Source organism: Oncorhynchus mykiss, chromosome 27 (assembly GCF_013265735.2).
Source record: "Oncorhynchus mykiss isolate Arlee chromosome 27, USDA_OmykA_1.1, whole genome shotgun sequence".
Lineage (NCBI taxonomy): Eukaryota > Metazoa > Chordata > Actinopteri > Salmoniformes > Salmonidae > Oncorhynchus > Oncorhynchus mykiss.
The window spans coordinates 30,567,201-30,683,114 of NC_048591.1; the positions used below are offsets into that span (position 1 = coordinate 30,567,201).

Below are 115,914 nucleotides of genomic sequence, written 5' to 3' on the forward strand. Positions count from 1 at the left end.
AGTTTCATGTTATCACATGTTGCTTTACATGTTGTCACGTTATCACATTAACTTCACAGAAGATCACGTGTGATCACATGAAAACATGTGTTTTTGGAACACTTCCCATGTGTTCACATGTGAGCTTAAGAAAGAAAGTGAGATGGATATAGGGAGGAGGGAGGAGGGAGACACGGAGGAGGGAGACACGGCGGAGGGAGACAGGAAGGAGGGAGACACGGCGGAGGGAGACAGGAAGGAGGGAGACATGGATGAGGGAGACAGGGCTGAGGGAGACAGGGAGGAGGGAGACAGGGGGAGGGAGACAGGGCTGAGGGAGACAGGGATGAGGGAGACAGGGAGGAGGGAGACAGGGGGAGGGAGACAGGGCTGAGGGAGGCAGGGAGGAGGGAGACAAGGGGAGGGAGACAGGAAGTAGGGAGACATGGATGAGGGAGACAGAGCTGAGGGAGACAGGGCTGAGGGAGGCAGGGAGGAGGGAGACAAGGGGAGGGAGACAGGAAGTAGGGAGACATGGATGAGGGAGACAGAGCTGAGGGAGACAGGGCTGAGGGAGGCAGGGAGGAGGGACACAAGGGGGAGAGGCAGGAAGTAGGGAGACATGGATGAGGGAGACAGACCTGAGGGAGACAGGGCTGAGGGAGAAAGGTAGGAGGGAGACAGGGGGAGGGAGACAGCAGGGATGGAGACAGGGCTGAGGGAGACAGGGCTGAGGGAGACAGGGCTGAGGGAGACAGGGCTGAGGGAGACAGGGCTGAGGGAGACAGGGCTGAGGGAGAAAGGCAGGAGGGAGACAGGGCTAAGGGAGAAAGGCAGGAGGGAGACAAGGCTGAGGGAGACAGGGCTGAGGGAGACAGGGCTGAGGGAGAAAAGCAGGAGGGAGACAGGGGGAGGGAGACAGCAGGGATGGAGACAGGGTGGAGGAAGACAGGGCGGAGGGATACATGGAAGGATAAACAAAGACAGAAAAGAAAGAGAGATAGAAAGATAGACAGCGAGAGAGTGAAATGTATTGGCTGACAAGCTTGTGAACCATGTCAAAATCCAATACTGCAATTTCAGTTGAGGTATGTGAGAGATCAGAAAAAGTAGATTTTGGTTTTATTGCAAAAGAAAATTGAAGTGGCAGCTATTGAGCTCCATCAATTATAGATACCATCAAGGCTTGTCAAGGTTGAGTTATCACTGTTATATCACTGTTATCTAGACACACGCACACACATGCACACCACACACAACTCATCCTTGTTACTCAACCTCTTCTCTTTCCCTCTATTTCCCTCTACAGGTTTTTAGAAATCTTTGCACCTTTATTCAAAATCTAAATCAGAAATACCTTATTTACATAAGTATTCACACCCTTTGCTATAAGACTCGAAATTGAGCTCAGGTGTTTCCATTGATCATCCTTAAGATGTTTCTACAACTTCATTGTAGTCCACCTTGGTAAATTCAATTGATTGGACATGATTTGGAATGGCATACACCTGTCTATATAAGGTCCCACAGTTCACAGTTCATGTCAGAGCAACAACCAAGCCATGAGGTCGAAGGAATTGTCCGTAGAGCTCCGATACATGATTGTGTCGAGGCACAGATCTGGGGAAGGTTACCAAAAAATGTCTGCAGCATTGAAGGTCCCCAAGAACACTGTGGCTTCCATCATTCTTAAATGGAAGAAGTTTGGAACCATCAAGACTCTTCCTAGAGCTGGCCACCCGTCCAAACTCCGCAATCAGGGGAGAAGAACCCAATGTTCACTCTGACAGAGCTCTAGAATTCCTCTGTGGAGATGGGAGAACCTTCCAGAAGGAAGACTCTACCAATCGGGCCTTTAAGGTAGAGTGGCCAGATTGAAGACACTCCTCAGTAAAAGGCACATGACAGCCCGCTTGGAGTTTTCCAAAAGGCACCTAAAGACTCTCAGACCATGAGAAACAAGATTGAACACTTTGGCCTGAATGCCAAGCATCACGTCTGGAGGACACCTGGCACCATCCCTACGGTGAAGCATGGTTGTGGAAGCATCATGCTGTGGGGATGTTTTTCATCTAGTCAGGGTCGAGGCAAAGATGAACGGAGCAAAGTACAGAGAGATCCTTGATGAAAACCTGCTCCAGAGCACTCAGGACCTCAGACTGGGGTGAAGGTTCACCTTCCAACAGGACAACGACCGTAAACACATGTGTACATTTGGTAAATAACCTCTGGATCCTATCTTCTTATCACCTGTACTGTTTATAATAAATAAGACATACTTCTGCAGCTGATCCTCCCTCAGGCTCAACAGTTGCTTCTCTACTCTGTGCTGCTGCTCCAGTTTCAACTGTTCTGCCTTATTATTATTCGACCATGCTGGTCATTTATGAACATTTGAACATCTTGGCCATGTTCTGTTATAATCTCCACCCGGCACAGCCAGAAGAGGACTGGCCATCCCACATATGCTCTCTCTAATTCTCTCTTTCTTTCTCTCTCTCGGGGGACCTGAGCCCTAGGACCATGCCCCAGGAATACCTGACATGATGACTCCTTGCTGTCCCCAGTCCACCTGACTGTGCTGCTGCTCCAGTTTCAACTATTCTGCCTTATTATTATTCGACCATGCTGGTCATTTATGAACATTTGAACATCTTGACCATGTTTTGTTATAATCTCCACCCGGCACAGCCAGAAGAGGACTGGCCACCCCACATAGCCTGGTTCCTCTCTAGGTTTCTTCCTAGGTTTTGGCCTTTCTAGGGAGTTTTTCCTAGCCACCGTGCTTCTTCACCTGCATTGCTTGCTGTTTGGGGTTTTAGGCTGGGTTTCTGTACAGCACTTTGAGATATCAGCTGATGTACGAAGGGCTTTATAAATAAAAACAAATAAAAAAAAAAATTTTTTTTTTTAAAAAATACTCCATCTAACTAGCCTGCTGGGCCATCTATATCCACACTCTCTCAGATACTGCCTCATAACTGTGGAGAAAGTGCAGGCCTGTGTAAGTGTGCCTATGTGCATGCTTGTAGAGCGTTGGTTGCAGCTCTGGCCTGGTTGTGTTTGCACTGGTCATACAGAGGTTTCAAAGGGTTTTATCGCAGCACATTAGCAGAGCTTGTAGCAGTTATCACTGCACTGACTGCAGTGGGTCCACCATTAAGTGTCGAATAAGAGACAATACAGCTAGTATGTGTTTATGTACTGTGACATACCAGTGTACAGCCGACAGTTGGGAAAGGGGAGGGCGGAGGGGTGAGGGAGAGGGCGTCAAAATTCCCTATCCCAGCAATGTCAACTATTTCATTCAGTTCTCTAGAGAGCTGAGCCATCTGTCAAATGGAGTACTCAGCTGTCTCCTTCCTCAGGCATTCCCACAGCCGTATCGCAGAGCCCCCGCTTAACACTAATGCAACACTATCACTTACACCCACACACGCAAGCTCGCACACACGTCCCTACACACACAGAACATGTTTATAGTATGAGAGTGATGTAAGGTTAGATGGATATTTCACTATTAGGACCTAGAGTCTAGGTGTTCCTAACGGCAGCAGCACCAGATGTGCAGTATTATCTGCTGGTCATGTTTAGACATGCATGTTCAACATCACCTCATGTGTAATCCCAATTCATCAGTGATATTGCTGTGCTGTGTATAACTATGTGAAGGGTGTTATGTCTCATAATGCTGATTTGTTATGATGTGACAGTAAACTGCAAGAGGACAGAAGGGGGTGGAGGGGAGGTGGGTGAGACGAGGGGGCCTCCTTGGGGAAGACAGAGGAGAGAGAGAGAGAGAGAGAGAGAGAGAGAGAGAGCGTGTGTGTACATGCGTGTGTGCGTGTGTACGTGCGTGCGTGCGTGCGTACGTGTGCACATGTGTTCGTGTGTGTGCGTGTGTATGTGTGCGTGTGTTTGTGTCTCATTATCAGGAGACCTGGGTGGAGACTCCTCCAGGAGATCTGTGAGTGAGCCACGGGAGATGATGATTTCATTACCGCCTGAAAGGTAGATGAAAACATTGAATCCTCCTCTCATCCCTCCTCCTCTCATCTCTCCATCCGTAAAACAACCTTAAAGTCAAGCCCCAAATCTCTCCAGAGGCAGAGAAGAAAAACAAGGTAAAGAACATTCAATAATAGCAATCATAAAACAACATTATTTGGCCTGCCCTCTAGTCTCTCTAGTCTCTCTAGTCTCTCTAGTCTCTCTAGTCTCTCTAGTCACTCTAGCCTCTCTAGCCTCTCTAGTCTCTCTAGCCTCTCTAGTCTCTCTAGTCTCTCTAGTCTCTCTAGCCTCTCTAGCCTCTCTAGTCTCTCTAGTCTCTCTAGCCTCTCTAGTCTCTCTAGTCTCTCTAGTCTCTCTAGTCTCTCTAGTTTCTCTAGCCTCTCTAGTCTCTCTAGTCTCTCTAGTCTCTCTAGTCTCTCTAGCCTCTCTAGTCTCTCTAGCCTCTCTAGTCTCTCTAGTCTCTCTAGCCTCTCTAGCCTCTCTAGCCTCTCTAGTCTCTCTAGCCTCTCTAGTCTCTCTAGTCTCTCTAGCCTCTCTAGCCTCTCTAGTCTCTCTAGTCTCTCTAGTCTCTCTAGCCTCTCTAGCCTCTATAGTCTCTCTAGCCTCTCTAGCCTCTCTAGCCTCTCTAGCCTCTCTAGCCTCTCTAGCCTCTCTAGCCTCTCTAGCCTCTCTAGTCTCTCTAGCCTCTCTAGCCTCTCTAGTCTCTCTAGTCTCTCTAGCCTCTCTAGTCTCTCTAGCCTCTCTAGTCTCTCTAGCCTCTCTAGCCTCTCTAGCCTCTCTAGCCTCTCTAGCCTCTCTAGTCTCTCTAGCCTCTCTAGCCTCTATAGTCTCTCTAGCCTCTCTAGCCTCTCTAGCCTCTCTAGCCTCTCTAGGCTCTCTAGCCTCTCTAGCCTCTCTAGCCTCTCTAGCCTCTCTAGTCTCTCTAGCCTCTCTAGCCTCTCTAGCCTCTCTAGCCTCTCTAGTCTCTCTAGCCTCTCTAGCCTCTCTAGCCTCTCTTGCCTCTCTAGCCTCTTTAACCTCTCTAGCCTCTGTAGCCTCTCTTGCCTCTCTAGCCTCTCTAGCCTCTCTTGCCTCTCTAGCCTCTCTAGCCTCTCTAGCCTCTCTTGCCTCTCTAGCCTCTCTAGCCTCTCTAGCCTCTCTAGTCTCTCTAGCCTCTCTAGCCTCTCTAGCCTCTCTAGTCTCTCTAGCCTCTCTAGCCTCTCTAGCCTCTCTTGCCTCTCTAGCCTCTTTAACCTCTCTAGCCTCTGTAGCCTCTCTTGCCTCTCTAGCCTCTCTAGCCTCTCTTGCCTCTCTAGCCTCTCTAGCCTCTCTAGCCTCTCTTGCCTCTCTAGCCTCTCTAGCCTCTCTAGCCTCTCTAGCCTCTCTAGCCTTCACCTCATTCTTTGTTTTGCTGCACCTTTGATTTACTTTCATTATTCTGCTTCCCCTTGGCAGCGAGAGAGCATAGAAACATATAACACAGAAACATATTCATAATCATAATTTAAAATAGCGCTATGGATTTCTGGTGTGAAGCCAGACAAGGCCTAGGTGGTGTATCGATTTTAACTCCAGTACTCCTGTATTCCCTGCTGCCTAGCTGCTGTCACAACAGAAACACAGCCACAGACGTTATTTACTGTTGAGACCGCCATGTCATGCTGAGCCACTTCTCCCTCTCTTATCCTCCCTTTACTTCTCCCTCTCTCGCTCCTCGAAACCCCCCTGCTCTTTCATTCTACATCTCTTCCTCCCTCCTGTTACCCAACTGGTCCTGCTGTCCTTGTGTCTCCATAAAAGAATGATATCAAGGTGTCTCCCAGCTGGCTTTCTGTGTTTCTCCTCTGTATGATAAAGGTTACCCACAGTAGGAGCTGAGAGAGATTCAATTTGCAATCTGTACCTCTGACAGGGGCGCACCAGTCGTGTGTGTTTGTGTGTGTGTCCTAGTCATCCAAACAGAGAGACACACACATGCGCACACACAAACCCTGAATGGCGACACGTCACTGTACACTGAGACCATATCATAGTTGCAGGCTAACATAACCACACCAATACATTCCATCTACATAACGACCTGAATCAACACACACAAACACACCCAGGACACGGAGAGGCGCCATGCTAGACCAGGTAGCGCCCAGAGAGAGCCGTGTTAAGCCCATTTTATGTTCGGCCCCTGGGCCTGCAGGGATTCTCTTCCCCAGCCAGGAACCTCCTGACAAAGACAGGAAGTTGAACCCTGCCGCCTTGCAGAGCCCCAGGGGAATAATTTCCGCGTGACCCACGTCAATTCGCTCAATCAGTGGCCCTGCAGGCAGACAGATAGACGGTGTGGTGGGGACTCAATGGTCCACACAATGGAACAGAACAAACAAGGTAATGGAGCCAAACAAAGCCACACTTCAGGAGGACTGCATGGCTTCTAGAGAAAGTTGTGCTCTACAGGAGGAACGTGAGGACGTGAGTTAAAAAGTAATCATTCATGAGATGTGGTTACAGGTGACATGATGAGATTAACCTTTTCCTCTCCTCAGAGGTACATGCCTCTTTCCATCTCATACGGATTCATATGAATCAGAAAAGTCTGTATCTTTCATTCCAATCCATTCCATTCTGTGGGAGATTCTCAATTGCATTCTCCTCGCATCATCTCTCCTCGCCTCCTTCTCAAACCCCATTGGAGGAGACGGTCAGAGGGGAGGGGACAGGAGTAGTATGCAATTTGGATTCTCCATCTGTCTATGTGACTGCTCTAGAACTGCTCTCTCACACAATGTCTACTTCTCTCTCTTTCACTCTCTATCTCCCTTCTTGATCTCTCCCTTCTCTCTCCCTCTCTCTCAGCCCTATATTGTACAGTGTAGAGGTCTCTCCAGGGAGTAGTGATTGTGTCCTAGGGATCAAAGACTCACAGACAGACCTGACCTATTTTACAGCTGAGGCAGACTTTTCTCCATCTCTCTCTGCCTCTCTCCCGCTCTATACCTGCCTCTTCCTCTCCGTCTGTCTCTGTCTCTCTCTCAAGAAGGATAGCTTCTATAATTTGCATTCTGAGTTTATCTCACACACACACACACACACACAGAGAGAGAGAGAGAAATGCTCAGAAACAGACACACATATTCAATAAATATTTGTAGCAGAGTGAGTGCTGCTGCGTGTGTTGGATTGGATCGCTAGCTGAATTAGCTCTTGACAAAGAAGTAACGCAGCAGTAATGACCAAACTCAATTAGCTCAGCTCTGTCTCTCCGGGTTAAGACTGTCCCTTAAAGCAGATAGACACCCATAATCCAGATTATTTTAGCTAACAAGCACCCACATCAGCCCCAATAAATCGCACACACATACACACACACACACACACACACACACACACACACACACACACACACACACACACACACACACACACACACACACACACAAATGGATGCATGGATCCATGTATAGCACACACACACACACACACACACTGTCACGTTCTGATCATAGTTCTTTTGTGTTTTCTTTGTTTTAGTGTTGGTCCGGACATGAGCTGAGTGGGCATTCTACGTTGTGTGTCTAGTTTTCCCATTTCTATGTTTGGCCTGATATGGTTCTCAATCAGAGGCAGGTGTTAGTCATTGTCTCTGATTGGGAACCATATTTAGGTAGTCTGTTTTGTGTTGGGTTTTGTGGGTGGTTGTTTCCGGTCTTCTGTCTTTGTGTCTATGCACCAGATAGGACTGTTTCGTTTTTTTCACATTTGTTGTTTTTGTATTTTGTAGTGTTCACGTTTATTGTCCTTATTAAACATGTTGGACACTAACCACGCTGCATTTTGGTCCTCCTCTCCTTCAACGGAAAAAAAACCGTTACACACACACACACACACACTTGTCCAGTAGCGAGCTCTCACAGGGTCCCTCATCTCAGGGTGTTTGCTTAAGTAAAAGTTTAATAACGACTAACATCTGAGAAAACACAGCAGGGTTTGGTCTAGACACTGACAGACTGGACACACAGAGTCTTTGGTCCTGAATGAGCTGACCCTTAGTCTGACACACACACACTTCTAGGCCCAATCCTTCACTGATGTCCCTTTGAGCTCTCTAAGAATATCACATTTCTTTGTTTGGCAGACAGGTTTGTGTTTTCTACATCAAGGTGCTGCTCAATACTGTCAATGCAGATATAGTGCATTCAGAAATTATTCAGACCTTGAGACATTTTCAACATTTTGTTATGTTACAGCCTTGTTCTAAAATTGATTAAATGTTTTTTTTCCTCATCAATCTACATAAAATACCCCATAATAACAAAGGAAAAACAGGTTTTTATAAATGTATGCAAATGTATTAAAAACTCAGTACTTTGTTGAAGCACTTTTGGCAGTGATTACAGCCTCTGTTCATCTTTGCCTGGATCCTGATTAGTCTCCAAGTCCCTGCCACTGAAAAACATCCCCACAGCATGATGCTTCCACAACCATGCTTCACCATAGGGATGGTGCCAGGTTTCCTCCAGACGTGATGCTTGGCATTCCGGCCAAAGTGTTCAATCTTGGTTTCATCAGACCAGAGAATCTTGTTTCTCCATGGTATGAGAGTCCTTAGGTGCCTTTTGGCAAACTCCAAGCGGTCTGTCATGTGCCTTTTACTGAGGAGTGGCTTCAATCTGGCCACTCTACCATAAAGGCCTGATTGGAGTGCTGCAGAGATGGTCGTCCTTCTGGACGGTTCTCCCATCTCCACAGAGGAACTCTAGAGCTCTGTCAGAGTGAACATTGGGTCCCTAATGAAAAAGGTCTGAATAAGTAATAGAGTCACAAGAAGTTAACCAATTTATTTTACTTATTAATTTATTTTTTGGTCCTTAAATTAAACGTGTATACTTTTTTATCACAATTTTCTTTAACCAATTTGGTCTTTAATTTTTTTGTTGCAATTAGTATATTTGAGTTTAACCGAAGTATTTGTTGTAATATTTGTTCTGTCTTTTCTGGTAGATTAAACTGAAATTGCAACCAACTTTCAATGGCTTGTTTTAAAAAAAAGCAATTTTATATTATAAAATAACCAAATGTGAGAGGTAATCTGAATAAAGGGGAAAAGGCCATTCTTGAACAAGGGGTGGGATATTCTTACTAATCTGCTATAGAATCAATTCGGATTTAAGAATAACTTTTGTATGACTGAAGCCTTTAGTGAGAGGTTCAGTGCTTTAATATTTCATCATTTCTGCCTTCCGAAATCATATTAATTATATAAATAGGCCCATTTAATTTTATCTGGCTTATCGTTCGCCAGGTGTAGGCTAGGCCATAAGCAAATAGGTATACTGGGATATGACTAAAGAGCTAATCAAGGTGATTTTTAAAAAAATAGACAGGTATTTTCCTTTCCATGGTAGCCAGATTTGATCTATTTTTGCTAACTTTCTATTAAAATCATTGCAGTGAGATCATTTCTTTCTTTCAAGATAGGAATACCGAGTATGTCCACTTCACCATCAGACAATTTTATTGGTAAACTACACGGTAATGTATAAGTTTTTGTGATCCAATATGTGATACAGTACACTAACATTGGTTGTAAAAAGTATCTAGGTCCTCTCTGAGGTTGTTGATGGATCCAAATGGTGGATTTAAAAGAAAACCTGAATCATCTGCGTACAATGACACCTTTTTTTTAAGCCCTGGATTTCTAGCCCCTTGATATTATTGTTGGATCTGATTTTAATAGCTAACGTTTCGATGGCCATAATAAATAGCTATGCCGATAGTGGACAACCTTGTTTTACTCCTCTTGACAGTTTAATACTTTCTGAGAAGTAGCAAATGTTTACTATTTTACACCTAGGGTTACTATACATAACTTTAAACCAGGCATTAAGTTATAAATTCTAGTCGTACTTTATCAAAGCCTTTTCAAAGTCAGCGATGACGAACTGGCCTGGTTTCCCAGATTTTCATAGGGTTCTATTGTTTCCAGTACTTATATTATCTCCAATGTATTGTCCATGAAAAAAACCTGTCTGATTTGGATGAAAAACATTGAACATTACCTTAAAAAAAATTCTGCCATTATTTAATTAGGAATCTATCGATGCACATGTGCATCAATCAAAGTAACAGAATTTTAGAAATCCCCATCAAAATCTGTCAGTTTAAACTGGAGAAATCAGGTTTTTTGTAATGGAAGGTGGCCGAGCTACAGCAATGTTTGCCAGACTATGAGACATCCAGAAAATCGGCCTTCTCACAAAAACACCTTTAGTGTCCGGTTTGGCCTACAAAATATTATGGAAAGGGGAGACTCAAGAACACGATGGTGTTCTCCGTTTTGTTCTACAGCCCCCAGAGGTGGACTCATTTGAAGTTGCTTCCGAACCGTCTGAACTAATATGACCCCACCATGGAAAGGGGAGACTCTCACAAACACGATGGTGTTCTCTGTTTTGGTCGATGGCCCCCACAAGTGTCACGGGACTCGTCTGAAGTTAACACATACAAACTAATGGGAGTATTGAGGTAGTTTTGTGCCCCAAAGCATCAGGGGTGAAATACAGTCGTATGAAAAAGTTTGGGCACCCCTCTGAGGCTGCATAATAATGTACTCTGTCATCACAGAAAAGGATGACAGTGGCATGCCATTCGTTTTCTAATAAAAGCTGAGTACTGGGGTATTGTCCAGACAAAGATTTTTAGTGTAGCAATATTAAGTTGTATGAAATTAAATCAGATGTGAAAAATAGACTATGCAAAAATGTGGGCACCCTTGTCATTCTGTTGATTTGAATACCTGTAACTACTTAGCACTGATTAATTGGAACACACAATTGGTTTGGTGAACTCATTAAGCCTTGAACTTCATAGACAAGTGCATCCAATCATGAGAAAAGGTATTTAAGGTGGCCAATTGCAAGTTGTTGTTCTCTTTGACTCTCCTCTGAAGAGTGGCAATGGGGGCCTCAAAACAACTCTCAAATGACCTGAAAACAAAGATTGTTCAACATTATGGTTTAGAGGAAGGCTACAAAAAGCTATCGCAGGGATTGAAGCTGTCAGTGTCCACTGTGAGGAACATAGTGAGGAAATGGAAGACCACAGGCACAGTTCTTGTTCAGGCCAGAAGTGGCAGGCCAAGTAAAATATCGGAGAAGCAAAGGCGAAGCAAAAGCGAAGGATGGTGAGAACGGTCAAAAACAGCCCACAGACCACCTCCAAAGACCTACATCATCATCTTGCTGCAGATGGTGTCACTGTGCATCGTTCAACAATTCAGCGCACTTTGCACAAGGAGAAGCTGTATGGGAGAGTGATGCGGAAGAAGCCTTTTCTGCACACACGCCACAAACAGAGTCGCTTGAGGTATGCAAACGAACATTTGGACAAGCCAGCTTCATTTTGGAATAAGGTGCTGTGTACTGATGAAACAAAGATTGAGTTATTTGGACATAACAAGGGACGTTATATATGGAGGCAAAAGAACACAGCTTTCCAAGAAAAACACTTGCTACCCACAGTAAAATTTGGTGGGGGTTCCATCATGCTGTGGGGGCTGTGTGGCCAGTGCCGGTACTGGGAATCTTGTTAAAGTTGAGGGTCGCATGGATTCCACTCAATATCAGCAGATTATTGGGAATAATGTTGAAGAATCAGTCACAAAGTTAAAGTTACGCCGGGGCTGGATATTTCAACAAGACAACGACCCCAAACACTGCTCAAAATCTACCAGGGCATTTATGCAGAGGAACAAGTATAATGTTCTGAAATGGCCATCCCAGTCCCCAGACCTGAATATCATTGAGAATCTGTGGGATGATTTGAAGCGGGCTGTCCGTGCTCGGCAACCATCAAACCTAACTGAACTGGAGATGTTTTGTAAGGAGGAATGGTCCAAAATACCTTCATCCAGAATCCACACACTCATTAGAGTCTATGGGAAGTGTCTAGAGGCTGTTATTTTAGCAAAAGGAGGCTCTACTAAATATTGATGTGATTTTTCGATTGGGGTGCCCAAATTTATGCACCTGTCTAATTTTGTTTTGATGCATATTGCACATTTTCTGTTAATCCAATAAACCTCATTTCACTACTGAAATATTACTGCGTACATCAGTTATTTGATAGATCAAAATGAAATTGCTGATCCAAACACCCAATTATTTATCAATGGAAATCATGGAAATTGTCAGGGGTGCCTAAACTTTTTCATACGACCCCCCCCCCCCCCCCCCCAAAGAAAAATGCATTGACAACCTCAAATCTATAGTCTGTTCTAGCGGAGACTACGTCCACAATGTCTGTTCTAGTAGTGACTACCTCCACTCTATAGTCTGTACTAGCAGTGACTACCTCCACTCTATAGTCTGTTCTAGCAGTGACTACCTCCACTCTTTAGTTTGTTCAAGCAGTGACTACCTCCATTCTTTAGTTTGTTCTAGCAGTGACTACCTCCACTCTATAGTCTGTTCTAGCAGTGACTACCTCCACTCTTTAGTTTGTTCAAGCAGTGACTACCTCCATTCTTTAGTTTGTTCTAGCAGTGACTACTTCCACTCTATAGTCTGTTCTAACAGTGACTACCTCCACTCTATAGTCTGTACTAGCAGTGACTACCTCCACTCTATAGTCTGTTCTAGCAGTGACTACCTCCACTCTATAGTCTGTTCTAACAGTGACTACCTCCACTCTATATTCTGTTCTAGCAGTGACTACCTCCACTCTATAGTCTGTTCTAGTGGTGACTACCTCCACTCTATATTCTGTTCTAGCAGTGACTACCTCCACAATGTCTGTTCTAGCAGTGACCACCTCCACACTTTAGTTTGTTCTAGCAGCGATTACCTCCACAATGTCTGTTCTAGCAGTGACTACCTCCACAATGTCTGTTCTAGTAGTGACTACCTCCACTCTATATTCTGTTCTAGCAGTGACCACCTCCACACTTTAGTTTGTTCTAGCAGTGACTACCTCCACAATGTCTGTTCTAGCAGTGACTACCTCCACAATGTCTGTTCTAGTAGTGACTACCTCCACTCTTTAGTCTGTTCTAGCAGTGACTACCTCCACAATGTCTGTTTTAGTTGTGACTACCTCCACTCTTTAGTCTGTTCTAGCAGTGACTTCCTCCACTCTATAGTCTGTTCTAGCAGTGACTACCTCCACTCTATAGTCTGTTCTAGCAGTGACTACCTCCACTCTTAGGTAAGTTTTAGTTGTGACTACCTCCACTCTTTAGTCTGTTCTAGCAGGGATTTCCTCCACTCTTAGGTAAGTTTTGGCAATGACTACCTCCACCATATAGTCTGTTCGAGCAGTGACTACCTCCACGCTTTAGTTTGTTCAAGCAGTGACCACCTCCATTCTTTAGTTTGTTCTAGCAGTGACTACCTCCACTCTATAGTCTGTTCTAGCAGTGACTACCTCCACTCTATAGTCTGTTCTAGCAGTGACTTCCTCCACTCTATAGTCTGTTCTAGCAGTGACTACCTCCACTCTATAGTCTGTTCTAGCAGTGACTACCTCCACTCTTTAGTTTGTTCAAGCAGTGACTACCTCCATTCTTTAGTTCGTTCTAGCAGTGACTACCTCCACTCTATAGTCTGTTCTAGCAGTGACTACCTCCACTCTATAGTCTGTTCTAACAGTGACTACCTCCACTCTATAGTCTGTACTAGCAGTGACTACCTCCACTCTATAGTCTGTTCTAGCAGTGACTACCTCCACTCTATAGTCTGTTCTAGCAGTGACTTCCTCCATTTTTTTGTCTGTTCTAGCAGTGACTACCTCCACTCTATAGTCTGTACTAGCAGTGACTTCCTCCACTCTGTAGTCTGTACTAGCAGTGACTTCCTCCACTCTATAGTCTGTTCTAGCAGTGACTACCTCCACTCTATAGTCTGTTCTAGCAGTGACTACCTCCACTCTATAGTCTGTACTAGCAGTGACTACCTCCACTCTATAGTCTGTTCTAGCAGTGACTACCTCCACTCTATAGTCTGTTCTAGCAGTGACTACCTCCACTCTATAGTCTGTTCTAGCAGTGACTACCTCCACTCTATAGTCTGTACTAGCAGTGACTACCTCCACTCTATAGTCTGTTCTAGCAGTGACTACCTCCACTCTATAGTCTGATCTAGCAGTGACTACCTCCACTCTATAGTCTGTTCTAGCAGTGACTACCTCCACTCTATATTCTGTATTAGCAGTGACTTCCTCCACTCTATAGTCTGTTCTAGCAGTTACTCCCTCCACTTTTCACCTTTTCCACTGCGGCTGTCTCTCAGCTCCATCCTGTCAATAGACTTCTTCCTCTTTCAAACCTGTACTTCTCCACATTTTGAAATCAATCTCTCTTCCTCCTTCTCTCTGCTGTTCCCACATCTGTGACTATAACTGTGGTTAGGAGTGTGGGAGGAGGGACCCTTACCCTTTCCATTAACACAACCTCTCCCTCACCCCTCCCTCCTCCCTCCCTCATTTCTGTCTTTCTTTCTTACACTCAACACTCCTCCTCTCTCTCCCCTTCCCTCCCTCTGTCTGCAATGTCAAGCACTCCCTCACTTTATCACTCTCCCTCTATCTGGTTCCCATGTCAACAGAGTATCCTCTCTATGTGTCTGATTGGCTCAGGTCAATAGCTTTGTTTGGGCATCTCCATTCAGGATATGTTGGCATGGTTTAAAGGGAAAATAAGTCATGGTTTGGGCTCTGACAAACAAGCCAAGTAGCTAACATACATTCAGACTCAAATGTGTACACGGACACGTACACGCACACACACACACACACACACACACACACACACACACACACACACACACACACACACACACACACGAGCATACACACACACACACAAGCATACACAAAGCTAGTCGGTGCCGCAGGCAGCACAACACATTCAAGTTTGAGCTACACCCGCCTCAGCTCTCAGGTTGTGGGAGGAAATTCCTGCTCCGCCCTGCTATACAGTATGACATCAGAGAGAGTGTATGGTAGTGTATGGGTGTCAGACAGAGGCTGGAGGGCATGGAGAAACTGGCAGGGTGAGAGGGGAACAGCCTGGTCAGGAGAGGAGGGGTTCTATCAATAATAGTGATGTCAGTGCAGGATGAAGAGTAGAGGTCAACAAGACAGTATAGAAATCATATACTATACTATACTATACTTTTCTGCTTTGAAAAAAATATAATGGACTAAAGGAGCCTAACATCACTCCTTAGTCCAAGGACCTGACATGTTCTGTTAAAAGGCGAATTTGCTCTGGAAGCCCAAAACAGCCAAATACTCAGTGTAAACGTGAATTGATTCTTAGTTGCGGTAAGGTTCTAGAAACATAAATTCCTCTACTTTCATATCACATCAAAATAACTGTTCACTGTTTTAACCGGTTTTATCACAGTTGCTGCCAACAGTATTTTTCAGTGACAACATGTTTGTGACGTCCATCTTCCTTTACAAGCAGGTGTTTGGAGACGACAATAGATCGTTATCAGGTAGTCCACTCAGTATTCTGTCTGTAACATGGAAATATGGCCATGTGGGAACCCTAACCCTATAAAGGTGTCTATCGAAACCTTTTGTTTTTTGAAAATGATTTCTCTCTGATATGAAAGATAAGGTCCTTATGCTTTCAAAACCATAGGTGATGCATGTATGAATGTTCAGACCAAGCGTTAGGGCTCTTAAAAAACTCCCTATAACTCCCATTAATTACATTCCCTATTCCCCAATTTGTCAAGAAAACCCCAATGTGGATGTTGATGGCAACCTTGCCATGTTATTGCATTTTGCAATCAATATTGTTATTTTTCTGAGAGTTCTGGAAGTGGAAAGTGGGACAGGCTTACGAGGGCACTTTAGAAAATAAGCCTGAGGAATTGATGTTTTGTCATCGTCAGATTATGTTATTTATCGAGATGACACATTACTGGTCTGGGCTAGGGCCTAAGAGGGAGTAAGCGCTTTAGTTTTTATACATATATAAAATATATAAAATATATTGATTGTGTGTTAAGCCCTGTGGCACTCATGATAAACTATTTCTGTGATACTGGTGGATGGGGCACCGGGGCAGGCAGAGTGATGGTGGCTTCTATCAGTGAAGGTATACTGCCATCTAGTGATATAGATGTAAATGAACGTGAAAATGAGTCCAGGGAAGGCCATAAGCTTAGATAAACAACAAATCTTTGTATCATTCAAATGATGGCGTCTCTGGGAGCACAGGAAGCGCCATTGAGGCCATCTCCGTTAATAAGTACATTTTCTTCTTCTACTACTTCCAAGAGTTGGTCATCAAACTGAAAGGGTGCATACTGCCACATGGAGTGTGTTGTCTGAAAAGGTATGGAGGTTGGTGATTTACCGCTACCTGGAGTTATGGAATGTTTGCTCAAGTATATAATTCACTGGGTGATCCCTCCTGATGACCTAGATCAGGCCTGGTCAAAGGCTGGCCCCGGGGCCCTATGCGGCATGCGGCCTGCGACCGGATTCAATATGGCCCACGGAATCATGCTGGTATCACATAAAACATTTGCGATAGTAAAGTTTTGAAAAACGTATTTCAAATCAAATCAAATCAAATGTATTTATATAGCCCTTCGTACATCAGCTGATATCTCAAAGTGCTGTACAGAAACCCAGCCTAAAACCCCAAACAGCAAGCAATGCAGGTGTAGAAGCACGGTGGCTAGGAAAAACTCCCTAGAAAGGCCAAAACCTAGGAAGAAACCTAGAGAGGAACCAGGCTATGTGGGGTGGCCTCTTCTGTCCTCTTCTGACTGTGCCGGGTGGAGATTATAACAGAACATGGCCAAGATGTTCAAATGTTCATAAATGACCAGCATGGTCGAATAATAATAAGGCAGAACAGTTGAAACTGGAGCAGCAGCACGGCCAGGTGGACTGGGGACAGCAAGGAGTCATCATGTCAGGTAGTCCTTAGGCATGGTCCTAGGGCTCAGGTCCTCCGAGAGAGAGAAAGAGAGAATTAGAGAGAGCACACTTAAATTCACACAGGACACCGAATAGGACAGGAGAAGTACTCCAGATATAACAAACTGACCCTAGCCCCCCAACACATAAACTACTGCAGCATAAATACTGGAGGCTGAGACAAGAGGGGTCAAGAGACACTGTGGCCCCATCCGAGGACACCCACGGACAGGGCCAAACAGGAAGGATATAACCCCACCCACTTTGCCAAAGCACAGCCCCCTAGAGGGATATCTTCAACCACCAACCTACCATCCTGAGACAAGGCTGAGTATAGCCCACAAAGATCTCTGCCACGGCACAACCCAAGGGGGGGGCGCCAACCCAGACAGGATGACCACATCAGTGAATCAACCCACTCAGGTGACGCACCCCCTCCAGAGACGGCATGAGAGAGCCCCAGTAAGTAAGCCAGTTACTCAGCCCCTGTAATAGGGTTAGAGGCAGAGAATCCCAGTGGAAAGAGGGGAACCGGCCAGGCAGAGACAGCAAGGGTGGTGCATTGCTCCAGAGCCTTTCCGTTCACCTTCCCACTCCTGGGCCAGACTACACTCAATCATATGACCCACTGAAGAGATGAGTCTTCAGTAAGGACTTAAAGGTTGAGACCGAGTTTGCCTCTCTGACATGGGTAGGCAGACCGTTCCATAAAAATGGAGCTCTATAGGAGAAATCCCTGCCTACAGCTCCAGCTGTATTTGTTATTCAAATTAAAAGCCCAATGAATCCTCACCTTTGTGTAATGATTTAACTCCCACCGCTTGTGGGACATTTTTTTTGAAGACACGTGTAAATAACAACTGCACGAGGACTGACAGGCTGACACACACGTCACAGTTACAAATAGTAGCTAGCTAGAAATTGCGCAAAAATGTGTTTTTCAAAGATTTCAAAGAAGAAGACAATTAATGTAGGGTGTTCAAGCAAGAGTGGACATCGAAATATTTCTTTAGTGAGGTATCAGGGAAAGCTGTGTATGTAACCGGTGTGAAGTGGCTAGCTAGTTAACGGGGAGCGATCGGTAACGATTCTTCGAGGGAGAATGTTGTTGATGTGTGCAGAGTCCCTGGTTCGAGCCCAGGTAGGTGCGAAGAGAGGGACGGAAGCAATGTTGACCTGGACCACTGGCTGCTGTGGAAAAGGAGGAGGTCAAACGGGGGTGAGTGTTACCGGTGTGAAATGGCTAGCTAGTTAGCGTGGTGCTCACTAATAGCGTTTCAATCGGTGATGTCACTCGCTCTGAGACCTAGAAGTTGTTGTTCCCCTTGCTCTGCTTTTGTGGAGCGATAGCTAACGAACAATTCAAGGGTGACTGTTGTTGATGTGTGCAGAGGGTCGCTGGGACGGGAGCTATACGGTTACATGTGCTTAGTGTACAAAGAGCGCATCGCTGTTTTAAAAGACTACAATTTGTCCCGACACTTCCAGACAAAGCACGCAGAGAAAGATAGGAATATGTCTTCTGGGCAGAGGACAAGTTCATCAAAAGAGTTTCTCAGTTGCAAAAGCAGCAAGGATTTTTTACAAAAGTGCATTCAGCAAATTACGGAATTGCGAGAACTAGCTATGTATTGTCCCACAAAATTGCTAAACATAGCAAGCCATTCGCTGAGGGCGAATTCATTAAAGAATGTTTAATTGACTCTGCAGCAATACTTTGCCCCGACAAGAAAGAGCTGTTTGAAAAAGTTTCCCTGTCAAGACGATCAGTAACACGGCGTGTTGAGGACATCGCAGAGAATATGGAACAACAGTTGGAAGACGAGGTAAAATATTTCACCTATTTCTCCTTGGCCCTGGATGAGAGCAGTGATGCACGTGATACAGCACAGTTGTTGATATTCTTACGAGGTATAACCCCAGACTTTGAAATGACAGAGAAGCTTCAGTGCAGTCAATGAAGAGCACAACCACAGGGAAATATTTATTGGAGGTTAATAAGTGTGGCAAAACTGGGATTAAGTTATCCAATGTGACCACTGATGGTTGCCCAAACTTGACAGGAAAAAACGTTGGTCTTTTGAAAATGATACAAGATCAAGTAGCTGAGCTGAACTCAGATCAGAAAAGTATTTTCCTGCATTGCAATATTCATTAGGAGGTGTTCTGAAAATGAGCCATGTTGTGGATACAGTCACTAAAGTGGTAAACTTCATAAGAGCAAAATCTTTAAACCACAGGCAGTTTGTCTCACTGTTGGAAGAGACAGTCGGGTCATGCAGATCTCCCCTACCTCACAAATGTGAGATGGCTGAGTTTGGGGAAGGTGCTTAAAAGGGTGTGGGACCTGAAATCGGAGATTGTTGAGTTTTTGCAAATGAATGTAAAATATGTGGATTTCCCTCAACTACAAGATATAGAATGGTTAGCTGATTTTTGCCTTCACATCATGGCTCTCATAAATGAACTGAATTCCAAACTATAAGGGAAGGGCCTTTTTGCACATCAGATGTACAGCCTTGTCATAACCTTCAAGGGAAAATTACTCCTCCTGGCCCCCCAAGTAGAAGCCAACAATCTCACCCACCTTCCGACACTACTAGTGTGTTCCCTATCAGATGACCAGCGGGAGAAGTATACATCCCTGCTGCGTGCTTCAAACGGTGAGTTTTCTCGTCGTTTTGAGGATTTCAAGGTGTTGTAAAATGACATGCTGTTGATTTCCTCTCCTTTCACCTTCAATGTGGATAATGCTCCCACCGGCCTGCAACTTGAGCTTATCAATCTTCAGTCTGATGCAGTGATTGGAGAACTATTCAAAACAATGTCACTGACGAGATTCTATGTTCTATGAGATTCACAGATGTTTGTACTGTTTGGGTCAATCTATGTATGTGAACAGACATTTTCAGTGATGAAATATGTGACTGACAAGCTCAAATCGGTCTTATGTAGCAAAATTTGAAATCGTTTTATTTTTATTGGATAAAAGTAGAGACTCAGAGCTACAAAATGGTATATCATACACTACAGTTGAGGAACAATGGGAATGTAATTCTGCTTTGAAAGTTGATACACTTGTAAACTCACTTTTGAGAAAAGGGCATTTGAAAGTTTTGGTACCTACTGGAGAACTCTGCATTGTCTACACCCATTCAGCATTGTTCACACCCTCTTAAGCCAGCCCCACCCATCTCTTTAAGGATTCACATGTGAGGTCATGTACTAAACAGTGAGTCTTGTAGGAAAAGTAGTAGCCTACAATAAGGAACAATTCCAGGTAAACAGTGTGCAGATAAAAATGTTGTAAATATTAGACACTTACCCAGACACACTTGTCTAAATTGATGGTCATGTGAAATAAATATTATAACCCCCAGCCACATCCAGTGGTGGAAAAAGTACCACATTGTCAGAGTAAAAGTATAATTCATTTCAAATTCCTTATTAAACCAGATGGCACAATTATTTATTTATTGAAAATAGCCAGGGGCACACTCCAACAAATTTACAAACAAAGCATTTGTGTTCAGTGAGTCCGCCAGATCAGAGGCAGTATGGATGACCAGGGATGTTCTCTTGATAAGTGTGTGAACTGGACAATTCTGCTGTACTTTTGGGTGTCAAGGAAAATGTATTGAGTAAAAAGTACATTATATTTCTTTTTACGAATGTAGTGAAGTAAAAGCAGCCCAAAATATAAAATAGTAAAGTAATGTACAGATACCACAAACTACTTAAGTAGTACTTGGAAGTATTTTTACACCACTGCCCAGATACCTGCACACCAGTACATTAGCATACTTTAAATGCTGTTACATATGCACTTATCACAATGTTCCATAAATAGGTTTCAACTCAAAGCCATGTAACCTGAGTGAGGTGCACATGTACAGTACATAAATATATGGCGCATGCATCTTTTTATGTGGTGGACACTTGATACAGTCACATGATATTGTTGTGGTATGTTACAAAAATCTTGTTACATCAATATTCATTATATATCAATATTTTGCTAAGTGGATGGTCTCTATAGTAGGTGTAAACGGTACAGCCAAATGGTTACTTGCATAGTAGTAATATCAGAAATAGTGTCAATATAAATAACATGTACAGTATGTACAAGAATAATATCAATAACGAAATCAGTTATAGATGAGGTAGTTATATATACAGTGCCTTGCGAAAGTATTCGGCCCCCTTGAACTTTGCGACCTTTTGCCACATTTCAGGCTTCAAACATAAAGATATAAAACTGTATTTTTTTTTGAAGAATCAACAACAAGTGGGACACAATCATGAAGTGGAACGACATTTATTGGATATTTCAAACTTTTTTAACAAATCAAAAACTGAAAAATTGGGCGTGCAAAATTATTCAGCCCCTTTACTTTCAGTGCAGCAAACTCTCTCCAGAAGTTCAGTGAGGATCTCTGAATGATCCAATGTTGACCTAAATGACTAATGATGATAAATACAATCCACCTGTGTGTAATCAAGTCTCCGTATAAATGCACCTGCACTGTGATAGTCTCAGAGGTCCGTTAAAAGCGCAGAGAGCATCATGAAGAACAAGGAACACACCAGGCAGGTCCGAGATACTGTTGTGAAGTTTAAAGCCGGATTTGGATACAAAAAGATTTCCCAAGCTTTAAACATCCCAAGGAGCACTGTGCAAGCGATAATATTGAAATGGAAGGAGTATCAGACCACTGCAAATCTACCAAGACCTGGCCGTCCCTCTAAACTTTCAGCTCATACAAGGAGAAGACTGATCAGAGATGCAGCCAAGAGGCCCATGATCACTCTGGATGAACTGCAGAGATCTACAGCTGAGGTGGGAGATTCTTTCCATAGGACAACAATCAGTCGTATATTGCACAAATCTGGCCTTTATGGAAGAGTGGCAAGAAGAAAGTCATTTCTTAAAGATATCCATAAAAAGTGTTGTTTAAAGTTTGCCACAAGCCACCTGGGAGGCGTAAAAGCAACACAGCTGAACACACCATCCCCACTGTCAAACATGGTGGTGGCAGCATCATGGTTTGGGCCTGCTTTTCTTCAGCAGGGACAGGGAAGATGGTTAAAATTGATGGGAAGATGGATGGAGCCGAATACAGGACCATTCTGGAAGAAAACCTGATGGAGTCTGCAAAAGACCTGAGACTGGGACGGAGATTTGTCTTCCAACAAGACAATGATCCAAAACATAAAGCAAAATCTACAATGGAATGGTTCAAAAATAAACATATCCAGGTGTTAGAATGGCCAAGTCAAAGTCCAGACCTGAATCCAATCGAGAATCTGTGGAAAGAACTGAAAACTGCTGTTCACAAATGCTCTCCATCCAACCTCACTGAGCTCGAGCTGTTTTGCAAGGAGGAATGGGAAAAAATTTCTGTCTCTCGATGTGCAAAACTGATAGAGACATACCCCAAGCGACTTACAGCTGTAATCGCAGCAAAAGGTGGCGCTACAAAGTATTAACTTAAGGGGGCTGAATAATTTTGCACGCCCAATTTTTCAGTTTTTTATTTGTTAAAAAAGTTTGAAATATCCAATAAATGTTGTTCCACTTCATGATTGTGTCCCACTTGTTGTTGATTCTTCACAAAAAAATACAGTTTTATATCTTTATGTTTGAAGCCTGAAATGTGGCAAAAGGTCGCAAAGTTCAAGGGGGCCGAATACTTTCGCAAGGCACTATATATATATATAAATAAATAATCAGCGGGTAAAGTGGCTGAGCAGCAGGATAAAAAAAAAAATGTAGCAGCATCGTATGGTGTGTGTGTGTTAGGAGAGAGTCATGTGAATAGAGGCACTGCAGATAGTGCTGATGACTGGTCCGTCCAAACCACGCATGAACAAGGGAATCTATATTCGGTGAGCCTGTTTCTGTCCTGCACTTGACTTTGGTGCAGGGCATGTGATGTCCATAGCCTCTTCGTCGCAAAACTCCCTGATCTTGTCACAAAGATAGTTTGTCTAGCTGTGTCCAGTCCAGGTGGTGCTTTTACAGGCAGACCATCTATGGGAGGAAGAATGCGCAGCAGCTGAAACCTGGTCCCGACAGTCTGAACGCTCCTTGGGGCTTTTGTTGTTGTTTCTGTTTAGTTTGCACAGATTGTTTGGCCGGTTGTGTTCCACTGATTTCAAAACGTGTTATTTTCAGAGTGAGAGAGTCAGCATTGCATGGCACTACTATCGTCCAGATAGTAGTCCATCACAACTTTTTCTCACTGACCTTTGTCGATAGTGTCACGTCAGTATGAATGAGTCGGGAGACAGACGCAGGAATGTGTAATCTTTTTTTTTATTGCACCCAAATTACAACGTGCGGTGTAAAGGCATGGGGACGAAGACCAAACTAACACGTAACAAAAACAGGGTAGAAACCCAAAACAAAAGAGCAAGGAGTACCTCGAATAAATAACACACGTGCACAATGATTAACACACGGGATGAGACCTGTAATCATCTGCGCAATCCATAATGGCACAAAAGCCAAAACACACAGCACAGGTACTCATATGCACCAACGGACATTGTAACAACAGCCCAATGGAAACCAAAGGGCACACTTATACAAGTACTAATCAGTGGGAATAGGGGACAGGTGTGCGTAATGAAAGTTCCGGAGGGATCTGTGACAGATCCTGAGAAATTCAGGGCAGAAATGTTATTGAGAGCAGTAGCAACATATTCACAGCTCTCCATGGCTAAAGTTATATCTTTAAAAAAAACTGCATTACGAGCAGTTAATTTTAGAGACACAAGATGCAACACTGCAGACCAATCCAAACTCATCTCCTGGCATGTCCAGCCCACTCATTATCTCAGCCAATCATGGCTAGTAGGAAGGTCGCTGGCTTTCTTTGTGGCTAAACCAACTAGGCTCGTAATTTAACAATGTTATTCTTATTTACAAATGACATACAAGTTTGATATTAAGGCATGTGAAAGTCCACATGGTCGAGAAGGCATTTCTGCCAAAAATGCATTTTGATGTTTTATAGTTTTATGTTCAAAAGGCTCTCCTGTGAAGTCATGACTTGCGACATATGCCTACTTTCCTGAATTGGGTCACAAATAACGAACCGCCCTTGCTGTCTCTGCCTGGCCGGTTCCCCTCTTTCCACTGGGATTCTCTGCCTCTAACCCTATTACAGGGGCTGAGTCACTGGCTTGCTGGGGCTCTCTCATGCCGTCCCTGGAAGGGGTGCGTCACCTGAGTGGGTTGATTCACTGATGTGGTCATCCTGTCTGGGTTGGTGCTCCCCCTTGGGTTGTGCCATGGCGGAGATCTTTGTGGGCTATACTCAGCCTTGTCTCAGGATGGTAAGTTGGTGGTTGAAGATATCCCTCTAGTGGTGTGGGGGCTGTGCTTTGGCAAAGTGGGTGGGGTTATATCCTTCCTGTTTGGCCCTGTCCGGGGGTGTCCTCGGATGGGGCCACAGTGTCTCTTGACCCCTCCTGTCTCAGCCTCCAGTATTTATGCTGCAGTAGTTTGTGTCGGGGGGCTAGGGTCAGTTTGTTATATCTGGAGTACTTCTCCTGTCCTAATCGGTGTCCTGTGTGAATCTAAGTGTGCGTTCTCTAATTCTCTCCTTCTCTGTTTCTTTCTCTCTCTCGGAGGACCTGAACCCTAGGACCATGCCCCAGGACTACCTGACATGATGACTCCTTGCTGTCCCCAGTCCACCTGGCCGTGCTGCTGCTCCAGTTTCAACTTCCACCTGACCGTGCTGCTGCTCCAGTTTCAACTGTTCTGCCTTATTATTATTCGACCATGCTGGTCATTTATGAACATTTGAACATCTTGGCCATGTTCTGTTATAATCTCCACCCGGCACAGCCAGAAGAAGACTGGCCACCCCACATAGCCTGGTTCCTCTCTAGGTTTCTTCCTAGGTTTTGGCCTTTCTAGGGAGTTTTTCCTAGCCACCGTGCTACTACACCTGCATTGCTTGCTGTTTGGGGTTTTAGGCTGGGTTTCTGTACAGCACTTTGAGATATCAGCTGATGTACGAAGGGCTATATAAATAAATTTGATTTGATAACAAGTCAAGGAACAGATCATCTCTTACTGACTCTCAGCAATCTTGCGCATAGCAACGTCAGAAACTATACCTGACTTCACTGCTCTAGTCAATGCCCATCAGAGACTTCACTCCTCACACTGATTGAGTAGTTTAAATGTAATGTTGAGCTCTCTCTCGTTCTTGTGTTTTTGTGCATACCCATTAACAAGAGTTCTATCTGTGGTGCTGAATGCACAGTGCACTTTTCCCTCCGTGTAGTTCATTGCATGTTTAATAATGAAAATACTTATCTGAAAGTTGAGAACCCAGAAATATCAATATTCAAAATCAATGTTGATTTCTATGTACAGTGCCTATATAAAGTCTACAGCCACTTGAACTTTTTGCCTTTAAATTAAATTTATAAGGGATTACATTTTTTTTATATACAGATCTACACAACCTACACATTTTCAAAGTAAAGTAAAGTTGAAGAAAAATCATAATTGTATAAGTCTCCACCCCTCTGTGTTATTACTTGGTAGAAGCACATTTGGCAGCCATTACAGCTGTTAATCATTTTTATTAAGATTCTACCAACTTTGGACAACTCTTAGGGCAACACATTGTTTTTGTCAAATTGCTCACGCTCATTCAATTTGGTTGGGAATCATTGATGGACAGCAATATTCAAACCTTGTTTGATTTTCAAGAATTTTAGTCAGGACTGAGACTAGACCGATACGGTCCTAGGAATATATAAATCCTGCATGATTTTGTGCTGGAATTTGTCCTGCAGGATTCGGTTCTGCAGGATTCATGCTGGGATTTACTTGGTCCTTCAGGAATTGCAATATCCTGCAGGAATATCTAAATTATTCAGGTTTTGGTCCTGCAGGATTCCGGCAGGAATTGTCATGGTCGTACAGGAATTGCCACATGAATTGTTCTGCAGGATTCATGCTGGGATTTAGTTGGTCTTACAGGAATATCAACATCCTGCAGGTTTTGGTCCTGCAGGATTCCTGAAGGAATTGTTATGTTTGTGCAGGATTTCTGCAGGACTAGTCATCATGGACTTTTTCTGCAGGATTTTGTCAAGCCTACAGGATTCCTGCAGGAAACCTGCACAATTCCTTCACAAAAGGTTGAATTCCTGCAGGACTAGTCATCATGGACTTTTTCTGCAGGATTTTGTCAAGCCTACAGGATTCCTGCAGGAAACCTGCACAATTCCTTCACAAAAGGTTGAATTCTTGCAGGAAACCTGCACAATTCCTTCACAAAAGGTTGAATTCCTGCAGGAAACCTGCACAATTCCTTCACAAAAGGTTGAATTCCTGCAGGAAACCTGCACAATTCCTTCACAAAAGGTTGAATTCCTGCAGGAAACCTGCACAATTCCTTCACAAAAGGTTGAATTCCTGCAGGACTTTTTTGTTATTCGCCCACCCATCCCGACCAAGCACCTTTTGTTTTAGCCTAAGTAACCTTCTATCTTATGTATCCATTTCAAACATAACATATCATACTAATTTGATTGTCCTGGATTTATGTTTCCTATATTACGTCTAGTCTGAGACTTGGGGAATTCAGAACAGTAATAAGTTAGCTCATACGTTTTCACACAATACAGAGACCGTTGTGAGGAAACAAGTTTTATTACTTCTTTGCAGACAGTGTAATGTGCTTTACAGTAAAAATTGCAATTATTCAAAATTATGAACATCATTAATAAAAATAGTCCCAACTGAAAAATGGTTTCCTTCATGTAGTGGAAAAATGTACAATTTACTGATGACATATGTATCAACTGTTATTACCATCTTACAGCAGCAGTGAAATCTAAGTACCATAAAAACTAGCCTTTACTAAGGTGTGGAATATTTTCATTATTGAGTAAACATTGAGTGTAAATTGTTGGGATGACTTAATTCTTAACATTGAAATCAGCCTGAAAGAACAGTATGTGGCTGATCTCTTTTTTCAGCAGTAAACTCAAATGAATTAATTATACAGAAAAAACGACCCTAATTCTATTGGTCTCCAGCACCATTTTAATCAAAATGTAAGAACAATATCGAGACAAATTATAATTGGCAGTTTCAACATTTTATATGAACTAATCCAGCATTCGTGTTTCCAGTTTCAATGTTCCTCTTTTCTATGCAGGAATTTGGGAAAAGCGGAATCTCAACATTTCCAGTTGGAATGCAGGAATGTGCGAATGAAGTGTTTGAGTACTTAACTTTCATCCTAGAATGTCTTTCTCTTACAAACATTTCAAAAACGTAAAAATGGTAGAAAGGTCAACGTTCAAATGAGTATATTTGCAGGTTAAGTATCCGGGTGTGATTGTCAACACCACAAGGCTGTCAGTTTAGAAGTCATTGTTAACTTCATTGACAAATACATCTGATCAAGAAGGCATGAAGAGTGTGTATATAGTGTTTGTGTATAGGAATTTGTTGGTGAAAATGTGTATTTATGCAGTGTGTTTGTGTGCATGACATGTATGATCAGTATCTATGCTTTCTAGGAATGTTTTTTGACTTTAGAGAAATGTCAAAGTTTTAACACATTAAAATAGTTCAATAGGGCACGACGATCAAAGTGGGAAAAGAGCTATTAACAAATTCCAAAATCAGCTAAATGATTCCCTTCCTCTCCTCCTCTCTCTCCATCCCTCTGTCAGTCAGCCTGTCTGTCGGTAGCAGGCGTCGTGGTAGGACGTGGCGTTGAGGACACCAAACATGTCTTTCCTGACGAAAGACAGGAAGTTACCCAGGGGGCATAGCGGTTGTGTGGCATGGCGGTCATGTGAACGACAGAAGGTGGTATGGAATGTTACGTCCTCTCCGTTGTACAGAACCCTCACAAACATGTTACCACCTTTTGACCTCTCCCCTTTCACCCCAGAAGCCTTATTCTGACTCTGTTGTTGCCCCTTACGTGGTCCCTGCGTTGCGTGCGGACTCTTCCACAACTCAAACACAACCCTTGCTGCAAACCTCGGGAACAATGCCTCCTCCAAGCCCAGGGCGCTTAGTAACGGCGCCACGGTGACGTCGTGAGCCGAGGACAGGGTGAACACCTCCTCTCCAGCGCGGGGTTTTCGGCCCGGAGCGTAGGCCTTGGCGACGCGCTCCAACCTGTTGGCGGTGCGGTTGAGGTAGGGGTGCATGGCGAGCACGGCGTAGCGGCGATACAGTCCCACCCTCCTCCTGTCCACCTCGTCCTCTAACTGCTGCCTCCGGATCACAGCGAACTGGGCCAGAGTCAGACAGCCCCCACTGCCGAGAGCACTCCCTGCTGACACACAGGGGAAGGACAGGCCGTGGCACAGGTGGCACAGCAGAGAGTCTATAGGGTTGGCAGCTCTGAGCTGGCGCGGGGGCAGACCTAGTGTACGGGCCATGTCTGCGTAGGTCCTCTCCAGTTCAGTGTCTGCCGCTCTGAGGCGGTACTGTCTCCTCTGCTCCTCCTCCAGATAGGGGTTCCTAGCAGGACAGTCGCAGGCTGAACCACAGAACAACGTGCTCCACTGGTGGTGGACTGTCAGACGGCTCCAGTCAAAGTCTGGCAGGAACCCATACAGAAGAGCCATCCCACTCTGGAGGGTGCGGCTCCTGCCCGTAGTCTCCACCCACACTTGCTTGGTCGACCAATCGGGCGGGAGAAGTTTGTGGCGCTTGTAGGCTTGGCGAAGGAGCTGGCCATTGCGTAAATGCTGCACTACACCTAAAGAGGGAAAGACAGAGATTGGTTGCACATTTCAGATATAAAACCAGCCTGTTCAGGTGGTTCTTTACATATCTTTAATGTGATTGATTGGTTGGTTACCTGTCTGAGTGAGCTCGCCCATCTCACAAGCGCTGTGGTTAGGGAGACGGGGCAACGAGCTGAGAGTCCCCTCCCAGCGGCCATGCCCCCCCTGGGCCATGTGACCAATGAAAGATTTTAGCTGGGGGTGGGAGGGCTTCCTGGAAGGGAGATGAAAGGGGGGGGGGGGGGGTGATAAGTGACATGATTAATATGTGACATGTGGAAGGAAAGAACCCTTTGTATGGGGTGAAAACTAGAGTTAAAGTAGTATGCAGTCTTGCACTGTTATGTCTCTACCACCAGGGAGCTGTCTAACACAACACTGACTGAGCCTAGTTCGATGTGCGGTAGATAGAGTATGAGGGCTATATAAACACAATCAGCAGGGACATGGCTACAGAGACAAGAGCATCATCTTTACCTCACAGTGAGGTCAGTGTACAGTCAGGGCAGGGGATGATCAGTCAAAGATCCAAACGATTAGAGATGATAGAGGATTACAGTTTAATACATCAAATCTGGGAGCTGCAGCTCAACCGCACCATAGTTTTACAGATTAAAGATTATTTATGGGGTGGCAGGTTCAACGGTACACACGAGCACGCACACACACACATACATGAGCATGCACACATGCACACAGAGACACTGGTTTCCATAGCAATCCAGTTCTGAGACATCACCCAAAACCACATCACATCCTATCATTAGTCTCAGATTCGACAAGGTTTGTCATGATTGGTTGAAACATTGACCCTAAATCTATGCCTTCCACCACAGAATAGTATTACATCATGAAATCCCGTTTGCCAAGCAGCCCATCTCTTAACATTCAGCAGGCAGCTCCAGTCTCTAACTAACGTTTGCCAGGCAGCTCCAGTCTCTAACTAACGTTTGCCAGGCAGCTCCAGTCTCTAACTAACGTTTGCCAGGCAGCTCCAGTCTCTAACTAACGTTTGCCAGGCAGCTCCAGTCTCTAACTAACGTTTGCCAGGCAGCTCCAGTCTCTAACTAACGTTTGCCAGGCAGCTCCAGTCTCTAACTAACGTTTGCCAGGCAGCTCCAGTCTCTAAATAATGTTTGCCAGGCAGCTCCAGTCTCTAAATAGCGTTTGCCAGGCAGCTCCAGTCTCTAAATAACGTTTGCCAGGCAGCTCCAGTCTCTAAATAACGTTTGCCAGGCAGCTCCAGTCTCTAACTAACGTTTGCCAGGCAGCTCCAGTCTCTAAATAATTATGCATTATGCTGGTGTTAGATTTAACATTCTTCTATTCTATTGACTTGAGAGAGAGAGAGAGAGAGAGAGGCAGGCTAAAGAGGGGGAATAGTTTCCAGCTGGAGAGACCGCAGACAGACAGAGACAGTGGGTCGACTTGGCATGCTCGTGCCAGCTATAGGAAATTACATGCAGACACACACTCGAACAGTCCCCTAGGATCCTGCCTATAACCCATATGCTAGTGCAGAATAGATCCCCATAATTACACACTGGTCAAAATAAAAACAGACCCAGATTGTAGACCTTTATAAATAAGACCTTTATAAATGTAAATCTCTCTCTCCCAAGCACACACACATAATCCACACACACCCCAGAGACAAAACAGCCTGCTCAAACACACGTCTGCTGTATCTATTGAGGGCACTCGGAGTGTGGTGTCAGGAAAACAACCTCTCACTCAACGTCAACAAAACAAAGGAGATGATTGTGGACTTCAGGAAACAGCAGAGGAAGCACCCTCCTATCCACATCGAAGGGACAGTAGTGGAGAAGGTGGAAAGTTTTAAGTTACTCGGAGTACACATCACAGACAAACTGAAATGGTCCACCCACACAGACAGTGTGATAAAGAAGGCGAAACAGTGCCTCTTCAATCTCAGGAGGCTGAAGAAATTTGGCTTGTCACCTAAAACCCTGACAAACTTTTACAGCCTGTAGGGCTGTATCGCCGGCTGGTACAGCAACTGCACCGCCCTCAAAGCGCAAGGCTCTCCAGACAGTGGTGCGGTCTGCACAACGCAATACCGGGGGCAAACTACCTGCCCTCCAGGATACCTACAGCACCCAATGTCACAGGAAGGCCAAAAAGATCATCAAGGACAACAACCACCCGAGCCACTGACTGTTCACCCCGCTATCATCCAGAAGGCGAGGTCAGTACAGGTGCATCAAAGCTGGGACCGAGAGACTGAAAAACAGTTTGTGAAATATAACATACTGTTGAAGGCCATCAGACTGCTAAACAGCAATCAATAACTCAGAGAGGCTGCTGTCACGCCCTGGCCATAGAGAGGCTTTTATTCTCCATTGTGGTTTGGTCAGGGTGTGACTAGGGTGGGCATTATATGTTCATTTTCTATGTTTTGTTTTCCTTTGGTGTTTGGCCAGGTGTGGTTCTCAATCAGAGGCAGCTGTCTATCGTTGTCTCTGATTGAGAACCATACTTAGGTAGCCTTTTCTACCTGTGTTTGTGGGTAGTTACTTTCTGTTTAGTGTGTTTTGCACCTGACGGAGCTGTTTGGTTGTTCGTTTGTTGTTTAGTGTTCAGCTGCGCATTGGTCCTCACCTTCTTCCACCAACGGCCGTTACAGAACTACCCACCACCAAAGGACCAAGCAGCATGGTAAGGAGGAGCAGCGCTATCTGAAGAAATGGACATGGGAGGAGATACTGGAAGGCAAGGGACCCTGGGCATAGGCTGGGGAGTATCGCCGTCCACAGGAGGAACTGGAGGCAGCTAAGGCTGAGCGGAAACACTACGAGGAGTTGGCACGGCTGGCAAGGAAGCCCGAGAGGCAGCCCCTCAAAAAATTGGGGTGGCACACGGGGAGTGTGGCAGAGTCAGGATTCAGACCTGAGCCAACTCCCCGTGCTTACCGTAAGGAGCCGAGGATGGAACCAGAGCCAGTCGGGGTGGAATTGGAGGTGAGCGAAGGGAGCGAAGCAGAGACAGTGAAGGAGTTAATGGGGAGATTGGAGGAGAGAGTAATGAGGGAGTTGCTGTGTTGGTGCATGAGGCACGACATCCGCCCGACGGAGCGTGTCCGGGATTTGATGTCACCTGAGTCAGCTCTCCATACTCGCCCTGAGGTGCGTGCTTGCCGTCTGGTGAAGATTGTGCCAGCCCCACGCACCAGGCCTCCTGTGCGCCTCCCTAGCCCTGCACGTCCTGTGCCAGCTCGGCGCTACAGCTCTCCAAGAATCACCTTCATTTCTCAGAACAAGAATAGACTGATGAGTTTCTGAAGAAAGTTCTTTGTTTCTGGCTATTTTGAGTCTGTAATCAAACCCACAAATGCTGATGCTCCAGATACTCAACTAGTCTAAAGACCAGTTTTATTGCTTATTTAATAAGAACAACAGTTTTCAGCTGTGATAACATAATTGCAAAAGTTGTTTTTAATGATCAATTAGCCTTTTAAAATCATAAACTTGGATTAGCTAACACAGCGTGAACACAGTGATGGTTGCTGATAATGGGCCTCTGTACGCCTACAGTATGTAGATATTCTATTAAGAATCAGCCGTTTCCAGCTACAATAGTCAGTCATTTACAACATTAACAATGTCTACACTGTATTTCTGATCTATTTTATTTTAATGGACAAAAAAATTGCTTTTCTTTAAAAAAACAAGGATATGTGACCCCAAACTTTTGAATGGTAGTTTATATGTACAAATTCGTATTCCTCCCTTTAGATTGGTGTGTATTAGGCAGTTGTTGGGGAATTGTTAGATATTACTGCACTGTCGGAACTAGAAGCACAAGCATTTCGCTACACTCACATTAACATCTGCTAACCATGTGTATGTGACCAATAAAATTTGATTTATTGCAGCTCCAGCAAAACAAAGATCTTCTCTCAGGAGGTCCACAGTTCAACATCCCCAAGTCTAACTTCATCCCTCACTCTCTCTGTTTCTCTCTCTCTGTCTCACACTCTTGTTTTATCTCCATGAATCCTTCCCACTCTCTCCGCTTGGCTGTGTCGCCTTGCATCTATCCATTTCTCTCTCTCTCCTCCCTCTCTCCCTTGCTCCTTTCAGCTCTAACTTGGAGTGGAATGTCGGTGCTAAGAGCCAGATGGCATTGAATACTGGTCAGAGGGAGAGGTGCACTGGGGGAAAGAGGGAGAGAGACAGAAAGGCAGAGAGAGAGAGTGCGAGTACAGACACAAACTCAGAATGCACGAGCGCTCATGTGGGTTTGAGTCACAGGAGGCTGCTGAGGGGAGGATGGCTCATAATAATGGCTGGAACAGAGTAAATGGAATGGCATCAAACACATGGAAACCTTGTTTGATGTATTTGATACCATTCCACTGATTCCACTCCAGTCATTACAACGAGCCCAAATAAGGTGCCACCAACCTCCTGTGATTTGGGTTATGCCTTCTTGTGACATGCCAAACATTAGTGAAGATGTGTAATTATCTTCTAGCCAAAGTTTGGCTTCATAGCAGACATTCACCAGTCCTCTCAGCTCTGTTAAGGCCAGGCCCAGTGGCCACAGATGACTCAGATTACTGACTCTTCCTCTGCAAGACCCATCAGCTCAGAATGAAATGCCCATGTTGAATTTGCAAATGGCCATACACCAAGATATCCCAAAAAGAGGATTGGGGAGGAATTTATCAGCCATCTGTTTAGAATGAAGTCACCGGGAATCACTCTGTTGTGCCAATCAAAGTAGATAGAACCCAAGTGCCCTCACACACACAAACAATCTCTCTCACACACACTCTTTTCACACACACTTTTGACTGAGGGAAGCCAGGTCTGAAAGAGCCCTTCCTGCCCTGATCTTTGCTTTTGAGAATGTGCAGCAAGAGCCACAGCAATGACTTCCCTTTCTATAAATAATATGTTATCAGAAACTGCCATCTGCATGATGAGAGGCAGAGCGATGAGACAGGATGACAGATGAATGAGGGGGGGGGGAGGTGAACACAGAATAAAAGACAGTTGTACACAGAGATAGAAAAGGATATGGGAAGATGAGAACATGAAAAAGAGAGAGGATATCAAAATGTTTGTCAGAAATACTCCACACTGAGAAATGACTTAGCACACACACATCATGTGCTAAGTCATTTCTCAGTGGGGAGTATTTCTGACAGAGACAGTATTGCTTCTTCACAGCAGCATGGAAAATCGTGTTTTTCAAATCAAGTGAGATAAGAGGCAGCAAAACCTTGTGTGTGTGTGTGTGTGTGTGTGTGTGTGCATCCATCTGCACCAGAGAGTGGCAGCAGAACAGCAAACACAACACCACAGTGACAGTCTGGAGGGAAAACAAGTGGGAGAAAATGAGAGTGATAAAAGTAAAATGGAGAGACAGAATGACTGTTGGACAGTCAACATTGTCACACTTTGAAATAAGGAATGTCTCTGTGTTAGAGCTCAACGTGTACTAGGATCACTCTGATGCTCCTAGGTGCCATTGAAAGTGAACCTGTGGCCCCAGGCAGGACATGCACCTCCCTGACACTCTTGATAATTACATAGCAAACACATCTCAGCTCTAACCCCGGAGGGAGCACTACATCTAACACAGTCAGACTGAACATCTTGTAGCTCCACATCACACACTGCATAACCATGGCTAATCACTTTGACTAACAACAACAGCTCGTTTTCTCTTTTGACATTCCCCTCTTCTTCATAGCAATTATTGCTTAAGTTTTCCACCGACATGCTAACCAGAAACTCTTCAAAGGGGGGGGGTAATTTCACAAGACAAAGTGGTATCATTTTCTGGCTGCATTTGATCTAATCTAATGATCTAATGCTCTAATGATGTAATTATCTAATGATCAAATGATGTAATGGAAACTGTGGAGCTGGAGGGAATAGCTAACATTTACAGTAGACTTCAGTTCATTCAGGAGGACATCTTTATTTAACAGAAGGCCTTGATGAATGAATAATAGGAGACGAGAGACTATTTGTTGCATCATCATTGGATGTTCAGTCAGTGGGCATAGCTCTCACCTCTTTGGGGACAGGGTGCAGTCGATGGCAGGCCGCTTGGTTTTGGGGATGGCGTAAAGGGGGTAACGGTCGCCATGGCGAATCATCACCTGGACAGACAGCAGCTTGTAGTCCACAGGGCTGTGTCCTGGGAGGGGAGAGGACCACACATTCATCATCATCATCACCACTATCATCATCATCACCACCATCACCATCAACCCCATCATCACCACAATCATCATCATCACTATCACCACCATCATCATCACCATCAACAACATCACCATCATCATCATCATCAACACCATCATCATCACCATCAACATCATCATAGAAGTAGTAGTGGTTGTAGCTGTCATAGTAAGGCTAGTAATAGTGATGATTTATAATAAAATACATTCTTCCTCTGATACAACATCAGAGGAAGTAGTTTACAGATAACCTTGTAGTAGTATGTGATACAAGTAACTCCAATCCTTATTGATATGAAGTGTTGCTGTCATGAGATTGTGAGAGTGCATGGTTTGAATAAAGACTATAGTACACTGTCCTGACTGACTGACTGACTGAGAGACCAACCATTTAAGCAGTCAGATGTTCTTTGAGACCACAGTGGCCTTCTGGCCTGTGCAGAAGACTCAATAGTTTTCAATTTCGATAAACATTTTTACCATGGCTCTCTATCCTCTAACCCTGACCCTTTATCCTCTCTATCCTCTAACCCTGACCCTTTATCCTCTCTATCCTCTAACCCTGACCCTTTATCCTCTCTATCCTCTAACCCTGACCCTTTATCCTCTAACCCTGACCCTTTATCCTCTCTATCCTCTAACCATGACCCTTTATCCTCTCTATCCTCTAACCCTGACCATTTATCCTCTCTATCCCCTAACCATGACCCTTTTGTCCTCTCTATCCTCTAACCATGACACTTTATCCTCTCTATCCTCTAACCATGACCCTTTATCCTCTCTATCAAATCAAATCAAATCTAATTTTATTTGTCACATACACATGGTTAGCAGATGTTAATGCGAGTGTAGCGAAATGCTTGTGCTTCTAGTTCCGACAATGCAGTAATAACCAACAAGTAATCTAACTAACAATTCCAAAACTACTGTCTTGTACACAGTGTAAGGGGATAAAGAATATGTACATAAGGATATATGAATGAGTGATGGTACAGAGCAGCATAGGCAAGATACAGTAGATGGTATCGAGTACAGTATGTACAAATGAGATGAGTATGTAAACAAAGTGGCATAGTTTAAAGTGGCTAGTGATACATGTATTACATAAGGATACAGTCGATGATATAGAGTACAGTATATACGTATGCATATGAGATGAATAATGTAGGGTAAGTAACATTATATAAGGTAGCATTGTTTAAAGTGGCTAGTGATATATTTACATCATTTCCCATCAATTCCCATTATTAAAGTGGCTGGAGTTGAGTCAGTGTCAGTGTGTTGGCAGCAGCCACTCAATGTTAGTGGTGGCTGTTTAACAGTCTGATGGCCTTGAGATAGAAGCTGTTTTTCAGTCTCTCGGTCCCAGCTTTGATGCACCTGTACTGACCTCGCCTTCTGGATGATAGCGGGGTGAACAGGCAGTGGCTCGGGTGGTTGATGTCCTTGATGATCTTTATGGCCTTCCTGTGACATCGGGTGGTGTAGGTGTCCTGGAGGGCAGGTAGTTTGCCCCCGGTGATGCGTTGTGCAGACCTCACCACCCTCTGGAGAGCCTTACGGTTGAGGGCGGAGCAGTTGCCGTACCAGGCGGTGATACAGCCCGCCAGGATGCTCTCGATTGTGCATCTGTAGAAGTTTGTGAGTGCTTTTGGTGACAAGCCAAATTTCTTCAGCCTCCTGAGGTTGAAGAGGCGCTGCTGCGCCTTCTTCACAATGCTGTCTGTGTGAGTGGACCAATTCAGTTTGTCTGTGATGTGTATGCCGAGGAACTTAAAACTTGCTACCCTCTCCACTACTGTTCCATCGATGTGGATAGGGGGGTGTTCCCTCTGCTGTTTCCTGAAGTCCACAATCATCTCCTTAGTTTTGTTGACGTTGAGTGTGAGGTTATTTTCCTGACACCACACTCCGAGGGCCCTCACCTCCTCCCTGTAGGCCGTCTCGTCGTTGTTGGTAATCAAGCCTACCACTGTTGTGTCGTCCGCAAACTTGATGATTGAGTTGGAGGCGTGCGTGGCCACGCAGTCGTGGGTGAACAGGGAGTACAGGAGAGGGCTCAGAACGCACCCTTGTGGGGCCCCAGTGTTGAGGATCAGCGGGGAGGAGATGTTGTTGCCTACCCTCACCACCTGGGGGCGGCCCGTCAGGAAGTCCAGTACCCAGTTGCACAGGGCGGGGTCGAGACCCAGGGTCTCGAGCTTGATGACGAGCTTGGAGGGTACTATGGTGTTGAATGCCGAGCTGTAGTCAATGAACAGCATTCTCACATAGGTATTCCTCTTGTCCAGATGGGTTAGGGCGGTGTGCAGTGTGGTTGAGATTGCATCGTCTGTGGACCTATTTGGGCGGTAAGCAAATTGGAGTGGGTCTAGGGTGTCAGGTAGGGTGGAGGTGATATGGTCCTTGACTAGTCTCTCAAAGCACTTCATGATGACGGAAGTGAGTGCTACGGGGCGGTAGTCGTTTAGCTCAGTTACCTTAGCTTTCTTGGGAACAGGAACAATGGTGGCCCTCTTGAAGCATGTGGGAACAGCAGACTGGTATAGGGATTGATTGAATATGTCCGTAAACACACCGGCCAGCTGGTCTGCGCATGCTCTGAGGGCGCGATCTATCCCCTAACCATGACCCTTTATCCACTCTATCCTCTAACCCTGACCCTTTTGTCCTCTCTATCCCCTAACCATGACCCTTTTGTCCTCTCTATACTCTAACCATGAGCCTTTATCCACTCTATCCTCTAACCCTGACCCTTTATCCTCTCTATCATCTAACCATGACCCTTTATCCTCTCTATCCTCTAACCCTGACCCTTTATCCTCTCTAACCCTGACCCTTTATCCTCTCTATCCTCTAACCCTGACCCTTTATCCTCTCTATCCTCTAACCCTGACCCTTTATCCTCTCTATCCTCTAACCATGACCCTTTATCCTCTCTATCCTCTAACCCTGACCCTTTATCCTCTCTATCCTCTAACCATGACCATTTATCCTCTCTATCCCCTAACCATGACCCTTTTGTCCTCTCTATCCTCTAACCATGACACTTTATCCTCTAACCCTGACCCTTTATCCACTCTATCTTCTAACCATGATCCTCTATCCTCCAACTAACCATGAACCTTTATCCCCTCTATCCTCTAACCATGACCCTTTATCCTCTCTATCCTCTAACCATGACCCTTTATCCTCTCTATCATCTAACCCTGACCCTTTATCCTCTCTATCCTCTAACCCTGACCCTTTATCCTCTCTATCCTCTAACCCTGACCCTTTATCCTATCTATCCTCTAACCATGACTCTTTATCCTCTGTATCTAGTTAACCATGACCCTTTATCCTCTCTATCCTCTAACCCTGACCCTTTATCCTATCTATCCTCTAACCATGACTCTTTATCCTCTGTATCTAGTTAACCATGACCGTATCAACCAAAATATGTCTATGTGCCCTTGAGCAAGACAGTTAACCCTACTTTTCTCCAGAGGTACTGTACTACTATGGCTGACTCTGTAAAACAACACATTTCACGGTAACGTGAAATCCGTACAAATGTGCGCAACTGCGACATTCAAACGAGGCAGCAAAGAAAACTAATGGGACGGTAGCGACTGTGTTGACTTCAAAATCTGGGGTGTGAACTATGTTTCTATTCAAGCGTTGATCGACATGGTAATGGCTCTATAGTATTGGAGAAAAGTTGAAAAAACGGACCCTCGTTACATCTTGACGTGTCATGTCGTAACGTACAGCACGCATAAAGCAACTATTTCTGTCTTACAATCTCTCTCCACCAGGTGTAGCACTTCTATCATCCTTTAAAAACAAGAAATTGACATTGACGGGGGTAAGGGGGATACCTAGCCATTTTCTGTTTTTTTGCTGAATTTTTACCCCTTTTTCTCCCCAATTTCGTGGTGTCCAATTGTTGTAGTAGCTACTATCTTGTCTCATCGCTACAACTCCCGTACGGGCTCGGGAGAGACGAAGGTTGAAAGTCATGCGTCCTCCGATACACAACCCAACCAAGCCGCACTGCTTCTTAACACAGCGCGCATCCAACCCGGAAGCCAGCCGCACCAATGTGTTGGAGGAAACACAGTGCACCTGGCAACCTTGGCTAGCGCGCACCGAGCCCGGCCCGCCACAGGAGTCGCTGGTGCGCGATGAGACAAGGACATCCCTACCGACCAAGCCCTCCCTAACCCGGACGACGCTAGGCCAATTGTGCGTCGCCCCACGGACCTCCCGGTCGCGGCCGGTTACGACAGAGCCTGGGCGCTGCAGTACAGCGCCCTTAACCTCCTAGCCATTTTCTGCGTCACCTCTGCAAACGATCATGACTCTCAAAAGCCACTGTTTACTTCTGAAGATCACTTTAGCACCGCCCTAAAAACCCGATTCAAATTCGACACAAACCTTCAAATAGGTATGTAATGTCATTATATAAACTCTTTATAGTGTTTTGTTAACATTTTAGCGGCGATAAGGTGATAAGTTGGACAGATCGAGTGAAAAAAAGCTGTTTCCCCACATGACATCTCCTTCTCACCATCACACATTAGTTTCGCTTCCCCACCTACCATTTTTTAAAAGACCTGACAGAGCTCATTGTCTTCTTGAGTCATGCAGAAACGGGCAGCGTGATGGTCTCGTCATGGATTTTGTTGGAAAGGGGAAAAATTATGCTTTACAATGGTATTGACATTACAGTGTATCTGGAAGTATTACGTTTTTGGGGCGCTAAAATAAGGTCAAATGTACAGACCAAGGCGATGTACAAGAGGGAGTTAGTTTACGTTACCTTTCCAGTGTATGGGACAATAAAACATGTTTTAATGTTTTATTAACCCTCTCTATACTCTAGCTAACCATGACCCAACACCAGTCTATCAATTATCTTTACATGACACAACACATCTAAATGTTCTGTATTTCTCCACATGGCTAAGCCTTCCTTGTTACTGACTGACTCCATATGGTTGACCTATGTTCGCTGATTGGTTGAGCAAATGGCTAACACGCTAGCAGACTGCAGAGGACTGAAACATTGCTCTTTCTTCCCACTTACCAATGGAACAGCAGATTAGATTGTGTGTGTGTCTCACCCTCCCAGGCGTGTGTGTGTGTGTGTGTGTGTGTGTGTGAGTGTCTCACCCTCCCAGGCCTGTGTGCATGCGTGTCTCACCCTCCCAGGCCTGTGTGTGCGTGTCTCACCCTCCCAGGCCCCTGTGTGTGTGTGTGTGTCTCACCCTCCCAGGCCTGTGTGTGTGTGTGTGTGTGTGGTGTGTGTGAGTGTCTCACCCTCCCAGGCCTGTGTGCGTGCGTGTCTCACCCTCCCAGGCCTGTGTGTGCGTGTCTCACCCTTCCAGGCCCCTGTGTGTGTGTGTGTGTGCGTGTCTCACCCTCCCAGGCCCCTGTGTGTGTGTGTGTGTCTCACCCTCCCAGGCCCCTGTGTGTGTGTGTGTGTGTGTGTGTGTGTGTGTGTGTGTGTGTGTCTCACCCTCCCAGGCCTGTTCAGAGCGGTCGGGGGTGTTGCAGTAGCCATAAGCCTCAGTGATGGGGTCTGGATCAGGATCCTCTGTGGGAGGGACAGGGATCACTCTCTTCCTGCTCTTCCCCTGGCCCTGAACTTGACCCTGATCCTGGGGGGGGCGCTCCTCACCCATGGGCGTAGTGGGGATTAGGTGCACTGCAGATAGAGGAGAAGGGGGGGGGGGGGGGGGGGGGAGAGAGTGGGAGGAAAGTTAGCAAAGAAACAACACCAAAGCAGACCTAACCGTAGTAACAAACAACACCAAAGCAGACCTAACCGTAGTAACAAACAACACCAAAGCAGACCTAACCGTAGTAACAAACAACACCAAAGCAGACCTAACCGTAGTAACAAACAACACCAAAGCAGACCTAACCGTAGTAACAATCAAGACCAAAGCAGACCTAACCGTAGTAACAAACAACACCAAAGCAGACCTAACCGTAGTAACAAACAACACCAAAGCAGACCTAACCGTAGTAACAAACAACACCAAAGCAGACCTAACCGTAGTAACAAACAACACCAAAGCAGACCTAACCGTAGTAACAAACAACACCAAAGCAGACCTAACCGTAGTAACAAACAACACCAAAGCAGACCTAACCGTAGTAACAAACAACACCAAAGCAGACCTAACCGTAGTAACAAACAACACCAAAGCAGACCTAACCGTAGTAACAAACACCACCAAAGCAGACCTAACCGTAGTAACAAACAACACCAAAGCAGACCTAACTGTAGTAACAAACAACACCAAAGCAGACCTAACCGTAGTAACAAACAACACCAAAGCAGACCTAACCGTAGTAACAAACAACACCAAAGCAGACCTAACCGTAGTATCAAACAACACCAAAGCAGACCTACCCGTAGTAACAAACAACACCAAAGCAGACCTAACCGTAGTAACAAACAACACCAAAGCAGACCTAACCGTAGTAACAAACAACACCAAAGCAGACCTAACCGTAGTAACAAACACCAAAGCAGACCTAACCGTAGTAACAAACAACACCAAAGCAGACCTAACCGTAGTAACAAACAACACCAAAGCAGACCTAACCGTAGTAACAAACAACACCAAAGCAGACCTAACCGTAGTAACAAACAACACCAAAGCAGACCTAACCGTAGTAACAAACAACACCAAAGCAGACCTAACCGTAGTAACAAACAACACCAAAGCAGACCTAACCGTAGTAACAAACAACACCAAAGCAGACCTAACCGTAGTAACAAACAACACTGACATCCATTGCTCAAAGGACTCTCCTGTATAAAGGTCTATAACATCTATTAGCCTCAGCCCAGTCTTAGGTCCTGCCTCCCCTCAGCCCAGCCTTTGCCCAGCCTCTGCTTAGTCTTAGGCCCAGCCTCAGCCCAGTCTTAGGCCCAGCCTCCCCTCAGCCCAGCCCTAGCCCCAGCTCAGCCTTAGCCCAGCCTCCCCTCAGCCCTAGCCCAGCCTCCCCTCAGCCCTAGCCAAGCCTACCCTCAGCCCAGCCTCCCCCCAGCCCTAGCCCAGCCCAGCCCATTTACATGTGAACAGCAGCAGAACCCTGTACTGAACCCCTAACCACTACCACAGGGTTGCCTTGACAACCATTAACCTGTGACCCCTGGGCCAGGCGGCCCAAAGGGGAGAGCGGTGTGGGAATCACTGCAGTTCCATTCAGAAATGCAGGATCCTGGGAATACACACACACACACACACACACACACACACACACACACACACACACGCACACACACTTACCTCAGAAACCCTGGTTGTCCTGAAGCCGGGCAGTGGAGTAGGTAAATATTACCTCACTTTGCAAATAGAGAGAGCGCAAGGCACTTTCTAATCATCAAGGAGAGAGGCCCTTTCATTCCTATAACAACCTTTAAATAATCTCTCCCCAACAGACACACACACATACACTTGTACAGGAACATAGAAACACACACATACACACAGGCTCACATAACTCTCACCCCCTCATAGTCAAGCACACACACAGAGTTTCACCAGCTCCCCCCTCCAAGCTCCAGCTGAAATCATAAAGTCAACAGTGTTGCTGGACAGAACTGCTGGGTGTTGGGGATGGCTGGGGAGGTAGGGGGTAGTGGTAGGAGGTCACGGGTGGGATGTAGGGAGTAAGGGTAGGAAGGTAGGGGTAGGAGGTTGGAAGGTATGGGTAGCAGGTAGGAAGGTAGAGAGTAGTGGGTAGGAAGATATTGGTAGGAGGTAAGGGTAGGAGGTAGGAGGGTAGGAGGTAAGATTAGGAGGTAGGAAAGTAGGGAGTAGTGGGTAAGAGGTAGGGGGTAACGTTGGTAGATAGAGGGTAGGGCATTGGGTTGGACCTCGTTCAGACTTCCTGAACACAGCAGACAGAGAGAGCAGAGGGCTGGAGATAGACGTTGGAGGCAGGGTATTTCACTTCCTGTCATAAAATTGTTACATCATGTATTCACTATCTTACTAACTAATAACTAACTGTAGAAACACCACAGTTCTAGATCCAGCATTGGTCACACATCACCCTTAGATGATAAAGCTACGGTGGTAAAGTTCCATTGCTTATTCGATTTCTTTAGAAACAGACTACAGAGGAACTAGCCTAAATACAAACCACACTATCTTAAAGTGAGGGTATCCATATTAACCCACACTCCCCATGTGAGAGGTATTGATATGTTGAATGTACCGAGCTGTCTGTTTGAACTACTGGCACACAGCTCAGACACCCATGCATACCCCACAAGACATGACACCAGAAGTCTCTTCAATGTCCCCAAGTCCAGAACAGACTATGGGAGGCGCACAGTACTACATAGAGCCATGACTACATGGAACTCTATTCCACAGTACTACATAGAGCCATGACTACATGGAACTCTATTCCACAGTACTACATAGAGCCATGACTACATGGAACTCTATTCCACATCAGGTAACTGATGCAAGCAGTAGAATCAGAGTTAAAAAAATAGATAAAAGTACACCTTTGAAGCAACACAAACATAGGCACAGACACATGCATACAAACACGCGATAACATACACACTATACACACACGTACACATGGATTTTGTACTGTAGATATGTGGTTGTAGAGTAGGGGCCTGAGGGCACACACTTAAGGTGTTGTGAATGTATTGTAATGTTTAATAAAATGTATAACTGCCTTCATTTTGCTGGATCGCAGGAAGAGTAGCTAGAGCAGCTAATGGGGATCCATAATAAATACAAATACAGAATTCCACCTCCGGGGTAAAGGAAAGCCACAGAGTGGAGTGGAAACGGGAAAGACATTTGAAGGTACAAAAACAGTGTAACCATGACCAGGAAAACTTGACGTGTCAAATGATATAGCATACGTAGAAATCCAATCCTCTGGTAAAACTCTTGGTCATAGATTGACATTAGAATGTTACTAGCAAAAGTTCACATCAGTCAGTTCACACCGGTCAGTTAGCATCAGTATAGATGGTGAGTTAGCATCAGTATATATGGTGAGTTAGCATCAGTATATATGGTGAGTTAGCATCAGTATAGATGGTGAGTTAGCATCAGTATAGATGGTGAGTTAACATCCGTATAGACGGTGAGTTAGCATCAGCATAGACGGTGAGTTAGCATCAGTATAGATGGTGAGTTAGCATCAGTATATATGGTGAGTTAGCATCAGTATAGATGGTGAGTTAGCATCAGTATAGATGGTGAGTTAACATCCGTATAGATGGTGAGTTAGCATCAGTATAGACGGTGAGTTAGCATCAGCATAGACGGTGAGTTAACATCAGTATAGACGGTGAGTTAGCAACAGTATAGACGGTGAGTTAGCATCAGTATATATGGTCAGTTAACATAAGTATAGATGGTAAGTTAGCATCAGTATAGACAGTCAGTTAGCATCAGTATAGATTGTGAGTTAGCATCAGTATAGACGGTCAGTTAACATCAGTATAGACGGTGAGTTAGCATCAGTATAGACTCACCGGTCAGTTAGCATCAGTATAGACTCACCGGTCAGTTAGCATCAGTATAGATTGTGAGTTAGCATCAGTATAGACGGTCAGTTAACATTAGTATAGATGGTGAGTTAGCATCAGTATAGACAGTCAGTTAACATCAGTATAGATGGTAAGTTAGCATCAGTATAGACGGTCAGTTAACATCAGTATAGATGGTAAGTTACATCAGTATAGATGGTCAGTTAACATCAGTATAGACAGTCAGTTAACATCAGTATAGACGGTGAGTTAGCATCAGTATAGACGGTCAGTTAGCATCAGTATAGACTCACCGGTCAGTTAGCATCAGTATAGACTCACCGGTCAGTTAGCATCAGTATAGACTCACCGGTGAAGAGGAAGAGGAGAAAGAGGTGTGTGTGAGCGAAAGAGAGCATTCTGAGATCTGCTCACTGGATAGAGGGCCAGACACACACTGGAACCCATTCACTGAACTGGTCCCCCTCTCCCCGCACACACACTCACCGACAAACACACACACGCCTGCGTACTAGGCAGACCCACGGCCCAATTGGAGGCCTGCTCACTACCCTGGTCTGCCACAGTCGCCCACACAAAGGGCCTTTTGTAACAGACAACAGACTACCTCAGACTAGGAGCACACACACTGAAGAAAGACACACACACACACACACACACACTGAAGAAACACACACACACAGACACTGAAGAAACACACACAAACACACACACTGAAGAAACACGCACACACACTGAAGAAACACACGCACACACACACTGAAGAAACACACATACACACTCTAAAGAAACACACACGCACACACACACACACTGAAGAGAAGAAACACGCACACAAGCAGCACAAGCCCAGGGCATCAACGCCAACTCACACACCCTCAAACACACAGTTGTTTACATGCCTGGAGCATGAACACACACACACACACACACATAAACACACACAAACACAGGGTATACTACCAAAGCAATACACATGCTAGCCTAAGGCATCTTCCTACAGTACACACACAACATCAATGGGCCAGGTCTACGCAACAACTAGCTGGCCTTAAGAAACATACAGCAGGGCCAGTAATTAGGGGTTTAGCTGGTAGTTCTGACTGTATGCATTGGCTGAGAGTTGAAAAAGGTGAGCCCATTACACTGATGAGGGCTTCCTTCCAGCCTTACACCTCAGTGTTTTACACCGCCTGCACTGTGGTAAAGAGTCAGCTGCTACAGTAAACCTTAAACACAGGATGGACCACGACTGCTCTTCCTCCCTCCATCTCTCCCACCAGAGAATTAAAACAGGTCCACAACAAATACCACACACTACTGTCACGACCAATACCACACTCCTGTCACGACCAATACCACACACTACTGTTACGACCAATACCACACTCCTGTCACGACCAATACCACACACTACTGTCACGACCAATACCACACACTACTGTCACGACCAATACCACACACTACTGTCACGACCAATACCACACACTACTGTCACGACCAATACCACACACTACTGTCACGACAAATACCTCACACTACTGTCACCACCAATACCACACACTACTGTCACGACCAACACCTCACACTACTGTCACGAACGATACCACACACTACTGTCATGACCAATACCCCACACTACTGTCACGACCAATACCCCACACTACTAATACCCCACACTACTGTCACGACCAATAACACACACTACTGTCACGACCAATACCACACACTACTGGCACGACCAACACCTCACACTACTGTCACGACCGATACCACACACTACTGTCACGACCAATACCCCACACTACTGTCACGACCAATACCCCACACTACTAATACCCCACACTACTGTCACGGCCAATAACACACACTACTGTCACGACCAATACCACACACTACTGGCACGACCAATACCACACACTACTGTCACGACCAATACCACACACTACTGTCACGACCAATACCACACACTACTGTCACGACCAATACCACACACTACTGTCACGACTAATACCACACACTACTGTCACAGGCAATACCATACACTACTGTCACGACCAATACCCCACACTACTAATACCCCACACTACTGTCACGACCAATACCCCACACTACTGTCACGACCAATACCCAACACTACTGTCACGACCAATACCACACAACTGTCACGACCAATAAAACACACGATCAATTAATTGCAGTCATTCCTGCACCACGTGATCAATTATCAGTTCTAAACATGTATGATTTGTCTGTCTGCCTCTACTCCCCGTGGTCTATCTGTCTGTCTGCCTCTACTCCCCGTGGTCTATCTGTCTGTCTGCCTCTACTCCCCGTGGTCTATCTGTCTCTACTCCCCGTGGTCTATCTGTCTGTCTGCTTCTACTCCCCGTGGTCTGTCTGCCTCTACTCCCCGTGGTCTGTCTGTCTGCCTCTACTCCCCGTGGTCTGTCTGCCTCTACTCCCCGTGGTCTGTCTGCCTCTACTCCCCGTGGTCTGTCTGCCTCTACTCCCCGTGATCTGTCTGCCTCTACTCCCCGTGGCCTGTCTGCCTCTACTCCCTGTGGTCTATCTGTCTGTCTGCCTCTACTCCCCGTGGTCTGTCTGTCTGCCTCTACTCCCCGTGGTCTCTGTCTGTCTGCCTCTACTCCCCGTGGTCTATCTGTCTGTCTGCCTCTACTCCCCGTGGTCTATCTGTCTGTCTGCCTCTACTCCCCGTGGTCTGTCTGTCTGCCTCTACTCCCCGTGGTCTGTCTGTCTGCCTCTACTCCCCGTGGTCTATCTGTCTGTCTGCCTCTACTCCCCGTGGTCTATCTGTCTGTCTGCCTCTACTCCCCGTGGTCTGTCTGCCTCTACTCCCCGTGGTCTGTCTGCCTCTACTCCCCGTGGTCTGTCTGCCTCTACTCCCCGTGGTCTGTCTGCCTCTACTCCCCGTGGTCTGTCTGCCTCTGGTCTGTCTGCCTCTACTCCCCATGGTCTGTCTGCCTCTACTCCCCGTGGCCTGTCTGCCTCTACTCCCCGTAGCCTGTCTGCCTCTACTCCCCGTGGCCTGTCTGCCTCTACTCCCCGTGGCCTGTCTGCCTCTACTCCCCGTGGCCTGTCTGCCTCTACTCCCCGTGACCTGTCTGCCTCTACTCCCCGTGGCCTGTCTGCCTCTACTCCCCGTGGTCTGTCTGCCTATGGTCTGTCTGCCTCTACTCCCCGTGGCCTGTCTGCCTCTACTCCCCGTGGCCTGTCTGCCTCTACTCCCCGTGGCCTATCTGTCTGTCTGCCTCTACTCCCCGTGGTCTGTCTGTCTGTCTGCCTCTACTCCCCGTGGTCTGTCTGCCTCTACTCCCCGTGGTCTGTCTGCCTCTACTCCCCGTGGTCTGTCTGCCTCTACTCCCCGTGGTCTGTCTGCCTCTGGTCTGTCTGCCTCTACTCCCCGTGGCCTGTCTGCCTCTACTCCCCGTGGCCTGTCTGCCTCTACTCCCCGTGGCCTATCTGTCTGTCTGCCTCTACTCCCCGTGGTCTGTCTGTCTGTCTGCATCTACTCACCGTGGTCTGTCTGTCTGCCTCTACTCCCCGTGGTCTCTGTCTGTCTGCCTCTACTCCCTGTGGTCTCTGTCTGTCTGCCTCTACTCCCCGTGGTCTCTGTCTGTCTGCCTCTACTCCCCGTGGTCTATCTGCCTCTACTCCCCGTGGTCTATCTGTCTGTCTGCCTCTACTCCCCGTGGTCTGTCCGCCTCTACTCCCCGTGGTCTCTGTCTATCTGCCTCTACTCCCGGTGGTCTATCTGTCTGTCTGCCTCTACTCCCCGTGGTCTGTCTGCCACTACTCCCCGTGGTCTGTCTGCCTCTACTCCCCGTGGTCTGTCTGCCTCTACTCCCCGTGGTCTGTCTGCTTCTACTCCCCGTGGTCTGTCTGCCTCTACTCCCCGTGGTCTGTCTGCCTCTACTCCCCGTGGTCTATCTGCCTCTACTCCCCGTGGTCTATCTGTCTGTCTGCCTCTACTCCCTGTGGTCTATCTGCCTCTACTCCCCGTGGTCTATCTGTCTGTCAGCCTCTACTCCGCGTGGTCTGTCTGCCTCTACTCCCCGTGGTCTCTGTCTGTCTGCCTCTACTCCCCGTGGTCTCTGTCTGTCTGCCTCTACTCCCCGTGGTCTATCTGCCTCTACTCCCCGTGGTCTATCTGTCTGTCTGCCTCTACTCCCCGTGGTCTGTCTGCCTCTACTCCCCGTGGTCTATCTGTCTGTCTGCCTCTACTCCCCGTGGTCTATCTGCCTCTACTCACCGTGGTCTATCTGTCTGTCTGCTTCTACTCCCCGTGGTCTGTCAGTCTGCCTCTACTCCCCGTGATCTATCTGCCTCTTCTCCCTGTGGTCTATATGTTTGTCTGCCTCTACTCGCCGTGGTCTATCTGCCTCTACTCCCCGTGGTCTATCTGTTTGTCTGCCTCTACTCCCCGTGGTCTGTCTGCCTCTACTCGCCGTGGTCTATCTGCCTCTACTCCCCGTGGTCTATCTGTCTGTCTGCCTCTACTCCCAGGGTCTCTGTCTGTCTGCCTCTACTGCCCGTGGTCTATCTGTCTGTCTGCCTCTACTCCCCGTGGTCTATCTGTCTGTCTGCCTCTACTCCCCGTGGTCTATCTGTCTGTCTGCCTCTAATCCCTGTGGTCTGTCTGTCTCCATGTCACTGCCTCATAGCTATCCTCCAAAACATGTCGTTGTTAGTTTGGCTTTCGTTCCTGTATTCTCTCTCTCTCTCCCTATTCCTTTCTCTCCCCTCTCTCTATTTCCTCTGATGTTATATTTCTCTTCATCTCTGTGGATTATTCTCTTCCCTCTCTCTATTTCCTCTGATGTTATATCTCTCTTCATCTCTGTGGATTATTCTCTCCCCTGACTCTATTTCCTCTGATGTTATATCTCTCTTCATCTCTGTGGATTATTCTCTCTCCCTGTCTCTCCTCTCTCCCTCTCCATTCTTCTCATTATATACGTACCTTTCTCTCTCTCTCTCTCTCTCTGTACCCTGCTCTCTTGCTTCAAGTCTTTACAGACGCCAGAAAAGATTGCAATTCTGTGAGTGCATGTCTTAACGCTGCATTGAGAATGTGTGAACTCTGTGACCCTGTTACCATCACTCTCTCTCTCCCTCAAAAGCAGAGGTGTGTGTCTGAGGGGGATTGTAGGCTGAAGTAACTTTAATGCACTACTTAAACCCATTCTCTGCTCCTGCCCTCTAATCTTCTCCTTTAGCAAAAACAAAAGGCAATAAAAGATTATGCTGAATGAAATCCCTCTGTAAATTGTTACCATTGAGTGTGTGCGTGCATGCGTGTGCACGACACACATGCATATGCCTAGGCTAATATGGTTCCCTTAATTTGTCATTGAGAAATGTGTCTTGACTCTTGATTGATTTCTCGATCACTTGAGGCAACATGGGATTTATGTAACCAAAGTATGGTCTGTGTTAGCGTCCTCTCCTTCCCTGTCATGTGATCTGTAGGTTGTCTGTTTGTTGGAGAGAGGCTGTCATAACTTATTCATCAGACTGCAAGTCATTATCCTCTACTACAGGGGAAGGCCCAGTGGGACAGCAGCACTTCATGTTCCATTGACAGTCATTCGTCTTTGTCCTCCACTTTCCCTCCCTCTCTTATCTGTTTTCTGCTTAAGTTCTCTCTCTCTCTTTTTCTATTTTAGCCTCTGACTGTTATCTTCCTGTTTTGGTCTGTTCTTTCTTACGCTACTTCTCTCACTTTTCCTCTCTTACTACATCTTTCTTTTCTTTCTGATTATTTTGAACATTGGGAAAACAAGCTAGTGTATTGAATTTGTTTGTGTGTGGATTATTTTTTGTTGTTGATGAAACTTGATTGATTACGGTGTGTGATACAGACAGGCAATAACAGATGGTTTGCCATGACTCTGACACTCTGCCTGCCTCTACGACCTCTCTGAAATCTGGACTGGGGTCGCCATGGCAGCAGAGGCGTGACACCTGTTTGACAAGCGACAGGGAGTCCCCACAGTAAGAGAGGTGTGAAGCTTAGTGGAACAGAGGACTGAGAAGGAGGGAAACGAAAACAGGAGGAGAGATATGGTGAGAGCGATAGAATAGAGGAAAGGAGAGACAGAGAGAGATGACAGGAGAGGGAATGGAAGAGGAGCGAGGGGGAGGCATTAACATCAACAGAGCGATACAGGAAAATATAGACTATAGGAATTGAAGGGAAGATAAAAGAGCAAGATGAAAGGAGAGCAAAGACAGAGAACGTGATGGAGGAAATTACATATACAGTGGGGCAAAAACGTATTTAGTCAGCCACCAATTGTGCAAGTTCTCCCACTTAAAAAGATGAGAGAGGCCTGTAATTTTCATCATAGGTACACTTCAACTATGACAGACATGACGAAATGAGGAAAAAAAATCCAGAAAATCACATTGTAGGATTTTTAATGAATTTATTTGCAAATTATGGTGGAAAATAAGTATTTGGTCAATAACAAAAGTTTATCTCAATACTTTGTTATATACCCTTTGTTGGCAATGACAGAGGTCAAACGATTTCTGTAAGTCTTCACAAGGTTTTCACACACTGTTGCTGGTATTTTGGCCCATTCCTCCATGCAGATCTCCTCTAGAGCAGTGATGTTTTGGGGCTGTTGCTGGGCAACACGGACTTTCAACTCCCTCCAAAGATTTTCTATGGGTTGAGATCTGGAGACTGGCTAGGCCACTCCAGGACCTTGAAATGCTTCTTACGAAGCCACTCCTTCGTTGCCCGGGCAGTGTGTTTGGGATCATTGTTATGCTGAAAGACCCAGCCACATTTCATCTTCAATGCCCTTGCTGATGGATGGAGGTTTTCACTCAAAATCTCACGATACATGGCCTCATTCATTCTTTCCTTTACACGGATCAGTCGTCCTGGTCCCTTTGTAGAAAAACAGCCCCAAAGCATGATGTTTCCACCCCCATGCTTCACAGTAGATATGGTGTTCTTTGGATGCAACTCAGCATTCTTTGTCCTCCAAACATGACGAGTTGAGTTTTTACCAAAAAGTTATATTTTGGATTCATCTGACCATATGACATTCTCCCAATCTTCTTCTGGATCATCCAAATGCTCTCTAGCAAACTTCAGACGGGCCTGGACATGTACTGGCTTAAAACCTTTTGTGACTGGGGCAGTATTTTCATTTTTTGGAAAAATAACATTCCCATAGTAAATGGGATATTTTGTCAGGACAAGATGCTAGAATATGCATATAATTGACAGCTTAGGATAGAAAACACTCTAAAGTTTCCAAAACTGTAAAAATATTGTCTGTGAGTATAACAGAACTGATATTGCAGGCGAAAGCCTGAGAAAAATCCAATCCGGAAGTGCCTCATGTTTTGAAAGCTCTGCGTTCCAATGCGTCCCTATTGAGCAGTGAATGGGCTATCAACCAGATTACTTTTTCTCCGTATTCCCCAAGGTGTCTACAGCATTGTGATGTAGTTTTACGCATTTATGTTGAAGAATACCCGTAAGCGGCTACATTGCGCAACTGGTCACCTGATGGCTCCCAGAGTGATTCTCGCATAAAATACAGAGGTAGCCATTATTCCAATTGGTCCTACTGAAAAACCAATTGTCCCGGTGGATATATTATCAAATAGATATTTGAAAAACACCTTGAGGGTTGATTATAAACCACGTTTGCCATGTTTCTGACGATATTATGGAGCTAATTTGGAATATTTTTCGGCGTTTTCGTGACTGCAATTTCCGGGTGATTTCTCAGCCAAACGTGAAGAACAAACGGAGCTATTTCGCCTACAAAAATTATATTTTTGGAAAAAAGGAACATTGGCTATCTAACTGGGAGTCTCGTGAGTGAAAACATCAGAAGCTCATCATAGGTAAACGATTTAATTTGATTGCTTTTCTGATTTCCGTGACCAAGTTACCTGCTGCTAGCTAGACAAAATGCTATGCTAGGCTATCGATAAACTTACACAAATGCTTGTCTAGCTTTGGCTGTAAAGCATATTTTGAAAATCTGAGATGACAGGGTGATTAACAAAAGGCTAAGCTGTGTCTCAATATATTTCACTTGTGATGTCCGTTGCGTTATGCTAATTAGTGTCAGTCGATGATTACGCTCCCTCATGCGGGATGGGGAGTCATTAGAGGTTAAGCAGGGGGACACGTCTGGCACTGCAGGATTTGAGTCCCTGGCGGCGTAGTGTGTTACTGATGGTAGGCTTTGTTACTTTGGTCCCAGCTCTCTGCAGGTCATTCACTAGGTCCCCCCGTGTGGTTCTTGGATTTTTGCTCACCGTTCTTGTGATCATTTTGACCCCACGGGGTGAGATCTTGCGTGGAGCCCCAGATCGAGGGAGATTATCAGTGGTCTTGTATGTCTTCCATTTCCTAATAATTGCTCCCACAGTTGATTTCTTCAAACCAAGCTGCTTACCTATTGCAGATTCAGTCTTCCCAGCCTGGTGCAGGTCTACAATTTTGTTTCTGGTGTCCGTTGACAGCTCTTTGGTCTTGGCCATAGTGGAGTTTGGAGTGTGACTGTTTTAGTTTTTTTTTCTATGCACAGGGGATATGGGGCACAATGACCTAACGGTGGCAGAGGCCATTTTCTACCGACACGTCATTGGGAGAACACTTAAGAGTATCTCAAGGTATCATAGTGGATAGGACTGGTCTAAATATAGAATGTCTCTAGAGGACCTGTCTTTGTTTCCATGTAAATGGGTCGCTTGGAGTGGAAAACACTAGTGGTCAGATATAATACACACACACCGTGTGATCATACACAAACATACCTGGATATACACACCAAACAATCACACACAAATTCCAACCACAAATAATGGCAGATGTAGAGACACTACAATACACTACACAAACACACACAGTTTACTTACAGAATTGGAGGCTGAGACTCACGATGGCCAGCACCGCCCCCACCACCACCAGGAGGATGAAGCGGTTCCGAGCCAGCATCCTGACAAGTGATTGGTCCGTCTCCCTGTCAGTCAACCACCCACACCTTGCCCCATTCCTGCTGTCTAAATAGGCACAACAAAAACAACCAACATTATGAAACAAACATGCCTATAACATGCCTCTAAACCAATAGAAGAAAAAACTTTACTGCACACAATGAACCACATAAATGAACTAAAGAAAGTAGTCAGCCACAGTTTGTAGCATTTTCCACTGTACATCCTGCCTTCTATGAATAGACCTATGAGAGAGCAGGGATATAGGAACAATCAGGGAGGGAAAAGCAGAAAGAACATGTAAAAAGCCCACCATTTACGTCAGTTATACACAACGCAACCCTGCTATTAGACAGACTAAAAATAAGAGCATGGCTAGATGAGGTAAAAATGGTGCCTCAATCACCTCCCCTCAGAAACTGCCTACATGACTTGAGATGTTCTCTCAAAACATGTTCATGCAAATATGAAACAATTATATGGTTTAGAGTTGGACAAACTAAACTGTCTCAAAATTGTTTTTGCTTCTCAATGTATAAATGTTATTATATGTAGCTAACCTGTATGCATCTTAATGTGGTAAAACTCTTCTGTGGAACTCCTGTAGTGATTAACTTTACTGAAACATTGTAGTAGGCTACCTGCGAGGAGATACTATTTCATGATGATTGCACTAATTAAAACAATGTTGGCGCATTGTGACAGCTTGTCTGCTCGTCTCGGCCACAATGCTATGCTGACCAGCTACAAGGGAAGGGATTATTTGTTAGCTAGTGAACTGGCTATCTAGATAACTTTCGTATTGTTATATCTAACACATGCACTATAGTAGCATCAATGCTTCCGGTATAACAGCTAAATGTACAACTTGTAAAGCTAAATATGTGGTAGTAAACTTGTCGGCTTTTTTGCAGAATCGAATGGTTTCGGTGAATTCGTAGCTACCTTAATAACGACGTTATTACAAAACGCCAAGCCTTTGTTTACAATGTACCTACTCGGGACAAACTCGTGGGAAAATGCTAAGTAGCTAAACTGCCTAATTAACATATTGCTTGCTGGTCGTTTATCTCGGATCATCTTACCAAGTAGCGAACCTCAATCAGAACTTGAATCCACCAAGCGCCGTGCCGGCTTTTACTCCTCTGAACTACCTATCCGTGTGGCTGTCCTGGGTCCTGCTTGCTGGCTCCACTTTGCTGCGCTAGCCTCCTACTCCCCTTTTCATATGCAACTGAAACGTAATGGCTCACTGCGCCGTCTCCTGGAAAACCTTCGCAATGCCACCGATTGCCACCGATGCCACCGATTGCACCCCTCTACTTTTGTCTCGCATCTCCACTATTCTGGTGTGAAACGTGGAGGATCATCCTGTCATCACCATTATTCTATGGCCATCAACCGATATGATGTTGTGATAAAATAAGTTATTCTAAACGATTGCACCAAAATAGGAATCATTTTGCTGAGAAACAGCTTGAAGGTTATTTTTCCCGGCCCATAGTTCTACTGTATACTAGGGCTATAATCAGTCGATGCTTTTGACCGTGGTGGAAAAAGTACCCAAAAGTCATACTGTAGTAAAAGAAAATATACCTTAATAGAACATGACTCAAGTAAAAGTGAGAGTCACCCAGTAAAATATTACATGAGTAAAAGTCTAAAAGTGTTTGGTTTTAAATATACTTAAGTATCACAAGTAAAATTATTAATAGTTTCAAAATCCTTGTATTATGCAAACCAGACAGCACAATGTTATTTTTTTATTTTACTTCACAGATAGCCAGGTGTACACTACAACACTGACATTTATTTACACATTTGTTAGAGGCCGTAGGGATGACCAGGGATGTTCTCTTGATAAGTGTATGCATTGGACCATTTTCATGTCAAAATATAACTTTATAAGTACTTTTTGGTATCAGGGAAAATTTAAAAAGTACATTATTTTCTTTAAGAAGTAAAAGTTGTCAAAAATTTCAATAGTAAAGTACAGATACCTCAAAAAACTACTTAAGTAGTACTTTAAAGTATTTTAGTTAAGTACTTTACACCACTGGCTTTTGATGATGATGTAGAAGAGGTGATCCCCTGGCTGATGAAGAAAGGAGGGAAATGAGGACAGGCGGGAGGGGGTAGAAGAAAAGCAGCAAGAACATCAAGGGTAGAAGATGAGAATATTGGGATGTTGTTAGAAATGCACACACAGACTAAGAGAGAGAGAGAGAGAGAAGGGGGGAGAGAGAGAGAGAGAGCGAGAGAGAGAGAGAGAGAGAGAGAGAGAGAGCCAAAGGAGCTGAATAATATTAAGAAATGCTATAGATTGAAGAAATGTAGTGTGGAAACCTAGAGAAAAAAAAAACAATTAGGCAATAACTAATTCAATCCCTTTTAGACAACTTCCTGGACAAAACGTTTCACTGTAATAGTGAAGGTGTAAACTTGGCAGTAGGAAACCTAAACATTATATTTGACCTCTCAGCTTCCCTATCAAATACAAAAATGTCATACAGAAATCCGAAGAAAATGAATAACAATGGCAAAGGATTTTATGAAGAATGCAAAAACCTAAGAAAGAAATTGAGAAACCTATCCAACCAAAAACATAGAGACCCAGAAAACCTGAGTCTACGCCTTCACTATGGTGAATCACAAAAAAAAAAAAAGGATAAAGAAGGAACAGTGCGTCAGAAATCAGCTCAATATAATTGAAGAATCCATAGACTAACCACTTCTGGGAAAATTGGAAAATGCTAAACGAACAACTAAATCTATCCAAAATGGAGATGTATGGGTAAACGATTTCTCCAATCTTTTTGGCCCTATAACAAAGAACAAACAGCAAAAACATATACAGGATCAAATACAAATCTTAGAATCAACTATTAAAGACTACCAGCACCCACTGGATTCTCCAATTACATTGAATAAACTACAGGACAAAATACAAACCCTCCAACCCAAAAAGGCCTGTTATGTTGACGGTATCCTCAATGAAATTATAAAATATACAGACAACAAATTCCAAATGGCTATACTTAAACTCATTCACATCCTCCTCAGCTCTAGCATCTACTTCCATATTTGGAACCAAGGACTGATCACGCCAATCCACAAAAGTGGAGACAAATTTTACCCCGATAACTACCAATGGGACATGCATCAACAGCAACTTTGGGAAAATCCTCTGCATTATCATTAACAGCAGACTTGTACATTGCCTCAGTTAAAAAAATGTGCGGAACAAATGTCAAATTGTCTTTTTACCAAATTACCATACGACAGACCACATATTCACCCTGCACACCCTGCTATACAAATGGATGTAAAGTGGTGTTGGGGGGGGAAACATATGGCATTATAAAATCCATGTACACAAACAACAAGTGTGCGGTTAAAATTGACAAAAAAACACATATTTCTTTCCAAGGGGCCTTGGGGTGAGTCAGGGATGCAGCTTATGCCTCACACTCTTCAACATATACAGTTGAAGTCGGAAGTTTACATACACCTTAGCCAAGTGCATTTAAACTCAGTTTATCACAATTCCTGAGATTTAATCCTAGTAAAAATTCCCTGTCTTAGGTCAATTAGGATCACCACTTTATTTTAAGAATGTGAAATGTCAGAATAATAGTACAGAGAAATAGTTATTTCAGCTTTTATTTATTTAATCACATTCCCAGTAGGTCAAAAGATTACATACACACAATTAGTATTTGGTAGCATTGCCTTTAAATTGTTTAACTTGGGTCAAACGTTTCGGGTAGCCAACCACAAGCTTCCCACAATAAGTTGGGTGAATTTTGGCCCATTCCTCCTAACTGAACTGGTGTAACTGAGTCGTAGGCCTCGTTGCTCGCACATGCTTTTTCAGTTCTGCCCACAAATGTTCTATAGGATTGAGGTCAGGGATTTGTGGATGGCCACTCCAATACCTTGATTTTGTTGTCCTTAAGCCATTTTGCCACAACCTTGGAAGTATGCTCGGGGTCATTGTTCATTTGGAAGACCCATTTGCGACCAAGCTTTAACTTCCTGACTGATGTCTTGAGATGTTGCTTCAATATATCCACATAATTTCCTACCTCATGAAGCCATCTATTTTGTGAAGAGCACCAGTCCCTGCTGCAGCAAAGCACCCCACACAACATAATGCTGCCACCTCCGTGCTTCACGGTTGGGATGGTGTTCTTTGGCTTTTTCCTCCAAACATAACGATGGTCATTATGGCCAAACATTTCCTCCAAAAAGTCTGATCTTTGTCCCCATGTGCATTTGCAAACCTTAATCTGGATTTTTTTATGGCGGTTTTGGAGCAGTGGCTTCTTCCTTGCTGAGCGGCCTTTCAGGTTATGTCGATATAGGACTAGTTTTACTGTGGATGTAGATACTTTTGTACCTGTTTCCTCCAGCATTGTCACAAGGTCCTTTGCTGTTGTTCTGGGATTGATTTGCACTTTTTGCACCAAAGTACGTTCATCTCTAGGAAACAGAATGCGTCTCCTTCCTGAGCGGTATTACGGCTGCATGGTCCCATGGTGTTTATATTTGCGTACTATTGTTTGTACAGATGAATGTGGTGCCTTCAGGTGTTTGGAAATTGCTTCCAAGAATGAACCTGACTTGTAGAGGTCTACAAAGGTAGGCCTTTGAAGGTAGGCCTACAGGTGCACCTCCAATTGACTCAAATGATGTCAACTAGCCTATCAGATGCTTCTAAAGCCATGACATCATGTTCTGGAATTTCCCGAGCTGTTTAAAGGCACAGTCAACTTAGTGTATTTAAACTTCTGACCCACTGGAATTGTGATATAGTGCATTATAAGTGAAATAATCTGTCTGTAAACAATTGTTGGGAAAATTACTTGTGTCCTGGACAAAGTAGATATCCTAACTGACTTGCCAAAACTATAGGTTGTTGAACAAGACATTTGTGGAGTGGTTGAAATGACGCCAACTTAAGTGCATGTAAACTTCCAACTTCCACTGTATATCAATGAAATGGCGAGGGCACTAGACCAGTCGGCAGCACCCGGCATCACCCTACTAGAATCTGAAGTCAAATGTCTGCTGTTTGCTGATGATCTGGTGCTTCTGTCTCCAACCAAGGAGGCCTACAGCAGCACCTAGATGTTATGCACATATTCTGTCAGACCTGGGCCATGACAGTAAATCTCAGTGAGACAAAAATAATGGTGTTCCAAAAAAGGTAAAGTCGGCCAGGACCACAAATACAAATTCCATCTCGACACCATGGCCATAGAGCACACAAAAAACTATTCATACCTCGGCCTAAACATCAGAGCCACAGGTAACTTCCACAAAGCTGTGAGCCAGCTAAGAGACAAGGCAAGAAGGGCCTTCTATGCCTTCAAAAGGAACATCATATTTGACATACCAATGAGGATCTGGCTAAAAAATACTTGAATCAGTTATAGAACCCATTGCCCTTTATGGTTGTGAGTTCTGGGGTCCGCTCACCAACCAAGAATTCACAAAATGAGACAAACACCAAATTGAGACTCTGCATGCAGAATTCTGCAAAAATATCCTCAGTGTACAACTTAAAACACCAAATAATGCACGCAGAGCACAATTAGGCCGATACCCGCTAATTATCAAAATTCAGAAAAGAGACGTTCAATTCTACAACCACCTAAAAGGAAGCGATTCCCAAAACCTTCCATAACAAAGCCATCACCTACAGAGAGATTAACCTGGAGAAGAGTCCCCTAAGCAAGCTGGTCCTGGGGCTCTGTTCACAAACTCAAACAGACCCCACAGAGCTCCAGGACAACAACACAATTAGACCCAACCAAGTCATAAGAAAACAAAAAGATAATTACTTGACACATTAAAAGAATTAACAAAAAGCAGAGCAAATTAGAATGCTCTTTGGCCCTAAACAAAGTGACTGACCCAAACTTAAGGACATAGCTTTGACTATGTACAGACTCAGTGAGCATTGCCTTGCTATTGAGACACTATGTTTCATCAACATGTTAATGAGATAAGGTATGACCATAGAGAATGATAGACGCCTCTTGTGCTCAAAAGCCAGTTTTATCATGGGTAGAGCCATTTTGAAGTGGTCAACTGGGTGGGACTTCCTATCGGTTAAGGAAGGATCACATAATTCCATCCAGGTCATCAGGAGGGATTAGCCAATGAATTACATTCGTGAGCAAACATTCCATAACTGCAGGTGGCAGTAAATCACCTACCTGGTCTTTATACCTGTTTGAAAACACACTCCAGGTGTCAGTATGCACCTTTTCAGATTGTTCACCAACTCTTAGTAGTAGTAAAATAAGAAAATGGACGACTTCAAAATGGAGATGGCCTCAATGGCGCTGCCTGTGTGCTCACAGATGCCATAATGGGATAGCTATTGTTCTCTATGGGTGTGACTGTTATTTCAATGTTTCTCCCAATAGGGGTCATAGTTGACCCTGTATTTGACCTTGCCTTGGGGAACGCATGTGTTCTTCTACAAAGCCTTTTTGTGTCAACTCCCACTTTACCTCTATAGTCTGGTCTCCTTCACCACCAGCAGTTACCATAACCGGTAAGCTAGGTGGTTGCTACTTAAAGTCCCCAGGACATTCACAGTATTGGGCAAGACTGCCTTTTCTTCTTGTGCATCAGATGCATGGAATAGTCTACAATCCATGCTTCGTCTAGACATGTTAGTGCCACTGAATGAACTTAAAATATTGATGGGAGACTCTGTTACAGAGGAGTGGAAATGCTTTTCTTAGGATGGATCATGTTGTTATAATGGTGCATGTTCTAATTATGTAATGTGTTGATTGTTGCTGCCTTCTTGGCAGCAACAATATATCCTGCATATCCTGCAACCTTGACCCTACAGATAATTAATCACCTACAAGTAGACACAACATATCACCATCAGGCAGAACTACCTAGAGGCGATTGTTTCTTTTGGAGGCAATTTTTAACAGAAGCTGGTGGGAGGAGCTATAGGAGGATGGGTTCATTGTAATGGCTGGTATGGAATGGATGGAATGGTATCAAAAACGTTTGACTCTGTTCCATTAAATCCATTCCATTAAGATGAGCTCCTCCCATCAGCCTCCTCTGCTTTATAATGACCTGAAACATTTTTTAGGTAATGACATCATAATGTATATGTATTGTGTTGTGTGTCTACACACTGTGTCTTTATTTGATGTTCTGGGCACCCCACAGCTCCCTCTGCTGGGATCTCTTGAATGGGCCAATATTTACTGGGAATTTATAATTATGCCCACCTGTGAGGTAAAGTTGTTGTGATATTGATTGCCATTGCCTTGCATGCTGAAGAAGGGCTCATACACAAAACATTTGTGCGGAAATTAAATGTCAATTGAAATGTATTTACAGGAGTGCTGTCCTATTTCTGTTCTTCTAATGACCTGCAGACCTCTACGTCTTTTGGTGTGTTTTCACAGACTTGATCTGTTTGCAGATATTTTGTATTTATTTATACAGGTTAGTCTCATTGAGATAAAACCTTATTTTCAAGAGAGACCTGGTCCAACCAAGACAGCAGCAGGTTGGATATAGAAGTATACTGCTTCTACTCCATTCTTTAAATGGTTGGTTAGAAGAACATCATTGTCAAATCAACTTTTCGGCAAAAAGATAAGGGGTGGATAGACGATGTAGGCTACTTAGTGAGCATCAGTATTTTTAAATGGTATATTGTCCGCGACCTACGAACAATCCGGATCTCGTAACCTTACCTTCTGTACGAGGCTAATCCGTGACAGCACCAATCTGACAAAAAAGAACAAATGTTATTTAATTAGCTCTGTTCTTTCACATCAGGGTAGGTGAAGGATGGGAAACAATGAAACAAAGGGATTTAAGATAGGATTAATTTTGAAGTCCTTTGAATGAGAACTGCTTTGTTAGAGCGCAAACTTGTGGACACATTGAACTTCGACAGCACTGACTATCTTGTGCTTGGCAGAGCAACTTTCCATAGTGCATTCCAATGGCTAGTTCCCCAAGTTTTTAATCACTCTCTATTCTATTATAATGCGGTTCAAACAAGGGAGATTACAACGATCTTCTGAGTTCTGGTTTTTAAAACAAAGTATCTGTGCAATGGAAGAATGCCCACTCTGGAGTTAGACATTCCCTATGTGGCTGGATGGCGCATAGAAATATACTGAACAAAAATATAAACGCTACATGCAACAATTTCAAAGATTTTACTGAGTTACAGTGTATAAGGAAATCAGTCCAATTGAAATAAATTCATTAGGTCCCAATCTATGGATTTCACATGACTGGGCAATGGCGCAGCCATGGGTGGGCCTGGGAGGGCATAGGTTCACCCACTGGGGAACCAGGCCCAACCAATCAGAATGAATTTTCCCCCAAAAAGGGCTTTATTACAGACATAAATACTTCTGAGTCATACTTAAATACACAGGAGGTTGGTGGCACGTTAATTGGGGAGGACGGGCTCGTGGTAATGAGTGGAATAGTATCCAATACTGTACATCAAACACATGGTTTCCATCTGTTTGATGTCATTCCATTCACTCCGTTACAGACATTAATATGAGCCGTCCTCCGCTAAGCAGCCTCCACAGCTTAAATACCTTATATCTAAGTACTGAGGTCACTGAGTGTCTTGATCATACCATATCGCTTCTTGAAAATGAAACACTGTCTGATAACACTAGGCCTGTTTCACTGAACCACTTCATGCATATCATGTTGGTGATCTCATTGCTGGTTATAGTATAAAATATGCAAATTCTTGATTTATTTCTTGCTGTTTTTATCGTGTGATTTGAACAGCCCATCCATTTGACCCGGAAGGACCCCTAACTAAGGAGCATCCCTGCAGTCCCGTGGCTTTTAGATGGCTCCTCGTGGCCCCTTCTTGTGTCCTGGGGCCAGGGTACAGAGTGCAGCAAGCAGGTCTCTGATTATTGATGATTGAATTAGGCATTGATTCAGTGGAGGATCCCAGGCTGTCCTGGGCTGGCCTGTCTGTCTCAAATTCCTGGGTTTGTTCCTGCAGTAATATCTGAAGGTATGACAGTCACATGAGCCAGGCTGCCTGCTAAACGTGCCTCGACTTAAAGAGGCCTCTTCCACAGGCCCATACGGCAATAAGAGTCATGGGATGGGGAGGGTGTGTGTGATTGGAAGTAGTGTGTGTGTGTGTTTCTTATATAGGCCTAGTCGGTATCTAATAATTGTTTTAATTGAGAATATATCTGCATCGTGACACAGATGTTTAGTTTTATGACTGCTGTCACACTGTTTGTTATATGCACTGCAAAAAATGTTGATCTCTTGGATTTGGATTTATTATGGATCCCAATTAGTTCCTGCCAAGGCAGCAGCTACTCTTCCTAGGGTCCAAAGCACCCACATTACATATAAAACAACATGTAAAACAGTGAACTATGTTTGTACTGAATGAGCTAAAGATAAAACAGTACATCATATAACATCCCTACACCACCACGTGTCCACAACACAAAATGTCCAATACCACCATACAACAATATCACAATGTGTCTGTACTTTTGTGTGTGTCTCTTCACAGTACCCGTTGTTCAATAAGATGTATTTTTACCTGCTTTTTAACTCTGATTCTACTGCTTGCATCAGTTACCTGATGTGGAATAGAGTTCCATGTAGTCATGGCTCTATGTAGTACTGTGCGCCTCCCATAGTCTGTTCTGGACTTGGGGACTGTGAAGAGACCTCTGGTCGCATGTCTTGTGGGGTATGCATTGGTGTCCGAGCTGTGTGCTAGTATTTTAAACAGACAGCTCATTACATTCACCTCTTACAAAAACAACTAACGATGAAGTCAATCTCTCTTCCACTGTGAGCCATGAGAGATTGACATGCATGCCATTAACATTAGGTCTCCATGTACTTTTAAGGGCCAGCCGTACTGCCCTGTTCTGAGCCAACTGCAATTTCCCTAAGTCCCTCTTTGTGTCACCTGACCACACTACTGAACAGTAGTCTAGGTGTGACAAAACCAGGGCCTACCTTGTTGATAGTGTTGTTAAGAAGGCAGAGCAGCGCTTTATTATGGACAGCTGCCCCCTAGGAACTTCTGATTCTACCTGGATTATGTTTGAGAGTCTTCCATTAAAGAACACCCTCTGTGTTCTGTTAGACAAGTAACTCTTTATCCACAACATAGCAGGGGGTGTAAAGCCATAACACACATGTTTTTCCAGCAGCAGACTATGATCGATAACGTCAAAAGCCGAACTGAAGTCTAACAAGACAGCCCACACAATCATTTGATCATCTATTTCTCTCAGCCAATCATCAGTCATTTGTGTACTGTGCTTGTTGAGTGTCCTTCCCTATAAGCATGCTGAAAGTCTGTTGTCAATTTGTTTACTGTGAAATAGCATTGACCAGAAACAATCACAATTTTTCCAGAAGTTTACTAAGGGTTGGTAACAGGCTGATAGTAAAGGGGGCTTTACTATTCTTAGGTTGCGGAATGACTTTAGCTTCCCTCCAGGCCTGAGGGCACACACTTTCTAGTAGGCTTTAATTGAAGATGTGGCAAATAGGAGTGGCAATATCATCCGCTATTATCCTCAGTCATTTTCCATCCAGATTGTCAGACCCCGGTGGCTTGTCATTGTTGATAGGCAACAATAATTTTTTCACCTCATCCACGCTGACTTTACAGAATTTAAAAGTATAATTCTTGTCTTTCATAATTTGGTCAGATATACTTAGATGCGTAGTGTCAGCGTTTGTTGCTGGCATGTTATCCCTACGTTTGCTTATCTTGCCAATGAAAAACTCAAAGTCATTGACAATATCAGTGGGTTTTGTGTCACATCCTGACCATAGAGAGTCCTTATTTTCTATGGTGGAGTAGGTCAGGGCGTGACTGGGGGGTTAGTCTAGTTTATTATTTTTATGTGGGGTTCTAGTTTTGTTTTCTATGTTGGTGATTTTGTATGATTCCAATTAGAGGTAGCTGGTAATCGTTGTTGAATACTTAAGTAGTGTTTGTGGGATATTGTATTTTGTCTAAGTGTATGTAGCACCTCTGTAGTCACGGTTCGTTGTTCGTTTATTGTTTTTTGTTAAGTTTCACCCAATAATAAATTATGTGGAACTCAACATTCGCTGCGCCTTGGTCCGTTTCTACAAATGATCGTGACATTTTGTGATAAATGAGCCATCTGATTCAATTAACGATGGAGCCGAGTTGGCTTTCATTCTCAAATTGTCATTGAAGGTGCTCCAAAGTTTTTTACTATCATTATTTATATAATTTATCTTTGTTTCATTGTATAGTTTATTTGCATTTTTACTTAGCTTAGTCACATGATTTCTTACTTTTCAGTACATCTGCCAATCAGTTGTGCTGCCAGACTTATTTGCCATACCTTTTGCCTCATCCCTATCAACCATACAATTTTTAAATTCCTCATCAATCCAAGGGGATTTAACAGTTTTTCCAGTCATTTTCTTAATGGGTCACTTTGCTTATTAATAACTGGAATAAGCAATTTCATAAATGTGCCAAGTGCAGCGTCTGGTTGCTCCTCATTACACACCACAGACCAGCAAATATTATTTACATCATCAACATATGAATCACTACAAAACTTCTTGAATGACCTCTTATACAGTGGCAAGAAAAAGTATGTGAACCCTTTGGAAATACCTGGATTTCTGCATAAATTGATCATACAATTTGATCTGATATTCATCTAGGTCACAACAATAGACAATCACAGTCTGCTTAAACTAATAACACTCTAACAATTATACATTTTTAGGTCTTTATTGAACGGACTGTGTAAACATTCACAGTGCAGGGTGGGAAAAGTATGTGAACCCTTTAATAACTGGTTGACCCTCCTGTGGAAGCAATGACCTCAACCAAACTTTTTCTGTAGTTGCAGATCAGACCTACACCGGTCAGGAGGAATTTTGGACCATTCCTCTTTACAAAACTGTTTCAGTTCAGCAATATTCTTGGAATGTCTGGTGTGAACTGTTCTCTTGAGGTCATGCCACAGCATCTCAATCGGGTTGAGGTCAGGACTCTGACTGGGCCACTCCAGAAGGCTTATTTTCTTCTGTTGAAGCCATTCTGTTGTTGATTTACTTCTGTGTTTTGGGTCTTTGTCCTGTTGCATCACCCAACTTCTGTTGAGCTTCAATTGGCGGACAGATAGCCTAACATTTTCCTGCAAAATGTTTTGATAAACTTGGGAATTCATTTTTCCGTTGATGATAGCAAGCTGTCCAGGCCCTGAGGCAGAGCAGCCCCAAACCATGATGCTCCTTCCACCATACTTTACAGTTGGGAGGAGGTTTTGATGTTGGTGTGCTGTGCTTTTTGTTCTCCACACAGTGTTGTGTGTTCCTTCCAAACAACTCACCTGTAGTTATCTGTCCACAGAATATTTTGCCAGTAGCGCTGTGGAATATCCAGGTGCACTTTTGCAAACTTCAGATGTGCAGCAATGTTGTTTTTGGACAGCAGTGGCTTCTTCCGTGGTGTCCTCCCATGAACACCATTCTTGTTTAGGGTTTTACGTATCGTAGACTCGTCAACAGAGATGTTAGCATGTTCCAGAGATTTCTGTAAGTCTTTAGCTGACACTCTAGGATTCTTCTTAACCTCAAAGTCGCATTCCGCGCTGTGCTCTTGCAGTCACCTTTGCTGGACAGCCACTCCTAGGGAGAGTTGCAAAAATGCTGAACTTTTACCATTTATAGACAATTTGTCTTACCGTGGACTCATGAACATCAAAGATTTTAGAGGTACTTTTGTAACTCTTTCCAGCTTTATACAAGTCAACAATTCTTCTGGGATCTATTTTGTTTGAGGCAATGCTTCTTGTGAATAGCAAACTCACATTTTGTGAGTGTTTTTATTAGGGTAGGGCAGCTCTAACCAACATCTCCGATCTTGTCTCTTTGATTGGACTCCAATTAACTTTTGGAGAAGTTATTAGCCTAGGGGTTCACATACTTTTTCCATCCTATACTGTGAATGTTTAAATTATGTATTCAATATAGACAAGAAAAAAAACTATAATTTGTCTGTTATTAGTTTAAGCACACTATGTTTGTCTGTTGTTGTGACTTAGATCAAGATCATATTACATTTGATGACCAATTTATGCAGAAATCCAGGTAATTCCAAAGGGTTCACCTACTTTTTCTTGCCACTGTACACTATATTAGGCCCAGCCTTTGGAACTTTGGTTTTCCTAGATATGGCTATTATATTGTGATCACTACATCCTATGGATTTGGATACTGCTTTAAAGCACATTTCTGCAGATTTAGTAAATATGTGATCAATACATGTTGATGATTTAATTCCTGTGATGTTCGTAACTACCCTGGTAGGTTGACTGATAACCTGAACCAGGTTGCAGGCATTGGTTACAGTTTGAAGTTATTTCTTGAGTGGGCAGGTTGATGAGAGCCAGTCAATATTTAAATCACCAAGAAAATATACTATTCTGTTGATATCACATACACTATCAAGCATTTCACACATATTATCCAGATACTGACTGTTAGCACGTGGCGTTCTATGGCAGCTTCGCAAAAGAATGGGCTTTAGGTGAGGCAGAAGAACCTGTTGCCATATTACTTTGACAGAATTTAACATTAGATCGTCTCTAAGCTTTACAGGAATGTGGTTCTGAATATAGACCGCAACACCGCCCCCACTTACATTTCTGTCTTTTCGGTAAATGTCATAACCATGTATTCCTACTTCTGTATAATCAAAGGTATTATCTAAGTGAGTTTCAGAGAATATGAATGTCATCTGTTACAAACAAGTTATTGACTTCATGGACCTTGTTTCTCAAGCTGCATATGTTAATATAATATGGGCTATTTTTAGCACTTTTCTGGGTTGCTTGATTGTTTTTAATGCTTTACTGGGAAGCTTATCAGAAGTAGACTTGCTCATGTTATTTATATTGGAGCTGATAGTGAAGGGTGAGCTGCATAAAGTGGTCTTCCTACTATAGCACACCGCCTCAGTGCTAACAGTGTAACTCTGGTTTATTGGCTCATGGTTACTGCTTACAATAGCTGTAGGATAAACAGTGGTATTCAGGGCAATTAGGTGGACATAAATTAAGTTATTTACATTGTGTCTGCCAACGCCCCTAGGATAATATACATTTGATGCAGCATTATGACGACATCATTGCCACATTGGTAGAGATTAACTGAGTTTGTCTTGGGGTCATTGATAAGTCTTGTTTCAATGCAGCCTTGAAATGTGTGGAGTCCAGGAGCCAAATGGCCATAATAACGGCCATCTTTAAATCAGGCGACCCTGCTGACGTGAGTAACTACAGGCCCATTAGTATACTACCTGTGGTGTCAAAGGTTGTTGAAAAGTGTGTAGCAGAACAACTGATTGCCCACCTAAACAACAGCCCCTTCACATTACACTCCATGCAGTTTGGCTTCAGAGCGAAACACTCCACAGAAACGGCCAACTGCTTTCTTCTGGAAAATGTGAAGTCCAAGATGGACAAAGGGGGTGCTGTTGGGGCTGTGTTTCTGGACCTAAGGAAGGCTTTTGATACTGTTAACCATGAGATTCTCATCACAAAATTGTCCAAGTTCAACTTTTCCCCTGATGCCTTGAGATGGATGAAATCATACCTTGAAGGCAGAACTCAGTGTGTCAGAGTGAGCAATGAGCTGTCGCCCACTCGTAGCTATGATGTGGGCGTGCCCCAAGGGTCAATACTGGGGCCCCTCCTGTTCAGCCTGTACATTAATGATCTGCCTTCTGTCTGTACTGGGTCTGAAGTTCAAATGTATGCAGATGATACAGTGATATATGTGCATGCAAAGAGCAAACAACAAGCTGCACAAGAACTCACTACTGTAATGGTCCAGGTTACAAAGTGGCTCAGTGACTCGTGTTTGCATCTCAATGTGAAAAAAACTGCTTGCATGTTCTCCACAAAGAGGACAACAGATGCTACTGAGCCAGATGTCTCAGGGGAGAAGCTCCAGGTGGTATCCGATTTTAAGTACCTTGGCATCATACTTGATTCCAACCTCTCTTTTAAAAAGCATGTGAAAAAGGTAATTCAAATAACCAAATTCAACCTAGCTAATTTCCGATTTATACGAAATTGTTTGACTACAGAGGTAGCAAAACTGTACTTCAAATCTATGATACTCCCTACTGCTTGACTAGTTGGGCCCAAGCTTGCTGTACAACATTAAAACCTATTCAGTCTGTCTACAAACAGGCTCTCAAAGTGCTTGATAGGAAGCCCAATAGCCATCATCATTGTCACATCCTTAGAAAGCATGAGCTCTTGAGTTGGGAAAATCTTGTGCAATACACCGACGCATGTCTTGTATTCAAGATCCTTAATGGCCTGGCTCCCCCTCCACTCAATATTTTTGTTAAACAGAAAACCCAGACATATGGCAGCAGATCCACAAGGTCTGCCATGAGAGGTGACTGTATAGTTCCCCTAAGGAAAAGCACCTTTAGTAAATCTGCATTCTCTGTGAGAGCTTCCCATGTCTGGAATACACTGCCATCAGACACACATAACTGCACCACATATCACACTTTCACAAAATGCTTGAAGACATGGCTAATGGTCAATCAGATTTGTGAACATGGTCCCTAGCTGTGTGTTGCCGCTTTCCATGTTGTCTGTTGTCTGTAGCTTGTGAGGTGTGGAAACACTTTGTTGCTTTTATGAATTTTGTCTTGCTGCTTTTTGTTTTATGTTGCTCTGTCTGTATGCTGCGTCCTGCTTGTCCTATGTTGCTCTGTCTGTATGCTATGTCTTGCTTGTTCTATGCTGCTATTGTCTATATTGTAATTGTTTTTAATAACCTGCCCAGGGACTGCGGTTGAAAATTAGCCGGCTGGCTAAAACCGGCACTTTTACTGAAACGTTGATTAATGTGCACTGTCCCTGTAAAAATAAAAAATAAACTCAAACTCAAGATGATTTGGATGGACTCCGTCATTCCTGTAGTGTGTCTTCTGTTTCTAGAAGGTTTCAAAGTTATCTATAAAAGTGACTCCAGCAGAGTACAGTAGTCTTTTAGCCAGATGTGTAATGCCAGTAGCCTGCTGAATCTTTCACACCCGCGGCCCAACGATGGTACTGGACCTGAAATTAATGGCAGTTTTTTTGAGTCTTTTAATGCTAAAATCAGTTCTTTAAAATCAATTTTCAGATGTTCCGAGCTAGCCCTCCTGATGTCGTTTGACCCCACATGGACTACGACAGTGTCAGCTCCCAGCATGTGTCGTAGAACAGTAGGAAGCAGCCATGTGATGTTCTGAACTCGTGCTCCTGGGTAGCACAGGGTTTTTGCCTTGGGGACCGAGATGTTTCTCACCATAGATGTTTCTCACCATTCTCGCCTATGATGACAGCTGGTGATGTTGAATGGGCCGGTTTCTCAGGCAGCCTCACGGTCTGATAAGTTTGGGAGCTCTGAGGATCTGAACTCGAGGTAGAAGCCACCGGAGAGGGAGACAGAACAGAGGAAGAAGAAGTAGGTACCTCCGGATCCAATCTTGAATGGGAAGCGCTGGAACCTCTGGATCCAAGGCGGCAAAACCGTTTCTGGTCTGTGTCAGGTCTGGGCTCATCTTGCCTAGATATCTCTTACCATTAGAATGCATTAACTTGACATCTTACCAAGGTCATTTTCCATGGTAATAGAGTTACGCTGAGACTCTGTTTCTTTACTTTATAATGAAGAATCAATGTTTTATAAGTCTCAGCGTAATTCCGTTACCATGGAATTGCCGTGACCCGTTTTATTTTTTAATCATTTGGAGGCCTCCACAAGTTCTTCAAACTACAGTGTGTAATTTTAACTCTCATGTCACTGTGGTTCAGTCTGTGTCTGGGTGCCCACACACACAGATGAGCAGCAGGGAATGCTGGGAAAGGACCAATTTCTTCCAGGTCAACCAGTACCATACGTGGCATGAGGAAAAACCCAGCACCTGCGAAGGGTTAAAGTTTAACATTGCCACTGGTGCACACACAAACACACACTGTAAAATACACACAGATATATTAATAGCAGCTGCTTGGTATAAAGGTCAGTTCAAAGAGAGGTTCAGGAGCCAACTGGCTAGAGATATTAGTTGATCATTGTCTCTGCAGACATATCTCTGGTTCAAGAAAAACACATTTTAAAAGAGTAAGTGATCAGTTAAGTTTTCCAAATCAACATGTACTTGAAGGTACAGGTTAGTTCATACTAAGCTGAGGTGGTAATATAGAGAATTGGGTGAAAGGTTAAGTTCCAAATTTGGTGAAATGGTAAGGAGTTCAAGATATAATTTACAGTATTAGGATGATTCAGCTCAGTATTAGGCCTAGACGACATTTTTTACATAAATGCACGTTATTAGTGTCCTAAGCATATCCACATGTTTACATGAACAAAGACATACCTGTAAAATATGAGGATCCCTCCACTGGCTGTAAGGATATCCCTCCATGCCATGACAGTCTCCTTATATGGTGGATGTGACACAAACACACCTCAGCTACTTTACACACATGGGCCTTCCCAGGTATTCCGCAAATCAACAATCTTTGTAAGGGACCACCCTAACATGGCAGAGCACACTTTTACGGTCGACAAGCTGACACAACTCACCTCTCCCAAATATAGCGGGAAAAGGAACCTAGACGTTCCCTTCTCTTCAGTCAGCTGGAGGAACGTCAACCATAGTGAACTGAAACTAACTTCTGGCAAACCAATTTTAGAGCATTGTTTATCATTCAAATGTCGTTTTATTTCAGTTAAAGACATTGTATTATGTGAGGACACATAATTATGTGAGGCATTTATTGTAGCTGGGGGATTTTAACAAAGCTAATCTGAGAACAATTCTGCCTAAATTCTATCAGCACATTGAATGCGCGACACGATTTGGTAGCACTCTGGATCACTGCTACTCTAACTTCCACGATGATTACAAAGCCCTCCCCTGTCCTCCATTTGGCAAATCTGATCATGACTCCATTTTATTGCTCCCCCGGTTATTGGCAAAAACTAAAACAGGAAACGCCCATGCTCAGGTCCATCCAACACTGGTCTGACCAATCGGATTCAACGCTTCAAGATTGCTTCGATCACGTGGACTGGGATATGTTCCTTTTAGCTTCGGACGATAATATTGATGTATACGCTGACTCGGTGAGCAAACTACCTGCCCTCCAGGACATCTACAGCACTCAATGTCACAGGAAGGCCAAAAAGATCATCAAGGACAACAACCACCCGAGCCACTGCCTGTTCACCCCGCTATCATCCAGAAGGCGAGGTCAGTTCAGGTGCATCAAAGCTGGGACCGAGAGACTGAAAAACAGCTTCTATCACAAGGCCATCAGACTGTTAAACAGCCATCACTAACATTGAGTGGCTGCTGCCAACATACTGACTAAAATCTCTGGCCACTTAAATAATGGACTTAATAAAGGTATCACTAGTCACCTTAAATAATGCCACTTTAATAATGTTTACATATCCAACACTACTCATCTCATATGTATATACTGTATTCTATTCTATACCATCTACTGCATCTTGCCTATGCTGCACGACCATCGCTCATCCATATATTTATTTGTACATATTCTCATTCACCCCTTTACATTTGTGTGTATAAGGTAGTTGTTGTGAATTTGTCAGATTGCTAGTTAGATATTACTGCATTGTCGGAACTAGAAGCACAAGCATTTTGCTACACTCGCATTAACATCTGCTAACCATGTCTATTTAAACAGATATTTCTGAGTAACGTGTCTAGAGTAGACCAACAACACTGGTTCAGGGAATTTGATTTAACTAGGCAAGTCAGTTAGAAACAAATGATTTACAATGACAGTCTACCCCGGCCAACACTGGGCTGTGGGTTCTCAGCTGTGGGTTCTCATGATACATCTGTTTTGATTATTTTGACTTCCGAAACAAACTGGTCGTCCCTGCCAAGTTGTGTCTGACACTAGATCAATATAAGCACATGACTTTATGTGACAATACTTTTGGTGACAATACTGTAGATTGCTATTTTACATCCAGATGCATCTGTTTAATCATTGAGTGAAGAGTTACGTGTATATTTACTCTATCCAGTACTGTAATGGCATTTAACAGTGAATTGCTTTATTTTAGCAACTTCTCCCTAAACGTCAGTAAGACCAAGAAGCTGATCGTGGACTACAGGAAATAGGGGGGCGAGCACGCCCCATCCACATCGACAGGGCTGTAGTGGAAGAGGTCAAGAGCTTCAAGTGATCCACACACACCCACACAGTTGCGAAGAGGGCACGACTGCTCTTCCCCCTCAGGAGGCTGAGAAGAATTGGCATGGGCCCTCAGATCCTCAAAAAGTTGCACCATTGAGAGCATCTTGACTGGCTGCATCACCGCTTGGTATGGCAACTGCACCGCGCTCAACCGCTAAGCACTACAGAGGGTGGTGCGAACAGTCCAGTACATCACTAGGGCTGAGCTCCCTGTCAGGACATCTATATCATTTAGGTGTGGCAGGTAGCCTAGTGGTTAGTGTTGGGCCAGTAACCAATAGGTTGCTGGATTGAATCTGTGAGCTGATAAGGTCGTTCGTCCCCTGAACAAAGCAGTTAACCCACTGTTCCCCGGTAGACCATCGTTGTAAATAAGAATTTGTTCTTAACTGACTTGCCTAGTTAAATAAAGGTTAAATTAAAAATAATATCAGGTGGTGTCAGAGGAATGCCCAAAATGGCCAAGAGCCCTAAGAGAACTACTACACTGTACCCACATCCACACACTGGTTTCAGTGTATTCCCAAAACACTGGGGAAGATCATGGGATATCGTAGTGAGTCTTGGCAGAAAGACTAGGAAGCTGTAATCTTATTCTGATGAAGGGAACAAATTCTCAAGCTCTCCCTTTGGCTCTATGCCAGTTTTGGACTGTATTACAAGTCCAGAGGATGTGTGATGTTCACACACAGCATAAGAAAGTCAGGATACACCTCCCTACCTCGCTAAGCCTACAAGGAAAGAACTATTACATAAAAAGTGGTAATGGACATCCACACGGTCAAAATCACTGCAGAGTAATTCCATTAGGACTCAGTGTTATTAGAGCATCTACAGATGTAGGATCTAAATTTGAGCCAGTTTGTTACAGCAGGAAAATAATCCTGCAGCAACAGAAAATGTTAATTATTATCTGGATTATAATTAATGGATATTATTTTGTAGGGGTTGATAAAATGTTTCGATATGGCAGATGACATATGTATTTAATGTTATTTAACCAGGCAAGTCAGATAAGAACAAATTCTTATTTACAATGACGGCCTACACCGGCCAATCCCGGACAACGCTGGGCCAAATGTGCACCAACCTATGGGACTCCCAATCACGTCCTGTTGTGATACAGCCTGGATTCAAACCAGGGTGTCTGTAGTGACACCTCTAGCACTGAGAAGCAGTGCCTTAGGCTGCTGTAATCTGAGGGAAAAATGTCTCTAATATTGTCATACATTTGGCAGGAGGTCAGGAAGTGCATCTCAGTTTCCACCTTATTTTGTGGGCAGTGTGCACATAGCCTGTCTTCTATTGAGAGCCAGGTGTGCCTATGGCGGCCTTTCTCAATAGCAAGGCTATGATCATTGAGTCTGTACATAGTCAAATATTTCCTTCATTTTGGGTTAGTCACAGTGGTTAGGTATTTTGCCACTGAGTAGCATTCTAGTTTGCTCTGTTTTTTTTGTAAATTCTTTCCAATGTGTCAAGTAATTATCTTTTTGTTTTCTCATGATTTGGTTGTGTAATTGTGTTGCTGTCCTGGGGCTCTGTTTGTGTTTGTGAACAGAGCCCCAGGAAAAGGCTAGTAACGTCATCTGGGAGATCATGCAATAGGTTGATAACAGGAAATCCAATAGGCTAAAGTACAGGCAGTGAAGAGGCAAAAGGCGTCCTTAGTGAGGCAGGCAAAAACTATCATACACATGAGGCGTAACTCACGGAAAACCACCGCTCCAAATAGAAGTGTGTCACAAAACAAACAATACCTCATAATGACTGAGTGCAAAGAACTGAACTAAATACTGTGTGATAATGACATACAGGCAGGCGTGTTAACAGGTGTTCAGAATTCAGGTGATTGGGATCTGAGCTGCGTTCAGGGGATCTATGTGTTTGTGATTGTGAGCTGGAAAGTGAGCTGCGTTCAGGGGATCTATGTGTTTTTAGAGTGTGAGTTGGAATCAGACGTTACAGAGGTTTTACGTAGTACGCGGAGGATATTTTTGCAGAATTCTGCATGCAGTCACAATTTGGTGTTTGTCCCATTTTGTGAATTCTTGATTGGTGAGATGACCCCAGACCTCACAACCATAAAGGGCAGTGGGTTCTATAACTGAGTTATAGAAACCAAGTATTTTTAGCCAGATCCTAATTGGTATGTCAAATTTTATGTTCCTTTTGATAGCATAGAAGGCCCTTCTTGCTCTCTCTCTCTCTGTCTCTCCTCTCTTCTCTCTCATACAGAAAGCAGTCAGTCAGTAAGGTGATTAGCATAGAGCACCATAAGGCACATGATCTGGCCTGTGTTATAAAACCAAGTGGCGTATTCATTTTATTTTCTAGCTCAAATGAGAACACTGCATTTTCTCCTTAATGCCAGGATGGCTCAAGTCACCTCCCAGATACAGTTAACCTCCAAACATACGCATGCACACAAACAAACAAATAGAGGCTAAATCCATTTTAGCATGCTATACCAACGTTGTGGTCACCAATGTCCCAATTCATCCTACACATGCATAAGTTGTATGCTACCAGCATATACTTATTCCCAAAGCCCACTTTGTGTTTGGTTTGTTTTATGTGCAAAAGATCCTAGTTGGTTACATAACAGCATTCCATGAGGGAGATCAATATTATTGTGTTTGTGTGATTGACACTCCCTCTGAGCTGAACTCTTGGTAAATGATGCCAAGGTTGTCTTTTTTTCTCACTGGCCACTACAACAAGGACCTTTTCAAGGTGGGTTAGTCACAGTGGTTAGGTATTTTGTTTTGGTTGGTAGTAGTGCAGCTGAAATGTTTACACAGTCAGACTTACTTTCCAACCACTAACTTCAAGAATGCGGTAAGAAGGATATTACATTGCAAAACACTGACATGCATAACATTTCACTTTAGAGATCTTTTTCCTTACTCAAGAAGTTCTCTTTGCTTTCACCTACCTCTAAATCATAGGCATCACAAGCCTGATACTTACTCATTCTAAATAAGAACTACCCTGCATTTCACCTTCAATGTTCATGTCAGTTACACACTTACAAAGAATAGGAGTTGCAGCAGTTCAGGTAACATGGATGTGTACAAACAGACCAGCTATGCCCTCCATTAGGCAATCAACGAGGCAAAACAACAAAACATGGACAAAGTGGAGTCGTAATTCAATGTATGTGGCAGGGACTCCAGACAATCACGGAATATAAAGGGAAAGCCAGCCATGTCGCTGACACCGACGCCTCAGTCCCGGACAAGTTAAAGACCTTCTTCGCCTGCTTCAAGGAAAACACTGAGCCGCTGACACGGGCCACCGACGCTCACGAGGAAGCTCTTGTTTTCTGTGGCTGACGTGCGTAAGACATTTAACGTTCGTAAGGCTGCCGGAACAGACGGCATCCCAAGACGCAGACCGGCTGGCTGGAATGTTTATGGACATTTTCAATCTCTACCTATCCCAGTCTGTTGGCCCACTTGCTTCAAGATGTCCACCATTGTTCCTGTACCCAAGAAAGTGAAGGTAACTGAACTAAATGACTATCGCCCTGTAGCACTCACTTCTGTCACCATGAAGTGCTTTGAGAGGCTAGTTAAAGATCAGTTAAGGACCTCTAACATGTACAACCCCAAATCCGTAAACACGGTCACCCTCATAGATATCCTCCTGACTAACCTGCCCTCCAAATACACCTCTACTGTCTTCAACCAGGATCTCAGCGATCACTGCCTCATTGCCTGCGTCCATAATGAGTCTGCGGTCAAACGACTACCCCTCATCACTGTCAAATGCTCCCTAAAACACTTCAGTGAGCAGGCCCTTTCTAATCGACCTGGCCCGGGTATCATGGAAGGATCTTGACCTCATTCCGTCAGTAGAGGATGCCTGGTTATTCTTTAAAAGTGCTTTTTTCACCATCTTAAATAAGCATGCCCCTTTCAAAAAATGTTGAAACTGGAACAAATATAGCCCTTGGTTCACTCCAGACCTGACTGCCCTTGACCAGCACAAAAACATCCTGTGGCGTACTGCATTAGCATCGAGTAGCCCCCGCGATATGCAACTTTTCAGGAAAGTTAGGAACCAAAATACACAGGCATTTAGGAAAGCAAAAGCTAGCTTTTTCAAACAGAAATTTGCATCTTGGAGCACAAACTCAAAAGTTCTGGGACACTAAAGTCCATGGAGAATAACATCTGTTCCCAGCTGCCCACTGAACTGAGGCTAGGAAACACTGTCACCACCGATAAATCCACAACAATTGAGAATTTCAAGAAGCATTTTTATACGGCTGGCCATACTTTCCACCTGGCTACCCCGGTCAACAGCCCCCCACAGCAACTTGCCCAAGCCTCCCCCATTTCTCCTTCATCCAAATCCAGATAGCTGATGTTCTGAAAGAGCTGCAAAATCTGGACCCTTACAAATCAGCTGGGGTAGACAATCTGGACCCTCTCTTTCTAAAATGATCTGCCGCAATTGTTGCAACCCTGTTCAACCGCTCTTTCGTATCGTCTGAGATCCCCAAAGATTGGAAAACTGCCGTGGTCATCCCCCTCTCTAAAGTAGGAGACACCCTAGACCTAAACTGTTACAGACCTATATCTATCCTACCCTTCCTTTCTAAGGTCTTCGAAAGTTAACAAACAAATCACCTACCATTTTGAATCCCACCGTACCTTCTCCGCTATGCAACCTGGTTTCCGAGCTGGTCATGGATGCACCTCAGCCACGCTCAAGGTCCTGCCAAGGCTTTTGACTGTCAATCACCACATTCTTATCAGCAGACTCAACAGCCTTGGTTTCTCAAATGACTGCCTCGCCTGGTTCACCAACTACTTCTCAGACAGACTTCAGTGTGTCAAATCGGAGTGCCTGTTGTCCGGACCTCTGGCAGTCTCTATGGGGGTGCCACAGGGTTCAATTCCTGGGCCGACTCTTTTCTCTGTATACATCAATAATCTCGCTCTTGCTGCTGGTGATTCTCTTATCTACCTCTACGCAGACGACACCATTCTGTATACTTCTGGCCCTTCTTTGGACACTTTGTTAACTAACCTCCAGACAAGCTTATATGCCACACAACTGTCCTTCCCTGGCCTCCAACTGCTCTTAAATGCAAGTAAAACTAAATGCATACTCTTCAACCAATCCCTAGCCCCACCTGCCCGCCTGTCCAGCATCACTACTCTGGACGGTTCTGACTTAGAATATGTGGACAACTACAAATACCTAGGTGTCTGGTTAGACTGTAAACTCTCCTTCCAGACTCACATTAAGCATCTCCAATCCAAAATTAAATCTAGAATCGGCTTCCTATTTCGCAACAAAGTATCCTTACCCTCGTAAAACTGACTATCCTACCAATCCTTGACTTCGGTGATGACATTTACAAAATAGCCTCCAACACTCAGCAAATTGGATGCAGTCTATCACAGTGCCATCCGTTTTGTCACCAAAGCCCCATATATACTACCCACTACTGCAACCTGTATGCTCTCGTTGGCTGGCCCTCGCTTCATATTTGTCGCAAAACCCACTGGCTCCCGATCACCTATAAGTCTTTGCTAGGTAAAGCCCCGCCTTATCTCAGCTCACTGGTCACCATAGCAGCACCCATGGGTAGCAGGCGCTCCTGCAGGTATATTTCGCTGGTCACCCCCAAAACCAGTTCCTCTTTTGGCCGCCTTTTCTTCTAGTTCTCTGCTGCCAATAACTGGAACGAATTGCAAAAATCACTGAAGCTGGAGACTCATATCTCCCTCACTAACTTTAAGCACCAGCTGTCAGAGCAGCTCACAGATCATTGCACCTGTACATAGCCCATCTGTAAGTAGCCCATCCAGCTACCTCATCCCCATATTGTTTTTTTTGCTCCTTTGCACCCCAGTATCTCTACTTGCCAATTAATCTTCTGCACATCTATCACTCCAGTGTTTAATTGCTAAATTGTAATTACTTCGCCACTACGGCTTATTTATTGCCTTACCTCCCTAATCTTACCTCATTTGCACACACTGTATATAGACTTTTCTATTGTGTTATTGACTGTACATTTCTTTATTCCATGTGTAACTCTGTGTTGTTGTTTGTGTCGCACTGCTTTGCTGTATCTTGGCCAGGTCGCAGTTGTAAATGAGAACTTGTTCTCAACTGGCCTACCTGGTTAAATAAAGGTGAAATATATATAATTTTTTTTAAATGGACACTCTAGACCCACTTCAATTTGTATACCGCCCCAACAGATCCACGGATGACGCAATCGCCATCGCACTGCACACTGTCCTATCCCATCTGGACATGACGGATACCGTCGACTACAGCTCAGGGTCCTGAACCCTGCCCTGTGCAACTGGGTCCTTGACTTCCTGATGGGCCAACCCCCGGTGGTTAAGGTAGGCAACAACACCTCCGCCAACTTAATCATCAGGTTTGCTGACGACACAACAGTAGTAGGCCTGATTACCAACAATGACGAGAGAGCCTACAGGGAGGAGGTAAGGGCCCTGGCAGAGTGGTGCCAGGAAAATAACATCTACCTCAACATCATCAAAAAAAGGAGTTGATCATGGACTTCAGGAGACAGCAGAGAGAGCACGCCATCAGGCTCCCATCCAACGTCACGCCTCAGCCGTCCTGTTGGGCTTCCACGCCACATCCGGCCTGTTGGGCTTCCACGCCTCAGCCGGCCTGTTGGGTTTCCATGCCTCAGCCGGCCCGTCAGGTGGGATGCCGGCTGGGTGGCACCCCTGGGGTCTGTCTGCTCCTCTGTTTGTTCCCCGTGTCAGCATTGAGGTTGTTATGTTTTCGCTGTCCTTGTTTGTTTCTTGTCGGTTTTATTACATTTTCACTCCCTGTACTTGCTTCTCGTCTCCCAGCGACTGTCCTTGCAGTATATTATAGGTACTTAGTTTTATTAGTTATATTAGTAGTTGTAGCAGTAGTTTTTATTAGTTGTAGGTCTATTAGTAGTTATGCAAAACTTTTCATGCTATTCATGTAAGTGTATTTTTGTATAATTTAATTGGTATTATTATTAATAAACAGTAGTTGCCATAGCAACAATAAGTATTGCTTGTTTCATTTGCATTGTTAAAAACGAGCTGCGTCTCAAGATATTTCATGCAAAATGTCTAATAAATACATAAATATACTGTATTCTCATCAAGGCTCATTCTAAATAACTACTGCGGTGCATACCTTTGCTATTCATATTAATCAATCAATCACATTTATTTATAAAGCCCTTCTTACATCAGCTGATGTCACAAAGTGCTGTACAGAAACCCAGCCTAAAACCCCAAACAACAAGCAATGCAGGTGTAGAAGCACAGTGGCTAGGAAAAACTCACTAGAAAGGCCAGAACCTTGGAAGAAACCTAGAGAGGAACCAGTCTATGAGGGGTGGCCAGTCCTCTTCTGACTGTGCCAGGTGGTGATTAGAACAGAACATAGCCAAGATGTTCAAATGTTCATAGATGACCAGCAGGGTCAAATAATAATAATCACAGTGGTTGTCGAGGGTGCAACAGGTCAGCACCTCAGGAGTAAATGTCAGTTGGCTTTTCATAGCCAATCATTCACAGTATCTCTACCACTCCTGCTGTCTCTAGAAAGTTGAAACAGCAGGTCTGGGACAGGTAGCAAGTCCGGTGAACAGGTCAGGGTTCCATAGCCGCAGGCAGAACATTTGAAACTGGAGCAGCAGCAGAGCCAGGTGGACTGGGGACAGCAAGGAGTCCTCAGGCCAGGTAGTCCTGAGGCATGGTCCTAGGGCTCAGCTCCTCAGAGAGAGAGATAGAGATAGATAAAGAATTAGAGAGAGCGTACTTAAATTCACACAGTACATCGGATAAGACAGGAGAAATACTCCAGATATAACAGACTGACCCTAGCCTCCCGACACACAAACTATTGCAGCATAAATACTGGAGGCTGAGACAGGAGGGGTCCGGAGACACTTTGGCTCTGTCCGACAATACCCCCGGACAGGGCCAAACAGGCAGGATATAACCCCACCCACTTTGCCAAGGCACAGTCCCCACACCACTAGAGGGATATCTTCAACCACCAACTTACCATCCTGAGACATGGATAGGTAGACCATTCCATAAAAATTGAGCTCTATAGGAGAAAGCCCTGCCTCCAGCTGTTTGCTTAGAAATTCTAGGGACAGTAAGGAGGCCTGCATCTTGTGACCGTAGCGTACGTGTAGGTATGTACGGCAGGACCAAATCAGAAAGATAGGAAGGAGCAAACCCATGTAATGCTTTGTAGGTTAGCAGTAAAACCTTGAAATCAGCCCTTGCCTTAACAGGAAGCCAGTGTAGAAAGGCTAGCTAGATCAATTTTTTTGGTTCTAGTCAAGATTCCAGCAGCCGTGTTTAGCACTAACTGAAGTTTATTTAGTGCTTTATCCGGGTAGCCGGAAAGTAGAGCATTGCAGTCGTCTAACCTAGAAGTGACAAAAGCATGGATTAATTTTTCTGCGTCATTTTTGTACAGAAAGAGTCTGATTTTTGCAATGTTATGTAGATGGAAAAAATCTGTCCTTGATATGTTCGTCAAAAGAGAGATCAGGGTCCAGAATAACGCCGAGGTGCTTCACAGTTTTATTTGAGACGACTGTACAACCATCAAGATTAATTGTCAGATTCAACAGAAGATCTCTTTGTTTCTTGGGACCTAGAACAAGCATCTCTGTTTTGTCCGAGTTTAAAAGTAGAACATTTGCCGCCATCCACTTCCTTATGTCTGAAACACAGGCTTCCAGGGAGGGCAATTTTGGGGCTTCACCATGTTTCATCAAAATGTGTGTCCGCATAGCAGTGAAAGTTAACATTATGTTTCCGAATGACATCACCAAGAGATAAAATATATAGTGAAAACAATAGTGGTCCTAAAACGGAGCATTGAGGAACACCGAAATTTACAGTTGATTTGTCAGAGGACAAACCATCCACAGAGACAAACTGATATCTTTCAGACAGATAAGAGCTAAACCAGGCCAGAACTTGTCCGTGTAGAGACATTTGGGTTTCCAATCTCTCCAAAAGTATGTTGTGAGCGATGGTATCAAAAGCAGCATTAAGGTCTAGGAGCACGAGGACAGATGCAGAGCCTCGGTCTGACACCATTAAAAGGTAATTTACCACCTTCACAAATGCAGTCTCAGTGCTATGATGGGGTCTAAAACCAGAGTGAAGCGTTTTGTATACATTGTTTGTCTTCAGGAAGGCAGTGAGTTGCTGCGCAATAGATTTTTCTAAAATGTTTGAGAGGAATGGGAGATTCGATACCCGATAGTTTTTTATATTTTCTGGGTCAAGGCTTCGCTTTTTCAAGAGAGGCTTTATTACTGCCACTTTTAGTGAGTTTGGTACACATCCTGTAGATAGAGAGACGTTTATTATGTTCAACATAGGAGGGCCAAGCACAGGAAGCAGCTCTTTCAGTAGTTTAGTTGGAATACGGTCCAGTATGCAGCTTGAAGGTTTAGAGGCCATGATTATCTTCATCAATTTGTCAAGAGATATACTACTAAAAAACATACTCAGGACAACTGAGCTTTGGAGGAATACGCAGATTTAAAGAGGAGTCCGTAATTTGCTTTCTAATGATCATGATCTTTTCCTCAAAGAAGTTAATGAATTTATCACTGCTGAAGTGAAAGCCATCCTCTCTTGGGGAATGCTGCTTTTTAGTTAGCTTTGCGACAGTATCAAAAATGTATTTTGGATTGTTCTTATTTTCCTCAATTAAGTTGGAAAAATAGGATGATCGAGCAGCAGTGAGGGCTCTTCGATACTGCACGGTACTGTCTTTCCAAGCTAGTCAGAAGACTTCCAGTTTGGTGTAGCGCCATTTCCGTTCCAATTTTCTGGAAGCTTGCTTCAGAGCTTGGGTATTTTCTGTATACGAGGGAGCTAGTTTCTTATGACAAATGTTTTTTTTGTTTTTAGGGGTGCGACTGCATCTAGGGTATTGCGCAAGGTTAAATTGTGTTCCTCAGTTAGGTGGTTGACTGATTTTTGTACTCTGACATCCTTGGGTAGGTGGAGGGAGTCTGGAAGGGCATCTAGGAATCTTTGGGTTGTCCAAGAATTTATAGCACAACTTTTGATGATCTTTGGTTGGGGTCTGAGCAGATTATTTGTTGCAATTGCAAACGTAATAAAATGGTGGTCCGATAGTCCAGGATTATGAGGAAAAACATTAAGATCTACAACATTTATTCCACGGAACAAAACTAGGTCCAGAGTATGACTGTGGCAGTGAGTAGGTCCAGAAACATGTTGGACAAAACCCACTGAGTCAATGATGGCTCCGAAAGCCTTTTGGAGTGGGTTTATGGACTTTTCCATGTGAATATTAAAGTCCTCAAAAATGTGAATATTATCTGCCATGACTTCAAGGTCTGATGGGAATTCAGGGACCTCCGTGAGGAACACTGTATATGGCCCAGGAGGCCTGTAAACTGTAGCTATAAAAAGTGATTGAGTAGGCTGCATAGATTTCGTGACTAGAAGCTCAAAAGACGAAAACGTCTGTTTTTTTATCAATTGAAATTTGCTATCGTAAATGTTAGCAACACCTCCGCTTTTGCGGGATGTGCGGGGGATATGGGCACTAGTGTAACCAGAAGGTGAGGCTTCATTTAACACAGTAAATTCACCAGGCTTAAGCCATGTTTCAGTCAGGCCAATCACATCAAGATTATGATCAGTGATTAGTTCATTGACTATAACTGCCTTGAAGTGAGGGATCTAACATTAAGTAGCCCTATTTTGAGATGTGAGATATCACAATCTCTTTCAATACTGGCAGGAATTGAGGTCTTTATTCCAGTGAGATTGCTAAGGAGAACACTGCCATGTTTAGTTTTTCCAAACCTAGGTTGAAGCACAGACACGGTCTCAATGGGGATAGCTGAGCTGACTACACTGACTGTGCTAGTGCAGACTCCATTAATAAACTGGCAGGCTAGGTAGCATCCTATGTTCTTAGATAAGATGAGAGCCCCCCTCCAGCTAGGATGGAGTCTGTCACTCTTCAACAGGCCAGGCTTGGTCCTGTTTGTGGGTGAGTCCCATAAAGAGGGCCAATTATCTACAAATTATATTTTTTGGGGAGGGGCAGAAAACAAGTTTTCAACCAGCGATTGAGTTGTGAGACTATGCTGTGGAGCTCATCGCTCCCCCTAACTGTAAGGGTGCAAACTTCAATTACTCGATGTCGACAGCTGATTTACACGCTGAAGCTGTTGCGCTTGGTGACCTCTGACTGTTTCATCCTAACATAGTTGGTGCCGACGTGGATAACAATATCTCTCTATACGCTCTACACTTGCAAGTTTTAGCTTTAGCCAGCACCATCTTCAGATTAGCTTTAACATCGCTAGCCCTGCCTAATACTGCGGGTAATTGAGTCGCCAATGACCAGGGTTTTCAATTTGTTCGAGCTAATGGTGGGAGGCTTCGGATTCTCGGACCCAGTAACGGTAGGTGTAGAGACCAGAGAAGGCTCGGCCTCAGACTCCGACTCGCTGCTTAAGTGGGGAGAACCAGTTGGAAGTTTCTGTGGGCTGAATGAGCATTCCTAAAGCATTACCCTCCAGAAGCCACGAGAAAGTTGTCCGGATGCGGGGACTGTGCGAGGGGATGTATACTACTATCTGTACTTACTGGTGGCACAGACGCTGTTTCATCCTTCCTACACTTAAATTGCCCATGCCTAACGATGGCGTCTGAAACTGGGCTTGCAGCACAGCTATCCTCGCCGTAAGGCGAACGTTCTCCTGTATATGTTACTATTTAGCTTCGGCTGTTGGAGGTCCCTACGAACCAAGTCCAGATAAAGCGTCCGGAGTGAAAAAGTCGAGCGAGGGAAAAACAAAAAATATAAACGTAATTAAAAAGTAAAGTAAGGTAAAAAGTAAGGTTAGCAACAAAACGCACAGCAGCACGTAAACAAGTCTACAAGTTGTGACCGGAAATTAACAGCCTACTGTCTATACATCAAATACATATTTATTCCAGACTCTGACATTGCTCGTTCGGATATTTCTTAATATCTTTATTTCAATGTTTTGGATTTCTGTGTATTGTTTTGTATGTTAGGTATACTGCACTTTTGGAACTAGAAACATAAGTATTTCGCTGCATCTGCAAAATACTGTATGTGTACGCGACCAATAAAAATATTATTCGATTTGATTTAAGCTTGCTGTATCACCAGCTTGCAAAGCTTCCATTCAAAGTCTGATCACGTGAAAAAGAAGTGACGGGGAGGGATTTAATGACGTACTTCTACACATCCGCCAATCACAGCCTTTGTTTTGCGACTTCCCTTTCGATGAAAACCATTCTGTCATGTCGCTGTAGCGTTCAGTGTGGCACTGCTTGGCGGCGAGGAATGTAACAATCATGCGAAACATGTGTCGGGGTATAAGTATATCACAACGATTTTTATTTATTCACTAGAAAAATACATTCACTATGGCAAAATAGTATCCCTGTTAACACAGAAGAGCCGCAAAGTCACTGTCGAGACCGCGAGGTTTTTAATCGGGGGAGGGCAACTATTAGCTTGTGAAGCTAACGTTACATATACTCGTTTTTGCAACTGACCTCTACCACAACACGGCGCATTGGACTAGTGGTTAATAAGTTACACATTCCTTGTAGTCAGCCCTCCTACCAACCCAAAGTGGTGCCCTGCGTACGGGTCCTGTGAATATGAGACAGAATGAGTCAGAGAGATACCCTGGTTCATCTGTTTGCTGGAGGGTGAGTATCATGGCTAATCGCTAGCTAGTTATACAGTCCACTGTAACAGTACTTAACATAATGGAATGGAAGATGAAGCTAGCTAGTAAACAATACAATTCAAATATGTATAGTTAGCTAGTTATCTATTAGTTGCTGTTAGTCTGGACTCCTTCCTGATGATGTGCCTGTAACAGCTGTTTTGCTAGCTTGTTAACTAGCTAATATTAGCTAGCTAAATTTAATGTCATAACTGACCCTGTCTGGTTTTGGTAGGACCGTTTATTTTGCGGCGTTATGTAGAAGTTTTGCGCCCAAATCAACATGGCCAGCTGTTCTATTGTATACGAGTTTTTCTATTGCTATTCTCTAAATACTAACTTGATATATTGTTAGACTATTAGCCATAATCCACGCCGATACACTAGTTTTAGCACGTGCGCTCGGATGCCATTGTTTTGACCTTATTTCACATTCTAACGTTAGCTAATCTTAACGTTTCCTGTCATCCCTTACTATCAAATTATTTAGCTACTCGTGCAACTAATGCACCATTAACGCTCAAAAGAGGACGTCTAATATTCTGGTAAGCTGTAAACTATCCGTTTTCTCTCACTGAGGTATAAGAATTGTATCTCATAGTGGCATCTGATCAAGATGCGGCGTCAGAACCAAAACAAATGTTCTCCAAGGTCTTGCCATGGCCAGCTATACATTACCTGAACCGCCGCAGCCGATGGGGAACTCTTCTCCAATTAAACCTATACAGCCCAAGGTTGTAATGGTAAGTAGTCATGATGCCCACACTGTCCGTGTCACATTGAAGCGAGCCATGACTGATAGTATGAATACTAGACCAAGATGTGCTCATAAGGTGCCTAACGTTACCATTAAATGTTAATTAAGGTCCAAGGTATGCTATTTTCAGAGGTACACTTGCTTTGGCAGCCAAAACAACCAAATACTCCACCTAAACATAAATTGATTCTAAATTGCCATATGGTTCTACAAACTTAAATCCCTCTACTTTCATATCACATCAAAATAATTCCACAAATGCAAAATGCACACTTACTGTTCACTGTTTCAACTGGCTTTATCACAGTTGCAGCCAAAAGTATTTTTCAGTGACAGCACATTTCTGGCAGCCTTATTCTGTTACACCCAGGTGTTTGGAACATGCACAAACGCGTATTAGCACACTCAGTCCTTCTGTCTTCCGTAAACACGCGCTGTAACATCGAGATATGGTAGTGTGGGAACAAAAACCCTATAAAGGTAGAAAAGTAGAAAAGTATTAGAAAAGTATTTCTCTTTGATATGAAAGATAAGATCCGTATGCTTCTAAAACCGTACCGCATGCGATGTGTGCTATTGTTCAGACCAAGCCCCAGGGCTCTTAACAAAATTTCCACATACAGAAGACCCTTCTTCCAATGACTGTTATGTGTAATGGAACTTGAACTTAGTCATGATCAAGGGCTAGATGAGGATTTTATTTATAAATAACCGCAACATACAAGGGCTGTATGGTCAATAGAGTGAAACAACAGATGAGATGCTTTCAAGAAGCATTCCTGCATGTGTTCCTCAGACTCATGGAAAAAGGCCAAGGTGGATCAATACAGAGCAAGAGCGCTCCTTAATTCTTGTAAACAAAGGCACATGGCCTATTATTATTATTTTTGATAGTTTTTTTTGTTTTCACAATATAGCAATGCTATTGAATTACATTTATCACTGAACAATAAATTGGCAGACATTTGTATTTATTTTATTTTACCTTTTATTTAACCAGGCAAGTCAGTTAAGAACAAATTCTTATTTTCAATGATGGCCTAGGAACAGTGGGTTAACTGCCTGTTCGGGGGCAGAACGACAGATCTGTACCATGTCAGCTCAGGTATTTAGAATTGCAACCTTTCGGTTGCTAGTCCAACGCTCTAACCACTAGGCTACCCTGCCGCCCCAAACATTAATATACAGTACCAGTCAAAAGCCTGGACACACCCGCACACTCATTTGAATGGTGTGTCCAAATCCCGACCGGCACCACACATACAATAAAAAAGAGGAAACAATCTTACCCCCCCCCATGCATAACTATTATAACAAAAGGAAAAACAAAACAAAAATCCCTACCACTACCAGTCATATCTGTAGTCTATCAGGCCTTTACAGATAGTTTTCTCTTTCTATCGCTGAGAGAAAATGTCTCCAGATATCAATAAAATTATTGAGTTGACAATTAATTTTATAAATCTGCCAAGGCTATGTACCATTCCTGATATGAGGGAGGGTCCTTCTCCCTCCAGTGTCTCAATGTGACTCTTGGTTGTGGTTAGAGCAACTTGTAGAGGAGTCCAGTAAATCCTATTGAACACTTTAAATTGAATCAGTTTGAACCAGGCATCTCTCATTCCTCCTCTCTAAAATTACCTCCAGGTCTTTTTCCCATACGGCCTTCAAACCCTTACAAGTTCCATTAAATCCACCTGTAAGGTGGCAATATATACAGTGGGGCAAAAAAGTATTTAGTCAGCCACCAATTGTGCAAGTTCTCCCACTTAAATAGATGAGAAGCCTGTAATTTCCATCATGGGTACACTTCAACTATGACAGACAAAATTATTTTAAAAATTCCAGAAAATCACATTGTAGGATTTTTAATGAATTTATTTGCAAATTATGGTGGAAAATAAGTAATTGGTCACCTACAAACAAGCAAGATCTTGTCTCTCACAGACCTTCTTTAAGAGGCTTCTTTGTCCTCCACTCGTTACCTGTATTAATGGCACCTGTTTGAACTTGTTGTCAGTATAAAAGACACCTGTCCACAACCTCAAACAGTCACACTCCAAACTCCACTATGGCCAAGACCAAAGAGCTGTCAAAGGACACCAGAAACAAAATTGTAGACCTGCACCAGGCTGGGAAGACTGAATCTGCAATAGGTAAGCAGCTTGGTTTGAAAAAATCAACTGTGGGAGTAATTATTAGGAAATGGAAGACATACAAGACCACTGATAATCTCCCTCGATCTGGGGCTCCACGCAAGATCTCACCCCGTGGGGTCAAAATGATCGCAAGAACGGTGAGCAAAAATCCCAGAACCACACGGGGGGACCTAGTGAATGACCTGCACATGTTTCGCACATGTGCCTGTTTTGTAGTGTTTACTGGCACAAAGGAATTCACAAAACACCTCGTCATGTAAGAGGCTGGTGTTCATTCACCAACATTAAAATGTTTCTCTTCCTTCTCCTATTCCAACAGTCAGATCAATGGGAGCGTGATCTGTCATAGTTATCGTGTGAGATCAGAAAATAGTCGATGCGTGAATAAACAGTGTGCCTATTAGAAAATAATGTGTAATCACAAGTGGTTGGATTGATCAGTCTCCATATATCACAAAGACCAGCATCCTTACAGTGTTTTAATTGCTTCTTGAGTTTTGTAGGTCCTGGTTACAACAGTTTTCAATTTAACCAAAAATGCACCAGGGGCCTGATTTTATAATTCTGATTTATAATGTAAATATACTACTACCAAAATGTGACGACTGTTAGAATATTTTAAATCGATGCTTATAGAATCAAAGAAAGTGAGCGACTGTTAGTGCACCCCACATAGAACACTAAACTTCCCATTGAACAAATGTCATAAACATATCCCAAACCCACAAGATACAACTTTTTCTTTTGGAAAAATCACCCTCCCCCTAAACCAGGCCTTCATTCGTGTGAAGTGTCCCGAGGTCTTCCCAGCACTGACGCTCCAACCAGAATAACAACATTTTATGACCATATCCATTTTGAAACGACAGCGATGACATGTCATAGAAAAAACATTGAACTTAAAGACAGGCTGATCATTATACTCACAAAGAGAAGATATTACCATTCTCATGAACTGTCTAATTCCATAAGGCAGCAATGTAAGCAGAGAATAAACACCGAAGGGCGACTTGTATAGGTCATAATAATGATAAAATAAACGTCACTTTGGGTTGTGCCCATCATGCATGGCACAAACACGCCTGTTGTGGCCTATATTGACCAACTATTGCTGTTATGATAAGAGTGAAAACTTAAAAGAATATATATGTTTATCCCTACTATGACCGTAAATCTATAATCCTGCACAATCTAGTACTATAATGATATCAACTGTTAACCAGAAAGATACATTGTAGGCAACATTCACAGCATAAACACTCCGTGAGACTGCTTACAACATAGGAAGTTCTATCAGTTTAGAGAAAAATGGTAGTCCATCCCTGATGAACCACCCATCATGTGGGTATTCCATAGCCTACCACGCTACTCAGATTGTTCAGCCTCATTGACGTCCGCAACACCCTTCTTTGGGTCTGTAAGAACGACGTAGTGATCCTCTCACAGTAACCCAGAACACGGCAGGCTATTGCAAGGAGTATTTTAGTCCCCTTTTCATGCACATACGTCTTACCTCCGTGAACGCATTTCTCTTGTCCTTGGAAAAGTCAGGGAAAAACGCCACCTTTGTCCCTTTGCAGCGAAAAGTCCTGAGTTATTTTGCTTTGAGCCGGAACTTCTCCCTGTCGGTGTATAGTAAGAATTTCACCAGGATAGGCCGGGGGTTACGTGGGGCTGGTCAGTGTCCGATGTCCGTATTTATGTGGATTTCGGGAACCCCTCTGTTCCGAAGTGCATTTTTCCAACTTTCTCAGATTTTCCTGGTATTGAAGTCATTCTTCCAGTTTTTCATGCACAGTCTCCATTTTTTCAACAGTGTGGTTTAGGTGTGTGTTCTTGTCCTCCAATGTTGATATCCTTTCTTCGGCGTTTAACTTGGTTGTCGAGTGTGTCCGCTGTATGTTTTATTTCAGCCAAATCTTCACCCACTTTTGCAATTTTCTCTGAGATTTTTGTTCATTTTGCGAATCTCCTCTAGAACAGGCTGTTCTTCTCCACCATTTTCTTTGCTAGCAGTAGCTGCAGGTAGACCACTTTTGTTTCCCCATGTAACTGATATTTTGGACAATTAGTAAACAAAATGTGTAACTAGATGTTGAGTAATTAGTTAAAATCAGGTTGGAGCTCTTTAGTTAGCTGCTGCTCCTCACCACATCGTCGCCGGAAGTCTGCACATGGCCAATTTCAGCTCAGACTACCAATTGTGAAATATATCAGGGAGTATTGGAAGACCACTACTGTATGAGGGTGACTTGACACCAATAAATCAAATTTATTTATATAGCCCTTCGTACATCAGCTGATATCTCAAAGTGCTGTACAGAAACCCAGCCTAAAACCCCAAACAGCAAGCAATGCAGGTGTAGAAGCACGGTAGTTAGGAAAAACTCCCTAGAAAGGCCTAAACCTAGGAAGAAACCTAGAGAGGAACCAGGCTATGAGGGGTGGCCTGTCCTCTTCTGGCTGTGCCGGGTGGAGAATTATAACATAACATGGCCAAGATGTTCAAATGTTCATAAATGACCAGCATGGTCAAATAATAGTAATCACAGTGGTTGTCGAGGGTGCAACAGGTCAGCATGGCCAGGTGGACTGGGGACAGCAAGGAGTCATCGTGCCAGGTAGTCTTCAGGCATGGTCCTAGGGCTCAGGTCCTCCTCCGAGAGAGAAAGAGACTTAAATTCACACAGAACACCGGATACATAACTTCCCTGACCACTTTGCCAAGCACAGCCCCCACACCACAACATGTTTGAACCATTCTGGAAGGAATAGAGGTAATCGTTAGTTTATGATAGGCAGTAGCCTAATCAACAGGGCTGGGTTTTTCTGCTTCCTAGCCGACTAAACTAAACTCCACAATTTCCAATGGAGTTGATATGTGACTAGACTGGAGTCCTGACTTTGCATAAACAGATTTCAACACCCAAAGAATAGCCTGTATTTACACAGGACAATGTCATGTGTAAATGCCGGCTATTCTTTGGGTGCTGAAATCTGTAGTTTTTAATATAAAGGTGATGTCGGGAACTCCATCGTAAATGGTTGAGTTTAATCGGCTAGCCCCTTCCCCTGTAACTGTGTCTTCTTTCAAATCATCCCACTTCCATTGCGGTCAAAACCATGTTGTATTCATGAGTTCATATGAAGAAGCGTTGACTCAGTCATAGACATTTGTGGATGTCTGATAGTATTTCTGGTAGCCTGGTCATCTGTGTGCTTTTGGGAAGCATTAGTTCAAATTAGGTGTGTGAAGGGTACCTGCACAAAGTGTTTGTTATTGCATTGATTAATTCCAGGCGAGAACAGTTTTTGCCACAGACGGGGCATTACTGTGCTGACTCTCCAAAGCCAAGCCTCTCCTAGTCCCCACACTGCCCCGCAAGCCTCTCCTAGTCCCCACACTGCCCCGCAAGCCTCTCCTAGTCCCCACACTGCCCCGCAAGCCTCTCCTAGTCCCCACACTGCCCCGCAAGCCTCTCCTAGTCCCCACACTGCCCCGCAAGCCTCTCCTAGTCCCCACACTGCCCCGCAAGCCTCTCCTAGTCCCCACACTGCCCCGCAAGCCTCTCCTAGTCCCCACACTGCCCCGCAAGCCTCTCCTAGTCCCCACACTGCCCCGCAAGCCTCTCCTAGTCCCCACACTGCCCCGCAAGCCTCTCCTAGTCCCCACACTGCCCCGCAAGCCTCTCCTAGTCTCCACACTGCCCCGCAAGCCTCTCCTAGTCTCCACACTGCCCCGCAAGCCTCTCCTAGTCTCCACACTGCCCCGCAAGCCTCTCCTAGTCTCCACACTGCCCCGCAAGCCTCTCCTAGTCTCCACACTGCCCCGCAAGCCTCTCCTAGTCTCCACACTGCCCCGCAAGCCTCTCCTAGTCTCCACACTGCCCCGCAAGCCTCTCCTAGTCTCCACACTGCCCCACAAGCCTCTCCTAGTCTCCACACTGCCCCACAAGCCTCTCCTAGTCTCCACACTGCCCCACAAGCCTCTCCTAGTCTCCACACTGCCCCACAAGCCTCTCCTATTCTCCACACTGCCCCACAAGCCTCTCCTAGTCTCCACACTGCCCCACAAGCCTCTCCTAGTCTCCACACTGCCCCACAAGCCTCTCCTAGTCTCCACACTGCCCCACAAGCCTCTCCTAGTCTCCACACTGCCCCACAAGCCTCTCCTAGTCTCCACACTGCCCCACAAGCCTCTCCTAGTCTCCACACTGCCCCACAAGCCTCCCCTAGTCTCCACACTGCCCCACACGGCTCAACAAGCCTCCCCTAGTCTCCACAAGCCGCAGATCCTCTGGATTCCATCCACAGTGTATTTCAGTAATGGAATCAGCACCTTCCATCCAGACAGCCAGTTTGTCTGCTGCTTTTCTCGAGCAGCTGAGTGATATGTGCTGCCACTTCAGAAAATCCCTCTTTTCTTCCCCACTGTGTTCTCTCTCCTCCTCTAGGTGTGGGGGAACGGTAGGAGCAATCCTGACCTGTCCCCTGGAGGTGGTGAAGACCAGACTACAGTCATCCCACATCACACTCTACGTGTCTGAGGTGCAACTCAGTACCGTCAATGTGCCCAGCGTAGCACGCATGTCCCCTCCAGGACCTCTACACTGCCTCAAGTGGGTATTATATTCAGCCTGCACAACTTGATTTTCTAGCATTGTCATTAGGGCTGGGCGATGTGATGATTTATATCGTGGGAAGATATAGAAAAACGTGTTATCGTTTCATATTGTGCTCTGTTTATTTTGTTGTCTATGGATGAGACCCCAAAAAGTACAGTCGAGTGCTCAAAACAAACCCTCGACTCAGACGTTCCAAGAGGCTTTTGCCCGCGGCACACCATATGGCAAAGAACCATGAAGATGGAAGGAGAGAACAGCTGCCGTTACAACATACATCTGCTAGATATGGCCCCAATTTACACAGTTTCACGAGTTTGTGCTAACACTCGACCCAGGTTACCAAATGAGAATTGATATGACACGTATTAATGCCAAAATGACATGCAAAATAGGCACGCCCCCAAAAATATATAGATATTTTAAGCGTAAATAAATTTGGTTTCCAAGTATAGTTTAAGTGTTTTCTATTGACCTTTTTAGATTTTATACATTAATATTTTGTTACGTGCTTAATTAAAAATGTGTACATGGGTTCTAAATAAAAGGAGAAATAATCAAATATGAGTAAGTACCTTTTTATTTGAGTATAATTCAAATGTAATAAGAAATAGGCCTTTGCATGTGGTCATTTTAATGAAACTATTTATTCATTGAATTTACAGAAAATGTGCTATATCGTGATATGTACAGTCGAAGTCGGAAGTTTACATACACCTTAGTTAAATACGTTTAAACTCAGTTTTTTCACAATTCCTTACATTCAATCCAAGTAAAAATGCTTGGGTCTTAGGTCTATTAGGATCACCACTTTATTATGAGAATGTGAAATGTCAGAATAATAGTAGAGTGATTTATTTCAGCTTGTATTTCTTTCATTGCATTCCCAGTGGGTCAAAATTTTACAAACACTCAATTAGTATTTGGTAGCATTGCCTTTTAAATTGTTTTGACTTGGGTAAAACGTTTCGGGTAGCCTTCCACAAGCTTCCCACAATGAGTTGGGTGAATTTTGTCCCATTCCTCCTGACAGAGCTGAAACTGAGTCAGGTTTGTAGGCCTCCTTGCTCACACTTGCTTTTTCAGTTCTGCCCACAAATGTTCTATAGGATTGAGGTCAGGGCTTTGTGGGCTACTCCAATACCTTGACTTTGTTGTACTTAAGCCATTTTGCCACAAGTTTGGAAGTATGCTTGGGATCATTGTCCATTTGGAAGACCCATTTGCGACCAACCTTTAACTTCCTGACTGATGTGGATATATTGAAGAAACATCTGACAATTATCCTGCCTCATGACGCCATCTATTTTGTGAAGTGCACCAGTCCCTCCTGCAGCAAAGCATCCCCACAACATGATTCTGCCACCCCCGTGCTTCACAGTTGGGATGGTGTTCTTTGGTTTGCAAGCCTCCCCCTTTTTTCCTCCATACATAACAATGGTCACTATGGCCAAACAGTTCTATTTTTGTTTCATCAAAAAGTATGAAAAGTATGATCTTTGTCCCCATGTGCAGTTGCAAACTGTAGTCTGGCTTTTTTTATGGCGGTTTTGGAGCAGTGGCTTCTTCCTTGCTGAGCGGTCTTTCAGGTTATGTCGATATAGGACTTGTTTTACAGTGGATATAGATACTTTTGTACATGTTTCCTCCATTATCTTCACAAGATCCTTTGTTGTTCTGGAATTGATTTTCACTTTTCACACCAAAGTACGTTCATCTCTAGAAACAGAACGCGTCTCCTTCCTGAGCGGTATGATGGCTGCGTGGTCCCATGATGTTTATACTTGCGTACTATTGTTTGTACAGGTGAACGTGGTACCTTCAGGCATTTGGAAATTGCTCCCAAGGATGAACCAGACTTGTGGAGGTCTATAAAAAAATAATCTGAGGTCGTGGCTGATTTTGTATTTTTTATTTTCCCATGATGTCAAGCAAAGAGGCACTGAGTTTGAAGGTAGGCCTTGAAATGCATCCACAGGTACACCTCCAATTGACACAAATTATGTCAATTAGCCTAATAGAAGCTTCTAAAGTGATGACATCATTTTCTGGAATTTTCCAAGTAGTTTAAAAGGCACAGTCAACTTAGTGAATGTAATCTTCTAACCCATTGGAATTGTGATACAGTGAGTTATAAGTGAAATTATCTGTGTGTAAACAATTGTTGGAAAAATTACTGCACATGCTACATTCACACAGTAGATGTCCTAACTGACTTGCCAAAACTATAGTTTGCGAACAACAAATTAGTGGAGTGGTTGAAAAACAATTTTTAATGTGTCCAACCTCCAACCAATGTATGTAAACTTCCGACTTCAACTGTATGTATCTTTATCGGGATAAGAAATGTTGGCCATATCGCCCAGCCCTAATTGTCATCGTAACGTAGACTATCAGCTCAGAAGATCAAACAGGCATAGGCCTATATTCCAATGTCTAGTTATGTTTGTTAACCATCAAACTGTACAAATACAATACTCTATGCTTGTGTTATTGGTTTTGATAGTTTGGGATGTATTACTGTCATTGCCCTCCAGCTTTGCACATTAAACTTCACAGTAAACAGTCCTAAGTAGCCTAATGTGTAGAAGTCTCAAGAAACCAGAGTAAAAATGAGCTGGGGTGTTTACACGCCCTCCGCTCTACCCCCTGTCCTCTTGTGGGGTTTGGCAGCAGGATCCCTCCCTCCTCACGAAACCCCATGTTGTTTGCTCAGGCTCATGTTTACTCGGCAGGCAGTGCCGTGTGGACTGAAATCCAACTCCTAGAGCTTGTTTCTCTCTCACCTACCTTCAGGGAAAGGCCTGTCTGGGGATCTGTAGCATACCCCAGCAGCAGGATATATCACATCGTATCCAACTACAATCATACTTCATGTTTTTCTTTCTACAAGTTGTTACAACCCAGCAAGGCTTTCAGCAGACCCTATTCCTAGTTCATTGTTATGAACTCCACTGAAGTTTAAGTGAAAATAATGTGAATATTTGTGAGTGGTGGGTAAGATGTGTTTTTGTCTTCAGGTTGATTCTTGAGAAAGAAGGAGCCCGCTCCCTGTTCAGGGGCCTGGGGCCTAACCTAGTGGGCGTGGCCCCCTCCAGGTAAGCACCCAACATTACTTAAAACATTTTAGATTAATGAAATGATATTATTGTATGATAATTTCATATTTCAGGCTAAACAATATAATTAACCACGTTTCCATCCAAACATTTCATGCAGAGTTACCTGACGCATAAAAAGTCTTAATTTCTAAACGGTTCACCTGATATGGATGAAAATACCCTTAAATTAAAGCTGACAGTCTGCACTTGAACCTCATAGTCATTTTATCATTTCAAATCCAAAGTGCTGGAGTACGAAGCCAAAACAACCCCAACACTAACCCAATACTTTAAGAGCTCATTGTATGTGTGCTCTACGCAGTGTCTACACTATGGTTGCAAAGCTACCGGTAATTTACTAAAGTTACTTGAATCTTAACATAATCCAACGTAACTTTGGTAATTGATTCTTGAATAACTTAAAATAAATATCATATTAGGGGTGACCCCATTTAGTCGATTGGTCGATGTTGGTTGACCAAGATTATTTTAGTTGCTCAATCGCAGATCTAAAAATGAATGGCACCCGAGACACCGGTCTGATTTGCACCTGTCTCAGAGGACTAATCCATTGAGGAGGCAGCGGGGGTGCCACGGTCCAAGAAGGAGAGTGTGGCTAAGATGCATAATGCACGTCTCTCCTGAATGTGCTCTCTTCCGCTATTTCGTGCCCGTTCATTGGTTCATAACTTTGTGTGAATTGTTTGCCCTTGATTGTTAGTTTATCAATTCCCCATTACATAGATCACCAGTAGTAGCCTACTTTTACCATTAATTCACATAATTGTTTACAGGAATTTCTGTTCATGCATTCAATATATTATTACAGTTTACTGTTCTCATTGTCGGAGTGGGCACCTTGTTTGCAGAACTCACAACCTATGCTACACTTGTGAGGAATATGTTTTGGTTTATTTCATTCCCTTTATGAGTTTTGTCAATTTATTCATTGTCTTTTGTTTGGAGCGCTCCTGTCAATGTTGAGGAAGGACACGCACCTGATTACGAATATAGGCTACCTGGCCTGTGAGCAAATGTAGGCCTATAAACCTGATCCAGTGGAAACGTCATAAAATACCTGATTTACTTCTCATCCCTTGAACAAATACCCCACAGCTGTGTCTGACCTGACTGGCATGTTAGGTCATTGCCAACTCGTGCTAGCAAACTAGGCTATGGCGTAGAAGTCACTTTTAGATTTGTATAATTTTCATTTAGAAATAATTAAAATTAACTACATGACAATTATTTGGAGGTATACTTTGTATTATAAATTAAATGAAACTGTTCCACGAACATGTGCATATGAAAATCATAACTGGCACGCAGATCGGTAGACATGATCATATTAATTGGCACTCCAAATGGAAAAGTATGCCAACCCCTGGAGTGGCAGATTATTTTGCCGCGGCCAGGAGGAGGAGGGTCAAGAGCAGGTTATTTTTCCTCTGGTTGATCGCTAGCTCCCTCTTGAGTCATTTGTCTTATTATTTATTCAAACAGCATGCTCAAAGCATCAGAGAAGTTCAGTGTATATATAAACTTCCATTTCCCTTGTCTTTCAAAGATAATTCATTAAAATACAAATAACTTCACAGATCTTCATTGTAAAGGGTTTAACCTAGCGGAACCCCTCAACAACATTTCGCTGAAAAGGCAGTGCGCAAAATGTAACTTTTACACATTAACATGTCCAATACAGCAAATGAAAGATAAACATCTTGTTAAAACCTCTTAAGGCTAGGGGGCACTATTTTCATTTTTGGAAAAATAACGTTCCCAAAGTAAACGGGCTATTTCTCAGGACCAGATGCTAGAATATGCATATAATTGACAGCTGAGGATAGAAAACACTCTAAAGTTTCCAAAACTGTAAAAATATTGTCTGAGTAAAACAGAACTGATATTGCAGGCGAAAGCCTGAGAAAAATCCAATCAGGAAGTGACTCTTATTTTGAAACCCCTGTGTTCCTATGCATCCCTATTGCCCATTGAAAGGGATATCAACCAGATTCCTTTTTCTATGGCTTCCCTAATGTGTCTACAGCCACTAGACATAGTTTCAGGCTTTTATTTTGAAAAATTAGCATGAACGACAACATTGCGTCAGTGGTTAGGTGGTGGCTATCAGTGATTTGTATGTAATAGACAAAGGCGGCCATTGTTCCTCTCGCTCCTACTGAAAAGCCAATTGTCCCGGTTGATATATTATCGAATAGATATTTGAAAAACACCTTGAGGATTGATTATAAAAAACGTTTGCCATGTTTCTGTCGATATTATGGATCTAATTTAGATTTTTTTTCGGCGTTGTCGTGACCGTAATTTCCAGTGGATTTCTCAACGAAACGTGGACAAGAAACGGAGGTATTTCGGCTGTAAAAATAATCTTTATGAACAAAAGGAACATTTGCTGTCTAACTGGGAGTCTCGCGAGTGAAAATATCCGAAGCTCATCAAAGGTAAATTATTTAATTTGATTGCTTTTCTGATTTTCGTGACCAAGCTTCCTGCTGCTAGCTGGACATAATGCTATGCTAGGCTATCGATAAACTTACACAAATGCTTGTCTTGCTTGAGATGACAGGGTGATTAACAAAAGGCTAAGCTGTGTTTCACTATATTTCACTTGTGATTTCATGAATATGAATATTTTCTAGTAAGATTTTTTGTCCGTTGAGTTATGCTAATTAGTGTCAGTTGATGACAATTCTCCCGGATCCGGGAGGGGTAGTTTCAAGAGGATAATCTACCCATCGTGTCCGATTTCAAAAATGCTTTACAGCATAAGCACCACATATGATTGTTAGGTCAGAGCCAAGTCAAAAAAACAGCCATTTTTCCAGCCAAAGATAGGAGTCACAAAAAGCAGAAATATAGGTAAAATGAATCACTAACCTTTGATGATCTTCATCAGATGACACTTCTAGGACATCATGTTACACAATACATGTATGTTTTGTTCGATAATATGCATATTTATATCCCAAAATCTGTTTACATTGGCGCCTTACGTGCAGAAATGTTTTGATTCCAAAACATCCGGTGATTTGCAGAAATACTCATAATAAACATTGATAAAAGATACAAGTGTTATTCACAGAATTAAAGATATACTTCTCCTTAATGCAACCGCTGTGTCAGATTTCAAAAAAGCATAATCTGAGAACGGCGCTCAGAACCCAAAACAGCCAGAGGAATATCCGCCATTTTGGAGTCCACAAAGTTAGAAATAACACCATAAATATTCACTTACCTTTGATGATCTTCATCAGAATGCACTCCCAGGAATCTCAGGTCGACAATAAATGACTGATTTGTTCCATAACTTGTTGTTAGCGTGTTCAGCCCAGTAATCCATCTCTATGAGGCGCAGGCACTTCATCCAGACAAAAACTCGAAAAGTTCCGTTACAGTCCTTTAGAAACATGTCAAACAATGTTTCAAACAATGAATGAATCTTTAGGATGTTTTTAACATAAAACATCAATAACGTTCCAACCGGAGAATTCCTTTGTCTTCAGAAAAGCACTGGAGCGAGAGGTAACTCTGTCGGGAGCGAGGCACTCTGCCAGACCACTGACTCAGAGGTCTCATGAGCCTCTCCTTTATAGTAGAATCCCTTTTCAAGTTTCTAAAGACGGTTGACATCTAGTGGAAGCCATAGGAAGTGCAACTTTATCCATATCTCAATGTGTATTCGGGAGGCCAAGCTTTGAAAAACTACAAACCTCAGATGTCCCACTTCCTGGTTGGATTTTTCTCAGGTTTTCGCCTGCCAAATGAGTTCTGTTATACTCACATACATCATTCAAACAGTTTTAGAAACTTCAGTGTGTTTTCTATCCAATACTAATAATAATATGCATATATTAGCATCTGGGACAGAGTAGGAGGCAGTTCACTCTGGGCACGCTATTCATCCAAAAGTGAAAATGCTGCCCCCTATCCCAAAAAGGTTAAACACTGTTTCCCATGCTTGTTTAGTGAACCATAAAACAATTAATGAACATGCACCTGTGGAACAGTCGTTAAGACACTAACAGCTTAAGGTCATAGTTATGACAACTTAGGACACTAAAGAGGCCATTCTACTGACTCTTAAAAACACCAAAAGAAAGATGCCCAGGGTCCCTGCTCATCTGCATGAACGTGCCTTAGGCATGCTGCAAGGAGGCATGAGGACTGCAGATGTGGCCAGGGCAATAAATTGCAATGTCTGTGCTGAGACGCCTAAGACCGCGCTATAGGCTTATCGTCCTCGCGGCAGCAGACCACGTGTAACAACACCTGCACAGCATCGGTACATCCGAACATCACACCTGCGGGACAGGTACAGGATGGCAACAACAACTGCCCGAGTTACACACAATCCCTCCATCAGTGCTCAGACTGTCTGCAATAGGCTGAGAAAGGCTGTTTGCCTGTTGTAAGGCAGGTCCTCACCAGACATCACAGGCAACAGCGTTGCCTATGGGCATAAACCCACCGTCGCTGGACCAGACGGGACTGTTAAAAAGTGCTCTTCACTGACGAGTCGCGATTTTTGTCTCACCAGGGGTGATGGTCGGATTTGCGTTTATCGTAGAAGGAATGAGCGTTACACCGAGGCCTGTACTCTGGAGCGGGATTGTTTTGGAGGTGGAGGGTCTGTAATGGTCTGGGGCGATGTGTCACAGCATCGTCAAACTGAGCTTGTCATTGCAGGCAATCTCAATGCTATGTGTTACAGGCAAGGCATCCTCCTCCCTCATGTGGTACCCTTCCCCATGACCCTCCACAATGCCACCAGCCATACTGCTCGTTCTGTGCGTGATTTCCTACAAGACATGAATGTCAGTGTTCTGCCATGGCCAGCCAAGAGCCCGGATCTCAATCCCATTGAGCACGTCTGGGACCTGTTGGATCGGAGGGTGAGGGCTAGGGCCATGCCCCCCAGAAATGTCTGGGAACTTGCAGCTACCTTGGTGGAAGAGTGGGGTAACATCTCACAGCAAGAACGGGCAAATCTGGTGCAGTCCATGAGGAGGAGATTCACCGCAGTACTTAGTGCAGCTGGTGGCCACACAAGATACTGACTGTTACTTTTGATTTCGACCCCCCCCCCCTTTGTTCAGGGACACATTATTCCATTTATGTTAGTCACATGTCTGTGGAACCTGTTCAGTTTGTCTCAGTTGTTGAATCTTATGTTCATACAAATATTTACACCCGTTAAGTTTGCCGAAAATAAATGCAGTGGACAGTGAGAGGACGTTTCTTTTTTTTTGCTGAGTTTAGATGTCTTTATTGAAACTTAATATGGAAAAATACTTATTTTAAAAATGTCAACCAACATTTTTTTTTGATAGACAGCCCTAATTCATAATTAATTATATCTATTATATTTGTGTCCACGAGTTTCTTGTAGATAGACCATATGTTTCAAGAAAAAATTGCCTAATTATTGAAAAAAAAAACATCTAACCAACAATGGCATGATATACAATTGACTCTGCAACTCTTCCAGCGATGGACTTTTTTCACAACTGCCACCAGTTTGACGACAATACACTGACAACGAATACATATTGACAGAATAAAAATAAAATATTAAAGATATTTCATGCTGAAACCCTCATATTAAAGGTAGACTGTGAAATTCCATTTCCACAAGCAGCACCGGAGATTTTGAGATGAGCGAGATGCAACACTTCGCTCTGTCACACATGGTATCTCCGCATGGGTTTGTTTCACGCTGTTCACAGCATGGTAGCCAGGGTACCAAAACAGCTGAAAAAGTTGATCCTCACGCTTCAACACTCTTAGTTGTTGCAGAAATTGACCCACTGTTTACTTTCTGCATCTACCTCAAAAGTCTACCTTCAAACATCAATGGAATTCACTAAGTTGATGGTTTATATTTAGAATTAGAGCTATTGTATTTTAAAATCATCTCATTAAGTTTGTTTATATGTTTTACATGTGATAAGGCCACTCAGAGGCCCAGAGACTATTACACCTGTGATAATCTGAAGTACGCAAAACGGCCACTAGATGACCTGTGATAGATCACATAAAATCCTTGGAAAATACCAAAAATCCGGTAGTTTACTGGTAAACTCCAAATGTTTCCAGTAATATCCCCTCCCTTGACAACCCTAATCTAGCCTATCCTACGTGGAAGGAGCTGTTATTAACATTATCTGACATTGACCCACTGGAGGCCAACTGCGGACACACACACACAGTGGATGTTAGCACTGGAGTCTGCGTTCTTAGTTGTTGTGTAGGAATGTCTGAGGGGTCACTTTGTTGTCACGGTTAATAGTCAAATGGTTCTGGAAGGTTACTGTGTCAAGTTGACGTGGGTCCTTTTTACATCTTACAGTTGTACTTTTACAGAGAGGAGTTGTGAATCAGTCACTGTCGTAGTGATTATCTCATTCCTTGTCCATCTGTTACAGGCTGACTACACCGCTCGCATCGCAAAATAAATGTCAAAATCCTATTTTATTAAATTATTACACCCACACTACTCTTGCGCCAACCAGCGTCTGCGTTGCCAAGGGCTAAAAATAGAAGCAGGTACCCACGTGCCATCTCATTATTTATACCCACGTGGGTGACTGAAAGACGAATGAGGTCGGTGGCGGTAATGCACGTAATTTATGATGGTTGCCAATCGCAATATAAAGTCAAGAGAAGAAAAGGCCTAGGAGGAGAGATCACTAGAAACGATTCGGTGGACGGTTTTGTGTGAATTAATTGTCAAAGTAGAGGACCTTGTGCATTTCAGGTAAAATAACAACTCAATGTTTATCTCAGGACAAATTAGCTGGCAACAGCAAGCTAACTAGCTAAATTGGCTCTTTACCTGTCCCCAAATGAATGTAATTGGTTCAGAGTTTGTTTTGATATTTTAACCTGCGTGTTGTGGTGTGTGGGGGGACAGAATACATTTATACACAATGGCGCACCGTGCAGCCAGTTTGGGTTCCACGTTAGACTGGACAAACAGCACTAATGCACTGCATCAGGCTGTCCATCCCACAGTCTTAATGCTGTTACATAACACTGTCGGTCACTGTGGAGGATAAAGGAGAGAACAACCAAACTAGGGTTTCTGAGTGAGAGAGAGAAGCCGATCACAGCTACAATGATCAGGGCTCAGTGGCACTGTACTGTAGCCAGCGAGTGAGCTAACCATCTGTAGGAGTGAGAAAAAATATTTGTTGCTAAATTGCTACTAATGCTAATTAGCCCCTGGCCTGCTGATGATGATGCGTCTAAGTGGTAGCTAATGGTAGAGGCTAGCTAATGCTATGTCTAACAAGAGCTTGTGCTAAGTGTATGTGGAGTGCTTTGTTGACACTGTCAGGGTAGACACGTAGACAAGTCAAATTGATGTAACACGAAATGCACTACATGGTCAAAGGTATGTAGACACCACTTCAAATATGTGGATTCAGCTATTTCAGTCACACCCGTTGCTGACAGTTGTGTAAAATCGAGCACACAGTCATCCAATTTCCATAGACAAACATTGTCAGTAGAATGGCCTTATTGAAGAGCTCAGTGACTTTCAACGTAGCACCGTCATACGATGCCACCTTTCCATCAAGTCAGTTTGTAATATTTCTTACCCTGCTAGAGCTGCCCCGTCAACTGTAAGTGCTGTTATTGTGAAGTGGAAATGTCTAGGAGCAACAGCGGCTCAGCAGCAAAGTGATAGGCCACACAAACTCATCGACTGTCCTTAGTTGCAACACTCGCTACCGATTTTATTATATATATATTTTTAATCCAAACTGCCTCTGGAAGAACAGTTCATCGGGAGCTTCATGAAATGTGTTTCCATGGCAGCCAAACACAATCCTCAGATCACCATGCGCAATGCCAAGCGTCGGCTGGAGTGGTGTAAAGCTCACCTCCATTGGACTCCATATTAATGACCATGATTTTGGAATGAGATGTTTGACGAGCAGGTGTCCACAAAATGTTGGTCAAGTAGTGTGTGTGTGTGTGTATATAGCCTAGGCTAGACACACACACAGTCTTGTACAGGTAACCTTGTAGGGACACACATTTCAGTTCCATTCAAAGTCCTAATTTCCCTAACCCGTACTCTTACCTTAACCCAAAAACGTAACCTTAAAGTTAACTCTAAACCTAACCCCAGCTTTTAAAAAAAGTTAAGCTTTTATTTTTGTTTAAGAAAATCTAAAGTCTTGGTATTCCTGATTCTATATATGATCATGAGTCATAATGCCCGATGAGAGCACCATCAAAAATAACACTGGATTTTCTTAAATGAAAACACGATTACTCAATGTGCGCTTGAAATCAATATGTAAACATGGCTCAGACATAGTATAGGAAAAATATGGGCACTTGTGTGAAAAAATATGGGCACTTGTGTGACTCTGTAGCACGTACTTCTCATCTCTCAGTCCGTGGAAATGTGATGGGCTGTCGCTGTGAAGTATCTCGCTGTAGCCCTGGAGGTCCATCCATCAGTAGTAAGCACAACACAGGGTGTGTTGGCCAATTCATTGACAACTTCAGCTTTGGCTTCTTACCGTGAATTTGGAAAGTATTCAGACCCCTTGACTTTTGTAGCATTACAGCCTTATTCTAAAATTGATGAGGATCTTTTTTATTTTTATCAATCTACACCCCATAATGACAAAACAAAAAAGGTATTTAGGAATGTTTGCTAATTTATTAAAAATGTTAAACATATCTTATTTACGTAAGTATTCAGACCCTTTGACATGAGATTTGAAATTGAGCTCAGGTGCATCCAGTTTCCATTGATCATCGTTGAGTTGTTTCTACAACTTGATTGAAGTCCACCTTTGGTAAATTCAATTGATTGGACATGATTTGGAAAGTCACACACCTGTCTATATAGGGTCCCAAGGTTGACAGTGCATGTCACAGCAAAAACCAAGCCATTATGTCAAAGGCTTTGTCTGTAAAGATCTGAGACCGGATTGTGTTGAGGCACAGATCTGGGGAAGGATACCAAAACACCTCCATTCTTGAATGGAATGTCCGCCCAGCCAAACTGAGCAATCGGGGGAGAAGGGTCTTGATCAGGGAGGTGACCAAGAATCCGATGGTCACTCTGACAGAGCTCCAGAGTTCCTCTGTGGAGATGGGAGAACCTTCCAGAAAGACAACCATCTCTGCAGCACTCTACCAATCAGGCCTTTATGGTAGACTGGCCAGACATAAGGTACTGCTTAGTAAAAGGTACATGACATCCCACTTGGTTTGCCAAAAGGCACCTAAAGACTCTCAGAGCATGAGAAGCAAGATTCTCTGGTCTGATGAAACCAAGCTTGAACTCTTTGGCCTGAATGCCAAGTGTCACCTCTGGAGGAAACCTGGCACCATCCCTACTGTGAAGCATGGTGGTGGCAGCATAATGCTGTGGGGATGTTTTCTAGAGGCTAGGACTGGGAGACTAGTCAGGATCAAAGGAAAGATGAACGGAACAAAGTACAGAGATCGTTGATGAAAACCTGCTCCAGAGTACTGAGGACCCCAGACTGGGTCAAAGGTTCACCTTCCGACAGGACAACGACCCTAAGCACACAGCCAAGACAACGCAGGAGTGGCTTCGGGACAAGTCTCTGACTGTCCTTGAGTGGCCCAGCCACAGCCTGGACTTGAACCCGATCGAACATCTCTGGACAGACCTGAAAATAACTATGCAGCAACGCTCCCCATCCAACCTGACAGAGTTTGAGAAGATCTGCAGAGAAGAATGGGAGAAACTCCCCAAATACAGGTGTGTCAAGCTTGTAGCATCATACCCAAGAAGACTTGAGGCTGTAATCGCTGACTACGGTGAGTAAAGGGTCTGAATACTTATGTAAATGTGATATTTCCATTTTTTATTTGTATTACATTTGTGCAAATTTCTAAACCTTTTGCTTTGTAATTTTGGGGTATTGTGTGTAGATTGTGGCTGGAGAACTTTCACGAGGTGCTGAAACCTACTATTCTTCTCAACCACAGAGAATGGCTCATATCCACCGCCATTAACATACCGATCACTCTTGTCATTTATGTTGCCCGGTCAGAATCGACTACGAATAGCTACTTGAATGCAGAGGGGAGACGAAGTTGTTCTTTTGCATTTCCGTCTTGCTCCGGTTGTAGGAATTCTGAAGTTATGTCGTGAAAGTTTGAGATGTTGGCAGCTGCATAAGCTATTGTTGATCAGTGGCCACATATATTTTTAGTGTTTTATCCACAACTCTCTGTCCATTGCTGTTGTAATCTATTGAGGAACCAACATTTTCCCAAACTGTAGATTTTAAACGTTGGAGAATCCTCCTGGTTTATCGACCCTACCACTCGCCATCGTACAGAACTAGTTCCCAGCTCCGCCTCAAAAAATGACTTTTAAATGCGGCATATTAAGACTCAAATTTGATTACAATGTGCGGATAGGCTCTATGTTTCAACAGAATAGCCTGAAACAGATTTACTCCAGGCATACAACACAGCGTAGACATAGCATATAGACCTAGTGGTTTTTATGTTTATATATACAGTGCCTTGCGAAAGTATTCGGCCCCCTTGAACTTTGCGACCTTTTGCCACATTTCAGGCTTCAAACATAAAGATATAAAACTGTATTTTTTTGTGAAGAATCAACAACAAGTGGGACACAATCATGAAGTGGAACGACATTTATTGGATATTTCAAACTTTTTTAACAAATCAAAAACTGAAAAATTGGGCGTGCAAAATTATTCAGCCCCCTTAAGTTAATACTTTGTAGCGCCACCTTTTGCTGCGATTACAGCTGTAAGTTGCTTGGGGTATGTCTCTATCAGTTTTACACATCGAGAGACTGACATTTATTCCCATTCCTCCTTGCAAAACAGCTCGAGCTCAGTGAGGTTGGATGGAGAGCATTTGTGAACAGCAGTTTTCAGTTCTTTCCACAGATTCTCGATTTGTATTCAGATCTGGACTTTGACTTGGCCTTTCTAACACCTGGCACTGTATTTTTTAATGTATTCATTCGGGTTCACAGTGCGGACCGAACCGAAGTCCCCAATACCGAGCGGTTCGCTATGAATACATGTATTCTGTAAGTTCCTTGGCAGGACAAGGGTTTCCCCACCAGGGACGGTGAAGATGTTGATTCCTGTGCTGTAAAGTATGTATCATGTTCTCACTCTGTCTCCTCCAGAGCCATCTATTTTGCTGCATACTCCAGTGCCAAAGAGAGAATGAATGGAGTGTTTCAGCCAGACTCTACACAGGTCCACATGGTGTCTGCTGGCTTGGCAGGTAACCACACCCACTTTCTAACACTATACCATGTAGTCTTTTTTTTTTTTTTTTTTATAGATTTTTCATTGGTAGGTATACTTTTCAATCATCCATTTTTCTGTGAGTATTCAGTAAACTGTAGCTAGTCATTTTGGATGATAAGCTAACCTGGAGAGTCATGTGATGTGACCACTTCTAATGTGTTGGTCAGACATGCCAGAGAGCTGCACCTGACCGGGTCAGTGGTGGTAAGTCCAGTCAAACCCAGACTGACTAGTTCTGTAGAGGTCCCCTACCATACCTTCCTATTCTAGGGTTAGGTTTCTATATTCTAGTCTCGCGCTACAGTATATCTGCCCAGCAGCTCTCAGCCTGTTGGTTCCTGTGACAGCTCCTCATATGACCTAATCCTCTAGCATAGTGGCTAAACTAGTTTGACACGAGGCGTCTCTCTGTCTTTCCATCTGCATTTTGTTAGGACATTGTTGATTTTTCAAAGGCAAGGGAGTAGAATAAAGTATATATATTGTTGAGGTTCCGTCTACAAAGCCTTTTTCAAGACAAATCTCAGTTAGGCCTAATATAATGCAAGAGCTCAAACCTAGACACTTCCCTAGGCCTCCTGTACACACACTGAATCATCTGTTTCCCCCTGGCCAGTATGCACCTCTGCTTCAAAGTGACAACCCCATGTTAAACCTGGCATATCAGGCTGATGCAGGCAGAGCAACTCCCTGGCAGGCTGATGTAAGCAGTACTAGAGATGGTAAAACCTTTTTCTGGAAGATCGACTAAACAGCCTTCCTAGACGCGAGCTGGTTTCATACATGTTGGTGACATGAGATGTCCTGATGAAGGTCCCCTGACTGGAAGTATGCAGAGACCTTTTCCCCTTTTCTCCAGTTTTGCCTCCAGCAAAAGTGTGGTAGATTCTGCCTATTATCATAAAATGATATTGTAAAACTCCAACTTGTACAGTATTACACACACACACTGGCCTTTTCTAGATGAGGAAATACATTCTCTAAATGATTATTTCTGCCCAGTGTCAGTGATCCTAGGAGCAATATGTTATGTAGCCTAGACTCCTGGCTTCTACCCTTTTAGAATTTAGGTCAGTCAAGCAAGCTGGGCTTTTAAAGAGCACTGCGTGTTTCTGTAATAGAGGACCGGGGAGGAACGTGATCCAGATCCCTCCAGGTGTTTTTGACAGGTTTACGTTAACACCCTTTCCCTCTGAGTAGCATGGCTCGGTCCTTACACCAGTCAAATCAAGATCTGCCCAAATACTCCCTCTAGTGGCCACTCCATGAGGTGCAGCTACCTGTAGAACCACTATTAGCCACAACAGGCTTCTTTCTCTCTGTGATGCAGGAGCTCAGGGAGGGGAATAGACTGGCTCTGGTATGAGACTGGTGTGTTGATAGGCTGGTGAGAAAAGAAGCCTGTTTGCCATTAGAGAGAGTTGTGATACAGAGAGCTCATTGGTACATCGTAGATATGTGCTACAGAGAGTTGTGTAGCCAAGTGGCATCGGCAGAGCTAGGAATAACCCTGAGATCAGTGTCAACATGACTGCCCGGCTAAAGCAGTCGAACACTGAAATTATGGAAGTGTAACCTTTACACACACTAACATGCTGTCACAACACAGATATCCTAGGCCTTGTCATACTGTGGTATGTTCATGAGCTCGTCTCTCTCTTAAAAACATGTTGACCAGGTTAACAGTTCTTCATTTCTGATGGTTTTAAATTCCCTTTAGGGCTGATGCCCCAGAGAAGATTTGGACAGTTTTGTTCTACAGCTTGGTAGACAGACACTCCTGGTGTTGGTGGTGTTTGTCTGAATCATCAGAGCTCTTGTCCTTCCTCTCAGGGTTCACAGCCATCACAGCTACCAACCCTATCTGGCTCATCAAGACTCGCATGCAGCTGGACTCCAGGTAAACACACAGGTCTGAGTCAGTAGTGGCTAGAGGTGGATTTAGGATGTGGTGTCGGTGTACAACGCTTCTGTCGTTTGTACCATTAGTAAATCCTTTTCCGCCTGCCTTTCATAGGAACCACGGGGAGAAGCCCATGAATGCGTTTGAGTGTTTGCGGCGGGTATACCAGACAGAAGGCCTGCGAGGGTTCTACCGGGGAATGTCAGCGTCCTACGCTGGAATCTCAGAGACTGTGATCCACTTTGTCATCTACGAGAGCATCAAGCGGCGCATCCTGGAGGCCAAGGCCACGCAGCACATGGACGAGGAGGAGGAGTCGTCCAAGGATACCTCAGACTTTGTGGGGATGATGCTCGCCGCTGCCACCTCCAAGACCTGTGCCACATCCATCGCTTACCCCCACGGTGAGGGCACTGCATCCTGGGAGCAGGAGGGTGGGAGTGATGGGGGGGGGGTTTATAGTCCGTCATGTGTTTGTAGTCCTTAGACTAGTTAGAACCTGTAGTTAGTATTGGTTCCAGTATGGAATCTAGTACTGGGGAAATTATTGAAATTTTAAATGTACCAGGAAATGAGCGTGATCCTCTCCTTTTCCCATCTTTACAGAAGTGATCCGGACCCGGCTACGGGAGGAAGGCACCAAGTACCGTTCCTTCTTCCAGACTCTGACCACGGTGCCCAAGGAAGAGGGCTACCGGGCGCTGTACCGCGGCCTCACCACCCACCTGGTGCGCCAGATCCCTAACACCGCCATTATGATGTGTACCTACGAACTAGTGGTCTACATGCTAAACGGTTAAACTTTGTCCCTTGCCCTACGACCCCAGATTAAACCCTAGAGAGAGATGGGTCTATGCCCCACGTTGGACCAATGGCACAAAGAGACCCCCAAGAAACAGGAGAGGGACCAGGTACTCATCTCTCACACCTCCAGTCCCTCCATCCTGTCTAAAACGAAAGCAAATTTTCCCAAAAGCACCCTGTTTTGGGATGGGGGTTGGGTTTTCAGGGGTGAACGACACAGGAAGAGGGGTTGGTAGACAGGAAATCACCTTTTAAAGGTGTTTAAAAAGAAGCAGTGTCATTGAAAATGAGTTCTTAGGAGCCCTTTCTCTCTCCTTTTCTTGCCCTCTCTTATTGTCTCCTAAATAAGCTTCTTTACAAGAGCATAGCTTACTGGAGCAGGTACAGTGGGAGAACATTTTAGTCTAACAATTCTAATCATTTCTCTGGTTTGTGTGTCAAGGGGGCAGTAGAGTAGAGGTAATAGAGGCCTGTTGAGTGCAGGGAGGTCTTAAGAATTGGGCGAGGTGGATAGGGGACGTGCCTTGCCTTGCGTGACAACTTCAACTGACCGGTATAGATGCACAATAGTGATGAGGAAGAGGAGCAAAGGTCAGATCAGCCCTTGTTTCTGGATCTCATTAAACCACAGTTGGACCGCAGGCATTCAGAACCACACACAGTGCTGGTCGGGTCCGCTTTGCACTCAGGACCAAGCCTGGTCCCCTCCACCCCAGGTCAGCAAGCTCACAGGTCATCCCTACAGCCAGGTCTAACCTAACCTCTGTGACTGGCTGGCCCCGACTGGCTGGCCGGCCGGCCTTGACTAACACTAGAAGGCTTGAAACTGACTCATACAGCAGTCTTTACAGTGTTCTCTTTGTGTGGATGTTCTGTAAAGTGGGTGATAGTAAGAACCTTTTGACCCACTCCCTCATACCACCCAGACTGACCAGAATCATCCGCCATTTTAAACTACTTGAATGTTAATCAACACAAGGAATAACTATGGGAGCATTGTCTCACATCAGATGGCAACTTTGTGTAAATATTCTAAGAGAAAATGCATAAAAAGTTTACAAACTTAACAAGACAATTATATGAAATCGTATGTCTTCATAAGATGTAACATTGTTGCATTTTTCTACCCAGTCATGGGAGTTTAAACTGTTTTTTGGGAGATTGGAGGGTGAACCTCAACCCCAAGGTTTGACCCCTTTGACATACAGTATTGAGTGACTCTTTCTGCACTTTTCTATAGACCTTCTCCGACCTCCAGTTGCATCTCTTCTTTCCCTGCCTCAGAATCCACGTGTTACCGATGAGACAATCCTCTGTCCGGTGTTCACTTTGGGAATAGATGGAATTCTCTTGTGTACGTGTGTGAAATGCTACACGATAAGGAGACCCTCTATCGCCATACTTTATGCAGTATATGTGTTTTTACAAGTTGACTACATTTGGAAAAAAATGCATAGTTTTTTGATGCCTTGCCTTAAACAGAAAGATGTCTACTTCTTTCGACTCTCTTTATTTAGCTGGTTTTCCTGTTATTTTCTGATTGCTCTGTTTCAAAATGACAATGTTCATCATCTCCTTGTTTACATTCAGTCTTGTGTAACCATAGAGACGACCTTACCTACTGACCTTTCCCCACTCACATGATATGAGCACGAAGCGCCTTCCCAGCACATGTAAGCATCACTGCAGCCATTCAGTCAAATATCCACAGGTCACACTAATGCTAGGAATAAGGTTCATACCATGCTTACTGTTCCTTAAGAGAGGGGTTGCACAACCACATTTTTAAGTTGCACCTGTATTCGTCTGTCTGTCTCACTTGTCATAATTCATGATGTTAGAAACATTCTATTCTTATTGACTTTAAAATGTCAATACATTTACCATTAATTTGTATTGGGTACAAAATAATCTGACACACAACCAAAACAAACAGCAAATGCATCACACATTTATAGTTATAATCTTGACGTAATCATTACGTGCTATGAATATGGGGCCAAATACTGAACTTTTTACTACACCTAAGTGCATTTGTCCCAATACTTTTGGTCCCCTAAAATGGGGAGACTGCCAAAACATGTGTCACTGTCCCAGTACTTGGAGCTCCCTGTATAATGAATCTATTTTTTAATTGATCCATGAGGGCTGCCAGTTGCCCATCCCTGACATGTGCATGTTTCTACTCTGGGTGTGCCAATAACCAGAGACATTTGGTACACTGTTCTTTCACATGGGTTTGTTCTCATCTTTCCCCTGAATGTCTGAATTGTGTGTTAGAGTGTGTTTCCGTTCCATATGATTCTTGTCATGCCCTTTTTTGTTTTGTAGGTGTGTCAGTCATTAATGGACTAACTGTTGTTCCTTTTCCATTTGCTCATGAGGTCTTTGACGAGCCTCCTAGATGCGTGGCTGACTCTATGCATTCTTCTCACACCCCTGGTTTGTAAAACAAATTTCCATAAATGGGAAAGGGTGCTCGGGCATGTGTGGTTTGATTGTTTCCAGAAAATGTCTAACTTTTACCGGCAAGGAAAGAAACAGTTCACTAGTTTTTATAACCAGCAGATGGCAGTATTGGCTTCAGGTGCCTGCAGCAAACTACCAAGTCCCTTATAACAAACACACCCAAGTTTCCATTTGTATTAGTGGTATGTACGGGATACATGGCATACACCATCCAACTAAATGCTTAGGTGCAGGTTCTTTCTTCACAGTGCCACGAACATAAAGTAAATGGCTCCGTAAAATATTTGATCATAAGTATAATACAGGAAGGCACAATTTATAGTCCAATATGTGTTTGAGGGGCAGGTGTTTAAATAATGCAGTATTTAGCGATCATGATAAGAGTGTGACAGTGAGTCAGTCCAGTTGAAGTGGTGCTAAAAGAATGACTCATGGGTCTACTGATGTTGTCAGCCAGACACTGAACAGAAAAACAACCCTCCTACAGCTCCATACATGTCCTTTCAGAGGAATTACCTTCACACAATACCCTCTACCACACGGTGGACGTGGAACGGCAGTGAGCTGCTCATTTGTCTTTCAATAAAGTCTACTTTCTTTCCATTCTTCATATGGTTGTCATTGATGTCGCAGCAACAATGTATTGTAATGTTGTTGAAAAGGGCAATGGTCCTTCTCTCCCCAGTCCATACTAACACTACTTCAGACGTTATTTTCCAGTTAATTGACAAGCCCCCAGGTCCATTCACAGGCCAGTGTGTTGTGACCACACCACAGCTCTGGGAAGACCAGGTACCATCCAGCCATGTGCTGCTAACCTCGTGTTAGTGGTTCTGCCAGTTGTAATGCATGCCTGCACTCACCACATTCACGGCTATTTAAAATGTGATTGACAGCTACCTACAGTAAGTAAAGGGCTATTTGTGTCAGTGGAGGACGGCTCATAATAATGTCCATAACGGCAAACACCTGGATACCATTCCAGTAATTACCATGAGCGTGTCCTCCTAAATTAAGGTGCCACCAACCTCCTGTGGTGTGTCTACAGGGCTGACTATGGGGAGTCTGACCTATTTTAATGATGAGTAAAGAGAAGTTTAGCACTCATTCATTGGATCTGCCTTAACTTTTACACCACGCTCTGCAGAAGAAAATAACTAAACGAGTATACATTTCTTAATCTTCCCTCCATGCAAGACAACAGCCCTTCAACCGCTACATTCCCTCCTCCACCCTACATGTCACTCACTACAGGATGAGAGGGAGGTAAAGGAGGGAGAAGAGTGAGAGGAGGAATGTTGATAGGACATCATGGAGTGTGAATGCAGTAGAATAGACAGGTGAGGGGAGAGTACACCTTTCATTATGAAAGTGATGGAAAGAACAGGCATGAGAAAAAGGAGGAGAGTGCAGACAGTAATAATATGGATGATGGAAAGCTGCTTGGAGAGGGTGAGTAGTGGGACAAAATGAATTGAGTAGGGAGAGGGGGAAGATTACGGAAAGGAGAGAGCCAATAGCCACCGTTGTTAGATTATACCCCAGTCAACTGGATAGACTAGAGCTCAATTGTAATCATAGCAGTGCAGCTGCCACAACACACTCAAGAAACAGGGTGTATCAAGGATAAGCCCCTTTTAAAACAGGTCAAACAACTTCAGTTTTTATCCTGATTTGATCCTACGATTCCGCGAGGGAGTAAATTCATTACGGAGTCGATATTCCAATACCTGGTTTTAGCCTCACGAATTGTAGTGTCCGGCGTCATGCCCCAAAACCCGTTCTCATCCTCTCCTTCAAATCCTCGCTTCTCAACCTGAATTTCAGCACAAAAGCCTTCGAGATCCATGTGGTAGAACACCAGTTATGTACCCTTCTGGTAATGGGCAGGTAACTATGGCCCGGTAACTATGGCCCTGCAAGACCATCCTTACCAAGCCTTCCTAGAGGGAGGATGATTGTAACCATTTAGGGACATTTTTCCTTCCCTACAACCACACTCACAACTTGCGGTAAATCATCTCATCATGACCACTTTGCTGTTGCTTGGCGCTCTCGTCCTGGTGTGATTTTTCTACAGTATGATCAGAGACAGATTTATGCTGTAAACCATGAAGGGTTTTTTGAACAGTAAAGCTGCTTTGTCTGAACTGTGATCGCAACAGGCTTTGTTCAGCCTACCTGCCCCATGGGACATCAGGTTCACAAAACATTACTGAGACTAAATATCAAATACATGCAGCCAACTACAGCATCAGATTTTAAATCACAGTTAGAGAAACTCAATACTATAGTTTTGGTTCAAAGGCTTAGTGTGTGACGGTGCTGGGCAGCATTGCGACTTCATTTGGATGACACTGACACGCTGAGGTGACAGTAGGTCCAATTGGGGAAAAAACACCAGTATGTTGGGTTCAGTTTTTTTTTATTCACATTTAAAAAGATGCTAATTGCAGCACATTCCTCGATCAGTCTCTCTCAGCGAGACTTCCTGTCTCAACCGGGTCACTTCCTGTTCGGCAAATAGATCTTAATATACAATAGAAATAAACAAAAGCCTCATTCATAAAAAGAGAACTTATTTAAAAGAGGAATATCACCATCGGGATAAGAACAGGAGTGAAAAAACAAAGCAGCATATACATTTTTTAAAAACAGTCTCCTGTGACAGAGGTGTCATGCGCTTTCTCTGCGCAGGCACATAAACAGTAATAGCTGATTGGCCCTCTGATCAACTTCAATCAGCTTTAACACACACTGACTGACAACATCCCAGGGTATGTCCACAACGGCACCCTATCCCGACGTAGTGCACTACTCCTGATCAGGCTGATCAAACGTAGTGCACTACTCCTGATCAGGCTGATCAAACGTAGTGCACTACTCCTGATCAGGCTGATCAAACGTAGTGCACTACTCCTGATCAGGCTGATCAAACGTAGTGCACTACTCCTGATCAGGCTGATCAAACGTAGTGCACTACTCCTGATCAGGCTGATCAAACGTAGTGCACTACTCCTGATCAGGCTGATCAAACGTAGTGCACTACTCCTGATCAGGCTGATCAAACGTAGTGCACTACTCCTGATCAGGCTGATCAAACGTAGTGCACTACTCCTGATCAGGCTGATCAAACGTAGTGCACTATGTAGGGAATAGGGTGCCATT

At 43.8% G+C, this 115,914-nt stretch overlaps 3 protein-coding genes across 9 annotated transcripts; 1 reads left to right on the plus strand and 2 right to left on the minus strand.

The window, feature by feature from the left end:
- Positions 1–26,574: 26,574 nt before the first annotated feature.
- LOC110507937 (2-phosphoxylose phosphatase 1) lies at positions 26,575–54,682 on the minus strand. 4 transcript variants are annotated; one of them, XM_036964989.1, is made up of 6 exons: positions 54,548–54,682; positions 53,385–53,528; positions 40,431–40,619; positions 34,752–34,878; positions 28,776–28,915; positions 26,575–28,673 (listed from the first exon to the last, which is right to left on the minus strand). In XM_036964989.1, the coding sequence occupies exons 2-6, from the start codon at positions 53,461–53,463 to the stop codon at positions 27,628–27,630; spliced, it is 1,581 nt and encodes a 526-aa protein (XP_036820884.1). In that variant the 5' UTR covers positions 53,464–53,528; positions 54,548–54,682; the 3' UTR covers positions 26,575–27,627. The 4 variants fall into 4 exon arrangements, with proteins under 4 accessions (XP_036820884.1, XP_036820885.1, XP_036820886.1 ...); XM_036964990.1 differs by lacking the exons at positions 53,385–53,528; positions 54,548–54,682 and adding an exon at positions 44,812–44,955; XM_036964991.1 differs by lacking the exons at positions 53,385–53,528; positions 54,548–54,682 and adding an exon at positions 44,784–44,904.
- LOC118944677 lies at positions 40,629–41,911 on the minus strand. 2 transcript variants are annotated; one of them, XM_036964994.1, is made up of 2 exons: positions 40,736–41,911; positions 40,629–40,702 (listed from the first exon to the last, which is right to left on the minus strand). In XM_036964994.1, exons 1-2 carry the CDS (start codon positions 41,716–41,718, stop codon positions 40,675–40,677), a joined length of 1,011 nt encoding a protein of 336 aa, XP_036820889.1. In that variant the 5' UTR covers positions 41,719–41,911; the 3' UTR covers positions 40,629–40,674. The 2 variants fall into 2 exon arrangements, with proteins under 2 accessions (XP_036820889.1, XP_036820888.1); XM_036964993.1 differs by having other exon boundaries at positions 40,637–41,428; positions 41,459–41,911.
- A 29,357-nt stretch (positions 54,683–84,039) lies between the features above and the next one.
- On the plus strand, positions 84,040–113,351 carry LOC110507936 (solute carrier family 25 member 36-A). Of its 3 annotated transcripts, none has more exons than XM_021588360.2 (7): positions 84,040–84,296; positions 92,975–93,139; positions 96,163–96,240; positions 107,444–107,544; positions 109,404–109,470; positions 109,588–109,877; positions 110,080–113,351. In XM_021588360.2, the coding sequence occupies exons 2-7, from the start codon at positions 93,108–93,110 to the stop codon at positions 110,271–110,273; spliced, it is 762 nt and encodes a 253-aa protein (XP_021444035.1). In that variant the 5' UTR covers positions 84,040–84,296; positions 92,975–93,107; the 3' UTR covers positions 110,274–113,351. The 3 variants fall into 3 exon arrangements, with proteins under 3 accessions (XP_021444035.1, XP_021444034.1, XP_021444037.1); XM_021588359.2 differs by lacking the exon at positions 84,040–84,296 and adding an exon at positions 84,727–85,584; XM_021588362.2 differs by lacking the exon at positions 84,040–84,296 and adding an exon at positions 85,602–86,347.
- The last annotated feature ends 2,563 nt before the right edge of the window (positions 113,352–115,914 follow it).

Excerpts from the sequence above, each read along its gene's own strand:
- LOC118944677 (XM_036964993.1), bottom strand. The coding sequence starts at position 41,718 with ATGTCAGTGTTGTTTGTTACTACGGTTAGGTCTGCTTTGGTGTTGTTT. Across the intron at positions 41,429-41,458 it reads TTGTTTGTTACTACGGTTAG|GTCTGCTTTGGTGTTGTTTG; the intron begins GTCTGCTTTGGT and ends TACTACGGTTAG.
- LOC110507936 (XM_021588359.2), top strand. The coding sequence starts at position 85,544 with ATGAGTCAGAGAGATACCCTGGTTCATCTGTTTGCTGGAGG. Across the intron at positions 85,585-92,974 it reads GTTCATCTGTTTGCTGGAGG|GTGTGGGGGAACGGTAGGAG; the intron begins GTGAGTATCATG and ends CTCCTCCTCTAG. Across the intron at positions 96,241-107,443 it reads GTGGGCGTGGCCCCCTCCAG|AGCCATCTATTTTGCTGCAT; the intron begins GTAAGCACCCAA and ends TGTCTCCTCCAG.
- LOC110507937 (XM_036964989.1), bottom strand. The coding sequence starts at position 53,463 with ATGCTGGCTCGGAACCGCTTCATCCTCCTGGTGGTGGTGGGGGCGGTG. Across the intron at positions 40,620-53,384 it reads GAGTCTCAGCCTCCAATTCT|TGCACCTAATCCCCACTACG; the intron begins GTAAGTAAACTG and ends CTCTATCTGCAG. Across the intron at positions 28,674-28,775 it reads GGGCGAGCTCACTCAGACAG|GTGTAGTGCAGCATTTACGC; the intron begins GTAACCAACCAA and ends TTCCCTCTTTAG.